This window comes from Labeo rohita, chromosome 22, assembly GCF_022985175.1.
Source record: "Labeo rohita strain BAU-BD-2019 chromosome 22, IGBB_LRoh.1.0, whole genome shotgun sequence".
Lineage (NCBI taxonomy): Eukaryota > Metazoa > Chordata > Actinopteri > Cypriniformes > Cyprinidae > Labeo > Labeo rohita.
The window spans coordinates 21523132-21667310 of NC_066890.1; the positions used below are offsets into that span (position 1 = coordinate 21523132).

Sequence of the window (144179 nt, forward strand, 5' to 3'; positions counted from 1 at the left end):
TAGGAAACTTATTTTCAACCACTAGCCTACTATATGTAAAGTCACTGTTAAAGTTCTTACACAAGATTTTGGTCTGTATGTACCTCTGCTCTAGTGGGAAGAGAACCACATGTTCTATTAATAGCTGAGAAGTTTTTAGACTAATTGTCTTCATTCCTGGCTACAGTCATAATCATTAGCCTATGATTCTTAATGGGAGCACCAAATTCGGTTTGAATGCCACAAAACGTCTCTAAAACATCTTTATATTCCTGCGCCTCCTTCAGCCATATATCATATTTTAACCAACAAATAGCTACATATTGCTGTACTTCATCCTTAAGGTTAAATATTTATTATGACTCACGAGTACAACAAAATAGATAGTGCTGAAAGATAGACAGCCAGATAGATAGACAGATAGATAGACAGATAGATAGATAGATAGTGTTTGGGTTGTGAGGGATGACGAATGGTTGACGAGTATTGGAGGCGGTCTTTACTGAGGAGGATGTAGCTGCGGTCATGGCTCCCAGACCGCGTATCCCAGTGCAATAGTAAATAACTTGCATAGGAAATGCATTGTCCTTTTTAGGATACATATATATTTACAATTTCAGATTCAAACCGTAGCCTCTCCCTTATATGCGAGCGAGCTATGGATGCGCAGGTTGCAAACCATTGCAGCATCAAGTCTGCAGCGAAACCGAGCAGCCCGCAGAATAATGCAGCTGAAGGCAGGATGGAAAATGCACCGAAAAAGAAATCCCGCACAAGAAGAGGCAGGAGAGGAAAGCGACGGAGGGGCAAGAAGGCCAACGAGCCTCCGCCGTTTTTACCACCGGAGGTAAATATAGATATTGGCGGATGCTAACCATTAGCCAGCGGAGATTATGTGTACCTTACATCAATAAACATAACAGCAGTAACCGAATTCTGTGTGGAACCGTGTCCGTGTTCTAAATATCGTTAATTAGAATGTTAATAACAGCAATAATGTGTTACAAAGCTGCTAGTGAAATTAAATACGCAAAAATGTAACCGCCGTCAAAATACCGTAGAGTTATAGTTACTACCGTAAAAAATCATAATAAAATAATAATGTAAACAGTGTATCTTTCCCCATTTCGTTGTCTGTTTGATGACAGTTAGCGAATATTAATTTACTGCAGTACTTGTATATTTTAGGCAAAACAGATATTGAAAAAGACCCTGGTTGATTTTATATTAGACGATATTTGTTAAATAAAGTAAATGTAGATTTAAAAAAAGTTCATAAACAAAAAAAAGTTAATACATATACAGTTATTGTCAAGTAAAAGAATTAGGCACAGTGACAGATTTTTGCAAGATTTTGTTTAGAGTTTTATTTAATTGATTGTTTTCCTCACACATATCTTTTTTTTTAGGCTGAAGAGGGAAACATTGAATACAAGGTAAGGAAACACCAGTTGACACATACACACAAACACATATATAATCATATATACATATATACATACATATATATATCTATCTATATATATATATATATATATATATATATATATATATATATATATATATATACCCTGGACCACAAAACCAGTCATAAGGGTCAATTTTTCCAAATTGAGATTTATACATCATCTGAAAGTTGAATAAATAAGCTTTCCATCGATGTATGGTTTGCTATGATAGAACAATATTTGGTCGAGATACAACTATTTGAAAACCAGGAATCTGAGGGTGCAAAAAAATCTAAATATTGAGAAAATCACCTTTAAAGTTGTCCAAATAAAGTTCTTAACATTGCATATTGCTAATCAAAAATTAAGTTTAAATATATTTACAGTAGAAATTTTACAAAATATCTTCATGGAACATGATCTTTACTTAATATCCTAATGATTTTTGGCATAAAACAAAAATCAGTAATTTTGACCCATACAATGTATTTTTGGCTATTGCTACAAATATACCCCAGCGACTTAAGACTGGTTTTGTGGTCCAGGGGCACATATATGTATATATATATATATATATATATATATATATACACAAAAGTTTGGAAATGCCCTAAAAAAGTGGGGTTTTGGACAATATTGGCATGGATACTTTTTAATTTCTGATAATTTGATAAGGGACAACTACGACAAACTACGAAAAACATATTTTATTACATAAACAGTTTATACATAGAAAAAACGTAAATTTTCGATTCATCAAAATATCCACCATTAGCAGCAATTACAGCTCTTCATAATCTGGCCCTAAATTCACTGTATTCTAAGATTAATTGTCAATCAATTGTTGAAGCTTTTAAGCTGTGCTGACCCAAAAATCTTTTAAAAACTTGGGTCAAGTTTAAACCAGTAACCAGGCATCACAGCTGGCAAAGGGGCATGTCTGACTTTGACATGTATATATTGCCATTATTATGTAATCAAAATGAAAATTATTATTGCTGGTCTTCAATGATAATGTCAAGATACTTTAATGTATTTGCACCAAAAAATGATAAGGATTTATGCTGATATCATCCAAAACCACACTTTGCCGGAGGTGTTTCCAAACTTTTGGAAATATATATTTTTATATATATTAAGGCTGTCAAACGATTAAACGATTAATCGCATACAAAATAAAAGTTTGAGTTTGCCTAATATATTTGTGTGTACTGTTTGTAATTATTATGTATATATCAATGCAAACACATTCATGTATATGTTTAAGAAATATTTACAAGTTTTATGTTTAATTTTTATATAATTTATATCATATATAAATAAAAATATTTTGTACATAAATGACATTTCTCTTAAATGTATACATTAATTTGTGTGTATTTATATACATACATAATAATTACACGTAATACACATATATTAGACAGTCAAACATTTATTTTGTATGCGATTAATCATGATTAATCGTTTGACAGCCCTAATATATATATATATATATATATACATTTTTTTTTACGTACACAACTAGTCAAAAGTTTTTGAACAGTAAAATTTTGTATGTTTTTTAAAAGAATTCTCTTCTGACCAATCCTGCATTTATTTGATCCAAAGTGCAGCAAAAACAGTATGATTTTGAAATATTGTTACTATTTAAAATAACTGTGTTCTATTTAAATGTATTTTAAAATGTAATTTATTTCTGTGATTTCAAAGCTGAATTTTTAGCATCATTACTCCAGTCAAATGATCCTTCAAAAATCATCCTAATCTCATTTGCTGCTCAAAAACACATTTATTATTATTATTATGTTGAAAACAGCTTGTTGGAAACAGCAAGTTGAATTTTTTTTCATGTTTCTTTGATGAACAGAAAGTTCAGCATTTATCTTTATAATCTTTTGTAACATTCTAAATGTCTTTATCATTATTGATCTTTTGATCAATTTAAAGCAGCCTTGCTAAATAAAAGTATTAATTTCTATAATTTATTTTTCCAGAAAATAAATAAATAAAAATATACTGACACTAAGCGTTTGAATGGTATAGTGTATAATGTTACAAAAGCTTTTTAATTCAGATAAATGCTGCATCAAAGAATAAAAATGTTTTAAATGTTGATAATAATAATAAAAAATGTTTCTTGAACAGCAAATCAGCTGCTATTAGAATGATTTCTGAAGGATCATGTGACACTGAAAACTGGAGTAATGATGCTGAAAATGTAGCTTTGATCACAGGAATAAATTACTTTTTAAAACATATTCAAACAGAAAGCAGTTATTTTAAATACTAAAAATATTTCATGATATTCCTGTTTTTGTACTTTGGATCGAATAAATGCAGGCTTGGTGAGCAGAAGAGACTCCTTTCAGAAACATTCAAAATCTTACTGTTCAAAAACTTTTGACTGGTAGTGTATGTAATAGCTCATCATCCTCTTTTTCTTCTCTCAGCTGAAGCTGGTAAACCCCACGCAGTATCGGTTCGAACACTTGGCCACGCAGTTGAAATGGCGACTGCAGGAGGGCCGCGGGGAGGCCGTGTATCAGATTGGGGTGGAGGATAACGGTCTGCTGGTTGGACTTACAGAAGAAGATATGAAAGCCTCGCTTAAGACTCTTCGCAGAATGGCTGAGAAGTATGTATTGAATACATCTTCCAGTGTTTATTTTTCATGTCAGTGTGTAAGATATGGCTTATTAGTGTGTTGTGTTGTCTTGGTAAGACTCTGTGACTCTGTGCAGGGTTGGAGCTGATATCACGCTCCTGAGAGAGAGGGAGGTGGACTGCGATAGAGCCCGACGGAAAATCGCTGAAGTTCTTGTGCGGAAAGTTCCAGATGACCAGCAGGTGAGACTGTGACGCTTCAGTCAGTTTCCATGTAATGTCTGTCGTAAAATGTGACCCTGGACCACAAAACCGGTCTTAAGTAGCACGGGTGTATTTGTAGCAATAGCCAGTAATACATTGTATGGGTCAAAATGATTGATTTTTTTTAATGCCAAAAATCATTAGGATATAAGGTAAAGATCATGTTCCAGGAAAATATTTTTTAAATATCCTACTGTAAATATATCAAAGCTTAAGTTTTGATTAGTAATATGCATTGCTAAGAACTTCATTTGGACAACTTTAATGTTTTTTTTTTCTCGATATTTAGATTTGTTTCACCCTCAGATTACAGATTTTCAAATAGTTGAATCTCAGCCAAATATTGTCATATCCTAACAAACTATACATCAATAGAAAGATTATTTATACATAAATATTCATTAAAAAAAATTGACCCTTATGACTGGTTTTGTGGTCCATGGTCACAATAGTGTTTTTTTTTTTGTTATTCGGTGAATATGTTTTATATTTTTTTTAATTATTACTATTATTTATTGTTATTATTGTAGTATTGTACACTATAATAATATGCAATAATGTGTTATTAATTATTATTATAATATATTTAATTATTATTTAATAATAATAATAATAATAATAAATATATTTAAATTATTAAATTTTTTTTTTTATTTTTAATGATTATGTAGTCTGCCTACCTTTTATGATGAGCATATTTTAAATTTCATATTAACACTTTTTAATGAAAAAGGCTTTGCTAACAGTCTTGACAATATTTTTTATTATTAAAAGAAAATATTTTTTCTATTATTGTATCTTAAAAATACATTTTTAGAATATTAAAAAAGTCTGTATAAAGGCTTATATTCTTGAAAAAACTATTATAACATTTATTTTTAATTCTTCAAAAATAATAAAATAGAAAAGTATGACTTTTTAAGATATTAAATATTAAAAATCATAAAAACTATTTTGTTTTGTTTTCAGTTTGCCTTTTATGATGAACGTGAAGTTTTAACATTTTGGAGTTACTTTTTTTTTTCTTTCTTTTTTTTGGAATAAATCATATTTAATAACTGTTTTAAAAAAAAAAAAAAAAACATTTTTGAAAAATATTACATTTTAAAAATAGAAACAAAAATGTAAAAAATAATTATGGAGTTTGCCTACTTTGAATATTTCATTTTTTTTTATGAAAAAAAGGTCACTAAAGGCTTTTATTCTTGAAGATAACCTAATTATTGGAATAAAATAATCTTTTCTCATTATTTCTTAAAAATATGAAATATTTTAAACAATTATTTTAAACATTATGTTTATAATAACTTTCGTCTAGCAATTGTAAACCAGTGGGTATAAATAACACACAGGATGCTGTTTAGTTGTCATGTAAGAAGAAAATCATTAAAAAAAAAAATAAAAAATAAAAATAAAATGAAATTACATCACAGGATTGACCCCTGTAGACTCTCATGACGGTGTAGGTCAGTAAATTTATACTATAATATAACATATAATATATCCAACAATTAGACCCTTTTTAGTCTAAATATAGTAGGGATGAAACGATTCCTCAAGTAACTTGAGTAACTCGAATACCAAAAATCATGGAGGCAATTTTTTTTGCCACGAGGCTTTGTTTAGTCCATTTACTGTAACTACACACTGAACACCGTGTTTCCCCACGGACTATTTTTATTGACGCACAAAGTGATAAACACTGGACATATTTAAGACCGTAAATTCATGGTGGTTAGTTATTTTGTCTCTAAGTTAGCTATGTTTTGTTAAAGACTAAGTGTCATTTATGTTGACTGTCTCATTCTCTCTCTCTGACACAGACAGTTAGTGAATATCAAATGAAGAGTGCCTCAGCATGATTACAAATGTGATACTGATTTTATGCAACAGTTCATCAATAAACAAGAAGTTAATATTAAGAGATACATTTTAGAACGCATATTGCCTGTTTTTGGTCTATTTTGCCAACAAATCAGCATTCCAAACACAGCCACAGCACTGTTTTTCATCTTTGAGGAACATGACAGTGTTTCGTTCTTGAATGAATCATCCGTTAAATGATTCAATTCAATTGCAATGACTCACTTACTTAACAGTGACTTGCTGACACCTACTGGCGGTTTTGATTTCACATTTAAAGGAGATCTCCACCGATAATTTACTCACCCCATTTTCATGGGGTGATGTTCATGTCTTTCTTTCTTCAGTCGTAAAGAAATTGTTTTTCTGAGGAAAACATTTCAGCATTTTTCCCAAATAATGGACTGATATGGTGCCCTGATTTTGAACTTCCAAAATGCAGTTTAAATTAGGGATGGGTAGATCGACACCTAGTGTCGACACACGTTTCTGGTTTTCGACACACTAGTGTTCCGAAGCATTGCTCGAAACGAGGCTGTCACGTGATCTTTGAAAACGAAGCTTCGTTACCTCACTGACACGTTACGCCAGGCTCAAATACAAAGCGTGTCGATTGCGCTGTCCCATACCCGCTATTCATTTAGTGCAGTGTTATAATTATATCGGTCATCATGCATTTGTATGTAGGTTTTTTTTTTACGTGGTGCATTGTAGTTAATTAAAGCACTACTACTTAAAAAACAATGACGTGTGACTGAATGTCTTTTGTCTGAATGAAAATTAAAACACCTTGTTAGAAGGACAAAAGTCCTTCCTCAACCACAAACATTTTTGCTGTATATATATATATATATATACACTACCGTTCAAAAGTTTGGGGTCAGTAAGACTTGTAATAGTCTTTAAAGAAGTCTCTTATGCTCATCAAGGCTGCATTTATTTGATTAAAATATAGAAAAAAACAGTAATATTGCAAAATGTTTTTACAATATAAAATAATGTTTTTTTATTTTAACATGCTTTAAAATAGAATTTATTCCTGTGATGAAAAGATGAATTTTTATCAGCTGTTACTGTAGTCTTAAGTGTCACATGATCCTTCAGAAATCATTCTAATATGCGGATTTATTATTAGAATGATCAATGTTGGATAATATCAACAGTTGTGCTGCCAAATATTTTTTGGAACCTGTGATTTTTTTTTTTTTTTTTTTTCAGGATTCTTTCATGAATAACAAGTTTAAAAAGTACAGTGTTTATTCAAAATATAAATATTTTATAACAATGTAAATTATTTATTATTAACTTTTAATAAACTTTTAATGATTAACTTGATACATCCTTGGTGAATAAAAGTATTAATTTCTTAAAAAAAAAAAAAAAAGAAAAGAAACAAAAAAAATGTACTGACCCCAAACTTTTGAACGGTAGTGTATATATATATATATACAGTGGGTACGGAAAGTATTCAGACCCCCTTAAATGTTTCACTCTTTGTTATATTGCAGCCATTTGCTAAAATTATTTAAGTTCATTTTTTTCCTCATTAATGTACACACAGCACCCCATATTGACAGAAAAACACAGAATTGTTGACATTTTTGCAGATTTATTAAAAAAAGAAAAACTGAAATATCACATGGTCCTAAGTATTCAGACCCTTTTCTCAGTATTTAGTAGAAGCACCCTTTTGATCTAATACAGCCATGAGTCTTTTTGGGAAAGATGCAACAAGTTTTTCACACCTGGATTTGGGGATCCTCTGCCATTCCTCCTTGCAGATCCTCTCCAGTTCTGTCAGGTTGGATGGTAAACGTTGGTGGACAGCCATTTTTAGGTCTCTCCAGAGATGCTCAATTGGGTTTAAGTCAGGGCTCCGGCTGGGCCATTCAAGAACAGTCACGGAGTTGTTGTGAAGCCACTCCTTCGTTGTTTTAGCTGTGTGCTTAGGGTCATTGTCTTGTTGGAAGGTAAACCTTCGGCCCAGTCTGAGGTCCTGAGCACTCTGGAGAAGGTTTTCGTCCAGGATATCCCTGTACTTGGCCGCATTCATCTTTCCCTCGATTGCAACCAGTCGTCCTGTCCCTGCAGCTGAAAAACACCCCCACAGCATGATGCTGCCACCACCATGCTTCACTGTTGGGACTGTATTGGACAGGTGATGAGCAGTGCCTGGTTTTCTCCACACATACCGCTTAGAATTAAGGCCAAAAAGTTCTATCTTGGTCTCATCAGACCAGAGAATCTTATTTCTCACCATCTTGGAGTCCTTCAGGTGCTTTTTAGCAAACTCCATGTGGAGAGGCTTCCATCGGGCCACTCTGCCATAAAGCCCCGACTGGTGGAGGGCTGCAGTGATGGTTGACTTTCTACAACTTTCTCCCATCTCCCGACTGCATCTCTGGAGCTCAGCCACAGTGATCTTTGGGTTCTTCTTTACCTCTCTCACCAAGGCTCTTCTCCCCCAATAGCTCAGTTTGGCCGGACGGCCAGCTCTAGGAAGGGTTCTGGTCGTCCCGAACGTCTTCCATTTAAGGATTTTGGAGGCCACTGTGCTCTTAGGAACCTTAAGTGCAGCAGAAATGTTTTTGTAACCTTGGCCAGATCTGTGCCTTGCCACAATTCTGTCTCTGAGCTCTTCAGGCAGTTCCTTTGATTTCATGATTCTCATTTGCTCTGACATGCACTGTGAGCTGTAAGGTCTTATATAGACAGGTGTGTGGCTTTCCTAATCAAGTCCAATCAGTATAATCAAACACAGCTGGACTCAAATGAAGGTGTAGAACCATCTCAAGGATGATCAGAAGAAATGGACAGCTCCTGAGTTAAATATATGAGTGTCACAGCAAAGGGTCTGAATACTTAGGACCATGTGATATTTCAGTTTTTCTTTTTTAATAAATCTGCAAAAATGTCAACAATTCTGTGTTTTTCTGTCAATATGGGGTGCTGTGTGTACATTCACGAGGAAAAAAAAATTAACTTAAATGATTTTAGCAAATGGCTGCAATATAACAAAGAGTGAAAAATTTAAGGGGGTCTGAATACTTTCCGTACCCACTGTATATATATATAATTAACAAATTGCATTTGTATTTGTGCATTTTTTAACAATGTGCATGTTTTTGTTCTATTGTAAAGAAGACACAAAAATTGTGCAATGAAAAATTAAGTTAAGAGAAAAGATAGAAGTTTGATGCAAATTAAAAATAAATAAAGCCTTTGTCATTGTATTTTGCAAAATACAATACATTTTGGAAACTCTATCGCTGCACACGTCACCTTGTTAATGACATATATGCTTATAAAATTCACAAAAAAACCTTACAAGGACACCCCAATGAGCAAAACATCTGAGACACATTTTGTGTAAGAATTTTTATTGACCACCAGATGGCAGAGTAGAGAACTGTAAAAAAGCTTCAAAGCATCAACTGAGTTTGTTGTAAAAGCCTCGTGTGCCACATTACTAGTTTAAATGCAGCTTCAAACAGTCCCAAATGTGGTTGTAAACAATCCCAGACGAAAAAGAAGGTCTTATCTACAATTGGTTATTTTAATATAACAATTTATGTACTTTTTAATGCCAAACGCTCGTCTTGTCTCACTCTGCCTGGACTGTTTTTGTTCTGGTTTATGACAATTAGAGTATGTCGAAAAACTCCCATCTCATGTTCTGAGGAGTTTTTCGACATACCCTAACTGTCTTGAGCCAGAGTTGAGGGATAGAAAGGCAAGATGAGCGTTTGAGAATAAAAAGTATTTAAATAGCATTTTTAATGTAAATAACCGATCGTTTGGTTAGATAAGACCCTTCTTCCTCAGCTGGGATCATTTACAACTGCATTTGGGATCGTTTGAAGCCGCATTTAAACTGCATTTTAGAAGTTCAAAATCGGGGCACCATATCAGTCCATTATATGGAGAAAAATGCAGAAATGTTTTCCTCAAAAAACATAATTTCTTTACGACTGAAGAAAGAAAGACATGAACATTGTGGATGACAAGGGGGTGAGTAAATTATTTGTAAATTGTTGTTCTGGAAGTGGACTTCATCTTTATAGTATCTTCATTTAAAAATACATGTAAATATCAGTATTCAGTGTTTTGTTTAAAATAACAAAATATTTATGCATTTGTAAATGCATTAATGTCCCTTTGAGCTGAATTAAACGTAAATTCCTCAATTTCTTGACTTATGTGAAATTGATTTTTGTATTTTCATTTTATATATTTATATATATATATGCATTTTAAATATAATGCATTAAATGGGTTTAATTTTCATGGTTATTATTGTATGCAATTTCAGCAATAAAAATGTTCAGTTTTTCTAAAAAAGGAAACAAATTAGTTGTTTATTTTAAGAGACCTATCTTATTTTGTCTTACATATTTAGTATTGCTCTTTAATAAAGAAAATGACTTCTTATCTGAGTACTCGATTAATCAATGAAATAATCGGTAGAATACTCGATTACTAAAATAATCGATAGCTACATCCCTAAAATGTAGTATGTCTTACTTATTCATGGTTGTTATACAGCCATTTGTATAGTAATGAAATCAAAATTTTTCAGAATAGATTTTTAAAAGATTTCCTTTTCATCATCATAGTCATCCTTATTTGACTCACAAAACTAATAATGTATTGTCGGGTCACTGTGTTCTGTGTTTGTGTGTGTAGTTCCTGGATCTCCGCGTAGCTGTTCTGGGTAATGTTGACTCAGGGAAGTCAACTCTGTTGGGGGTGCTGACTCAGGGAGAGCTGGACAACGGACGGGGCAGGGCCAGACTCAACCTTTTCAGACACCTGCATGAGATTCAAACCGGACGGACGTCCAGCATCAGTTTTGAGATCCTGGGCTTTAACAGCAAAGGAGAGGTGAGACAGATATGTAAAACCATTACGTACACTTTCCTTTATTTTGCTTTTTTGTAGGAGTGCACTAACTGGGATTTAAACCAACAAAGCCATACTTGCTAGCATATAAGAATGTTGCTTTGAGAAATACTTGTTTTATCATCATTGTAGGTTGTAAACTACAGTGACTCCCGTACAGCAGAGGAGATCTGTGAGAGCTCTTCTAAGATGATCACTTTTATCGACCTGGCTGGTCATTATAAGTACTTGAAGACCACTATATTTGGCCTGACAAGCTACTGCCCAGACTTTGCCATGCTGGTGGTGGGAGCCAATACTGGCATAGGTTAGTATTTGTGAATTTTGAAAAGTTGTGAAAGTGATTTTAAAGCATATTTAATTAGTAAACCATAAAACTTTAAACTGAAGTTAGGTGTATTTAAAGGGACAGGTCACCTAAATATGAAAATTACCCCATGGTTTACTCACCCTCAAGCCATTCTAGGTGTATATGACTTTCGTCTTTCAGACAAGTACAGTCGGAGTTTTAAGAAAATGTCCTGGCTCTTCCAAGCTTTACAATGGCAGTGAATGGCTGTTGAGATTTTGAAGCCCAAAAAAGTGCATCAGCTTTCGCTAACTATCGTTTGCGCGTTCACTAGAGAATGGCATTACAGTGGATGACGTAGGCGTAGCATAAGCTCCAATGAGAATATGCTAGCCTTGCGAGAACCAAGTTTCGTTACAGCAATAAAAAACCTTGTGAATGTGCGTACAACAGTTAGTAAAAGTTAGAGATAACGGTTTATTAAATTTAAAATATGGATATTTTTCTTACACAAACTCATTGATTCACTTTAGAAGGCCTTTATTAACCCCACAGAGCTGTGTGGAGTACTTTTAATGATGGATGGATGCACTTTATTTGACTTCAAAATCTCAGCAGCCATTCACTGCCATTATAAAGCTTGGAAGAGCCAGGACATTTTTTAATATAACTCTGAATGTGTCCGTCTGGCTTGAGGGTGAGTAAATCGTAGGGTAATTGAAATTTTTGAGTGAACTATCCCTTTAAGTATACATTAAATATTTACAATAAATACAGTATTTTACACAATTAAAAAATGTACACTAGCATTCAAAGATTTGGTCAGTAAGAAATGCTTTTGAAAGAAGTCAGTTTTGCCACCCAGTGTTCAATATACAGTAAAAACAGTAATATTTTGAAATAGTGTAATATCTTAGTATAATATAATATGAAATAACTATTTTCTATGTTAAAACATACAGGGCCAATTTTACTAAATAGGGCAAATTAGCGTGGGAGCGCAATTCCAACAGCGCCGATGGGAGAGGAAATGTCTGCGGTGATTTACATTTCATTTTCATATTGACCAACGCAATATACCAAGTGCAGTGCAAATTAGTTGCAAATAAAGGATAAAGAAATAAAAAAGTCACAATATGTTGAAAAGAACCAGAGGCCAAAAAATTTGGTTTGCTAGAAGTTTTTATGGAGCTGGGATTGTGTGACTCCTAGACGCGCAATCCCAGAGTTCCAAGTCATCTTTTATTTTCTGAAGCAAATTAAATATAACATGGCTTGGCAAATGATATGTTTGAATAATGTGTTCTTCTGGCATTCCAAATAAATTAATATGTGTGGAAAAAAATTCTCTCCCTTTTACCATGCGCTCTCTGTTCTTTGCTGTGCCTCCTCCTATAGCAACAATAATTTCAACCATTTCAAGCGCAAAATAGTTTAAGACATGCTTTTTTGGGGAGTTAAATAATGGTGCAAATGCCAGTAATTTGACAAGCGCAAATGTTATTCATTTGAATACTCTAATCCCATAAATTTTGCATCTGAAAGGGAAACTCCTACAAATGCATATTCAATAAGATCAGGTACCAAAGTAACTGTCCACGCCTTTTCAGGGCTAAATCTTCACTGCACGTCTTTAGTAAAAACTGACAGTACAATAACGCCAAAACACGGTTTGCGCTGGCACAACCTGTTAGTAAAACTGGCCCATAATGTAAGTTATTTCTGTGATATGAAGGTGAATTTTCTTTTAAAAAAACATCTTATTGAGCCCCAAACCATTAACCCTTGTGCAAAAAAAAAAAAAAAAAAAAAAAGTTACACATAGGCCCATAGTGGACAAAAATGTCTAAAAAGTGTGGGAGCACAGAGTTAAGTTTGGTCTCATTTTAAAGAAGACCCATGGCAAATTACTGATGAAGTACAAAACGTTTAAAAATTGAAACCAAAAAAAAAAAAAAAGTTCTAGAGGTTTAAGTTTATGAAAATGCTTTATATAAAATATATATTTTATGAAATATGTTGAACTCTAAACCTGATAAAAAAATAAAGGCATAAATCTAAACAAGCTGTGTTCCAAATTTGAGGTTGATATCTCAAAAAATGAGCTTTCACAAAGATTTTTTTTGGACGCAGTACCAAATTTTCCCCATAAGATGCCAGCAAAACGCTGCTGGTGCACACAGTAGTTGGATTTGTGATTTGTGTGAGTTTTTCTCTCTCAAATATTACAAGAACACACACATTTTTGTATCACATGTACAGACCACACTCTGACATCAACGCAATTATAGATGCATTATTTATCCAGTTGGCTCTATAATTTGCAGAAGCAAAAAACAGGAATAAAGTGACTGTTTGCTTTATTGGCCAAACCTAAAAAAATGGCATCATCTGGTAAAAAAAGTAAAAATTTTAATTTTGAAGCCTTGCCAATAGAATGAAAGTCTATTAACAAAAATAGCATCATTTTACAGTTGAATGCCACTGTGATTAAAAATAGCAATAGGTTTCAATGGGGACATTTTTGTCCAAAAGGTGTTGAGTGTTACACTTTTTTGTACCTAGTGCAAAATAGATTTATTAAAGGAAATGGAGGTGAAATAGTAAAATTCCAATAAAAATAAACATGTGCCAAAATGTATACAGCTGGCAATAACACAAAAAGCAAGACTGAAAAGGACAAAAATGTCCGTAAGGTTGCACAAGGGTTAAATGGCAGTGTGTATTTTTATTTCATTTTAAAAGTCAACTTCTAACTCATGAATTAAAATCACACAGATTGTGTTACCACACTTGTTTTATTCTCACAATGTGCAATCCTCCCAGCTGGCACAACTAGGGAGCACCTTGGTTTGGCGATGGCGCTGAAGGTGCCCATATTCATTGTGGTGAGTAAGGTGGACCTCTGCGGTAAAAGCACAGTGGAGAAAACGGTTCGTCAGCTGGAGAGAGTGCTTAAACAACCCGGCTGCAACAAGGTCCCAATGGTGGTGTCCAACCCTGATGATGCCGTCACTGCAGCACAGCAGTTTGCACAATCCTCCAGGTACATTTATTGCATTTTTCTTTTCACCTGAAATCAATGTTTTTTGCAACATAAACAGTCATAATTAAATTTTTCCTTACCACTTTCCACCCTCTCTTTGAGCCTTACAGTTAAACAGCCTGTCATTGGTACTGTACCTTTAAGACTTAAAGGGACAGTTCACCCAAAAATTCTGTCTTTAATTACTCATCCTCATGTTGTTCCAAACTCGTAAGACCTTTGTTCATTTTGAAACACAAATTAAGATATTTTTGATGAAATTCAAGAGCTTTCTAAACCTGCATAAACAGCATGTTCAAGGCCCAGAAAGGTAGTAAGGACATTGTTAAAATAGTCCATCAGTGGTTCAACCGTAATTTTAACAATGTCCTTACTACCTTTCTGAGGCAGTGTCAGTTGTGTTGCTGTCTATGCAGGGTCAGAAAGCTCTCAGATTTCATCAAAAACATCTTAAGTTGTGTTCTGAAGGTGAACAAGTAACTGAGTAATTAATGACAGAATTTTCATTTTGGGGTGAACTATCTCTTTAAATTACTTAAATACCCTACAAGTACCTTACCGCTGATAGCAGTTCAGAACTGTAGTTTGTACAATATGTGTGTGTGTAATGATGTGTTTTTCTCTCCACAGTGTGACGCCCATCTTCACCCTCTCTAGTGTGTCTGGGGAGAACCTTGACCTTCTGAAGGTCTTTTTTAACATTCTTCCTCCTCTGAGCAACAGCAAGGAGCAGGAGGAGCTCATGCAGCAGCTCACAGAGTTCCAGGTACAAACATACTTACACTTATACCAACACACACATCTTAATCACGTCTTAATTGTAAGATATTTCAAGATAATCAAATTGATGTGTTCCTACAGGTGGATGAGATTTACAGTGTTCCTGATGTAGGAACAGTAGTCGGTGGAACACTGTACAGGTCAGTCCACATCTGTTGTGTCAATCTTGAAAATTCTGTCATTAATTACTCACCCTCATGTCGTTCCAAACACATAAGACCTTTGCTCATCTTCACAACACAAATTAAGATATTTTTGATGAAATCCAAGAGCTTTATGATCCTGCATAGACATGTTCAAGGCCCAGAAAGGTAGTAAGGACATCGTTAAAATAGTCCATGTGACATCAGTGGTTCAACTGTAATTTTATGAAGCTATGAGAATACATCCATCTCCCCTGATCGCCCTATTTCCTAATAAAATGACCAGATTTTACCAGCGAAAAATTGTTAAATGAAGGTTAATATGACCACATCTTAAGGCCTATGTAACCTTCAAACTTCAAGGCTTTTTCAAGCCAATCAATATTCAATTTATCTTGACGAACTTTCCTTTTCTAGTTCATAATTGACTTTCCATTCACACGCAGCGGTGTGTGTCGTGAAGGAGACCGGCTGGTTGTGGGTCCCACCGATGATGGGCGGTTCCTGAGGTTGAAGGTGTGCAGTATTCACAGGAATCGCTCCGGCTGTCGCGTGCTGAGAGCTGGACAGGCCGCCACACTTGCGCTTGGGAACTTTGATCGCTCGTTACTACGAAAGGTCTGATCTCAAAATGAGAGCAAGAGGAGAAAAGACTAAATAAAGTTGTTACGTAGCCATATCTTTATGATCTTGATTGTTTGTGTTTTTAGGGCATGGTCATGGTGAGTCCCAAAATGAACCCTACAATTTGCTGGCAGTTTGAGGCCGCCATAGTCCTCCTGTTCCATGCCAAGACTTTCCGCCGTGGTTTCCAGGTCACGGTGCACGTGGGGAACGTGAGGCAGACGGCCACGGTGGAGTGTCTCCTTGGGAAGGTGTGGATTTTTAACTTCATGTCATTACCAACCATCTTGAGTTTTGCTCTAGTTGTATATACCACCTTATTAATAAATCATCTTTGGTTCCCTAAAGAACCTTAAATATTCTTGGAATCTTTCTATTGTACAAAATGTTCTTTATAGTGGATAAAAGTTCTTCAGATTATTAAAGTTTAAGTTCACTTCCAGGATAAAAATTTCCTGATAATTCACTCACCCCCATGTCATCCAAAATGAAGGTTTTTGAGGAAAACATTTCAGGATTTTTTCTCCATATAGTGGACTTCAGTGGTAGTCAGCAGGACGAAGGTCTAAACTGCAGTTTCAGTGCAGCTTCAAAGGGCTCTACATGATCCCAGCTGAAGAAAAAGTCTTTTATCTAGCGAAACAATCAGTCATTTTCTTAAAAAACTAAAAATGTATATACTTTTTAACCACAAACGCTTGTCTTGCACTAGCTCGACTTCACGCATTATGTAGTCATGCTGAAAAGGTAAAGAAAACAAACAGACAAAAAAAATTGCCCTTTACAAAACAAGATAAAACAGCAAAGTTGGATGATTTTCAGGTTGGAGGAGAAACCTACCCTACCTTTTTAAACCGAAGTACAGAGATGACCTTTCCAACATGATTATGCAATGTGTGGAGTTGCATAATTGCGCATTTGTGGTTAAGAAATATATACATTTTAATTTTTTGTAGAAAATGATTGATCGTTTCACTAGATAAGAGACATATTCCTTGGCTGGGATCGTGTGGAGGCCTTTGAAGCTGCACTGAAACTGCAGTATGGATCCTGGAATATTTTCCTCAGAAACCTTAATTTCTTTTCGACTGAAGAAAGAAAGACATGAACATCTTGGATGACTTGTGAGTAAATTATCAGGAATTTTTTATTCTAGAATTGAACTGATCCTTCAAAAAGTTCTTCTCACTAAGAAAAAAGATTCTTTAACAAAATGTTCCATGAAAGGTTCTTTGGGGAACAAAAGAGAATTCTCTTTTGGAACCTTTATTTTGAAAAGTGTATCATCACAGAAAAATATGTGTGTTTGTCCTCTAGGAGGAGCTGCGGACAGGCGAAAGAGCTGTAGTGTGTTTCAGATTCTTAAAGCACCCTGAGTATTTGCGTGTGGGAGCCAAGCTGCTCTTCAGAGAGGGGGTGACCAAAGGCATCGGACACGTGACGCACCTCCTACCCTCGACCCAGAACCACGTGCCTGATCAAAACCGCAACCAGAACCACAGTTAGGCACATCGGGGAGTGACACCATAAATCAAGAGGACATTTGACTGCAGCTGCAGTGCTTCCTGTCCTTGCCTTGAGTTTGCATCCCCAAGTTCAATTGTGCACCTTTTATTTCCGCTCTATAGATTTGCCTATATTAATTGCAGATTTGCCTGTGTAATTGCTCTCCGCTCCTGTGACATTTAGAAGGTTGTGGTACAGTGATTTACTGATTATATGAGTATATGTCTGCCAGGTGTAATGGAGCTCGGAAACCTTTCCTGTTTTTACACAGGTGCGTGTTTCACATTCTAAGTTAAAGCTGGCTGACCTTGAGTGAAGCATGTGGGATTTCAAGTCGCTAAGTTAGGTATCTGGAGCAAATTTCTGCAGGAACAACTCCTGCAGACTGCATTATGGATATGAGAACATTATCGTAGCATTGGAAAATTAATTTCTTCAGCATTAGTTCTTCAGATCTTCGGTAGTATTAAATACGTGATGTTGCCCCGTAGATCTGATGACACTTCATATTTGTTTCATTTCTTTTTTGCACAGGAAGGTCAGAGGCAAGAATCTTAGTGTAGACCAGGTGACATCATCAGGTGAGAGCTCCATAAACTGCACTGAGTGTGTCAGATAAGAGTCATATGTACAGATAAGAGAAAATGTACAGAGTAGTGGGTCCCCAGGACCAGGATTGAAAAAAACTGCCTTAGGCCATAGGTTAGGGGGTCGGGGTGGCTAACGTCTGGAAAGCCAGAGTCTTCCAATCAAGGTCTAAAGTTACTAGAAGTCTACAGGCAGGTGAGTTTTTATCAAAGTTGGAGCAAAACTCTGCAGGACCATGGCTGTCCAGGACAGACATTGGCCACCCCTGCCATTGGTCTTCAGCCCTGTTCCTGGGAACCCACTGTGGTGCAACGCTTAACTACAACCCTAATAAAATACACCTGAACCAGCCAATCAGTGTCTTCAGGATCACTGGAATAAAGTTTGAAGGACAGTGGGTCCCCAAGACCAGAGTTGAAGACCTAGGCCAAGAGTTCTCAACCCTGGCCTGTGAGATCCATTTTCCTGCAGAGTTCCAATTTAGCTCCAGTTTAGCTCCAATCTTGATCAGACACACCTGCTTGTAACAGGTCTGTTTGATTAGCTTTGGAGCTGAACTCTGCAGGAAAATGGATCTTGCGGACCAGAGTTGAGAACCCCTGACCTACGCCTTAAGCTCAAAGTATACTTGAGTTTTGAAGTGTATGTGTACAGCTGAATATATAAGCTTTTCAAATACTCCATTTGATGACAAGCTGCTCACTGCAGAGGCAATGGGTGGAGCTTGATTGGACGTAAAGGGTGGAGGTAGACACTTCAGCGACACCCTAACCCTACCCATAAACCAGGGAACTCCAACCTTGCTCCTGTAGAGTGACTTTGGTTTCAACCCTGCTGTCTTTAATTACTAAGTGGCCCTGAACACCTTAATTACCTGATTCTGGTGTGTTTGTTTGGAGTTGAAGCTGAAATCTGCAGGATGGTAGCTCTCCAGGAGCAGGGTTGGAGACCGTTGCCATATCCTGATTGCTAAACATAACTCCACCTATTAGGTCCACAGAGGTGGAGCTAAACTAGGTCAAACTCCACCCATTACGTCCAGAAGCTGAGTGTTATTTGGCTCTGGAGTGAGCACTTCTTGCATTTGATGGCCAGTTTTGCCACCTTATGAACCTTTTAGTTGGTGGTTATTAAAATGTATGTCCAATATGTCCGCAAACCCTAGTTTACACATAAAAACTCAAGTACACTTTGGGCTTTAGGCTACGATTGTTGCTTGTCAGTCTGTATGATATACATTGTAGTAGTGAACAGTTTGGTCCTGCTACCCGCTCAGCAGTACTGGATACAATTTGTTGGAGACTAAAAAGTATTTTTTAACAGCAGATGGCAGTGTGTGCTTTAGAAGCAGCCATACTCTGCTTGCGTCCAGTTCCTTACACACACCACTTGAACTTAAAAAAAGTTCAAAAAGGTTGAAGCGATTACAACAGTGTTCACAGTGAGCTGTGTTTACATTTATCTCGAATTATAAAAGCATAAAAGCCTAGGTGCAAGTACATTTAAGCACTTAAATTAAATGCACAAGCACTCTTCATGAGCATTTAAGTGCGCACCATCTGCTGTTAAAAAACTAAGTTCAGAATCAATTCCAGAGAGAATTGCGATATATGCGGAAAATCGAATCGAAGCGATTTATCGCCACACCCTTATTAAAAAGGCTATTACTCAGCGTATGTCAACGTTACATTAGGCGAAATTGTAATGTGTGCGGTTGAAAACTAGTCTAGAGCGCCATCTGCTGTTAAAAACTAAGCTCAGAATCGATTCCAGAGAGAATCACAATGCAATCAGAAAAAATTTAATTGAATTGGTTTATCGTCACACCCCTACTAAAAAGGCTATAAGTCAGCATATGTCAACGTTACATTAAGCAAAATTTCAACGTGCAGTTAAAAATTAGTATAGAGCGCCATCTGCTGTTAAAAACTAAGCTCATAATCGATTCCAGAGAGAATTGTGATGTATTAGGAAAATCAAATTGAAACGATTTATCATTGCACCCCTACTAAAAAGGCAATTAGCCAGCATGTCAACATGTTACATTAAGCAAAATTGTAACGCATGTGGTTAACTAGTCAATCAGTGCCATCTGCTGTTAAAAACGAAGCTCAGAATCAATTCTGGAGAAAATCGTAATGCATTCGGAAAATCAAATTGAATTGGTTTATCGTCACACCCCTAGTAAGAAGGGTGTAAGTCAGCATATGTCAAAATGTTACATTATGTGAAACTGTAACAAGTCTAGAGCGCCATCTGCTGTTAAAAACTAAGCTCAGAATCGATTCCAGAGAGAATCACAATGCACTCGGACCATAAGCTGAATCGGTTTATCATCACACCCCTACTAAAAAGGCTATTAGTATATGTCAACGTTACATTAAGCGAAATTGTAACGTGTGCAGTTAAAAACTAGTATAGAGTGCCATCTGCTGATTTTAGAGAGAATCGTGATGTATTCGGAAAATCGAATCGAAAGGATTTATCATCGCACCCCTACTAAAAGGCAATTAGCCAGCGTGTCAACGTTACATTAAGCAAAATTGTAACGTGTGTGGTTAACTAGTCAAGTGTCATCTGCTGTTAAACACTAAGCTCAGAATCGATTCTGGAGAGAATTGTGATGTATTCAGAAAATCTTGAAAACGTCTTTCCACCAATTTTTAATGTAACATAAAATGTGCATATTTTAATTTGAATGAATCGGACAACTTAAAAATCATTTCACAAATGATTTACACATTGTTTTTGTCCAGCCTCGTTTTTGTTCAGGTAATTTGGTATCATTTCGATGCATTGGTTGGTGTGATGAAATATCGCCCCCTATCTACAGGACGAGGTAACAGAAAGAGATTTTTGGAGCTCTATGGTTGTAGGAATAGTCAGGTATGATTGGTATTTCACTAGCTTGATTACATTGTGCCTAATTATAAATGTATTCACGACTCCAAAAAATGTTGTGCATATTGCACGATTGTTTGTAAGCAAATATAAGCAAGGTCTAGGTCATTTTCCGATGGCTTACAGGGTTAACTGGGTTAAATTTACGGCAGCTTCGTGTGATGGGCATTCGTCTTGAGCATGCACAGGAACCCAGCTAACCATAGTGTTGTGCGTCCCGTTCACCCGTGCACTCCTATTCGAGATATTGTGCAATTATAAAAACATTGAATGTACTGATTCATAAATATAAATGTTCCATTTGAAGTTACTAAACTAACAATGTGACAGCTACGCTCATTTCATTTAACAGTATTGAGCATTGGGCATCAGTATTAAAACATGAGCAGATATTTTAGACATTTTAACGAAGAAATTCGTTCCGCTTTTGTTTTATAAACGAGGCCCAATCGCTTTCATAACTTCAGCTGTTGGTCAACAGTGCATGTTGTGCTTACACAATAATATTAATATTGTCTGAAGTGCGGCTGGTGAGCTTTTTACATTTGAGATGTATCTTCATTTTATGTACTTCTGCAAAAAGACTTTGAAAGTCTAGAATCCAGACTAGATATCTATTGCTTTGCTATTAGTTCCTATGTAATAAAGAATTAATGTTTTATTGTGGAAACCCTTTGTTTGTAATTATTTAAGGGCAGTGAATACAATTGAAATTGTAGGTTAAAACAAGTAAACCTCTTTTCGAAGACTATATATAGAGTTTATTTTGAATTGTCCCATATTTGGGACAGTTAAAAAAGAACAGAAAATGGGTTTACAAGGTTTACAGTGCACTGGTGCAAGTGTATCTCCAGAAATGTGAAGACACTAATTGTGTCTATACTTTTTAAACAGCTTTTTTTAAACCCAGAAACAGTCCTATAGAAATTAAATGGGAAAAGACAAAAACCAGAGTCAAGAGTTTTGACAAGTTTTATTATGATAAATGAAAGCAGTCTTTGCGCAATAAATTGTTAATTGTTCACAGAACACACTGTTGTAGCGTAGCAGCAAGCACCATAAGAATAGGTTTACGTAACATGGCATTATGAATAAAATAAAAAAGAAAAAATATTATATAAAACTCTTATTTTCCTTCAAAAGATGAATGCTTTTTGTTTTGCACTTTGTGAAACAAATCAGCATTTATGAATACAGAAACTTTGTTCATAATGATGAAAAATTACATCACTAAATCGGACATCCTTCATATGAGATATAATACTCAGATGACTATTAATGCATCTGTACCATTCATAAATTCTTCATTCCTCTTTCACTTAACTATACATGCTTGAACTTCCTGAAATGTGCGTCTAATTCTACTTCTTCTACCAAAGCTTTTAACCTTAAAACATGTATAACATACCGACATGAAACTATTCTTATTTTTTCACCATGTAAATGTAATGCGTTCTTCAAAATGTCCTTTTGCTCTGCAGAACTAAGCGACTGTTGAAATGGTAGACAAAACTTCAGGCACATCAGCGCTGATTTGGAGAGTTTACGCAAGGCTCCGCTGTCTGGGCTTGATTCTGGGGTACAGCTGCAGAAGAAAAACAAATATGAGCAACCTGTGGTAAAAAAGAATGTCTGAGGAAAAAAAAAAAGAACAAAGTTCCTCACCCCGAGGAGGTTGCGAGGTATGTAGCCCTCGTTGTCGGCACATCTCGCCCACCACCACTCTGTTTCTTCACTGTCCTCTCTTCGTAGGACGGTCAGGCAGTCTCCTTCCTTAAAGGACAACTCGTCTGGGCTCTCAGCATCGTAGTCCCACAGGGCATAAACAACGCCCCTGTTCATGATGCCCATCTTCTCCTGCACACCTGTGAGAAAAAACACCTCAACGATATAGATTTATTGTGGTACCAGTTGAGCTACAAGAATTCGCCTTTCTTAAAAGGAGGACTGGTTTCTTACCATAGAGAAACTGCGAGCACTGGGCGTAACCTTCTTCCATCTCCTCGCACTTGTCAGCCGCCGTCTGCATATCGCTATAGGTTGTGGCGTATACGGCAGCTCCCGATTCCACCAGGAACTTACATACTTGGACATTATTACAAGAAGCAGCACAGTGCAAAGGAGTCCTAACGAAAGAACAAGCTTTTTCAGTTTTAGGGACAATTATGGACAGAATTTTACTGGGTTTGCCTAAACGTTTTTCGCTCACCATCCATCGCTGTCTGCGGCATTCACATTTACGCCAAACTGCACCAGGAACTTTACGATTTCCGTGTGTCCTGCACACACAGCATTGTGCAGAGCAGTGATGCCCTCATCATTGGGTAAACTGGGGTCTTCCACCTGGATATAGCAAACGAACACATACTTGAAATGCTAACTAGCTATATCTTTGTGTCTAGTTGTTATTGACTAGTGGGACAAGTATGTAAGTGATCTTGGCCCATCCTTTACCTCATATATGATCCTCTGGACGAGGTCGTACTCGCCCTCTAATGACGAGTCCAACAAAAGGGCCAGAGGGTTAAAGCGTACACGCATCCCATGGTTGATGCGCTCCGAGCCTGTCTTGCGCAGGTTTGTTCTTTTGCCCTGAGAAAAAGAGAGGATGGATGAATAGATGTTTAGTTATATACTAGAAGGACATTCTGTGCATAATTGATGCATATCTTGTGGTAAAGTACTTGAATATGAAGTACAAATACTAGGTGTTAGCCTGACGTGAACTGTTCTTTCATTCCGCATATTAAAAGCCCATTGAGGGTCACTAGTTGCCACTTCTGCTCCATTTAAATGTTTAATGAGATCTGCGCGGAGTGCTCAGAATCTTAGTGTGGCTAGTTGCTAAGCAACAGCCCAGAATGGATGGTTTGATCGGAATCTCTACTGACCTGACTTGTCTTTACCCTTTTTCTCTGTCTCTCCCTTTTTATCTGTGGCCATACTTATATAGGCTAAAAGGCTAGAGTGCTTGAGTTTTCTATGAAGACATGGACTCAAACGTACCCCTCATCCCTTGGGGTCTTCTTCTGAGCCTACACCTTGGATACGGTATCCTGCATAGTTTGCTGATTCATTAATTGACAAATGGGACACCTAATGCCAGTGGTCTCCACACTCCATCCTGGAGGGCCTGTGTCCTGGAGTTTGGCTTGAACCCTAATTGAACACACCTGAACCAGCTAATCAAGGTCTTACTACGCATGCTAGAAACTTCCAGGCAGGTGTGTTGCGACAAGATGGAGCTAAACTCTGCAGGACACCGGCCCTCCAAGACAGTGTTTGGAGACTCCTGCCTTATGGTTTCACAGACTTAAAGGGCAAGAGACCGTAGGGCAGGGGTGTCCAAATTCAATCCTGGAGGGCCAGTGTCCTGGAGAGTTTAGCTCCAACCCAAATTAAACACACATGAACCAGCTAATCAAGCTCTTACTAAGCATACTTGAAACTTCTAGGCAGGTGTGCTGAGGCAACTCAGAGCTAAACTCTGCAGGACACTGGCCACCAGGACAGTGTCTGGAGACCTCTGCTCTATGGTCTTCAAGGCCAAGAGACCATAGGGCAGAAGAGCAGAGTTTAGCTCCAACCCCAATTAAAAACACCTGAACCAGCTAATCAAGCTCTTACTAAGCATACTTGAAACTTCTAGGCGGGTGTGTTAAAGCAAGTATCTTGCAAAGTTTAGCTTCAACCAGCTCAAACACATTTGCCTGGAAGTTTCTAGTGAGTCTGAAGACCTTGATCACTTTGGTTCGGTGTGTAATTGGGGTTGGAGCTAAATTCTGCAGGACAATGGCCCTCCAGGACCGAGTCTGGACACCCCTGTCGTAGGGTGTCCTAATTGTCAATTTCTGAATAAACAGGCGTCCCCTTTTGTGGCCATGGTACACCTTCTATGCACCCTGTTGTCCACATCAGGTACACCATTTTGGATGCCAACTGTGACTCTTTTGTCCAGAGAGTTAGACTGTAATGGATTGCTCAGTGATGAGTCAGTACCTGACTATGCTTAAATGCTTGCACACCTTAGCACAGCAAAAAAGACTTTTAATTTCAACCCCATCCATCAAGAACCCTGCTGCTGGGGTACTCCCATCAGTACACATTTTAGATGTCTACGTTATCTGGCTCACCCATTTCAGGTGTCTTGGAGTCTCTACTATCGAACTGATTAGTTTATTTAAGTGTGTCTGATTAGAAAAATAGCAAAAATGTTAGAGGTTGCAAAGTTGCTCTAAGGCTGGTTTAAGAGAAGGTCAGTTTTATCAACTTGAAGCCGATTTCTGGTAACCTTTTCTGCAAGATGTTTGTTTTTACCTTTAGGTAGGAGTTTCCAAACCTGTTCCTGAAGGGCCACTGTCCTGCAGAGTTCAACTCTAACTCTAATTAAACACATCCTGACCCAAAGTGATCAAGGGCTTCAGATTCACTAGAAACTTTTAGGCAAATGTGTTGGAGCTGGTTAAAGCTAAACTATGCAAGATACTGGCCCTTCATGAGCAGGACTGGACACCCCTGCTTTTAGGGCAGGGTTCCTCAAATCATTGTTCCTTAGCTCCAACACATCAATTTTACCTAACTGTGATTTTCTAATGATCCTGAACACATTAATAAGCATGTTCAGGTGTGTCTGACTGGGTTTAGAGCTAAACTTTGAAGGGAAAGTGCATCTCAAGGGCCAGAATCGAGGATCCCTGCTTTTAACAGTAGTAGTGAAAGTTTAGTGAAAGTAGTAGTACCTACCGGTGGTAGGATGACCTGTCCTGTGACCTCTGGAGCTTTCATATTGACGCTGTCCTCGCCTGGTCCTTCCTGTTCTGTCATGCTGGGATATGGAGGTGGAGGATAAGGTGGGTACTCCTCAACATAAGGCTCTGGAGCTGCTGGGCCATAGACTTCCTTTTCTTCCTTCAGCGGTGGTTCCTTCAATCCAGAGCTAGAAGTAGTGCTGTCATCCAGGACAGGTGATCGAGGGGGAAGTGGTGGAGGCGTCAACTCCTCCTCCTCTTTCACACACTCAGGTATCGTAGTATCACGGTGTCCCTCCTGGGGTCTAGTGCCCTCGTCTGCTACCGGCCTACATCCATCCTCGCCTTCTGTCTGAAAGAAGGTAGCTGGGGTTATAGTCTCCATAGCTGCCAATGTGGTCTTCTGGTAGAGGAGCTTCTGGATGTTGGGTCCACCAGGCCCCTCAGATTCTGTTATAGAACCACGCTTTTTAAGAGGCCTGGGTGCATGGTGCAGTCTCTTCCTCAGGGCCTCCAAATCAGCATCGCTCTGGAGCCGATGGGAATTTGAGAGGAATGGGAGAAGTTTGGTTGGGCTGAGAGGCCGGGGAACACGTTCTACCTCCTGGCCCTCGACAGAGGAGGATGCAGGGGCTATATTGCTGCCCTGGTCCACTTGGTCACCATCTAAACCTCCAGTTTTCTCAAGATGACCACTGTCCTGGATAAGAGACTGCTGGCCCCCATTGGATGGGATGACTGGTTTACCATATACTGTGAGAGGGAAGGAGTAAGGATCAGGTACTTCATAAAAACATCTATAAAATAAGTTCGATGTCAACTGCAATTTATATTACACAACCTCTAAAATAAGAACATAATGTGCACTACCAAGCTAAAATTTACCCATTCCAAGGGTGCTAAGCAGGGGTGCCCAAACTCTGTCCTGGAGGGCCGACGTCCTGCAGAGTCTAGCTCTTGCCTCAATACACCTGCTGGGAAGTTTCTAGTATGCCTAGTAAGATTTTGGTTAGCTGTTTAAGGTCTGTCTAATTGGGGTTGGAGCTAAACTCTGCAGGACACCAGCCCTCCAGGACCAAGTACAGGCACCCCTGGTATTGAGTATATTTAGTAATAACAATGCATTATATTTTATGACTATATCCTCTACTTTTTTTGTCTGTGTCTGAGCCACAAAGTGTTCCTTTGTAGAAAGAGCAATTTGCCTATGTGCTCTGAGTTTTGAAGATATGCAAACCAAAGCTGGAACCAAATTATATAACAAAGGAATGATCCTTTCCTTATCTCTTTGTGAGAAGTGAGGATCACTATGAGCCCTGCTCACTCTGGAGGGTAGAGCACTACTTACATTCTCATATGTGCAATTTTGGTACACACTATGAACTCACAAATGGCACTGACGTTTTATCTTGAGGGATTATTTTGAAAATAAAGGTCTATAGCTGATAAGATTCTTATGGCAAGTAAAATTTTTTACGCCAGATATGGTCGCAGTTATGTCTTTAATTTAAACTGATTCCAACTTGTTCCATCTCTCCATCTGGTGTTTGCTTAAAAAAAAAAAAAGTGAATAAACATCAACAGTAGTGTGACTACAGTGTCGTTTAAGGGCACAAAAATGCAATTTGGAATTCTCCCAATATCTAGGTGGAATCTGGTCAAAAACAAGTCAGACTTTCTGTTGTAATAATTAAGCAGCTTGAATTAAATACTTCATCCAACTCCGAGGCTGTAATAAATCCTCTGTTCTTAATTTGTCTCTGCCCTGAAGAACTTTCAAATGAACTAGCAAATTTCAGATTGTTCAGACGCAATGTTCGGATTAAGGCTAAGAAATAAACATGCTTATTTTAAGCTAAAAAATCCTGTTATTAGACATTCAGTCATTACACAACTATATGGAACACCTAAGCTTTTACAAAGAAATGAGACATTGTTTTCCGCTTTTAAATCTCAGACAATATTTTGACAACAAAACAAGGGGAATTGTTGTTTTGGGGTAAACCATTATTTAATACTAGATTAAATTACTCAATGTCTTCTTCAAAGTTAGTTCTTTGTTCACTTGTTGATTTGGCAGCATGCCCAGTGTGACAACATCTTGTGAAATAGATACCTATCAAATTCCATCACCTCTGAATTTGTTTGGGTGTCTATTGAAGTGGCAATACTCACATCGAGGCTGTGAACGGGTCAGCGTACTTTGTCCTTGATAACCCTTGCCAAGAGTGCTGTGTTGGGTGTACATGGAGTAGATGGAGCTCGCTGCCACCATCTGGGGTTTGTGAAGGGTAGTGGGAGTGGAGGTCTCTTTCCCTGCCAAAGTATCCGACGTGAAAGGACGTACTGTCGCGGCAGGCAAGGTGTCCGGTTTAGGGGGCAGAGGTAGGGGTAAGGTGTTGTTGTGGGATGGAAGGGGCATTGGGGGTTTCTGATTGGCTGGTCTAGCTTTGCCAGGGAAGGTGCCCGTGCTGTACGGAGGTTTACTGAAGGTGGACTGGCCTGGTAGAGCAGGTTTAGGCTTGCTGGGAACAGGAGGAGGAACCTTGCCAAAGGTTCTACCTGCAGACTATGATTAAACAGTCATTAGTGTTTATTTACTACATAATATCTGTGCATTAGCAGTGACTTATTGCCAAGTTTTGAAAACGGTTAACGTCAGGCACTCGTTGCAGTACCTGGGTGTCCCTCAAGAGGTCCTCACTACTCTGGTTCTTGCGTAAGGGCAATGGTGGAGGTTTCAAATCTGCCTCAGAATCTGAAACAGATATTCAAACAAACCAGCATGTCATCGATTAATCATCACTTTTGAAGTTTAAGAGATCAATCTCTCACGCCTGGTTCACACCTGAACCAGCTAATTACGATCGTCAGGAACATTTAATAATTACAGACAGGTGTGTTAGAGCAGGGTTGGAACTGAACTCTGCATGTAGGTAGACATTCAGAAACATGACTGGGCACCCCTGATATTTGTATTTTGTTTAAAAGGTGATGCCTATAGTGGATGTTAAATTATTTTTGCTCATCCCAGTTTAATGGAGGCACATTTTCAAGTAAGCCATCCGTGGCTGACTTTCCTGAAGAGTGTAAACACTGTGGCTCTATCAAAACATTGCTTTGTTAGTTTAAGCGGTCTGACACGTCAACTTCTGGCTCAACTAACTGCATGAGTCTGAATGTGTTCTCTTTAAAGGTTGGGGAGAGGTGTACTGTACCTTTCTCCTGGGATCCGTGGCTGGTCATGCGGGGAAGGGTGGAGGAGTGGCCGTGGGTGTTGCTGTTAGTTTCTGTGTTGGAAAACAGATCTGACACCTTGGAGATCTTACCCGTCAAGAAACCAATACCTGGCACATGGAAGCAGAATTAGGAAAAGATGAATCAGGGGTTACTTGGTGGTAAATTTTGTAGATTTAGGGTTTGTACAGATCAGATACAGTAAAAGGTCTTTCAAGGACTTTTCTGATTTTCAAGGACAGTTAGAGATCTCACTTATGCCTTCAAATTCAAATTCTAAAAAAATAAATAAAAATATACTGTACTAATAAAAATGGCAAAAATAAAGTGAAGCACATGCAACGCATTACTACTATTATTAGTAGTATTACAAAGTATACTATATTTTTACTATAGTAAAACCACCAAAAACCATTTGTATCTGTGTATACTTTCTTTTTTCTTTGTTTTGTTTTTTATAACTGTACTGCCTCATTGGTATGATGTTTTCTATTGTTTAAGGAAAAAAAAAAATCAGATAAAAAGATTCATGAAATTGCTTCAAAATCCTGATATGAAACAAATTATTCATGAACCCGCACTGAAGTCCTGATCTGAATCAAATGATTCGCAATCCACGTTCTAAGTCCTGATCCGATTAATATATTTTGAGCCATCATTTCAGATCAAGACTCGGAGCGCGTATCACGAATCATTTGACTTAGATTGGAACTTTGCGTATCGCGATTAATTTGACTTAGATTGGGACTCACATATCACGAATCATTTGATTTGAATCATTAAATTCGCGAAATGATTCACCAACCTGTTCCGATCTAAATCAAATGATTCATAATACATGATTTGAAATCCCAATCTAAAAAAAAATGGTTTGCGATACGTGATTTGAAGTCCCGATCTAAACCAAATGATCCTGATAGGTAAAGTTCCGATCTAAATTAAATGATTCACAATACGTACAATACAATTTATAAGTTCCAATATAAATCAAATGATTCATGATACGCAATTTGAAGTTTCAATATAAATAAAATGATTTGCGATACACAATTTGAAGTCCCGATATAAATCAAATGATATGTGATATGCAAAGTTCCAATATAAATCAAATGATTCACGATACGCAATTTGAAGTTCCAATATAAATCAAATGATTTGCGATACACGATTTAAAGTCCTGTTCTGAATCAAATTATACGTGACACGCGATTTGAAGTCCTGATCTGAATCTAATGATTTGTGATACGCAAACTTCCAATATAAATTAAATGATTCACGAGACATGATCTGATTGGAGTGCTTCGAAACAGTGAACCATTTTGCTACACAATGGTTTAACTGATTCAGAGTTTCGAAAAGCTCAATTTCACCCATCACTACGTGGTTTTTGACAAGTGATGTTGAAATTCGAAAATGAATGGCTCTCTTAATTTGATCTGGTTTTTGCTAGTGAATTGCTTGAAAAGAACAATCAAAGTCACAAGTTTGAATCAATCAGAGCTGTTACAACATAAATTAATTTATTCGGTTCATTTTCGCATCTTCAAACATGTTTACACGACACTGTCAGCGCTACTACTTGCTTAGCTCGCTAGTTTTCTGACATTAACTGAAATAAGCGAAAAAGGTATGATTTTTTTGATTTGCATGAATTTGGTGTGAAAAGATGTGCTTATTCATAAAATTAAACACTTATTTAGATACACTGTCTTTCAATAATTCAATAATTCAAGCACCTCTTCAGGAATATTGCTATTTTCACAGGTTTTCCAGGTCTTAAATTTCAAAAAGTCAAATTCAAGTACTTTAAGCACCTTGCATGAACCCTGATATACACATACCTGTGGTCGGTTTAGGGAGAGGTTTGGGAAGGGTGGCTGTGCCATCGGGATAAGCAGGCTTCACTAGAATCTCCTGCCTGGGAGGAACTGGAGGAGCTGGGGTGGTCTGGATGTAGGGCCCAACGGCGGCAACCCTGGAAGGGCCGGTAGGCTGGGAGCTCTGCCCTTCAGTCGGCTGCTGGAAGTTGAAGAGAATCAAAGAATTTCTGTGCGTCACAAAATAAATCTGTGTCTAAAAATCACAAGAAGTGTAAACGTTATAAAGCTGCTCACAGGCAAGTTCTCTTTCTGCTGCAGAGCAGCTTTTTTCTTCCAGAGCCTCTCTCTGAGTTCAGCCACTCTTTTGTCCATGGCCGCCATTTCTAAGTTCCTCTTGTTTAGATTCTCTCGCTGCTGCTGGAGTTTGGCACTTTGCTCCTGGTTCAATTTATTCCTCAGCTGCAGAAAAGAGAAAATGTCAGAACAAAAGAGGGACTGTTGAATTTTTTTGTGCGAGACTGTGGCTTTTCAATTCTTAAAGGATTAGTTCACTTCCAGAATAAAAATTTCCTGATAATTTACCCCCATGTCATCCAAGATGTTCATGTCGTTCTTTCTTCGCAAGAAAAGAAATTAAGGTTTTTGAGGAAAACATTCCAGGATTTTCTCTAATTGTGGACTATAGCGTTTATGCATTTAAACTAAATTTATTTAGACTACTGTTTTTATACAAATACCTAGGAACCATATTACATTTTTACCATGGTATTGAGGTGCTATATTTGTGGTTTTAACTGTTATTATCATGATCTATGGGGAAAAAAACCCTTAAACAGTCAGAAGAAAAATCACCATAAAAAAGAGGTTGCTACAATTTTTACAGATATTACTGATTTTGATAATAAACATAAATCTACATCAGCATCCTAACTCAAGCTACTATCAAATGTGTATTTCTAAGAGACAAAAAAAAAAAAAAAAATATATTATTATTAATATTATCAGGTAACACAAAACTGCTTCTTAATTTGAAACAATATTACTCATTAAAACATGCAGAACTAAGAAATAACTTTTTTCTATTAAGATATTTATTTTGTTAAGCAAAAATGACTGGAAAAAGTGTGACGAATTAAAAAAACATGAAGTGTTTGTCATGTTCTGAACATTAAGAATATTTTAAAGCCATATTTAACCGTCTGGTTTTTACTACTTTCACATTATAGCAAAAATCTGCCTTTAAACTTTAAAAAAAATACAATTTTGACATTTTTCGTGATAATTATTGATATCGACTGATATGAAAAAAAAAAAAGATCTTGATAATTTTTTGCCCATATTACCCAGCCCTAGTTTCAATGCAGCTTCAAAAGGATCCCAGTCAAGGAATAAGGGTCTCATCTTGTGAAACGATCATCTTTTTTTTTTTTTTTTTTTTAAATGTAATAAAAATACACTTTTTAACCACAAATAGCTCTGCAATGCACATTCACAACCTTACACATTACGTAATCACATTGAAAAGGTCAAGCACGTTAGTCCTTTGTCAAAAAGGTAGGCTAGGACAAAAAACTCATCCGACATTGTTGTTTTACCTTTTTTTTGTAAGGACGTTTGACTTACTTTGCATGTTCGCTTTGTAACCACTGGGTCGGTACTTCCAACTACGCCACATGATTACATAAGGCGTGAAGTCTAGTGCAAGATGAGCATTTGTGGTTAAAAAGTATATGAATGTTTAATTTTTTGTAGAAAATGACCTATCATTTTGCTAGATAAGACTGTTATACCTCAACTGGGATCATTTAGAGCCCTTTAAAGCTGCGTTGAAACTGCAATTTGCACCTTCAACCCACTGTCCACCATTAAAGTCCACTATATGGAGAAAAATCCTGGAATGTTTTCCTCAAAAACCTTAATTTCTTTTCGACTGAAGAAGACACGAACATCTTGGATGACACAGGGGTGAGTAAATTATCAGCAAATTTTTGTTCTGGAGCTGAACTAATCTTTTAACTTTTGTTTCTAAATGTAAAAAAAAACAATGTATTCCTACTAGATTTTCTCATAAATGTCACTTGTATGTGTGACTAACAGGATTGTGCTACAGAAAGCTGTAGACCAACAGGAAAAAAGCTACCTGAAGTTCTTTATACAGTCGCTCAAGTTCTCCACTTGAGCTCGGTCCAGCCTCATGTGGGACGTCCATTTTGCTGCCACGTAACATGTCCAGTTGTCGACTCAACTCCTCCACTCTGCTGACGGCCACCACCAGCTCCCGCTGCTTCTGCTGGAACAGACCATTCATCTGCTCGATCTCCTCCACTACAGACGAAAAGAAAAATGAGGTGCATCACCCACTTGTTAATTAACTTCTCATTCCCATAAGCAAGATCGTTTGTTGTTGTCTCTGTTGATTAATTTAGCCGCTAATGACATTTTTCTAATACAGAAACAGTAGAATGAACTTTTTCATTAGTGGGCAAATGATCCACAACAAATTAAGTCTTCGTAAATGAATCTGGAAAAGTCTTCAAACATTTTTAACCGTAAAATACGGCTAAATGTCTAACTTTCAAATTATAAACCTCAATACATATTGTAATTAAAGTACATCTGGATTATTTTGTAGAAAACCTAATTAGCTAACTTGGAAAAGTTACGAAAAATACCATTCAGGGCTGCAATGATTCCTCGACTCTATTTGAGTATTTGTTTTTTAAAAATATTTGATTGAGGTTACTTAGGTCTATTACTACAAAAAAAAAAAAAAAAAAAAAAATATATATATATATATATATATATATATATATATATATATATATATAAAATTATCCAATTACTCAATTAATCATCAGAATAATTGACAGATTACAGCCCTAATAACATTGATTTAGAACTTTTTTTAATATTTATAAAAAAATAATAAATAACATTTTTTCTTCTGTTTATTATTTAAATAGCCTAACAAAACTAATTTATAATAAAATATATAACTTATCTGTAATATATACAATATTAACAATATCAAAAAAAATATCTATAATAATTTAACATCTTTTTAGTAAATTTGATTTGAAGGTTTAGTTTAATTGCACAAAACAAAATAGCAAAATAGTTTTAATTTTATATATATATATATATATATATATATATATATATATATATAATTATCCGATTACTCAATTAATCATCAGAATTGACAGATTACTCGATTAGCAAAATAATCGTTAGTGACAGCCCTAAGAACATTGATTTAGAACTTTTTTAATATTTATAAAAAAATAATAAATAACATTTTTTCTTGTTTATTATTTAAATAGTCTAACAAAACTAATTTATAATAAAATATATAACTTATCTGTAATTCATACAATATTAACAATATCAAAAAAAATATCTATGATAATTTAACATCTTTTTAGTAAATTTGATTTGAAGGTTTAGTTTAATTGCACAAAACAAAATAGCAAAATAGTTTTAATTTTATATATATATATATATATATATATATATATATATATATATAATTATCCGATTACTCAATTAATCATCAGAATTGACAGATTACTCGATTAGCAAAATAATCGTTAGTGACAGCCCTAAGAACATTGATTTAGAACTTTAATATTTATAAAAAAATAATAAATAACATTTTTTCTTCTGTTTATTATTTAAATAGTCTAACAAAACTAATTTATAATAAAATATATAACTTATCTGTAATATATACAATATTAACAATATCAAAAAAAAATATCTATAATAATTTAACATCTTTTTAGTAAATTTGATTGTTTTATTAAAAGGTTTAGTTTGATTGCACAAAACAAAATAGCAAAATAGTTTTAATTTTATGAAAATTTAAATAAATAAAAAAACAGTTCCCCTCATCTAGCAAACAAATCGGCCGCAACACTATTTGCTGCCACTAGTACGGCAGAAATAACAAACTTCACCTTGAACCAGTATCCTTCAAAGAAGGTCGACGTTACAGCGTTTTCAGCGTTTCTAACCTACTTTCCCTCATGAGTTCACAGGTTCTGACCTAGTTTACTATTACTGATGCGTTTCTGTTCCACTTGTCCTTTTAGAGCTCGAACCCTGCGCAGTTTGGCCTCCTGGTTCTCTGCGTTCTCCCGTAGCAGTCGCAGTTTCTCCTGCTCGGACGCCTGCTGCTGTTGCTGCCGCTGGTCCTGCAGCTTCAAGAACCGCAGTCGCTGTTCCTGTGAGGGAGTGTCAGGTTCACAATCTTACAAAACTCATTTTCAGACTTCATTATGTTTCAGAACTACTCTATGTGCCTGCTGTTTTCATTCATGCTGATAATGGACAAAACGATAATGATTTTGATATGGAGAACATGATACATAAATATGATGATAATGCTATCTCTGTATCGCTACATGACACCATGCAGTTGTTTTATTCAAATGACCTTTAAACGCAAAAACATTTTGTGCAAGCAAAAACACCATTTCATGGGTGATTTAGTATGAAACCTCAAATTTAAAGGGACAGTTCACCCAGAAATGAAAATTACTCCATGGTTTACTCACCTTCAAGCCATCCTAGGTGTATATGACTTTCTTCTTTCAGGCAAATACAGTTGGAGGTATATTAAAAAATGTCCTTTGCTCTTCTAAGCTTTATAATGGCTGTGAATGGGTGTTGAGATTTTGGAGTCAAATGAAGTGCATCAAACCATGAAAAAATACTCCACACGGCTCAGGAGTGTTAAAGGAGAAGTCCACTTCCAAAACAAAGGTTCACATATAATGTACTCATTCCCTCGTCATCCAAGATGTTCATGTCTTTCATTCTTCAGTCGTAAAGAAATTGGTGCCCTGAGTTTAAACTTCCAAAATGCAGTTTAAATGTGGCTTCAAACTATCCCAAATGCGGTTGGAAACGATCCCAGTTGAGGAAGAAGGGTCTTATCTAGTGAAACGATCGGTTATTTTCATTAAAAAGAAATACAATTTAAATGCTATTTAATCTCAAACGCTCATCTTGTCTTGCTCTGCCTGAACTCTGTGTATTCTGACTCAAGACAGTTAGGGTATGTCGAAAAACTCCAATCATATTTTCTCCCTCAACTTCAAAAATCATTTCAAAATCATCCTACATCGCTGCAGAAGTACCGACCCAGTCTTTGCAAAGTGAACATGCAAAAAGATCAAACACCCTTAACAAAAAAGGTAAAACAGCGATATAGGACGATTTTGAAGTTGATGGAGAAAATGAGATGGGAGTTTTTCGACATACCCTAACTGTTTTGAGCCAGAATACACAAAGTTCAAGGAGAGCAAGACAAGACGAGCGTTTGACATTAAAAAGTATGTAAATTGTATTATTTTTATGAAAATAACGATCGTTTTACTAGATTAACTAGATAAGGCTTGCATAAAACAACATTTGGGATTTAGTTTGAAGCTGCATTTAAACTGCATTTTGAAAGTTCAAAATCAAGGCACCATATCAGTCCATTATATGGAGAAAAATGCTGAAATGTTTTCCTCAAAAAACTTAATTTCTTTACGACTGAAGAAAGAAAGACATGAACATCTTGGATGACAAGGGGGTGAGTACATTATCTGTGAATTGTTGTTCTGGAAGTGGACTTCTCCTCTAATAAAGACTTTCTGAAGAGAATCAATGCATTTGTGTAAGAAAAATATCCATATCTAAAACTTTAGAAATCATAATCTCTAATAACTACTATCGTACGCACATGTACACATACACGTAGCGTAAGCTCCGGTGAGAATATGCTAGTCTCGCGAGAACCAAGTTTTGTTTACAACAAAGAAAAACCAGTCTCCTCTTTGCTTATATTGAAATCCTACAATATTTTCTTTACGAATGCTCGTTTTATGCTACGCCTAAATCCTACGTCACCGGCTGAAACACCACTCTCTCGTGAACGCATGTTTGACAGTTAGCGGAAGCTAAAGATTAAGGTTTATAACATTTTAAATATGGATATTTTTCATACACAAATGCACTGATTCACTTCAGAAGGCCTTTATTACTTTTTATGATGGATTGATGCACTTTATTGGACTTCGAAATCTCAACACCCATTCACTGCCATTATAAAGCTTGGACGAGCCAGAATATTTTTTAATATAACTCCGATTGGATTCGTCTGAAAGAAGAAAGTCATATACACCTATGATGGCTTGACGGAGAGTAAATCAAGGGGTAATTTTCATTTTTGTTTTCAACTAACAAACAAGAAATGCTGCTCTTTTCCATTTAGAAAACCGACAGCCTTGGTCACCATTCATTTCCATTGTGTGGAAAAGAGCAGCTTGGACAATCTGCTGAATATCTCCTTTTGTCTTTAACGGAAGATAGAAAGTCATACAAGTTTGAAACGAGTAAATTTCGTCAGTTTTTGCGTTAAACGTCTCTTTAAGTTGTAAATAAACACAAAATAGTCTGTTTTGTCAACGGCGCAGCTACCTTTGTTGCCAGGAGTTGTTGTTGTGCGTTGATCTGTTGTTGTTGTCGAGACGCCATTTCTTGCAACTCGCTGAGGGTGATATCCATATGAGGAGCTGCCATCTAAACATAAATACATAAGTAAATAAAATTTATATTAAATGTCCAACATTTTTAAAGATTTTAAAAGAACTTACTATGGTAAAACTTTGTTGTCGGTTCACATATATTCAGTTACACATTATTCTGTTGGGTTTTTGACATCTTTAAATGAATTTTGAGTGCTATGGATCAAGTTAAATTTCCAGTCTTCTTAGTTTTTAGTCATGTTGAGACATAATTTAACAATTTAAATCACATATTAAAATATCACAATCATTCCAGTTCATGTAAGTGTAATCAGTACCACTTTCTGTGCAGTTTACTGAAAATTTCCAACTCAAGCCTGAGTTAGCAACCGTAACCAAGGGTGGCGGAGCTTAGCAGATAAACAAATCTCTGAGGGAAATCATACTCACTCCATTTTCCATGTGTCTCTCCATTGTCCCCTTCACTGCGTTTCTTCTGGCAAGAGACTCTGGAGCTCTGTGACCTGTAGTTAAGAGACAGAGTTAGCGGGTTGGCTAAGCTAAAAACTTATTATCGCTCACACTTAGGGTTAGTGATTTGTATTAAACTTTGACGGATGATTAGTCAAGCACACTTTGAAACCTCAAATCATAAAGCTTTTTGACGACAAGTGTATATTTGGACTTTGACTCAAAGTTCAACAGTTAGCATTTAGCAAAGTAGCATCTGAACACGCTAACAATGAAGGCCAGGAACATTTAGCCTGAAAAAGAATGGCTGTGCCTGGGTGAACCTCATTACATAATGACTGTTTGGCTAGGGAAAACAACTAGCGCTCAATTATCCTGCATATGACTGCCTGTGCCAGGGTCCCACTTACATAACATCAACACTGGCACCGCTAGCGCTGCTTATGTGGGTTACCGGATAAACCAGTCTATGAGGCAAACAATGGTCAAATAATGTTCTTGGTCACAGTCTGACACCACAGGGGTCCTAATCAGGGCTTACTGATTACACAAGCATAGGGTTTTACCTCAGTTCTGTGTGAAAACAAACTACAAACACAACAGATACGAGTCAAACTGCGTGTAATTGACATAATTATTCTCGACAGAGAAATAAGGAACTCTTTGTGAGGTAAAAGCCAGGCGTGCAGAGCCGATATCACTCGCATTGTTGTGTAACAGCCGGTCTTTGTCCGGTGAAGGGGGCCAAAGTCACTCGGAGAAATCTGAAACCTCACACATGGTTTCACATGACTGGGGATGTTTAAACTTCTCAGGGGAATAGGGAGGATTCACTTCAAACACGCCGTGTAAACAAACTAGTCGGAATTGCGATAAAGAGTATTTATGAGTTAAAAATAACATGCAAAACAGTTGACGATAAACTACTTTAAGCTCTGTGGGATTTATTTATATATATATATATAAATATAACTAAAGAAATCATTTGTGTGAGATTTTTTACATGCATTGTACATTTTAATACATATTTATAATTGTAAAAACATAGAATAGAATAAAATAAATAAAAAATTAACCAAATAAAAATAATAAAATATAAATAAAGAAATAATTTGTGTGAGATTTTTTTTACATGTATTATACATTTTAATATTTATTTATTTTTTAATTTTAAAAAACTAGAATAGGATACAATAGAAAAATAACCAATAAAAATATAAAGAAATCAGTGTGTGCTGTGTGATTTTTATGTATTATATATTTTAATACATATCTATAATTGTAAAAAATAATAGAATAAAATAGAATAGAATAGAAAAATAACCAAATAAAAATAATAAAAATGTAAATAAAAAAAAATTGTGTGATTTTTTACATGTATTATACATTTAATACATATTTAAAATTGTAAAACAGAATATAGAATAGAGTAGAATAGAATAGAACAGAATAGAAAAATAACCAATTAAAAATAATACAAATATAGATAAAGAAATTAGCTGTATGCGATTTTTATGTATTATATATTTTAATACATATATAATTGTAAAAACATAGAATAGATTACAATAGAATAGAAAATAAAATAAAATAAAAATATAAAGAAATCATGTGAGATTTTTTATGTATTTTATATTTTAATACATATATAATTGTGAAAACATAGAACAGAATAGAACAGAATAGAAAAATAACCACATAAAAATAATAAAAATATAAATTAAGAAATCATATGTGTGAGATTTTTTTTACATGTATTATATATTTTAAAACATATTTATAATTGTAAAAAAAAACAACAGAATAGAATAGAACAGAACAGAATAGAATAGAAAAAGAAGCAAAAAAAAAAAATATATATATATATATAGAAATCTGTTGCGCGATTTTTATATGTATTATACATTTAATACATATTTATAATTGTAAAAAACAGAATAGAAAAGAATACAATAGAATAGAATTAAAAAAAAAAAATTCTGTGGTACCATAAACTTACAGAATAATAGCAAATAAAAATAATAAAAATATAAACTAAATCAGTTCTGTGAGACTTTTGTACGTAGTATACATTTTAATACATATTTAGAATTGTAAACAAACAAAAAAAGAAAAAAAAGAGTAGAATAGAATAGAATAGAATAGAATAGAATAGAATAGAATAGAAAAACAACCAAACAGAAATTCTGTGGTACCATAACTTACCATACCATAACACAACAATAACAAATAATAAAAAATATACATATAAATACATTGAAAGAGTATTTAGGAGGATAAAATTAGCATGCAAAACAACTGACCAAAAATGTTCTTATTGTTTAATTTTATAAATTGAATTAACTTTTAAAAATTAATTGAAGTTGTTTGAGGTTTTACATATAATATAATATAATATAATATAATACAAAAAGAAACAAATCCGTAATAACGTTAAAAATATGACACAAATAAATTGTTATTTAAATTGCTGTAATTTATTAATAATTTCTAGGGCTACTTTTGTCACACGAATTACGTGCTACTTAGGTGTTTGATTATGTGGGAGTGGCAAAAATTAACAAGAATGAGGGAAAAAGTGTGTGTGTGTGTGCGTGCGTGAGTGTGTGGGCATATGCGTTAGCAACTGAATACTTGGATGCGTTCAGATGGAAAGTGATGACTCACTCACACACACACAAAATGAGCAGCCGTGTTTGGGCTACACCTGTTCATTTCTCTCACACAGGTGTTCTTTCACCATCTGCACTCTGCAATATGAGATATACATGTCAGTATTATCTTAATTGTTTTTCCTAAACTACACTGTCATTAAATGGATATCAGATCTGATTCTCAGAAGCTTCTTTTAAGAAAAATACTCCAGTTATCTCATGTGCCTCCTTTGGAATTTCAAAACAGATGTCAGCAATGTCTCAAACTATGCTCAGATCTGCCAAGATACCAAACTATGCAATTAAATGTCAACATCTGTCTCATTTGTGACTGCCTTAATTTGTTCTTTTAGGCGAAGCATAGTCGATACCTAAAAAATATCACCTTTACAAGCAATACAGATTCTCATTGCATGTGCATGTTTTTAGGACACAAGATAAAGATCCATTCTGATCTATTCCAAAGCCCCCCTACCCTATGGCAGTGCCCACAAAACAAGCTGTTCTGCAGCAAATAATTCATGCCTCAACACAGCCGTAACCATGTCAAATTTACAACCCCTCTATTCACAGTCTCCCATAAAAGGAAATGACATTCACGCCTATCCGCAACAACGGCATGTCCACACGGACAGCAGACCGCCGAGGGGGAGAGGATGTAATCGAACGGGTCCGTGATTTGGTGTGGAAAAACAGCCAGTCTATATTCAAATTGCCATCCAACCCTACAGCAGATGGTAAATAATAAACAAGACCAAACATTCTCCCTCTATTTTGCACTGATAGTGTCCTCAGTATTCACAATCTGGCGTATGAGAAGTTACAAACTAAAATAATATAAAATGGTAACAGGGCTGACAGTTACACAGAATAATTTGATGTAGTGAAACTGGAATGTGCTTTTTACAAAGAGAATTGTCTAGGAATGTCTAAGAATATATACTTTTCGATTATTAGTTTTCCATACAAAATCATGGCAACAGGGTTGATTAATACTACACAGGTTAATACTATAAATTGTCTTTCTAGACCTTATTTCTTACAAGGATCATGTTGACAGGTTTTTATGTAATGGTTCATTACTTTAAAAAAGAGGAAAAAAAAATACAATGGTAACAGGGCTGACAGTTATAAATATTAGTTTGATGCAGTAAAACTAGAATGTGCTTCTTACAAAGAGAATTTCATCCCGAAATGTCTAGTAATATATAATTTTCAATTATTAGTGTTTACTATACAAACTCATGGTAACAGGGTTGATTAATACTACACAGGATAATGCTATAAATTGTCCTTCTAGACTAAATTTCTTACAAGGATCATGTTATTATGACAAGTTTTTTTAATGTAATGGTTAATTACTTTAAAAAAGAAAAAAATATATATAATGGTAACAGGGCTGACAGTTATACAGATTGATCTGATGTAGTGAAACTAGAATGTGCTTCTTACAAAGAGAAATTAATCCTGAAATGTCTAGGAACATATACTTTTCAATTATTAATTGTTTACTATACAAACTCATGGTAACGGGGTTGATTTATACTACATGGGTTAATACTATAAATTGTCTTTCTAGACCTCATTTCTTACAAGGATCATGTTATTATGACAGGTTTTTTGTAATAGTTCATTACTTTAAAAAGAGAAAAAATACAGTGGTAACAGGGCTGACAATTATACAGATTTATTTGATGTAGTGAAACTAGAATATGCTTCTTACAAAGATAAATTAATCCTGAAATGTCTAGGAATATATACTTTTCAATTATTAGTTGTTTACTATACAAAATCATGGTAACAGGGTTGATTAATACTACATGGGTTAATACTATAAATTGTCCTTCTAGACCTAATTTCTTAAAAGGATCATATCATTTTGACTGTTTTAATGTAATGGTTAATTTCATTACTTTAAAAAAGAGAAAAGAACATAATCGTAACAGGGCTGAGAGTTATAAAAATTCATTTGATGTACTGAAAATAGAATGTGCTTCTTATAAAAAAAAGAATTTGATCCTGAAATGTCTAGGAATATATGATTTTCAATTATCAGTGTTTACTATACAAAATTGTGGTAACAGGGTTGAGATTTTAAAACATTACCCAAATAAACATAATTAAACATAATATAAAGTTATTAAAAGGAGACTTTAAGTTGTTTTCATAAAGCTCAGTTCTTTCAGGGATGACAAAGTTATTTTTCTTTTTTTTCTTTATATTTGTAATGGTTAATTACATTACTTTAAAAAAGAAAAAATATATAGTAACAGTGTTGACAGTTATAGATTCATTTGACGTAGTGAAACTACAGTACGCTTCTTACAAAGACAGTTTAATTCTGAAATGTCTAGGTATATATCCTTTTCAATTACTGGTTGTTTACTATGCAAAATCATTGTAACAGGGTTGACATTTTAAGACATTCTAACAACCACAATTATACTAGGGGAAAATTATAAAATGGAGATGATAAGTTGTCCCTATAGAGCTCATTTCTCACAAGGATAATGGAATTATGACAAAAGTTTTATTTTATTGATGAAATGGTTCATTGCATTATTTAAAATAAAGAGGTAAAAAATAGAATGGTAACAGGGTTGACAGATTTATTTGATGTGCTGAAATTACAATATTCTTCTTACAAAGAGAATTTAATCCTGAAATGTCTAGAACGACACTCTTTTCAATGATCAGTTGTTTACTATACAAAAACAGGGTTGACATTTAAGCCAGTTCCCTACTATCAAACATAATCAAACTCTAGATAATCTTAAGATGTCCTTGTAGAACTCACTTATTGAGAGAAAAAAAGAATGTTTTTATGGAATCATTTATTTATTAAAAATAAAAAAGGAAACATATAGCGGTAACAGGAGGGACAAAGGTGCCAAAAGTGTTGTTAAACGACCCAAACACTTTCTGAAAGAATTCTGTGACTTTTGAAAGCACTGCTGTCCTATTGACTTGTCTCTCTCTCTATCTTTCTCACCTGTATCGTGGCCAGGTGCTCGGTCATGGCGCAGGAAGAATCGCACCTCTGCCCTTTGCTGACCCCAGCGCTGCAGTACTTCGATAATTCGCTCGCTGTCACCAACCACACGCTCTAAAAAAGGAAGCAACCAACAGGAAACAAGTGATGCAAATGAGGTGGCAACGATCCATTCTAGAGTGATGCATCACTGCACCTTCATGCCACAGTCACATGGACATGTGCAGAAGGATAATTTCTATTATTTTTATTTCTGCAATGACTTTGGAAAAGATACAGTGCACTCCCAATAGAAAATTCTGTTATTAACTATTCACCTTCAAGTCTTTCAAGTGCCTGAATGACTTACTTTCTTTAGTAAAACACAAAAGGACGTACTTTCACAAATGTTCATGCTGCTCTTTTAAACCTAAACTTTAAACTCGACTATAATATTGTTGGGTAAACTATTGCTGAAAAAGTGATCCATTTCAAAATAACATTTTGAACTTGCTCAACAGAGAAAAAACACAAAAGTGCAAGTCAGCACATACCAGATCCTCTCCACATCTCGGCCAGATAGCAGTCCACCTCCCCCGGCTCTTTACACATGTCCACCACATCTCGACACAGCGTCTCCGGCGTGATGGGAAGCTCAGTGAAGTGCTTGTCGCTATTGCTGAGGTACACCGTTAGAAACATCTGAATCAATAAAAAAAGACACAACATGGGACGTTATAACGAACAACTGAAAAACATTCTAGAGAAAAACATTCATTAGTTCCTCAATGAATTTCTGATTCTGAAAACATGTACTCATGTTTTAAAAAAATCCAGATCAGAACTTAGTACTCTGAACTGAAGAAGTGTTATTTTAGTATTATTTATATATACACTTTATATTATAACATATATCTTAATATTTTTAATTTTCAGTCTTTTTTATTTTAGTTTTAATCATTTTATATGCTTTTTAAATTTCTTTTAGTTTTCTTTATTTCCATTGAGAGCTCATTTATTTTCAGTTTAAATTGAGTTGTGGTTATAGTAATTTTAGAACATTAACTTAAATGTGTTTTATTGCAGTTGCCTAGGCAACATTTTAGTTTTAATAATTTTTCATTTTAGTTTTAGTTTATTTTAAGTTAGCAACATTTCTAATTTTCATTTACTTTTTTTGTTTTTTTCATCCAATATGTATATTTTGTTTTATTTCCACTTAAGTGTTTAATTACGTAAATTTTAGTGCTGGCAAATCGATTAATCATGATTAATCACATCAAAAAAGTGATATTATGATCTGATGACTAATATTTCAATAAATTAAACCTATATATATACCTATATAGAGAGCGAGTGTACATAAATTAGTGCTGTCAAATTAATAACCACGATTAAGCGCATCCAAAATAAGAGTTTGAGTTTACATAATACTAGAGCTGCACAACGATTAGTCACAATTAATTGATTCAGAATAACAGAAAAACGGCTGTCTACATAATATACTGTGTATAGTTACATGTATATATTTAAGAAATATATTATGTAGAGCTTTGTCACGATTATTCGTTTCAAAATAAAAGTTTATGTTTGCATACTATGTGTGTGTGCTGTGTATATTTATTATGTATATATAAATACACACATATATGTATATATTTTAAAATATTTTTGTATGTATTTGTATGTAAACACTTGTATATAATTTATACTATATACATTTTTTTCATATAAATCTAACATATTTTTCCTTAATATACTTATTTAATATATGTATTTACATATACGTAATATTATATACACAGTACACACACATATATTATGCAAACAATTGATTAATTGTGACTAATCATGTTGCAGCTCCAATTTTATGTAAACTCAAACTTTTATTTTGGATGCGATTAATCGTGAATAATCAATTTTACAGCAGAATTTTATGTACTCTCTCTCTAGCTCTAATTTATTTAAATATTAGTCATCACATCATAATATCCCTGTTTTGAATGCGAATGATCGTAATTGATTTGACAGCATTATTATATGTACTCTCTCTCTAGCTTTGACTTATTGAAATTTAAATTTTATTATATATACACACATATAGCTTTATTTTAATATCAGTCATCAGATAATAACATCACTTTTTGGATGTGATTAATCAATTTGACAGAATTAATTTTATATATATATATATATATATATATATAGCCTTAATTTATTTTAATTTTAGTCATTTTAGTACATCAACTTTCAATTATACTAATTTAGTTAGCTGGTAAAGCAACCTTTTTTAGATAACACTTTACAAAAACTTTCATTAATAAATCATTAATACACATTACATAGTGCTTAATAGATTATTAGTTAATATATACTCACATACAGATCATTATTTAATGAAAATTGAAATGCTTACAAATGTCATTCAACTTTCATATGATCATGGACTTAAAGATGGCTTAAAATGATTAAAATCTTTATTAATAAATCATTAACGAACATTACATAATGCTTAACGGATCATTAGTTAATATATATTCAAACAGCCAAGCGATAACATGCTTGTTAATGTTTAAACAAACTTACATAATGGTTAACAGATCATAAAAAAATGCTAACTCTCATTGAACTATATATTACCAAATGCACTTTTACATTTACAAATGTTGTGCAAAATTAGTTTAATTAGTTATTTTAAGCACTATTCATGTTAACATTTATTATTCAATATCTCATAACCACAGTCTGTGGTCACATGTTTGTTTTTTGTTTGACAATGCATTTATTAATTATTTATTCATGCTTTTGCAGTGCTCAATCTAAATTTAAAACTATTCATTTGTAAATGTTTATTTTTTAAATTATTTAGTACCTTTACGGGCATTGGACTTGTTAATTTAAGCTGACAATAACAACCCTAAACAACAATTTTACAGCTGTAAAATCATGAGTGAAAAAGTTCTTAGCTTCTTCCATACATTAAGGCAGCTTCATTACGAATGCTCTCAACCATCCAGACTGTTTATAGATATGTGACTACATGCCAGATGCCCACGTAATCTTATAATACAGCTGTGCATGTGGGTGAAAATGCCAAGATGGACGGTTGACAGTAAAAAAGATGCTGTATTTCTGTCTTGGCACTTTAATTGCAGCCGGCACAGATGGCTGTCACATCAAGAGGGTTCTTATCCAGAAATAAAACACAAGCATGGGGTAATTAGTCAGAAAGCAAGGAGGTAATTGATTTGTAATTCCGAAGTGAACAGCAGTTTTGGAGGAAAACGACAAGGTTATTGTCAATGTGGGTTACATCATTAATGTAAATTAATGATAAAATGAGATTTTTCATTAAATTAAGGTAAATAACGACATAAACTCAACACCTTAACCGATAAAGAGTAAGCATATTTTTGAAGGACAATTCTGCTAGTGTGTGTTTATTTTCAGACTATCGACAGCAGAGTTATTATCACTGCTGATAGAGTGCAAAAACACTCAGCAGTTCTCTGTTACTATGTGTGTGTGTGTGTTTTTAAGCTTTGCCAAGCGAAGCTGAGGTACTACTGTCACAGCAGATGGGTAGAGGCAAAACTCAGCGGCTCTTCCACCTTAACCTGAGTCACACACCGGGACAGGAAACTGCATAACAATTCCTGAACGCTCATATTTTATTAAACAATTCTATGGCATACTTGATTCTGATAGGTCAACTGCGACATCATGCCGTCAAATGAGTATATATAAATACACAGACCGCCACAAACAACTGTGACTAACATTAGCCCTTACTGTGGTTTTTAAAATAGCTATACTTGTCCAAACACTTATCAGGATTTCCTGATCTGTGCAATATCGGGCGGCTTGACATTTGTGTGCCGTCACACACAGCTGTGCGAAAGGGCTTTAAGAGGCTTTCACTCCTTCAGTGCGCACACTTATACACATTCAAGTCTAATCTGGCTTTGGATGTGCACATGACTGCTAAAGCACTTGTATCCATGCCTACTGTCATGCTGCAAGCATGTAAGAATGAATGCTTGACAAGATTCAGTCAGGAATAACTGTAGTTAGGCTTGTAATCCAGCAGTCTTTTAAATATTGACCAGCTAATCTAAAAAGGTCAGTAAAAAGGCCTGTGGATTAGCACTTAAATGGTCGCAAATGACAAGCCTTCGAAATATCATCAAAGAGGAAATCAAAAAATGTAATCAATTTCAACATTAAGACTACTGTTTATATCAAGAAAATCTGTAATTTGGCACCCAAATGAATCAGATATTTACAGGGATAGTTCACCCATAAATTAAAAGTTTGTCATTAATTAATTGACACATTCAAGGCCCAAAATGGTAGTGAGGACATTGTTAAAATAGACATCTGTGGTTCAACCCTAATGTTATGAAGCTACGAGACGACTTCTTGCGCACAAAGAAAACAAAAATAACGACATCAACGATTTCTACTCTTCCCTGTCAGTCTTCGACATGCATTCACGAGAATACCACGATGCATACGCATGGTGCTGCTGACGCAGGAGTTGGCGTTATAGGAAAATTGCTGCTGCGCTATTAAAAATAAAGCTTTTTTAATTAAAAATATGTTTCAATGTGTTTTTCATATTGATGCCATAGAAAAAAAAAAAAAAAAAAAACTGTTTAGGTTCCATACAGAACCTTTCAGTGGACAGTTCTCAAAATAATTATTTTTTTCTTAGGCCCTGTTTACACTAGTGTGTTTTCAGTTTAAAATGTGTTTTACAACTGAAACAATCCTCGTCTACACTGCCGTTTTCACTGCGTTTCAGAAACGATCTCCATCCACACTAGACAACCGAAAACGCATGTCACACGACAATTCATGCAGGTACAACCATTGATATGTATAGATAGATGCCCTATTATTTAGATGGCGGACGTGTCAGGTGGTTGGAGCGGTCGAATGGGGCATCTACCTATACATATCTATGGGTACAACAATGACCATTATGTTATTGTTTTTGATACACAGAACGAATGGCTTTCAAAAGCCTCTTTTTTGGTTAGTTTACACTGAAACACAACCCCTATGTTGCAAACTAAAACGGGGTCTGCTGCGTTTTCAAAAGTCTCAGTTTTCGAGGGTCGAAAACACCGGAGTAGTGTAAACGACAGGCGTAACCATAGTAAAAGTTATGAGTTTTAAATTGAAAACGCACTAGTGTAAACGCAGCCTTAGTGTGAGGAACATTCTAAGTATCTAAAGAATTTTTCCACTATGAAGAACCTTTAAGATTACATGGATGTTAAAGGTTCTTCATGGAACTATCAGTGAGTGTTTATTGGAATCCATGGTTCCATGAAGAACCTTTAACATCCATGGAACATTTCCATTGCACAGAAGGTTCTTTATAATGGAAGAAGGTTCTTCAGATTGTTTAAAATGGTTCTTTGAAAAACTGTTCACTTGAAGGTTCTCTGGAGAACCTAAAACCTAAAAGCAGCCAGAGAGTCACCGCGCCTTCAAAACAATCCAACTTTTAAGAACTACGCAGTGTGGTGAACTATAGTTCTAGGTACTAGTAGCATGGTGGTTCCCATAGAACCAATTTCCCCCTCAGGGAAATTTCCTGCACCGGCAGCAGGAAGTCTTAAGTGGCTGACAGCAACGTCTTTATTTGTCGCATTTACAAACGTCAACAACCGGTGAACTGAGGACACAGTGATCGGAGTTGTTTTTGTTGTGTGTCATGGGTTTCGTGATAACAGAGATGGAATGTAAACGCACAATTTATGTGATTGAAAGAGCATGAAAATCTGACTAAATCTTCTATGACAAGTTGCAGTGTTACATATCACAGAGGCTGAGAAAAGAACACAACACTGCAGACAACAGGTAACTAAATGCCATTATTGCTCTTTTCCATGTTTGTGGAGTAAATATTTAACATGGCTTTTTAAAAATGCTGGGTAGCCAGTGTTCTGTATGCGTTTGGCCAATCAGCGTACACTTATGACACTGGTAGTTCCTATAGAACTGTTTCAGACCCTACTCTGAAGTAATAGCTTATTTATTTTTTCCTAGTTCCTGCGGCACAAACACGCCAAAAAGTGTCAGCCAATAGTTCTAGAAACTATGAAAATTTTCCTCAGGTACGAAAGCCCCTATTGCTATAAAAACGTCCTTTTTGGAACCTTCGTTCTTGAGAGTGTAGACCATAACCCTTTTGTTTAAGTTAGACGGATTTTATTTCTCTCAGACCATTCTGTCTGACTCTCTTGGGCTGACCAATGAAAGCCTTCATTAGATGAATGACCCTCACTGGAAATGGAGTTTCATTAATATCCCTTTAATGTATATCTTCCTCTAACGTCCTTATGTTTTAAACTGCATACGTCTAAAATCACTAACCTCATTTGTCCCTGGGTTATGGTTTATAAGATGAGCTCTTAAAAGATCCAAATTGAATTATGGATGGAGCACATTGCCTCATGTCTATTTACAAACCGCAAACCTCTTATGTAGCATTTTCCTTCTCGGAGATGTTAATTTCAGTGTAATTCTTTTATTGAACACACATGGCGGTAAATTTTTCCTACGGTGATATAAGAGCATCTTGGAACCTGTTGCTTACAATGCTTAAATGTTCAAATGAAACATTTATTACTGCAATCGTTGGATTTCTACAACATAACCCAAGAGCTTATATGGCTATTTTCCAAATTTCAGATACATTGCTGTGTGTTTTGGTCCTCCCCTCAACGATTTTAAGTAGGATGTGTCCAAAAGTCTGGCTTTTGCGTCCATTATGCATTAAATCCTAGAGAGATCAGTGCTGTTATAGAAAAGCCCTTGTGCCAAAAGCCAGCCCGCGGCGGTGATCCCACACTTGATCCCCGGAGTAATATTTCGGAGAAATCTTAAATGACATAATACTGTCCTAGGGCATGGGACAGCGCTTTAGGATTACATAAATAAAGCACCATTTTGCAACAGGACACTGTTTATGTTGCCACAGGTAACCACAGGTGATGTAATGGATTTGAATAGTCAAATATACCAAGACTGCACTAAACTCTCGCTGAATTTCCACTGGAGACTTCATTTGTCTCTGGGTTTGAGGAGACGTTAAGTTTAAGTTTGAAGAGAAAGTCATTTACTTAAAAGAAGGTATTTTAAAGTACATTTCAACTGTTTGTGTCCATACAATGAAAGCAAATGGGGTCCAAAACAACACGAGACTCAAATGTCTTTGTATGGACATAAAAACACTTGAGGTTTCAAAAGGAATTTGCGTGCTGGTAAATGTCTAGGTCTGATCTGAAGACAGGTTAAGCTGGTTGTTGTTTAAGCTAGTTAAGAAGCCAAACACAACATATGCTGGTAGTCAACCATGGTGATCTTCTCAGCATCTAGAGTTAATACTACGACGTAATTTGTCTAACTGACCTGATTTTATTTATACTTTACTTTTTATGTGTTCCAAACATTAAACAAAAGGTTTGATGACTAAACCATGCCTTTGTCAACAGTCCATTTGCAATGGAGAGCACAGCTTTGACGTAATGATATTCAGGATAACGCCTACCCTTATTAACCCTAAAGAGTCTTAAAACTAAAACCTCATAAACAACAGTGCATTTGCAGCATATTTCCATAATAGGAAGCATTCTTGATTATTTTTCCTGTTGTCGAATGTTGAAAACAGTAGGTGCATTGTTCAACTCAGTTGAATAACCAATGACATCGTCTGTTCTGCAGCATATACATTCAGCGCCCGCACCGCATGGTTTTCATTAACTGTAAAGGTTCATTGCCTTGACTATTGGAGCTTGAGCAAAGGTGGGCAGAAATCACATTCGACTGGATGAATGAAAAGCAGTCAGCCACAAAGTCGAAGAAAATCCACTATGCCAACACAAAGAGGTAATCCAACGCATGCTGAGAGCATCAATTATTCAGTCTGATCACTACAAGAGCATCTGTCAATACATGCTCTGATCGGACAACACCAGGAGGACGGTTTACTCTATAATGTGGGTTTATTTAGGCTCTCGCGCTTTGTTAGGAAGTAGCTGCTCGGTGCTTCTGTAAGTCACAGGACAGAACCCGCAGATTCAGCAGGCTGTCGGCCCGCAATGTGTGTGTGTGTGTGTATACAGGCACGGAATCAGCCATATGGCCCCTGCAGTGGATTGACACAAAGCACGACTAATGTGAGGATTAGTCTTGAGTTCATACGCTACCCTCCTGCCCACACACACTGACCCTTCGAAACCCTATAAAATTGATTGAATAAAAATGCTGAAGCTTCAAAAATACAGAGTCGACTCACTCAAGGTCCTTGATGGTTTGATTTAAACTAAAGAACAGGTGAGCGACTTCAAACGTCCTCCGTTCGGCTGTATAGACCCTGTTTAGTGTAGCCGGAAATATCTTAAAGGTCAAAGTTAAAACATTCCGAGTGCCCGATTACCGGCTGGTCCTTGGGAGCCGGGTTTTCCAAACACAGACTCCTCTGCATAGCAGCAATGTTGTGGTGTGGAATGTGATCTTGGCAACGGTTGCCGTGGCAACCGGCCGCCGCAATTCTGGTCATTGTTTCCCGCTGAGGCCTCAGGTGGCTGAAAGGGCCCGACAACAATCAGCGATATTTATAACTCCTAATGCACAGCCTTTGAACTGAAGTGGGATACGGAATTAAATTACTACAAGCTAATCTTATTCCACAAGTGCTCCCAGACCAAGTCATCTATTCAACTGTCAAATCAATTTAGAGTCTTGAAAATAGCTGCTCTGGGTACGTCCGCACTGGGAATTGTGCAAAATACATTTGACCACACAAGGACCCTCCAAAACCTTTCAACACAGGGAAGCTATGCGACCAAAATCAACTTCCTCTAGGGGAACTATAAACAATGCCTTGATATTCTGAATGCAGCTTTAGTTTAGACAATGCAGGTTAGTTCTGTAAAATGTCACACGGAGAGGAATATCCCACTTCTACTCTTTTTTTTTTCGAACACAATTGTTGTTCCTTTGAGAATTAAGGGAGCTAGTAATTCACAGCAAAAACAATGAACTCAGCGTCTGAGGTACGAAATGATTTATGGAACAAAGAACACAGTCAGTATTCAGACAATTCACATTGCTGAAAGAATATGCTTCATCACAAAGCTCAAAACACTGTGGTTCTCTCAAATACAGTGTATGACCTCAAATAGCTGCTTTACCTCACTTAAAATTATCTAGGATCTAAAACTGACCATGACTCAAACTGAAATGATGAGCCATTAAGACAAATACTTCTTTGCGAGCTAAATGTACCATGCAGTCGTATCCACCTCAAACTCACGCTCAATTTTGTAGAACCATAGTTTTCTGAATAGCGCATTTCCATTGAAACAATACCTAGAAATCAAAATGCCTAAAGTTGTCTCCGCAGCCTACTCATTTCACTATTCGCATTTGAAAATCCGTAAAATGAAAACTTAGAATGTCTCGTTTGAGTTTATACACAAGGATTATAATTTACATGAAAGCAGAAAAGCTATAAATCCATGGATACCACTGATGGTTCAACCAGATTGAAGGCGGACATTCGGTGGCAAAGCCGGCGGAGATTAAGGACTTGCTTGAAAATGAGCCCTAAGACCCAGGACTGGATGTTTATTAGAAATGTACTTCAACGAGAGGTCAAAAAGACAAATGGCCCTTGTCATCAATGTGGACGGAGGTGACACGATCATATGTTTTTACTGTGGACGGTGGGCGTATGAATGTGTGACTCACCAACACCATGTGTGACTCACCCATATAAGTAGTGACAGAAAAGAGATGGCAGGTGCTTATAGCACCTTATATTGAATACTCTATATGTAATCTCAACACTATGTTAGCATCTTTGCATGCACCAGACTGGGTCTGCCAGGTACAGTAAATGATACTGTGTTACATTATGAACCAACGACTCGTTCGTAAAATTGAACTAATCTGGTTATAATGCAATATTTGCATTTGTACTTTCCCTAGCACCTTATTAATCTCAAAGAGCTGCAGAATGACTTCAATTCTAGTTGAAATTAAGATGTCCACATAAAATCGTTATTGCATTCCACCATTCCTTATATTTCCTAATCAGTCAGTGTTTAATTATTTCAACACCTGTGCTGAGATTGTTAAGACATCTCTAAGGAATCATTTAGCCTACTGTAATTAATTAAAAGATACACAGTGTTCTTGATCATTGTGTGTTTGTTAGAATATGAACTCTATAAACAAGATAAACAGGCAAGTCAACCCCTACCTCCTATTTATTTCATTAAATCCCTTTCATCATCTTTATTTCTAGAAATATCAATCTGATACAGTCAAAGCTGCTTGGATGAGCACAAGAAATGACATTTTACCGAAGCATTTGTTGAGTTCATCAATGACAATGAAGGAATGTTCACGCTTGGAGGTGAAAATCAACGTATAGCAGCACATACTTAATCTCGAATGAACTTACCGGCATCATATTGAAAAAGACTTCTAGATATTCGATATTCCTTATGCTGAAGAATACAAAGACCTTTCCCTGGTCTCCCAAGAAGTGTTTCTTATTGTTGTTTTATATGCAGGTAAATTGTGCACGTATTATCCTCTTCTTTTGCGGATCATTATTTTAGATTAGTCTCATCTGATGATCTTCGACAACTTTGTAGCGTTGGTTTATTATAGAAACCTGTTGCAGAATGAACCCGAGATGAACTCGGTAAATACAGTAAAGTTTCTTATACAAATCGCTCAGACGTAGGGAACCGCAGACCACTGATCACACCGAACCATTTGTGTACGCAGCGATCCGCCACCGCTATACGATATTACGCGATATAAAGATAACGGTCATCCGCGAACGTCCTGTATCATCTACTGTCCGCTAAGCTGATTGCAGGTCCACATTATATCCGTGCGAGCGAGGCTTTTCGCTGGATCAACAAACGCAACCCAACCCAAGATGACGCTGCGCGAGATTCCGAATATCCCCGGCGCGTGCATGACAAACTCCGCCTCGCGCCACCCGCGCGCTTCCCGCCCACTTCATCATCATTATCTCTGAGGAGCGGTTCAGCATTCAACTACCAACGGTTTGAAGATTTTATATTGATTTGTTTTATTAAACGTGCCCCACACTCTTTAGAAGCTTTTGGGGTGAATATTGAACGTTCTGTAAATATAGAACGCGTGCGATAAATGGAAAGCCTTTGCCTGTTAGTACAGTTTTAATTCCATTCAGTCTCATTGTACAGAACGACTATACACAAACTATAGCTAACAAAAACCTATGAATGCAATCGAAATACCCGTGATAGATTAGAAATTACCGAGAGTTTGTTTTAAATTCACCACTCGGTCTACCTGGCTGAATTAAATATAGAAAAGGCCCAAAAATAATCGTGTTTTGCTGGACATGGTACTATAGTAATATATTACCCTGGTAAAAAACAAACAAACAAACAAACAAACAAAAAAACAGCATATGCTGGTAGGTATGTTTTGATGCTGGTTTAAGATGGTCCTTAGCTGGTTTATGCTGGTCATGTTGCTGGTCAAGGACCAGCATAAACCAGCAAAGGACCAGCTTAAACCAGCATCCCAGCATCAAAACATACCTACCAGCATATGCTGTGTTTTTTTCACCAGGGTACGGACATGTCATGTCAATATTTTGATATTTTATGCATGAATATGACATTCAGTCAGTCACATATATACAAACCAAAAAATATTCAGACACCAGATATAATGTTTGATATTTGTTTACTACTGGGTGCAAGGCACTATAGTTCATTTATGTAAGTGAGCATAGAAAAAGTAAGTAAACTGAGACATATTATATCCAAAAATTCTTCACACAGTGGACTACTAAACTGATACAAATTTGTGACTAAACATTTGATTTGACACTTTGACCTGACCATGTTTTGTTACATACCTTTCTATCAAAGGTAGTTACAAAGACACAGTTTGAGTTCTTGTCATGTTTTATTATCGTTTTCTAAACTATAGCAAAAACTGTGACAATGTGAGAAATTCTGAATAAATTTTGGCTTGACTGTAATTCATTTGATTATCAAGATGAATTTGTTCTGACACAGTTTACCTCTGAGTTCTTGTCATATTTTATTACCATTTTCTAAATTATAGCGAATAAACTGTGATAATGTGAGAAATGTTGAAGGTGTCTGAATAAATTTTGTTTTGACTGTATTCCTATCTATCCCTGGTATTAAAGGGACAGTTCACCCAAAAATAAAAATTCTGTCATTAATTACTCACCCTTATGTCGTTCCAAACCAGTAAGACATTTCTTCATTTTCAGAACACAAATGAAAATATTTTTGATGAAATCCGAGAGCTTTCTGACCTTGCATAGACACCAACGCAACTGACACGTTCAAGACCCAGAATCGTACCAAGAACATCGACAAAATAGTCCACGTGACATCAGTGGTTCAACCACTGATAGTACTTTTGATAATGGCAGAAGATAGTAACTCATGAGAGAAGAATTGTTGAATTAAAAGTTATTTTAGCTTTTTGCGCACAAAAAGTATTATCAGAGCTTCAGAAAATTATGGTTGAACCACTGATGTCACATGGACTATTTGTTGATGTTCTTGGTACCTTTCTGGGCCTGAAATGTGGTAGGACCCTTACTGTTTATGGAGGGTCAGAAAGCTCTTGAATTTCATCAGAAATATTTTTTATGTCCTTATATGTTCTGAAGATGAATGAAGGTCTTACGAGTTTGGACCAACATGAGGGTGAATAATTAATGACAGAATTTTCATTTTTTGGGTGAACTATCCTTATAACATATGAGTGCCGCACGTCCTGATTTTGCTGAGTGAGATGTGTTCCTGGGTCAACATATTTTGTTGACCCTGGAACAACATTTTAATCCAAAAGTGTAATCTTGACCACATCCCTACACCTAAACCTAACCTTACCCATGAGTAATCCCTAAAATCAGAGGAAATGATAGATGAATGACACTGATGTACAAGCACCAAACACTGATTGTAAGCCTAAACTTCACAAAAACTATAAACTGTTTTTTTTTTTTCAAATCTGATTGGTTAATCACAATGTTGTTCCAGGGTCAACAAAGATGTTGATCCAGGAACATGTCGTACTTGGTAAAATCAGGTTCTGCCATATTGCCACCATAGTATTTTTTGTAGGGGTCATCATTTCATTGCCTTTATCAGGTCAAACCTAGAACACAGGTGGAATAAATTAACATATCTATCAAAATATACTGTGTTAACCAGAACCTTCCTGACCTTCTTGGGTAAGGGCTGCCATGGTACATCAGTGGCTAGTCTTTAATGCCAAAACTGGAGATAACTCAAGTATGATGTAAATACCTCTGGCAGATCTGTTATCTTAACTATAAGCGGAATGTCCTTTCAGCACTGCGGTTGAGATGATAGCCAGGTGGTGGTCTGCATGAAAGCATGGTCTGAGAATGCAGTTGAATGGTGCTATGTGCTGCAAACCATTGCCATAAAGACAAGAAACATCTTGAGCAAAAGTGGTTGAACTCCCTGAAATCATGGGAGGAGCTGCCATAGAAGAACAGCAATAATCAAATATACCTTAAAATATAGGGATTGATCCAATAGTGTGGTTTTCGAAGCACTTATACCATTTGTTCTTGAGAAGATCTTTTACGTTTCTTAGTAATGTGGTTGAAAAAAGATTTTTGTCAGGTAGATTAAGAAAAATTTTGAGAGACCTTAATAATGTACATACCAGGAAGCCACCAAGATAACTATCTAAAACCCCCTAGCAATGTGACTGCAACTTCTGAATGGACAAGCACCACATTTTCTTTAGAAGAACCTAATTAAAAAGCTACAACCACATAACCACTCACATATTGTATATAGAGTTCTATTAGTTCTGTTAGTGCTTGCAAAAACCCCTTAATTTCTCTTCCTTTCTTGTTTCTTTTGTCTTTACCCATCCCTCCCTCAGAGCGTCTTTCTTGACCTTGTGAAGCACCCGTGATTGATAGGTTGGGGACAATGTTATGGCAGGTTCCGTACGTTCTAGATTAATGATGTTTGGCTCAGATTTACAGGGATTTGGCTGTAAAACTGCCTCTGTTGAATGAACATCATAGATTTCAGTGCAATTTTCAAAGTAAAAGCTTTCAAAAGGTTGTTCGGGATGTAGGACATACTGAATCTGTTTCTTTTCAACACCTTTGTTAACATTTTTGTGTGAGTGTGTGTGTTCATTCTGTCCTCTACTGGACAAGAGCAGCTATGACAGATGCCTAACCACTCCCCAGCGTAAGGTCCCACTCGGTTAGTCAGTATCCATGGACAAAACACGTCTCTGTCAGACATTGCTGATCTAGGATCAGGTTGGATTTGTCCTTTGTTACTTCACCTTAAAATACCAAACTGAGCCAGAAACTGCAGTTGTAGTTTGACAGTCACCAGGGGGCATGACATCAGACCTTATTTAGTATGTGCTTCAGACAGGGCGGTGTATGTTGTGACGGATAGTCTGGTCTGGGGTGAGGCAGGTGGAGGGATGGGTTTTTGACTACGCCTGATGACACTTGTCCCCGAATGTCCCCAAAACACACAAACAACCTCTGAAGGCTTTACGTAATTTTAAGGGAATAATATATATTGATGATATATTTGTTAATATGCAGAACACATGTACTGCCAGTATCATGAAACCAACATATTTTTAATCACAGATTTTAAAAAATACTTTTCACAGAAACAAAATGCATTTATACTTTAATTACAAAAGAAAATTAGATTGATTGCACTTGACTGAACCTGTTTTTTTCATAATCACTTTAGTTTTGTAGCAAGTTTTAAAAGAAAATATTAATAAATATTTTTCCTGCAACATCCTCTTCAATGTTCTTAAGGTAAGTTTTGATTTACTAAAATACAATATTTTTTTCAGCATATGTTCATATACGTGGTAAATTATACTGTCAAAATGTAAACTAAAATAATGTTTCCTTAGGTGTGGATAAACTGAGGAAACTATTATATTTGCTATAGTCCGCTACATTTAAAGTGCATTTTTGAGGTGAGCCTTCACTGGTAGCTGTTTACATTGTCTAACTGGTTTGTAAACCTTTCTGTGGTTGTTTAGATTAAGATGCTGTAACGTGTTGTGTTTTCACTAGATGGCGCTATGAAGAAGCATTTCCTACATTGCAATCAGGCAGCACTTCTCTTCGTGACGCAGTGAACCTGTGGTCATGGTTGCATGCCATGTGCAGTAACTCACTGCTTCTCTCAAACTGTAATGTGCCATTATCTTCCACGCAAATTTGTATTTACTAAGTTTGAGACTGCTTGTGATTTCCTGAGTATGTGAAGCCCAAGGAACTTGCTGCACTACTGTGGTACGTACATGCTTTGAAAACAGTATGAATATTTTTTACATCATTTACACATTAGGCATTTCATAATTTCAACAATTTCTCTAGACATGAATGCATTTGTCCTATAACCAGAAATGTATTATCAGGGATGCAAAGTAGAGTTATCCTTTCTAAAGAAAAAGTGTCACCCCAATTTCCACAAAGCGTGAACCACTGCCTATTGTGCTCGGTGTGTGTGTATGAGGGAGGGAGTGTCTTTTTATGAATCCAAAAAACTCATTATAGTTTTTGATGTGCACAAGTAAAATGTCCAAGTCAATGATGTGAATGAATGACTTGAATGCTTGACATCATATATGTTTCCTGATTTGTCTGTTGCCACAGGGAGAGGACAGCAAGGAGAAGAACAGAGCAAGGGAAGCGAAAAATAATAGGAGTGTGCTTCATGTGCTGTTTAATCTCCAGACAGTCCCTAATTTCTCTAATTATCAAGCTGCTAAGCAAACAGAGGCAAGCAGGCAGGAATTGGCCGTCTCCTGCGGCTTACACTTCGGGGGGTTGTGTCTAATTTGAGGGAAGACCCGGTCCATCTCTTGCACGAACACATCTAGGGCTAACACACCCCTACCAGCGCGGGCCCCTCCCTTTCGACCCCTACCCACACGCACCAGCTTTATGGCAGATGGCGTAGTTCACCCTCCCTCTGAACCTCCATTCCACCCCCACCCTCGGCAGCTTTTGTGCCCCTGTGCGTGCAATGTTAGGGGGCTGCGACAACAACAGCCCTCCCCACTGCTTCCACCCGCCCTGGCCCTATTGTAAGCAGGGTTCAGGCTTCATGCATGGCGCCGCGATCAGGTGCCCTAACAGGGTTGTCAGCGGCCGAAAAATCGTTTTAATCCTGGTGGTTGTGCATCAGGGCCATTTGAGTTCATAGCACTTTCTGGACACACTTGACCGGGTTTGATCCCCAACTATTGGGAGAATCAGAAGAACATTCTAAAGGCCTGTCACAGTACTGAATGTTTATTGAAACGTACTTCTTTGTTTACTTGTTGAGTATAAAGATGGTCGCACAAAGTCTTAAGTTACCAATATTTTTTTTTTTTTTTGATAGGACAGTAGAGTAATGACAGGAAACAAAGTGGGAGAAAGAGAGAGAGGGATGGGATTGGGAAAGGTCCACAAGTCGGGACTTGAACTCGGGACACCCGGAGCACAACGGTGCGAACTAGTTACCAAATTCTACTTGCCCATGCTTCCATTGATGCTTCTTTGGTTTGGTTCCTTGGCCAGGGTTCATTGATAACTCTTCCCCACAGCTACGTACCTGATCCAGGTGGTGCATCAGGCAAACGGTCTGCTTGGTCAAGAGTGTTGAGCTATAAAAACCTTGCGCAAGGTCGGAAGTTAAAAAATTATTCTCACTAGAGGCAATTGAGGCTTTGACCATTGTTAGTTCTATGCCAAGGTTTGCTCCTTTTGTAGCTAAATACAGGCAAAGATTCTGCTTGGTCATGAGTGTTATGTAACCGCTCAGGGACTTTTGTTTCCCTGAGGTTATCTCCATGACAACAGGGTTCAAGTCTCTTGGGACTTTTGGCACACGCGACCCTTATTCGGGGCAAGACCCCTGGGGCATGGGGGAGGGACACGTGTGGGTTAAAGGTCGTTGGACACTGCGGACACTGAAAACGAATTGAGAAAGGGTTACGGTGACACGGGTCGAGGTCGCTGCAAAAAATGCTTTGCATCCATAGCATTAGTTGCGGTCAAAGAAGTCCATTCTGGCCATCAAAACCGTGATGACCTTTGGAACGGATGGCACACGCCACCGATTTAATCTGATGGACAACTAACTCACAATCCTGTTTCACCCTCAGTTTGGCAAGTTTCCTTCTTGAATCAATCTATGATCTTCTTCCAATGCCAAGTAGGTAAATCTTTGCTTATGTTGCATAGTACTGCCTCTGGAGATTCTAGCAGAAATTTGGCAGGGGTTACACCTGCCCCTCTCCAGAGGACATGCATGACTCAATATTATAGTAGTCGATGAATATGGGTTCTTCAATGACCAGTTAAACTTTTACATCTGGCTACACCCTTGCCCTCTTTCTCTTCAGTTTCAGGAAACTTTACATGGTTTGGTAATCACAGTGTAGGAAACAGAGCAAGGAGCCAAATAGAAGGTGGACAGGAAAAAAATCAATACTTTGCGTGTCCAGTGGCATATACGGATGACAAATGCTGCAACAGAAGACGCCAAGATCAGTTGGCCAATGTAGAGAGAAGAATGAATCGAGGGGAATGAGTTGGGAAAAGAGTCGGGCCCCCACTCTCTCCTTCCTCTTCCCTTTGTTTTTCCCTTTTTCTTTTCTTGTGAACTGTAACGTGTTCCTCAGTTCGCATTGTTATTGCCTGACAACCTGCTGACACTCATCCACCAACTCCCTGAAATTCTTGCTGCCTCTCCCACAGTCATTCGCTCTTGGTTTCACATCCATATTTCTGTCTCAGAGCTTTGCATATCATATTGTATAGTTACTATTTATTACTTTCTCCACAAGTTAAAAGAGTCTGGGAAGGAAAAGGAGAGAGAAAAGAAGGGCGTCGGGATGAGATTTGTGGCTGTGGTCATTCCAGCAGCTCTTGTCCCACCTGCCATCCGTCCATGATGGAGGGGGTGAAAGAAGAGTAGAGTGGGGAGCTGCATCTCTCTTTCCCTCGGCTAACTCACCCTGACAGGCGGGAACGCAGACTGCAGAGAGGAGGAGGACGACGAGGAGGGGCCTCAGCCCCCACCCTCCAATCAGATGCTCCCTTCGCTCTCAGCCAGTGGCAGCAGGGCAAAAACAGTAGCAGGGCTAAAGCTAGTGGTCCTCTCTTCTCCTCTCCTCTTCTGCCTTCTCTTTTCCTAACACTCTAGGCATGGAGTACTATTCCTCCATCTCCTGGGCGTCACGCCTCTCTCCTCCACCCTGGCTGACCACTGCAGTGCATCCACGAGGTACCCTCTCTTTCTCATATTCTTTCTCTCTTCCTTTGGCTCTCTCCCACATACATTCTATTTGGCTTGTTGCTATCGTAGATTGTTCAAAAGAACTTTTTGGTCAATGCAATGCTGTTGTGATCCTACTCCGTTTGTCCTAACGAAACAGGACCTGTTCGTGTTGGAAATGACTATGTGTGTAATTACGTAAAAGATCTTCACTTTTAATGCAACTGATTATCCTAAATTCACTATGCTGCTCTTATGGGTTAAGTTCTGCCTTGCATATGTTAAGCACTGCATTGCTCTCAGGGTTGTAAAGTAGTAAACAACCGTTTATGTATTGACCCCACCATGAACAGCAGGTGCTGTGGTGGAAAATATTCCCTCTCCTCACACTTGATCGTAACTTGATGGAATGCAATTGCACAACTTTTCTGTTTCTATTCCAACGTGCATTATGCTTTTAACATATTTGACTGCAGCACGCCTATTACGCGTTCAAAAAAAGAGAAACGTGCATGAAATAAGCCAATCGGCATTATGCAGATATTTATTCACAAACGCATTTTCTGCACTTATTTTTCAGCAGGGAATAAACTGCTTTTTAGGGATTGCTTTTACTACCTCTCCCAAAACAAAGTTCAGTTTTGATGTCCAGATATCCGATTAGAGCGGCATGGCACACTTATGCATGGCCTCTCAAATGGAGAACGCATTTCCAGGCTGCACATTTCTAAAACCAGTGTGTCCACCCCCTCTTCGGTCTCTTGTATTGATTGGTTAATGGCATTATTTGTGGAGTGTGCCTCTCTGGACGTAAGCCCTTTTTGGCCCCCTCGCTGTATTTGTGTGTGTGTTTGGTCAATAGAAGGCCATTGAGGCCTGACCGATGGTCATCTTTCAGCGTTATTTGCTTTCACACCAAAGGTCAGGGGGGGGGTCAGAAGAAGTCAGAGGGTAATAAGTTTAACCCTGATAGAGCCAAGGTCACTCATAGCGTGACTCCAACGAAACCTAATCAATACTCTCCTTACACCATCCTCTTCCTCATATTCTGAGCAGGACTCTTTTCTTATTCTTAAAAAGTCACCATTTGCAGAACTAAAGGTGTTACAAATATTCAGTGAGATATCTTGTAAATGTTTTATTTTTGGTATAATCCCATGTTTTGTGGCTTGTTACTTTTTTTTTGGTTTTAAAGCCATTCAAAGATGTTCATGTCGTCTTAGGTGCAGCGAGCCAATTGTTGGAGGCAGCGCAGGGCAACACCCACCCGACAGATTTGTGAACCTTCTGGAAATTATTCACTCTGCGCTTCTGCACCTGCACATCTCGTTCTTAACCCTCGTTTTTAAACTGATAATACTGTCACAAAATCTAATATCACTGTTAAAAATTCATATTCAAGAAAGACAGTCTTTAAACGCACTGCAGTTCGCTATGGGTTTCGACTTCACGTCACAAGTCCTGAGAGAAAAACAGCAGGTGTTTGCGCATAATACCTTGCGATAGAGACCAACTAAATGTTTAAACATGAACCAAGTACGAAAAACGGTAGTGTGGGAAGGCCACCGGCTGGGCCACTGCATACGATAAGAGCCTCCATCTTCACTGAGTCAGCCATTTTACTACAGTACTAATCATTTATGGCCATCCAACCTACATGTTGACAGTAGCTATTTTTACTTTTTTTCACTTAAGTTTTGATATAGTTCTAAATCTACAATAATCTACGAATACATCGTTCACTTTGTACGAAAACCGAATGGCGTGTGCATACAGTGTGATCGCAAATTCAACTAAAAATTTCGTTTAAAATGTATGGTTTTGCAAAAAAGAAATTTTAATTATAACAACAACATGGTCCAAAAGTAAATGCACCATTTCCACAAACTCTGCGTATCAAGAATTCAATTGATTCGCTCTCAAAATTCAGAAAAAGGAATTATGCACCAAACGAGACAACATACGAGATGAGGGAGCACCGCCTAAATGACTGCTGAATTTTACATATTGCCAAAAATACCGTCAGAATTGTTTGTGTTGAGTAAATCAACTGTTTCAGATTCCTTTATGATTAGAAAGTTTTCCTAATTCGTTTATTTACATACTTGTAAGCAGAGGCACGAGTATCCTTTGATCTTGAGGCGTCAAAGCCAGGTTGACGAAACTTACAACACCAGACTTAAAAATAAGACACAAACGAACCAAAACACAGACTAATAACTTTCAGACATAACTAGTAAGCAGATGCACAAGAATCCTTTGATCATCTTGTAGTGCAGGTTAACAAATTTACAACAAAAAAACTTACACAAAATACGATTTCAAAATAAAACCTAAGAGTACTTTGTAAAATCTTGGTTTGAGTAAACGTCGTATGTTAGCGTACGCCATGCTGTCAAAACAGATGTGTTAGCTCATTAACCTGAACTCCTTAGGGAGCTGTATTACAATACAGGCTATGTGGGATATACTTGTACTTCTACTATACAGCATCACCCGTTTAACCAGGCCAAATACACTCAGTGCTCTTTAACACGCACATACTACATTCCTCCTGTCCCGCCGGACAGAACAAGGGGAAAGAGGGAAAAGGGAAGTGCTTTTTTTTTTTTCACATCTCTCTGTTTGTCTCCCCATCTCAATAAATTCTCCTTATGATCGCAGCTTTTGCAAGCAATGGTTAAACAGGAAGAAGTGACCTGCAGGGTGGAACGCCTATCAGCAAGCTGAAGATAGATCAATGAAGGGGGGCCATTGAAGAAGGAGAGCTGTGTGCTGCTCTACAGTCAGAGAGATAGGGTGGGATTTCACAGACTAGCAGCACATGCTCTCACCACGCTGAGAGCTGAAAGACGTATAGTACACGTGTGTGCTTGCAGTAGAAGGCCCTGACGTTCTTGGGACTGTCGCTTTTGAGGAAAAGGCAAGGTAAGACGCCTTTGCGATAATATATTGAAATTATCCCGATGTTGCACATATACGTTAATACGGGCAGGGCTCGAATGATAGATTTCGAAAACGTAAAGTGTTTAGGCATGCCGTAGAGAATTACTTCATTGTAAATTGTACGTTTTGCGGAGCAAACTTTCTAATCGTTTTATTTTTTATTTTTTTATTTTTTTCCCCCGCAAAAAATGTGCTTTGTCACCATGGGCCCCTGGCCCATATGGCACCGCCAGTAATTCAGTTGATTGCAGTAATGCATTCATTGATTGATCACTGAAGCCACTACTGTACAAGCACATCTGCTCGCTTCACAACGAAACGCAAACTAACATTCGTTTTTTATGAAATAGAAATAATAATAATAATAATAATAATATGATGTGATACTACTCCTACTACTAATATTTGTTAATATTAAATATTTTATTATTTATTTACTTGTACTTGTTTACCAAATGTGCTAATTTTATTTTTTAAAAATGTGTTGTCATTTAAATTCAATTAATACATTAAAATATGTGCAATATGTGTTATCGCCACACAGTTTGGCTAGTGGAAATTGGTGCAGGTACAGCTTTAAACACATATATGCATTCTAACAGTAGTGTTATGTTACAAATGTTGGAAAATTTGATTCTGGTTACATTTAGGCAGGGGGTCGATCACAGAAGGCTTCTTTTGTCTGTAAGCTATCGCTAATTAAAGATGACTATTACTCTAATTACGAAAATGTCCAAGACGTCCAAAGTAGGAAAACTTCAGAGAACACAATATAACAGGCCTCATTAATGAGACAAGTGCAACACCATGGATCCTTCTGTCAAGGACTGGTCATATTGTCTTTTTTTGTTTTCAATTTTCTACCAGACAATATGACGACAGAGGGGGGTCCCAGGCCACATCCACTGCCAGAGAAGCTGTTCCACTTTTCCAATTGTTTTTTTTCCTCTCGCCCTCTGCCCCCGGTGGGAAAGTATTTAGGACTTTAGGTCTGTGACAAATAAAAATGTCATCCCTGCTCAAGTCTGCCGCGATTGTTTGTGGGCAAACCGGTGCTCGGAGGTCTTGAGATGTTGCCGTACAGTGAGAGGAGATGCTGGGAATGGCTCCGTCCCCTTCACACGCCACCTTTGGTCAAGCCTAAGTTCTGGAACACCGCTGGCCTTTCCTTAACAATGCCACTCGCCACATAGGGGGTCCCCTCGAACCCAGAGCTCAAACAAATTCACATAGAAACACCATTGTACAGTAAAAGCCTTTTCAATACGACCACCAACTGACACAGCTCGTCTCAGTTTAAGGGGGGAGGAAAGTGACTCAAAAACAAGTAACAATGAAAAAGAAATGTGTATGAGTCAGAACTGTGTAAATCTGAGATACTGGAAAAACAAAAACAAATTCATGTGTTTTTATACTAAAACAACTGCGCTATATAGCGATATTTGTAAAGCATTCACCACTTGGGAGTTAATGGGAGGGGCACGTTTTTGTTTTGAAACAACCGATTTTTAAATACAACGTGATACAGGCAAATGGATTCGGCTAAAACGGTACGGTGTTTACTTGAAATCTTTTAATATATATATGTATATAAAAGAGTGACGTTCACTCCTATTTGAAATCTATTGGAAAACATTCACGGAGAACAAAGCAGATTGACAAAAAATAGTTATTTGAGCAATATTTGTTATCGACATCTGACGTTTGAACATAAAAGCTGTAAAAATCTTGCTTTTTGCAAACATATTTATAGAGACAAGAGCAAATGTTGTTCCACACTTTAACCCTTTGATTTCGACATGGGCGGTTGTTGACCTAGTTTCGACTATCGGAAATATTTTGATTGAACGAACTTGCAATTACACCACACTTGCTATGTCAGATTTCTATTACATTTAATTATTATTGGAAAATGAAAAATTTTCTATTTATTTTTCCTTTGAACCTTCAATTAGCGAACAGCGCAAATTAGGCAATGAATGTCCGTCAAAGTTTCTTAACAGTCACATAGTTAGATAATCTTAAAAACTATAATAAAATCCTATACTGATCTTTAATTTGTATGAATTACATTCAATTCAACAGCAAAATACAAACTGCGACATACTGCTCACGTTTTCACATTTTCTTTGCTGGGTATCAGGTGTTCGCTAGTAAACCTCTTTTTCCGCAAAAGTTGAAATGGTCAGTATACAGCTCCCACAAAAGCTAAGCCCCTCATGCTTTGTAAAAGGTCTGCTAGTTTTGCGAAGAACTGGCCTTTGATCTGGCCTACACGACTTAGTCTAGCAAACCCACAACGGCTACTCTCTCTCTCTCTCTCTCTCTCCCTCTCCCTCCCTCTTTCCCTCTCCCTCACTCCTTTCTTCCGTCTTTCTCAATTTGTTGCAGTGTTCAGGGGTGTCAAAGGACCCGAGCTGTGAATCTAAAGAAGAGACGGCGAGTGGGACATACACATCGGACGCTCTGACAATGCCGGCTCAGGTTCCTGTGAGTTTGCCATGGCGACCAATGGGCCCTGACAGCAGCGGGGATCACGGTCTTGCAGAGGAAGGGTGTGTATATGTGTGTGTGTAGCTGAGGGGGTGTGGGGTTATTGGGGGACACACGCCAGATGCCTTGGGGAGACGCCCTTCGGCTCACCAGCTGGGAGAGGCTAAACTGCCCCTCACGCGACGGTTTTCGGCCTTAACGGATTAGAGTGTTTGTTTACGGCACACTTCGGCTATCATACGCTGACTGACAGAAAAACAATTATCATATAAAAAAGCGATTTTTAGCTGGTTTTGTTTCAGAACAGAGATTTTACATTAGACATGAGTGGTGATACAAAATATGGTCATCGTACAAAAATAAAATTGTTTTTCAAGTTACCACTGAATCAAAATAGACAATTCTTATTTATGGAATATTGGAGTGCTTATTTTAAGCTAAATTTTAAATGCCTCCCTTTACACTCATAATAGTAAAGGTTACAATAGGGTTTTTTTAACAGCGGTGCCATAGAAGAACTATTTTGGTTCCCTGAAGAACCTTTCAGCAAAATGTTCTAAAAAAAGAACAATTTAATAGAAAAACATTTTTAAGATCTTTTGGAAAGAGTTCTATAAAGAACTTTTGTGGAATGGATAATTTCCATGGATGTTAACAACCCGATCTCGCAACAGTTTGACAAGGTGGCTAATTTGTATGAATTTGTAAGACTGAAGTTGTAAGAATTTGTATGAATTAGCCACCTTCTCAAATACATACAAATTTCTGTGAGATCAGGTTATTAATTGGTGAATAATAATAGTATGTGAAAAATCATATTTTACAAGGTGGCAAATTTGTAGGAATTCATAGGAAAGACCAAACCTAACCCCGTCCCGAAACTTAGCCGTCACAGAAATCGTACAATATCATATGAGTGAAGCTGTACGAATTAGCCACCTCATAAAATACGTACGAATTGACCATGAGATAACGTTTCTTCATGGAACCATAGATCCCAATAAAGACCTCTTTCGTATGAATTCATGCACTTGTGAAAAATCGTACATATTTTATGACGTGGCAAATTTGTAAGAGGATGACACCTAATTTTGCCCCTAAACTTAACCATCACACAAATCATGCAAAAGCGGTGCCATAGAATAACTACTTTGGTTCCTCAAACAACCTTTCAGTGAAATGTTCTAAAAAGAACAATTTAATAGAAAGAACATTTTACAAATCCAAAGATCCTTTGGAAAGCATTCTATAAAGAACTTTTGTGGAATGGAAAGTTTCCATGGATGTTAACAACCTGATCACACAGCAGTTCGTACATATTTGACAAGGCGGCTAATTTGTTTGAATTCGTATGACCTTTACTTGTACAAATTCATACTATTTGTATGATACGTATATTTTTTTACGAAGTGGCAAATTTGTAGGAATTCATACAAAGGACAAAACCTAATCCCACTCTTAAATTTAACCCTCACAAAAATCGTACGAGTGAGATCGTACCTTGTAGAATACGTACGAATTGGCCATCAGATAGTTTTGAATGTTCAAAGTTCTTGACGGAATCATAGATGCCAACTCGTACAAATTCATATGATTCGTAAAAAATACTACGTATTTTATGAGGAATTCATACAAAGGACCATGCCTAACCCCACCCCTAAAATTAACTTAATTATTAAAAAATCGTATGTGTGAAGCTGTACGCAAAAGCCAAATCATAAAATACGTACGAATTGGCTGTGAGATAGCAATGGATGTTAAAAAAGTTTCTTCATGGAACCACAGATGCCAGTAAAGACCTCACTTGTATGAATTCATACAATTTGTGAAAAATTGTACAGATTTTAGGAGGTGGCCAATTTGTAAGAATTCATACAAAGGACCACACCTAACCCCGCCCCTAAAGTTAACCGTCACAGAACGTATACAAAATTGTACGAGTGAGGTCGTACGTATTAGCCACCTCGTGAAACACCACAGATGCCTCACTTGTATAAATTCATATGATTTGTGAAAAACCATATGTATTTTATGAAGTGGCAAATTCATAGGAATTCATACAAAGGACCACACCTAATCCTGCACTTAACCTTCACAGAAAATGTACGAGTGAGAACGTACGAATCAGCCACCTCGTAAAACAGGTACAAATTGGCCATGAGATAACAATGGAGGTTAAAGGTTCTTCAGGGAACCACAGACAAGAAGACCTCGCTCGATTTGTGAAAAAATGTACGTATTTTAAAAGTTAACCGTCACAGAAATTGTACAAAATTGTAGGTCGTACGAATAGCATTGGATGTTAAAGGTTTTTCATGGAATCATAGGTGACAATAAAGACCTCACTTGTACAAATTAATACAGTTTGTGAAAAAAAGGTACGTACTTTACAAGGTGGCACACCTAACCTCGCCCCTAAATTTACCCATTACAGAAATCGTACAAATTTGCACAAGTGAGGTCGTACAAATTAGCCACCTCGTGAAATATGTACAAATTGGCCATGAGATAGCATTGAATGTTAAAGTTTCTACATGGAACCATAGAGGCCAATAAAGACCTCACTCGTATGAATACATGCGATTTGTGAACAATCGTACGTATTTTATTAGGTGGCAAATTTGTAGAAATTAATATTAAGGACCACACCCAACCCCTTCCCTTTAACTTAACCATCACAGAAATCATACAAAATTGTATGAGTGAGGTCGTATGAATTAGCCACATCGTAAAAAATGTATTAATCAGCCATGAGATAGCGTTGGATGTTAAAGGTTCTTCATGGAAACATAGATGTGAATAAAATCCTCACTCATACAAATTCATACGATTTGTAAAAAAGCGTACGTATTTTACAAGGTGGCAAATAACCTAACCCCACCACTAAACTTAACCATCACAGAAATGGTACAAAACCATATGATTAAATTTGTACGAATTAGCCACTTCGTAAAATACATATAAGTTTTTTTTTGTTTTGTTTTGTTTTTTGAGGGTGAAACAATAATTCCATCCCATCAACAATCTGTAATTCACATGAGATTGCAAATGACAATGCTCTAATCAGTTCCCAATGGACAAAATCAAGTCCCACCCAACATTTTTTTTCTCATTCAAGAAGCCATTTCTGTTTGTACATACGTCACCAAAGGAAAGAAAATATGCTTGGGATTTATGTTTCATGCTGGCTTTAAAATTATTAAAATGACATCGGCTGAGGTTTGACCAATTTGATAGTTCAGTGCTCCCAACAGATAATAGTTCACGCTAACGAAACATGGCCAGTGCAAACCATGTTCATCCTGCAAACTTTATTTAATGTAGTCTGCAATATATTAATTTTACCTTGCAAACGTTGAGGGCAAGTCATGCAAACTGTCCGTGATCGCATCTACTAAGTGAAATTTGCACCAAAATACAGCTAAGTTTGATTTTGAATACGCCATGAAATAAACATTTTCCCTTTTATCCATTTTTTAAATTGACCTTGTAATTAAAATGTCACAATGTAGCCATGCTAGGCTTTTCCAATCATTCTGTCCGCCTAAACTCGGACACCTTCTTATGATTTTCTGCAAGCTCACGTTCAGATCTGCCTCCAATCCAATCAGCAACTGGATTTTTTATTTTTTTGATAATACATTACAAAAGACTGTATGTCACAATATGAACAAAAAGATCTGATCTTAACATAAAAAAAATATGTTAAGACTTTTTCTTAACTTCCTTCAAGTTGAAGAAAATGTACTTTGCATTTAGCGTTGTTTTTCTCTAACACATGTGATTTAAAAAATGACCTGCAGCCTATTTTTGGGTCACAACCCACCATTTGAGAACCACTGATAATGCTCAGTTTAAACCCAACCTCGCTGTAATTGACTAGCATCACAACAAACAGCTAAAGACGCAATGGACCGACTGGGTAATCTCTGCAGGCAACTGTGATGTGATTACAGTCTCACATTGACCTGTAGGGGTTGAGTAGTCTGTTTACACCCAAAAACCTGAGAGAAAACTACATCAGCTGCACCTGAATCTGAATTTTACGTAAGTACTACATCTGTGCTAATGTCAATGCTAATCTGTTTTTGCAATTTACGCAAAAATGATCAAACAAGCGTCTTATGTTTCACCGAGGAGCTTAAGTAGTTGGTAATGTGTTACCATCTCTGGGGCGCGAACATCTGCGCGCCCCCTGCTGGAGGACTCCGGTATTGGCGGCTGAGTTTTGGCATAATCTCAGCTGGCAACTGTGAGTAGTGTGTCACCCCTCTCACAGGCGCTGCTGGGGTTCTGTCACACTCAGCACCCGCACACCATGACGAAATAACATTGGTCTTCATCGGACAGAAAAGAGAAACCTGTGGAAAAGAAGTCATGACGCGAAATCTGTGGCATGGCAGAAATGCAAATGTTTAAAATGTTTGTTATTCATTCATTTGATCACATTATTTATCACTCACAGACTTGCTTACCCATTCCCAACTACAATCCATCCATCATCTGTGAGAACTTTCTGATGTTGGTGATACTGCATCAGGAACTGATTGGATGATATCTAGGAGCCATCAGTTCTTGATGCACTCCCTTCAGCATCGAAAGAGACACCCGCCGAGTCTTTGAACTTTTACAATCCAGTACATGGATGTGAACAATATTAAAGTGTAAGAGATTGTTTTGAACAGTTTATAAAGATACTACAAACAGAATTTATAATCTGTTTGTTTGAGCGGCCAGATATAGTAATTAGTGTATTGCTGTGGTTATTTTTCCAACTTGTAGAATTGGTGAAACATCATGTTACACACTGTTTTGTTAATTTTTCAATAAAGTTACGATACTTTACATATTTTTCTGAATAGAAATGATCTCTACTCTCCATGACACCAAAACTTTTAACCAATATACTTTAAGATACATACCCATGTGCTCATTTTTGTACATACAATAGCCCCAAAGTATTCTAACACCTTTCAGCAAGACACACTTAAAATGTCTCTGCATTAGAGCACTGCATTTTTGACAGTTTAATATCTAAATGACATTTGGTTCGATATTCGCAACGCAAAAAAAACATTTGAAAAGCGTCGCCTCAATGCGGAGTCACAGTTTTTGCCTGAGAAAAGATACAGCGCCATCTGCCGGTTAACTTAATTCTGTGCAACTGAGCTGTAGTTTGAGTAAACATTAAAATTATACATTTTTATACAGTGAAACTTGGTGTATGTAACAGATAAAAGACATTTCGTATTAACGACGGAAACTAGCTTTGAAAAAAATGATATACTGCATCTGTAATAAGTTTAACAACTTAACAATAACAATGAGCGCTACAAGTACCTTGTGCCACTGTTTATTATCGTCCCCTAGTGGCCGCCAATGCTATTACCATTGATCAGCACATGGAGTAACTCCACTCTGATTAGTCGCTTTTAAAATTGTATGCAGTTTGAGAGCGTCGAGATTGTAGCATTGTTGTTCAAACGACTTCTGTTGTACCATTTAAGAGTTAAAAAACACCGGCAGCTCATATGAGCTCGAAGAGAGGCAGAATTAAACGCACCAAAAATGTGCGTAATTTGGATTCGTTTGATGCGGCTTCACTAGCGCAATCAATAATAGAGGAACATTCAAATATTATACCTGTCGGGCGACAGTTAGAGAGGACACCTCCATCCAAAAGTGAAAGAGTCACAATACACCAGCCCAGCAAACCAAATGGTTCGCCAACATCAGGACAAGTGGTCAAAGAAGAGCTGTGTGGCCAGGTAAACAAACAAACAAACAAAGCGATAGTGTGTTTGTCACATACAACTGCAAATGTACTAAATAATAGCCTTTTTTCTTTACGGTTATTCCTTTTTTCTATCATGAGAATGTTTTGGCTGTCCTCATCCATTCGTTTAATCGATCAACTTTGTCACAATAACCCACACAATGAACAAATTGCTAATTGTTGTTTTATTTCTGATCTATGGCAGAGTAATAATTAAATTGCCCTGAGACTAAACAATGAAAACATAATAAAATAGTTCTGTTGGAATGTTTATTGTTATTAATAAATTAAGTTAATGAAATGATGTATGTAATTGATACTTATTAATATGCAAGACTGGTTTGTTACAAATTTCTCACTTGAGAATGTGAAAAGTTTAATAATTAAGTAATTCATCTTTAGAAACCCATCAAATTAACATAACTGATTTAATTGACAATTGTCAATATAATTAAAAAAACTAATTAGTCTATTTAAACATTTACATTAACACATATGAAATGAAAGCTGGGTCATTTTGTGTCAACTCAACCAGAGGTCTCTGGCTCAAATGTTTGATTTTACTAATATTTTTTTCTGAATAAAGACAGATATATTGATGAAATCTAAAATGTCACAGATGTATATTTACTGAGTAATCTACTATTTTGTAGTGGGGGTCAAAATGGCAATTTCCTCCTGAGATTCAGAGACAAATTGCAAGGGGGTAAAAATGAATTAAAAAAGATGGCAGTGTCATAATGTTACTTCTAGACAGAGATCAGTAGGTCTGTTAGTAAAAACTGTTTACTTTAGCAATCTTTGTTGCATTGTGTGCCAGTGTTGACCATTCAAAAATAGGGAAACGGCATTTTTCAAGTTTTTTTCTCCAACGTTTGGATGCCTGTACCTCAAGACGTTTTAAAAATATCTTTACCTTTTACGATATTGGGTTTTAACAAACTTTCCTTTTGGCATCTTTGTTTTAAAAGCCTTGTATGGTTCGGTTCGGTTCCAGAGATATTGGAATTTCAGTATGGCTCCCGGTGTAAACTGTTATATTATACACATTTTCAGAGCTCTAAAATCAAATGTGGGTCATTTTGCAAAAATATGATACTTATTTTATTTTAAAGAGGAATGTATGAAGAACAAGTGCTGTTGAAACTAGAGATGGATCTCGTTTCCTTCCTTCAAGACAACTGCATAAAACCTTAATATTCTTTTTCCAAATTTTGCATGCCTATAACTCAAGAAGTATTAAAGATAATGCAATATGATTTTAGATTCTAGCTCTTAATTAACTTTTCTTTTAGAATCTTCATTTTTAAGACCCTACATCATTCAGTCTCAGAGATATGGGGATCTCAATAAGGATCCATGTCCAGATTGTGGAATATTACCCATTTTCAATTTTTGAAAATCAAATGTTGGTCATATTTTTGCAAAGTGACCCACATTTGGTTTTTGATGACTGGAAATGTGTAAATAATTTAATATTTACACCTGGAACCAAATCATATAGGGCCTTTAAAACTAAGATGTCAAAAGGAAAGTTTGTTAAGAACCAATATCTAAAAAGGCATTAAGATACCTTTAATACTTCTTGAGTTACAGACATGCAAATTTTGGAGAAAAAAGTGCTTTTTTTTAAAAAAGTTTCCCCATTTTTGAATGGTCACCATTGGCGCATATTGCAATAAAGATTGCTAAAGTCGACAGTTTTAACTAAAAGACCTACAAATCTCTGTGTAAAAGTAATATTATGATGTTGCCATCTTTCTGAAGCCATTTTTACCCCCTTGTAATTTGTCTCTGAATCTCAGGTGAAAATGGCCATTTTGACCCCCTCTACGAAATAGTGGATTACTCTGTAAATATTCATCCATGACATTTAATATTCTGGCTTTTATCACTATACATGTCTATCTTTCTTCAGAAAAAATATTAGCAAAATCAAAAATTTGAGCCGAGGAAGTTTTTGAAATTTGGTTGATAGTGTATGTACAAATCTACCCTATAATGATAAAAATCCATGCAGTGGTTTTTAATTAATCTGTAAAAATAACATCCTCTTTTTCAAATCAAGCCGTTCCCAGATGCCTGTCAGTGTGTCATTTTGATAAGGTAAAAAGGGTGTTGTTTTACACAACCATTGAGAATTTTTAATCAAAGTATATTATAGACTTTTCATTAAGACCCTAAAGAATCAAATCAACTTGTGGAAAATGGGCATCTGATGACCTCTTTAAAATACTTCAAAAAATTTAAATGCATTAATTTTGTATAGGGTAAAAAACTAAGCAATTTATTAATATTATTAAAAAAAAAAAATGTAAAGAATCACATCAAATTTCTTTCAAAAGAAATAACTAAACCTCCCAAAATCTTTCCAAGGAAATAACTAAACACCTTTCTTGCAATGGATCAAATGAAGTTCTCCAGCACCCTAATGTTAAAGATGAGAGGAAGTCCGTCAGGAGGTCTAGTTCTACAGCTGCATCAGGTAAACTTCATATGCTCACTGACATAAGCAATCATGTTCAAATATCTCTCTATGCTCCTGTATTTGTTGCAATAATTATTGCTTTCACTTCCATGGCTGTCCAGCAACGCCTGGGAATGCCAACCCTGAAATCTTCATCCAGGGAATGGAGGGATACCAATGGACAGACACAGACCTGGAGTTTGTCTATCAAACCAAATGGAAAAAGCAAATTCAACAGGCACAGGTTAATGAAAGTATATTTTCAGATGGAATATTGGTGCACTGCATAATATACGTTATACTATTTTAAAACCTGCTACAGTACTTATTAGGCAGTGTTAAATGATTAAACGCATTGAAATTTTGCATGTTGCATTCAGTGTACATACACAGTGTCACATCCTCTCCTTATTTCCCCATTTATGCTTGAACTGATTATTGTCATTTTAAGATTTACTTTTCATCTTAATAATTAAATTAAACCAAGAGGACATTTTTATGGCATTTTGGTTTACAGCAAGAGTTAAGCAACTTGAAGTGGTCTCTGAAGAGCACGAAGCAAACGCGGGATATGGAGCTTACTGCACTTGACAAAATACAAACAGAGCTTTCTAAGGTAATATACATCACATTTTGTTCTTTCAAATGCACTGTCATAGTATGATGCTTGTAAAAACACCTGTCTGATCTTAATATTTGCGGCTCTGGGGTTCAAGGTGTTGGCATGTGAACGAATACAGCAAATTTCCATGGAAGTACTTCTGAGGTCTCAGAGCTCTAGTCAGCTGGAAGGACTTGATCTCAAAGCCCTCCTTGCACAGCTAAAGGTTGCTGATGTGCACTGCACTACTGCTGAGGAAAAGACAGAGGTCAGCAAACTCAAGACAGAGGTGGAAAAAGCACAAGTATTGAGGTATTGACCAGGCAGCTTGCACACAATGAAAGAATGACTTTCTAGTGGAACTTACCCATGCAGAACACACTAGCATGATGCTAAAATGTTGCCATGTTGCTTCTGTGTCCTGACTTTTATGTCTATGAGACGTTTTATGATCCAAAACAGTTAGCTCATTTGCTAATTTAGCAATTCTACATCTCTTCTCAACATGCTAAATTGTTTGCAGCAGATTAGCAGTGTTTAGATTTCAATACATCATTTTTTGTTTCCAGAGAGAAAGAGAAACAACTCACAAAGGACATTGACAGCTATAAGATGAACATCAACCAAATCAAGGTGACTGATAGCAAGAGCACATCTTCATAACTCATTGTTCGAAATGTGTCTCTTGAATGTTTTGTACATCATTTTCTCCTTTTTTCTGTGTGTGAAGGTAAACATAGATGCACTGACAACAGAAATATCTGCTCTGGAATCCCAGCTGTCTAGCAAAGAGGTTAGTGGATCACTTTTGGCTACTGTTTGCTATTTCCTAGCTGACAATTTTAGCACTTAGCAGATGTTCAAACAGAATAAAGGCCTGTTATGACAAGCATGGTAACTATAAAGTTTTATTAATCATTCTAATTGAGAGATATCTACTGCTACAGTGATAACAACAAAATTGAATGATGTAATTGGAATCATTCTGTTACGTTCCATCTAATGAACAATTAAAAACAATGGCCATATACAAACTGTAAAGTTTCAGGAGTGGCAACCGCATGGAAATACAGGAGTGAATACCCTAAAAATCATTTTGTGTTTGTACCGGACAGAACCGACGTGATGTTTGGGCTTGGCTCATAAAGGTTTTTCTCTCAACCTCCGTCAATAGAGCCGTTGTGTTTTGTTTGGAAGGTTGCTTTGCAGAGCTCACTCTTAAAGGGTTGCCATGTCCACTTATTATAAACGTCACTTATTAATCATCTTAGGGCTTGATGTTTGGGCTCGGCTCATAAAGGGTTCAATTTTAACTCGACCATTGTCAACAAAGCTGTTTTATGTTTGGAAGGTTGTTTCACAGAGCTCGCTCTTGAAGGGTTGCCAAGTCCACTTTTTATAAACATCACTTATTAAGCATCTTGGGGCATAATGTTTGGGCTCGGCTCACAAACTACGCGATTTTAACTCAACCGTCGTAAACAGACTCGTTGTGTTTTATGTTTGGAAGGTTGTTTCACAGAGCTCGCTCTTGAAGGGTTACCATGTCCACTTATAAAGCATCTTAGGGCGTGATGTTTGGGCTCGGCTCATAAAGGACTCAATTTTTATCTCAACGACTGTCAATAGAGCCATTGTGCTTTGTTTGGAAGGTTGCTTTGCAGAGCTCACTCTTAAAGGGTTGCTACGTCCACTTATTATAAACGTCACTTATTAAGCATCTTAGGGCTTAATGTTTGGGCTCGGCTGATAAAGGTCTTGATTTTAACTCAGCCACTGTCAACAGAGCCGTTGTGGTTTGTGTTTGGAAGGTTGCTTTGCAGAGCTCACTCTTAAATGGTTGCCATGTCCACTTATGATAAGCAGTGTTTATTAAGCAGCTTAGGACTTGATGTTTTGGCTCGGCTCAAAGGACTCGATTTTATCTCAACCACCGTCAATAGAGCTGTTGTGCTTTGTCTGGAAGGTTGCTTTGCAGAGCTTGCTCTTAAAGGGTTGCCTTGTCCACTTATTATAAGCAGTGTTTATTAAGCATCTTAGGGTTTGATGTTTGGGCTTGGCTCGGCTCAGCTCGGCTCGGCTCATAAAAGGTTAAATTTTAACTTAACCATTGTCAACAAAGCTGCTGTGTTTTATGTTTGGAGATTGTTTCGTAGAGCTCGCTCTTGAAAGGTTGCCATGTCCACTTATTATACAACATCACTTAAGCGTCTTAGGGTATAATGTTTGGGCTCGGCTCACAAACTACTCGATTTGAACTATATATATATATATATATATATATAGGACTGGATATTAACTCAGCCACCGTCAACAGAGCTGTTGTGTTTTATGTTTGAAAGGTTGCTTCACAGAGCTCACTCTTAGAGGGTCGCCATGTACACATTATAAGCAACACGTCTTAAGCATCTAAGCGCTGGATGTTTGGGCTCAGTTCAAAGCAATCCAGTTAATGGAGTTAATAAATTAGGCAAGTGCAGGTTACAATATTATGGTATTTGGCTTACTTCCAAATAAGTTATCAAATATGGATTAGAGTTTATTTTGGGATTGTTCTTATTTGTGGTTGTTTTCAAGCAAGATCTGGCAACACTGAATCAAAATATACCCTGTGATTTCTTGCACCACACATGAAGAAAGGACATGACTTTCATATGCGTTTAAATATGTCTTGAACAACTAGGTGTTCAGTTCGGTCCCATAAACCCTGTGAAGGATTTCTGTAAATGTGGTTTTGGTTGGAGTCAATTTATTTGTAGAATGTGGTTGTCACTTCTGTAACTTTAAAGGCTGTGACGCACCAAGCCAATGGTTGGCCAACAGCGGGCGTCTTTGCCCGATGCATCATGTTGAGTTGGCATCGGGGCTGTCAGCGAGAGTGAGAACTCTGATTGGATGTTCAGTTTAGCAAACAAATCAGTCCCAGAGAATTAACGTGAAAGTGATGAAAATGAGTACATAAATGCAGGAGGCACAGACAGAATACTGTTTTAAAGTTACGTGACCTTAACCGTGCATTCCAATACACAAATATTTTCATGACAACATAACAGCATAACAGAATTAAGCACTAAAAGGTAAACTGACAACCAAAATTCTAGTGGCAGATGACAAAAATGCAGCGCAATTATCCACTGTTTATGTGAACGCTAATATAGTTATATGTATCATTCTTGTTGTGAATGGGCCTTTAATCTACGAGTTTTCAACTCTGGCCCATGATTTCCATTTTCCTGCAGAGTTCAGCTCCAACCCTAATCAAACACATCTGAACAAGTTACTGAACAAGACTTCAGAATCACTAGAAAGTTACAGGCAGGTGAGTTTGATCATGGTTGGAGCTAAACTCTACAGGAAAATAAATCTCACAGGCCAGAGTTGAGAACCTCTGCTTTACTCCATACTCAATGAATTTTCTTTTCAACTCACATAGGAAGCACCACAGTCAGCTAAACCACGTCAAAAAGCCCAAAGAGGCACTAAACCCTCTACTGCCCCTAAACCCCCCAAACCCCCTGCCTCTCCTCCTGCTTCAAAAACCTCCAAACCTTCGGCTGCTCCCAAAACCTCCAAACCTCCTGCTTCCTCTCGTTCTCCCAAAACCTCCAAACCTTTGGCTGCTCCAAAAACCTCTGAACCTCCTGCCTCTCCTCCTGTTCCTAAAACCTCCAAACCTCTGGCTGCTCCAAAAACCTCCAAACCTTCAGCTGCCCCAAAAACCTCCAAACCTTTGGCTGCTTCAAAAACCTCCAAACCTCCTTCCTCTCCTCCTGCTTCAAAAACCTCCAAACCTACTGCTACCCAAAAAGCCAAGACTGCTTCAAAACCCTCCAAACCAACCACTGCTCCAAAGGCCCCGGAGGGTGATGTCGGAGACCTCCGCCGCTCGAAAAGAATCGCTGCTAAGAAAGAGAAGTGAAGAATCTGCTCAGAAATGCTCCAGATCAGTGTTCCCCAAGTTGGCATCAAGTTCCTTCACCTCAGGAAGTCTTCTTCATATGTTCTGACTTATTCATTCAGGACAGAACTCTTTTTGAAAACATGTTTTAATGAACAAAGATTTAATTTAGGCTTTTAGACTTGAAGGGGGTCGTTTGGTGCCCTCTAGTGGATATTTAGAGTTTAGCATTAATGGACACTGTGGTGGTTATCAGATGTAATTCTGTCTACAGTCTAATGTTTTTACCACACATTAATGTAGTTCCACATGTTAAGAGTGTTTTTTTTTTTTCTTTGGAGATGAATAAACATTGTTCAACCATCCCTAGAGCCATCTGGGTTGTGTGTTGTAGGCCCTGGCTTATTAGGAACATCTGAGAGTTGTATATATGGAACTCTCACAGATAAATTTCCTTTCGGCTCAAACCGCCAGTGTCTAATTGCTAAATAACATCCTGCTGGAAAATCCAGATTAGGTGATAGCGGTGTTTTGGAACATGCTGATTTGTAGATCTTCCAAGCTGGTAGACCAACTTCGAACAGCAAAAGACAGCTAGTCATACCAGTTCAGAGGGTTCATGCTGATTTTTGGGGCACAGATGCTTGAAATGTTACCATATTTCAATTAGCATGTTCTGGGTGTCTTTGAGGACATTGCTATGCGATGGCTAAAGTGTTCTTGTTGGTTGTTAGCATGTTTCTGTTTGGTAGAGTGTTCTAGGTGATTTTGAGGGTGTTGCTAAGGTGTTCAGGGTGGTTGCCACTTGCCAGTCCACTGCTGTGCAATTAATTACATGTTCTCAGTGGGTCAGAGTATTGCTATTTGGTTGCTAATATACTATGTGGTTCCTGGATCTTGCTAGATGGTTGCTAGTGTGTTTCTTAGTGGTTCCTGTGGTGTTCTGACTAGTTTCTACTGTGTTGCTAGGCTGTTCTGAGTGGTTGCCAGTGCATTGCTCTGTGAGTAATTATTCATGTTCTGAATGGGTAGTTGTTAGCCCATTGCTATTTGATTGATAATGCATTTTGGGCAGTTTCTTAAAGTTGGCTAGGTCCTTGCATTTTCTTGTTGATCGTTAGATATTGATAGTGTTTCAGGTGGTTTCTAGGTGTGTTTTGGGTGGTTGTCAGGTCACTGTTACTGTATGTGATTGATTAGGCGTTCTGAATAGTTGATAGCATAATGCTAATTTCATTCTTGTGGTTGCTTACCTCCTGAGTCCTGAAAAGTTCCACTAAAGTGCTTTGAAACATGCAGTGTTATTCTTTGTGTTGACATTTCAGCTGAAACAGAAAGACAGGGCGGGACATATCAAGCAGCCCCACCCCCCTTTTTTAAATAACCAATAGCGTTTCAGAAAATACTAACTCTGTGAACAAGGGACTGATTTCAGCCACGGCTTCAGCAACTATTTACAGTGTAGAAGGTGGGACGTTTCGGATTCTAGAGAGCATTTGATTGGACAAAGTTTGATGAGAAGCTGAAATGCAGGGTGATGTCATTAAAATCATCGATCTGTATTGGCGAAATTTAGAGACCGTAAGTTTTAAATGCTTACATCTTGTAAATGCAAATTTTGACATTGTTTTGGAGCACACTAGCTTATCGAAAACCTTAAGGCTAACATATTCATACTAAAAGCCAAAAAACGTCAATTTTGATTTCATGGGGACTTTAAATGTAAATAATTGTCTGCATCTGAAATCACCACCTCATTCACTATTTCTACATTACTTCACTTATAGAGTCCACTTAAATAAGTGAATTTATTTAACATGATGCTAATGGGCAATCTTTAGTAGTTAGTTATTATGGGACTGAATAATGTCCACTTTATGGACACCAAGAGACTTTTTTTTTTTCTTAACCATTTCATCATTGTCCTTGCATAAATCGTAGGTCTGATCTTATGTAGCACAAAGGGGTTTTTGAAAAATAGTAATAACTTGGCTTAGCATGCTATGAGACCATTCTCATCATGTTTGAGCCCACTTGGAATCACTCTTCTAAAGTTAGTTTTAAATGAATGTTGTTGGAGATAATTTAACTTATTTTGTGGTGATTTTTTACTTTAGACTGGATTTCTACACACACAAATACGTACATGCTTATGAACGGTTGGAAGGTCTGTAAAGGAAACACATTAACGCTTTGCTGACTCAACCAGAGTCACCCGTTATTGTTGGCTTGGAAACAGTGGATGAGAGACCGTGAGAGAGCCCAAATGTGGTTAACATATCATACAGCAGGGAACAACTTCCCCTGGGCTTACATCAACAGATTTCTGCTGGATCAGTTAAAATCGGTGTTGAAGCTGGGTACACTTTCAAAACAGTTGATTTTGGAAATTTTGTTTAAGATTTCTCAATGCTAATGTCTTCCAGACCCTCACTTGTTTCAGATTGTATCTCAGTGTTTCAGAGTGAAGGCAAGTTTGTATTCCAATTTCAGCTTGACACCAGAAGGCCACTTTCATTGTGAGGGAAAAAAGCAGTGTGAATTTCCTGCTAAACATGTTCTTTTGTGTTCCACAGAAGACAAAGTCATCCAGGTTTGGAACAACATGGTGGTCAGAACTCTGAAGTATTTAATTTTTTTAATTTACTGTACCTTTAAGAGTTAGAATGTGAAATCAGACTTTATCTTCTTACAGACAGACATTGGACCGTTTTTGCATGATAGACCAAGATAAGGTGCTTAAACATGCCTGCAAAAGCTGCCCAGCTGTACTAACAAGTGGTTTCCTGTGTACAAACACATCAAGAGCCTTTATAGAGAGATGGGACAGTGGGAACACACTGGCATTAAATCACACGCTAATATAACCGACATAGCATAGTTTTTGTGAGGTATCCTTTTGGCTAACGTCTCCATCAAAAGCAAACTCAATTGTGAAACGGCTGAGCTCATGGTTGAGATAGAAAAATTTCATTCACTTTGCTTTCACAAGCAGCCATCTGCTATTCGCTCTCATTTCATCAATGGAACAATGAGTCAGAGCAGGTTAAAAGGTGAATTTTCGGTCTTTGCAAAGTGTAGCCTGTGGTTTATGACAGGTCTTGAGGGTCAATCTGGGGCTTAATGTAATAAAATAAAGATATAAAAAAATCACCTCTTGTCCATCAGGATATGGAATGTACATTCCTAAAAAACTGTTATATATTTATCTTAATTAAGTTGGCTTTCCTTTCCTTTCCTTTCCTTTCCTTTCCTTTCCTTTCCTTTCCTTTCCTGGTGAAAAAAAACAGCATATGCTGGTAGGTATTTTTTGATGCTGGTTTAAGCTGGTCCTTTGCTGGTTTATGCTGGTTTTAGCTGGTCATGTTGCTGTTCAAGGACCAGCATAAACCAGCATCAAAACATACCTACCAGCATATGCTGTTTTTTTTCACCAGGGTTTCCTTTCCTTTCCTTTCCTTTCCTTTCCTTTCCTTTCCTTTCCTTTCCTTTCCTGTTCTTTCCTGTTAAACATATTTTCCCTGTTAAACATGTTAACATACTAACAACATGCTAACCATAATAAAAACATGCTAACAACATGCTAATCGTGTTAAAAACATGCTAGCAACCTGTTAAGATGTTAGCATGTTAAAACATGCTGGCATGTTAGCAACATCTTAACAAATTGCTAATCATATTAAAAATCATGTTAGAAACATGATTATCAACGTTAGTAATGCTGAACATATTACGCATATTATAAACATGATTAGCAACATGCTAATAATGCTAACATGCTAATCATAGTTAGAAACATGTTACCAACATGTTAACAACATACTAATCATGATAGAAACATTATTAGCAATATGTTAATCATGCTAACAATATTCTAATCATGTTACAAACCTGCTAACACAATGCTAATCATCCTAAAAAACATAATAACAACATGATAATCATAACATGTTAATCATGTTAGAAACATGTTATTAATATGCTAACAACATAGTAATCATCATAGAAACCTGATTAACATTTTAGTCATAGCAGTAATTTCTTTATTTGTCCCTTTACAGGGCAATTTATTATGTTAATGATGTAAAAACATGCTAGTTATGTTAACAACCTGCTAATCATGTTACAAACATGCTAACAACATGCTAATCTTGATAGAAACATGATTAGCAACATGCTAATAATGGTAAACATGCTAACAATATGTTATGCGTGTTAAAACGTGTTAGCATCATGATGATAATCCTGAAAACATGCTAACAACATGCTAATCATATTAAAAACATTAACAACAGGCTTGTTACAAACATGCTAGTCTTGATAAACATGATTACCAACATGCTAATAATGGTAAACATATGCAATATACTAAGCATGTTAAAAACATGTTAACATCATGCTAAGCATGTTAAAATCCAACATCATAATCATTCTGAAAACATTCTAACATGCTAATCATGCTGAAAAAACATGTTAGTAATGCTGAACATATTAAGCAAATTATAAACATGCTAACAACATGGTAATCATGACACATGAGAAACATGATTAGCAGCATGCCAATAATGCTAACAGCATCCTAACATGCTAATCATGACAGAAACATGTTAGCAACATGTTAACAACATACTAATCATGATAGAAACATTATTAGCAATATGTTAATCATGCTAACAGCATTCTAATCATGTTACAAACCTGATAATACCATGCTAATCATCCTAAAAAACATATAAACAACATGATAATCATAACAACATGTTAATCATGTTAAAACATGTTATTAACATGCTAACAACATACTAATTATCATAGAAACCTGATTAACATGTTAGTAGTAGCAGTTATATCTTTATTTCTTAACAACATGCTTATTACAAACATGTTAACAACATGCTAATCTTGATAAACATGATTACCAACATGCTAATAATACTAAACATATGCTAGCAATATGCTAAGCATGTTAAAAACATGTTAACATCATGATAGATTGATGATTAGGAACATGCTAAGCATGTTAACAACATACTAATGCTAGAAACATGATTAGCAACATGCTATATGTACTACAGTCATGCTAGGAACATGCTAAGCATGTTAAAACTTGTTGGCAACATTCAAACAACATGGTAATCATGCTAGAAACGTAATTAGCAACATGCTATTAAGATATATCCTTACAACAGCTTCATCTTTCAGGCTAGGATTTCTCAAATCACCTTCAAAGTTTGTTCTTAACTATATAATTTTAATGTATTTACAATTTTTTAAATGCAATATTCTGTATCTAATACAGATTTTAAAGAATCATGTAATGGCTGTCACATGAGTCATCTTTGCACAGAAATAAACTACATTTTAAAATATATTAAAGCAGAAAACAGTTACAGTTTTAGAATTGTAAAAATATTTCACAATATTCCTGTTGTTACCGTGTTTTGATCAAATAAAATGCAGCCTTTGTGAGTAAAAGAGACGTATTTTAAAAAAACGTAATTATATTTTTATTTGAATATCCAAGTTTAAAATTCAGCTAAGAGTGGTGTTATGGTTTTATATCGGTGTATTGCTAGAACTAAGCTGCATGCAGGTAGTAAATTTATCACTGCTGTAAATGTGACCTATCTGTTGTGCTCCCCAGGTTTCTTTGTTTAAATCTGTACTTAACCTAATTTTAGGTTATTAGAATACTTCTCTGACATCAATCCTGAAATACTTTGACCAAGGCTTCACCGCAGCTGTAGTTTGCTCTAGCTGTATGTCATAGTCATTTATATCAAGTTCAAGCTTAGTTTTTTCTCATTCCAGCCATACAGTACAAATATAGTGCGTGACAGTGTTGTAGTGACAACTTAACATATAAGTGCCTCTGTCAAATACCCGTTTACCCCTCATAGCCAAGCGGACATGGTGCAAGAAACTGAGAAACAAGATTTACTGTCAATTTTCACCTTGTTCATTACTTAAACTGGTTGGTTTCACATTATCCTTGTACTGAACCTGAGGAATATCTGACCATATAAATACATTCTTGAAACATGGCCAGTATTGGGCTCGAGCTGAAGGACCTTGTGTTTGCTTATTATACGTGTAAGTTCAGCTCACTTCTCATTCGAACCTGGAACATATTTAGTTCAATGACAAAGAGAAATAAATGGAGGAATCGTGTGATTACGAGCAACCACGTTCTTTCATATCTTTAACGGTCTGTTTCGGTCTGCAACAGTACTTCATTCATCAGTCCGAGCTAGTTTGGGGTTGCTGTTAGCATGCTAGCAGCTCATGAAAGCCTATTATTATGATGATAAATGCGTTGAGCTGGAAGCCACATATGTTGGTGTAAGAGATTAGCTTCTGTTTTCCTAGTATTAGCGGTGAGTCCTCAGACAAGGTCAGCGTGGGAGATTTTAGGCCCGAAGAAAGCTGTTATCGTCCTGTCCAATGGATACCACCGATCTCATTTAAAATCCATTGCGCCATTAAAACTAACTCCTTTATTATGGAGGCAACTAGCTCAGGGTCAGTCCTTGACTAAGCCCTGGACTGTGATTTACTTCCAGCCCAAATAAAGCAGTTTCCTTTGTTTTTGCTAGTAAGACAGATAGGCGCTTGTATTAGAACAACCCCAACTTTGATCTCACACACTGATCCTTTAATTGCAGCCTTTGTGCTCAAGGATTTGACATGTTAGTTATCCAAACCTTAGTGTACTTCCCATTAGTACCCCACTAGAGGTCAGTGTGGCACTAGAAGCCACCTGTGTAAACTTCTGCTCATTCAGCCAAGGTTTAGCTTGTTAGCGTTAGCGTTACTCTGTTAGCCAAGTAGGTAGAAAACCAGGTTGCAAAATCATAAAACAAAAACATATCTCTGTTACTGCGTTATTACAGTAGACATTACCAGTGTTTTGCAAGTGCATATTTTCCCCCTCTTTCATTCTACCATTGTGCCATTTGTTTCTAGAGACCTCTTAAATATGTAAAATAGGCCTGTCTACTGCCTCAAGTTCAGTGTCGTGATGACTTTGGAGTCTGGCAGAATTCATTAGCATGCTATGCCATTTCTGCTGTATTAATAGGTTTCTGAATGGGTTTTTGGTTAAATGCTTGAAATAAGGTCTGTAGTCTTTTATTTTATAATACCCCATTTATTAGGAGTTCAAGCACGCAGTGCTAAAACCCTTTTGTAATTGTTATAGCAAACTATGTGTAACCCTGATCAGGCAGACCAAACTGTAAGCCGTAAAGATTTGAAATTTGGAGGGAAGGTAGTACTCACACCATTGACAATGTGACCAAGTCTCGCCCCAATCGGCCTGACGGGGGCGCTACAGCAAACAAAAGTACGTAATCGCTCATAACTCCTAAAGATCGTAAGCTTGGCTAAATTTTCAGGTATTTTTGCGAACTAGTTCTAGGTTTGGATCGGAACCAAACCAGTGCAGGAAGATTCTCTGGAGAGTAAATATCAGTAATTATCAAACAAAAGTTGAACTTTCGACTCAACGTCGTAAAGGGACGCCAAAACGTTCAAAAGGGGCAGGGCCACTTTTAGTAAGAAGCATGTAACTCCTGAACAGCATAAGATATCTTAGCTAAACACTTCTGTAAAAGCTAATCTGAGGTCACAGGACAAAAATCGTGGAGCTTGGCCACTGGGTGGCGCTATAAGAAGGGAAAAAAGATATAAATGGCTATACCGACGCAATCATTTGTTCTATCAACATGAAAATCGCTGTGCACGGTCATGGTCCAAGGTGCCACAAGTGTCTAAAAGGACATTTGCATATCTCAAAACAAAACAAAACAAAAACATGGCCGGCACTGGGCGATAAAGTTTAAGTACCTGTTAGACAAGGTTAACGAATGGCGATCAGTTTGAAAGTCGGTGGACCTGTATGACTCACAGCATTGCCTTAAAGTGTTTCAAGACCGGTAATCGCTGCATGCAGCTATATTTTTTTTTAATGCTTTTCAGTGGTTTTCAAAGGTGGTTGTTAACAAGTGACTAAATGGGACTACAGAGGACTCTCAATATCTAAACATCTACTCACTAGTCCACTTTTACAGCCTGTGTTTATAATCATGCTCTTGTAGAATATTCTAACTAGGGCTGTCAAAGGATTAATCGCGATTAATCGCAAACAAAATAAAAGTTTGAGTTTGCCTAACGTGTGTGTGTGTGTACTTTGTGTAAGTATTATGTATATATAAATGCAAACACATTCATGTATATATTTAAGGAATATTTACAAGTATATGTATTTATTATAATTTTTATATAATTTATATTATGTATAAAAATATTTTGTACATAACATATTTCTCCTGTGTGTATTTATATATACATAATAATTACACACATATATTAGTCAAACTTTTATTTTGTATGCGATTAATCACGATTGCTCCTTTGACAGCCCTAATTCTAACGCAAGCTTTATAATTTTGTAGATTTTAAATAAAGTTTTAAGAAATTAAAAGTTACAAAGTTATAGGAAATGATGCTGAAGTACTGTTTAACTTAACTTAGTTTTTTATTTTGCCTGATTGTGTTTAGGCTTCAAAATGAATAGAAGCTTTGTTCATTTAAGATAAGATTATCTAAAGCAAAATGTATAAGAATCAAAGTTGAAAAAGTTTTCATAAAGTGAAAAAAAACAAACTTCTGGCTTTTTGTCGAGGGAACCTGGGTGATTTGAAATTTTGTTTTGGCCTACAAAAACATTTAAGAACGGAGTGTGTTTTGATTCATCCAGCTTGAATCTTTTGATTTTGTCCACTAAAAATATTTGTTTCGATTCATTTAGAGACATTTTGATTCGGAGACTCTTTCTACAGATTACATTGGTATACCAGTAGGGGGCAACAACACATTGAGTGTTTTTGTGTGTTATGAATGAGTCATGAATCATTCTCAACTGAATCGAACAAACGAAGTTGTTTACGAATTTGCTATGAAGGGTGTTTAAAGGTTCACTCCAGAATTAAAATTTCCTGATAATTTACTCACCCCCATGCCATCCAAGATGTTCATGTCTTGCTTCAGTTGAAAAGTAATTAAGAAGAATTTTGAGTAAAACATTCCAAGATTTTTCTCCATATGGTGGACTTCAATGGGGATTAACGGGTTAAAGGTCCAAACAATCCAGGTTCAAAGAGCTCTATATGATCCCAGCTGAGGAATAAGGGTCTTATGTAGTAAAACAATCGGCCATTTTCTAAACAAAACTGTCTTGCACCAGCGGGACTTCACACATTATATAGTCACGCTGGACAGGTCACGTGTGATGTAAGTGGAAGTACCAAACGAACGTGCAAAGAAATTTAAACACCCTTTACAAAATAAGATAAAACAACAACACAGACAAACAACTAACCATGTTTGACCTTTCCAACGTGATTACTTAATGCATGAAGTCACAGATGCACATCGCAGAGCTAGTGCAAGATGAGCATTTGTGGCTAAAAAGTATATTATTTTTTTTTTTTTTTTTTTTTTTTTTTTTTAAGGAAATGACCGGTTAATGTACTAGACAAGACCTTTATTCCTCAGCTGGGATCGTGTAGAGGCCTTTGAAGCTGCACTGAAACTGCAGTTTGGACCTTCAACCCGCTGATCCCCATTAAAGTTCACAAATCCTGGAATATTTTCCTCAAAACCTTAGTTTATTTGCGACTAAAGTAAAGAAAGACATGAACATCTTGGATGACACTGGAGTGAGTGAATTATCAGGAAATTTTAATTCAACAGGAATCTAATCCTGTAAGCATCATAAGCAACAACAAAGCACATTTATAATTTTTCCTCCATTTTGGAGTTTGCCGTTCACTTTGCTTGATTTGTTCACTTGGAAGATTCGTTTAAATCAGCGCCATCATTAAAGATGTCAGATTTGCCAGTGGCCTTGCAGAGACAGTCACTTTAGCCCAGTCATACCACTGCAAAATCCTGCCAGTCTCCCCATGTAATGTTTGTTGGTTTGGTTTGGAGACGATCTATGGTCATTTCCAGAAGCCAAGAAAAATCTCATAAAAGTGTATTAGCAGGACGAAGGGACTTAACTTTAGAATGTGGCGGCAGTCGCGTGAAGTCTGGCCAGGCGGCGTGAAGCATGCATAGCTGGTTCTATGAGTAAGCGAAGTGCGAAACCAACCATGCAGATGGCCCTGCCAGCCTTGATACAATCCCAAAAATGAAAGCCCTGGTTTTGAAAGTCTGTCTGACAGCGTTATTTGATGGTCTTCTAAAGCCTCCCCCAAAATCTAAGCAATATTCCACTGGAATGGTCTTTTGATGGTTTCAGTCTAGCCAAACACTGATGATGTTACATTGAGGCAGCATTAAAAGAGCAGTTTATTCAAAAAAAAAAAAAAAAAACCCTGGATCTCTAAAACGTTTTTGTGAGATGCGGAATTACATGCAAAGTACATATCACTGCAGTTTCCAACGGAAATGTCCACTGGGTGGCGCTAAAAAGAGTGTTCGGTTTTTCCCTGCAGAAAAGATGAACGTGCATATGATACATTTTATGTGACATTGGTTTTGTACGTTTCATCGCAGTTCTGACTTGAAATGTCCATTGAGTGGCGTTATAACTCTGATGCTCTATGAGGTTTTAAAATAGCATACCATCTGCACTACACCTGAACCTACCCGATAGTATGAACATAATTAGAACCATGCCATTTCAGCTTGTTTTTCGATCTCCTTGATCTTTCAGCTCTTTCATCATGAGTCATGTTTTTCACAGGATTCGTACACTGTAAAAAACTATTTGTTGAGTCAACTTAAAATAATTTGTTATCTGGCTGCCTTTAAAATCAATCAGTCAACTCAAAAAAGTTTAGTCAACTTGAAATGTTAAGTTGTACTAGGTGACAACTTATATATTTAAGTTGATTCGACTTAAAATTTTAAGGCAGCTGGGTAACAAGCCCAGCTTTTAAGTTTAACAAACCAAATTTTTAGTTTAATCTCAAGAACTCAAATATCTAAGTTTTGTTATTTAAGTCCTCCTGGGATGTTCGTACTTACCAGTTGACAAGTTGTCATTGCGACGTCAGGTGCGTCACTTTGGTCAGAACAAAATGGCGATTTACCTTTTCTACATAAAATTCAACGATTTTTAAAACTCTGCATCTACAAAATGATGAATAAACAATGTGCATCATTGTGTTTTTGCTTTTTATGTTTTTATTCAATTTATGAAGGTGATGTAAACCGCATCATTATATATGCATTCTATGGTAATTATACAATAATATAATATTTTGTATATGTAACTTATATAGCTTTATTGTACATTACAAAAAATAATAATTTTATTAATTTGAACAAATGTATCGTTGACAGACACTGCATATCTATTGTCTTTGGCTGCGTCCATTGCATCTGACACTTTTTTCACTGACATGCCCCCAACTTGGAAACTCAGGCTTAAAGAAAATTTATAATACGACTTTGTGGTGGCGAACATGTGCGTTCAACTCGTAAATATGATCTATCCAACATGACTAGAATGCACCATTAGTACAACTTAACATTTCAAGTTGACTAAACTTATTTGAATTGACTGAACTTGAAATTTTAAGGTAGCTTATTTTAAGGAAACTTATTTTAAGTTGACTCAACAAATTGTGTTTTTTGGTTTTTACAGTGTACCCAAGGATTCCACAGAAGCCCAATTCTGAAGTCCAAACTAGCAAGCTTGTTACGTTCGGAAAGCAAAACATATGGAGCTGTAATCATAACTGTACAAAAACGATTACAAGTGTTTGCTGTTTTACCACCTCTAGTGGACATTTCTGTTTGAAACTGCAGTGATATGTACTTATTGGTAGGTATTGTGCATCTCGCGAAAACATTTTTGTGTTATGTAAAATAAGTACATATCACCGCAGTTTCCAATGGAAGTGCCCACTGGGTGGCGCTAAAAGACTGTTTGTTTTTTTCCCCACAGAAAAGATGAATGTACATATGGTACGTTTTATGTGACGTTGGTTTTGTACATGTCATCGCAGTTCTGACTTGAAAACATTCCCATAGGTATGTTTTCGTCATGAGATCAGGACAATGAGGCAATGAGTTAACCCTTGTGCAACCTTTTGGACATTTTGTCCTTTTCAGTCTTGTTTTTTTGTGATCATTTTGCACGTGTTATTGCCAGCTGCATCCATTTTTATTGGAATTTTACTATTTCACCTCCATTTCCCTTAATAAATCTATTTTATACTAGGTACAAAAGAGTGTAACACTCAGCACCTTTTGGACAAAAATGTCCCAGTTGAAACCCATTAAAACTACTATTTTTAATCACAGTGCCATTCAACTGTAACATGATGCTATTTTTGTTAATAGACCTTTAATTCTATTTGCAAGGCTTCAAAATTATTTTTTTTTTCCCCCATTTTTTACCAGATGGTGCCATTCTTTATTTATTTTTTTTTTCAGGTTTGGCCAATAAAACAAATACTCACTTTATTCCGGTTTTCTGCTTCTGCAAATTATAGAGCCAATTGTATAAACAATGCAGCTATAATTGTGTGGGTGTGTGGTATGGATGTCAGTGTGGTTTGTACGTGCGCCAAAAAAAAAATATTGTGTGTGCGTTCTTATTACATTTGAGAAAGAAAAAAATCACAAATCACAGATCCAACCACTGTGTGCACCAGTGGAGTTTTGCTGGCGTCTTATGGGGAAAATTTGATACTGCGCCCAAACATAATCTTACTGAAAGCTCATTTTTTGAGATATCAACCTCAAATTTGGAACACAGCTTGTTTAGATTCGTGGCTTTGATTTTCTAGCAGGTTTAGAGTTCAACATGTTTCATAAAATACATATTTTATATAAAATATAAAATATGCTTTAAATATAAGCATTTTCATATACTTAAACCTCTATAACTTTTTTTAAATTTCACTTTTTAAACAACTTCCACTTACTCAGTAATCTGCCATGGGCCTTCTTTAAAATGAGACCAAAGTTAAGTCTGTACTCCCACGCTTCAAATTCTTGACACTTTTTTTTGACATGGACATTTTTGTCCACTATGGACCTATGTGTAACCTTTTTTTTTTAATTGATGCACAAGGGTTAAATGATGCAATCTTAAAGGAATAGTTCACCCAAAAATTAAAATTGCCATCATTTACTCACTCTCAAGTTGTTCCAAACCTGTATGATTTCCTTTTTTCTGATGAAAGAAGAGATTTTGAAAAATGTTGGAAGCCAACAAAATAGACGCAACGCAACTGACACGTTCAGGGCCAAGAAAGGTAGTAAGGACATTGTTAAAATGTCCATGTGACATCAGGCATTCAACCTTAATTCTATAAAGCTAAGAGAATTTTTGTGTGCAAAGAAAACAAAAATCTTCATTCAACAATTTCCTCTTTTTCATGTCAGTCTTTGATGCATGTTCACAAGAGTTCCATGATGCATTATTTTGGAGCCAGTCCCAGTCCACATTACAGTGCATTGTTGAAAGTCTTTAAAATATCTTCTATTGTGTTCCACTGAGGGAAAAACAGTAACAGGTTTGGAACAACATTAGGGTGAGTATGATAACAGAAGGTTTATGGGTTAACTTATCTCTTTAAATCTAGGCTAGTCCAGTGAGAGCGTTGAAAACATTCTTCTGCTTGAGTTTTATTTTTGCTTTAAATCAAAACAGGCGTTTATAGTGGAGATTGTAAGCCTGCAGGACATTTATTACTCTGGTATTTATATGGCAGGAAACAAGCCTACTTATATGTCAACAAAAAGATCTGCTTTTTCAAGATAAGCTCATATTAACGTCTAGTTTTATGCTGACGGAGTTACGAAGCTAGCACTCCGGCTAACACGTTTATTATGACATACTCCATAGAAAGCATGTGAAATCATGTTTATATGTTCCTCACCATCACAAATCGTATATTTCATTCATAATATTTATTAAACGCACAGTATTTTCATAAAAATATGGTAAAACAGTTTCTGATATAATTGGTCACTTTTTGTCTTTCATTTACTCACCTTTGTAACATTTTAACTCTTTCTTTTATTAGGGTTGATTGCTATTGTATGGTTTCAGAAGATGGATCAGTTGTAAGGTGATTTATTTGTTGGAAAAAAGCAGCATGGACATTCTCCCAAACGTCTCATTTTGGGTTTTACTAAAAACATAATGTAGAACAACCTGAGGGTAAGTAAATGATGACAACATTGTCTTTTTGAGTAAATTATCCATTTAAACTGTAAGTAGATCATGCTTGTGAATTGCTTGCATATAAGGCCTAAAAGCGAGGCAGCAGGAAAGGCCAGAAGTCATTTGTTTTAGTACTCCTTGAGGAATGCTTTCAGGAAGAAAGTGGTTTCAGGAGGAAGGGGGAAACAGGAGTGTTGAACGAAGTCTCGAATGTGCACTGGCAACAATTTGTAGGGAAGGCAGTAGAATAAAGCACATGAGACTAAACATTTGGACAGCGTCTAAGTACACACTCTGTTCGGCGAAGGACGAGGGTGACGGGGGTCACCGGTCCAGCTGAGGAACTCGGAGACCTCGCATTCTTCAGATCCTCGGTATGAAAATACATGAGGTGCATTTTGTTGTGTTGTGGATTATTTGCTTCCCAGTTATTCCGGAAGAATTTATTGTAACATACCAGGCACTGAAACCCGCTATCAGACTAAACATTCAAACGCTTGGCCTTTTCAACATACACAAACCAGTTTGTATTAACATTGTTCTTCAGGCTATTGGATCATGAACACTCAATAAGCATCATCTGGAAACCCTGCAGTCTTTATCACCCTAGTATCAGATGTAAACTGAGGACTTGATTACAATAGCTGTGGTCATGTCCTTTTGGATGATGCTGTACTGGTGGTCTTGAGGTGAGCTCCAATATCTGCATATTTGGATATCTAAAGAACCAGTACAACTCCTTTTAACTATTTCTAGTGGAAACACTAGATTATTAGCTAACATGCACTTAGTAAGTTTTAACTTACGTTTAGCTGGCTTTTATCCATCCCAATAGGACCTGTGGTTTTGGACATTATACTGACATCTGTTGGCCTGGATGTATGAGGTTTGGTCACCAATTACTGCAGTCATACTGAATCTATTTCTCTGTTTTAAAAAAAAAGTTTTTGTTATTATACAGGACCAAGAATCCTTATAATATAGTATAATCTGAGCTGGATAGTAACTGATCAGATTCCAAAAATTAAGTAGTTGTAATTAGAGTAAATTACATTTTAAAATACTCGTAAGCAGACTACATAAAAATGCATAAAAGATTCTCTGAACAGTGAATATCAAATATAATTATTAAAAAAAAGCTGAACTTCTGACTCGCCGTCGCAAAGGGATGCCAAAACGTTTGAGAGAGGCAGGGCCACTTTTAGTAAAATGCCTATAATTCCTGATCAGAATGAGATATCTTCGACAAACTCATAACACTTATGTCAGAGCTCAATCTGAGGTCACATGAAAAAATTTGTCCTTTCAACATGAAAATTGGTGTGCACAGTCTTGGTCCAAAGTGCCACAAGTGTCTACAAGGACATTTGTATATCTCCAAAAACATGGCTGCCTCTGGCTGACGAATTTTGAGCACTGGTTAGACAAGGTTAACGGAGGCTGATCGGAACAAAAGTCAGCGGGCCTGTTCGACTTACCGCCCCAAAGATCTGAGATCAATATGAAAAAGATTGGCCACTGGGGGGTAATATCGCATTTTTTTAAGGGTGTAAACGATTGTGTTTTTCGCATATATGCGCAATATTTATATAATGCGATTGAACTCCTCATTCCAGACAACTTACTTTTAGAACCTCTGCTGTCAATCAAATTGACATGTTAAATGTTTGAGAAGATTTTAAAAAACAAACAAAAAAAACTACTTTTGTGAACTAGTCCTAGGTTTTTCAATCAGTCTGGGGGGAAAAAAATCCAGTACATTTCTCTGATCTTTCTAGGTCAATAATTATCAAAAAAACGTTGAAATGTTCCCTTTGGGAAGCTATAATCGGGTCGTTTAGAAAAGGAGCCTGTCCAAATTTACCCACAATCCTATAAAGCCTAAAGGAAAACTGGTGAGCATGTGCGACAGGTGATTCTAAACAAGCATGGAAAATTTTAAGGAGATCGGACAACAGCTGGCTCTTTAACAGTCATAAATGTTTAAAAATGATATATTTCTGTGTTAAATTACCTGGATTTGCCAAAAATGTTACAGGCTTGCTAAGTAATGTCTTTCTTCATATATGCTTAAATGCCTTAAAGTATTTGAACCCCGGTAATCGCTGCTTGCAGCTATATTTTTTAATAGTTTCTTGGGCCTCAAAGGGGTCATCGGATGCAAAGTTCACTTTTACAAGTTGTTTGAACATTAATGTGTGTTGGCAGTGTATGTACAAATCTACCCTGTAATGATAAAAATCCATGAAGTGGTTTTTAATTAATCTGTAAAAATAATATCCCCTTTTTCAAATCAAACCATGATTTGACAGATGCCTGTCGGTGTGAGGCCGCTCCCACGATAGTTGATTGACATGAGCGTCTTACCTCAGATCAGCTGTAACAGTCAGACCTCTATTGTTTTGATGCCGGGGATGTAAGTTAGACAAGAATATCTCAGATTGAGGTGTTGTGTTGCTGGATGTAAATAATGAACATAGTGGTTGTCATTCTCCCGTCATCTGAGCCGCTGAAGATGCAGTGGATTATGTTTGTTTGTGAATGGAATGCGCCTCCTGATCTACATATATCCGTCTGTGTTCACACGAATCATTCGTGATCCAGCTTCACTTACAGCAGAAGTGAGCATAAAGGTTTTTTATGAATCTTTGCAATCACCTTTCCTAATAAACGTGCTAGTTAGCAAGTTTGGCGGCTAAAGTAAACAAGCTCGTCACTCCACAGAGAGAAGAGAGGGGCGGGGCGAGCAGAGCTCATTAACATTTAAAGCAACCTCATCCAGAACAGGATGATTTTTGCATAACTCTTTCTGACAAGGTAAAAAGGGTGTTGTTTTACACAACCACTGAGAATTTTTAACCAAAATATATTATAGACTTTTCATTAAGACCCTAAAGAATCATATCAACTTGTGGAAAATGGGCATCTGATGAGCCCTTTAAGAATATAAAATGATATTTTAAGCTTCAGGGAACCCAAAATGGTAAATTTATGGCATCATTGCAAAAAAAGAAAAAAAAAAAAAACCCTTTTGGAACCTTTATTTTTCATAGCGTAAAACATTTAATGAGCAAAAAGTGACGGACTGCTCGTTTAAGAAAAACTCATTTGGCAAAACGTTCGTTTAAACAATGCTAATCTTCTAACCTCTACAAACAGAGTGGCAAATCCAAATAAATGTCTGTGTGAAAATAACATGGAATCCGTTTGTCAGGCGAACAATTAACCACTGTAAACATATTATCACCGTCTTGTGAATAAATCCATATTCACCCTCTGAAGCTGGCCGAGAAATTGTGAAGGGAAAACGGATGATGTTAGCTTCTGCCTAGGAAGCTCTACGACACCCTAGAGACTCGTCTTCCATCATCGGGAGCCTTCCCCATCCCAGACGAGCTTTGATTATCGTAAATCTCCCAGCCTGCAGCTTAGCGCTCCTGCCAGGGTTGACAGATAGTAAGGAGCCGCACGGTGTGTACACTGGCGCGCGGCTGTGTGACTATTTGTCCAATATGTGTTTGGAATATTTGTGGAGCTGTCTGAGAAGCTCATGGCCTCGGTATTCAAAAATAAACCATCGTCAGAAAGCGACAGAGTGAAGCAGCCGCTAGCGCTTTATCCAGCTGATAGGGCGAGGGAATATTTGCATCTGTGACAGACTACGACATGTCTGGAAAGCCCACCAAAGATCCTCGCAAGTGCTTTCAAGTCTGCTAACTGATGTGGCAGGAGGTTTGATTTGTCCGCATTGTGACCCTCTACGTTCCAGCTGTCCAAAATTTCAAACCTTAACCATCTAAAGCCATTTAGCTTTTATCGGAAACTTGCTGTAATTCCTCGTTCGGTATGTTTGGCTGATTTGAAAAAATCAAATAGTGTTTACATTGTTCACAGCTTGATTGAAGAATGACTATTAATCATTTCGGAATAATCAGCACGTTATTTTGTTCCACAAATTCTTAAAGGGGAACTAGAAAATAAATGCGTTTGACATTGTCTGTGAGCGTCTGCTTTCGCTTACAGTGTGTGTGATCTCATAGTCGAGGTTGTCTGAGAGAAACACACACTGCCCCGTTCACACTGCCAGGATAAATGTGTTGCACTGAGAGGTCGTGGAGGAAAAAAAAAACCTAATTCATCACATGCTTCGTATACTGTCTGATTCTGAAGCATTTCCTCCTGGAGACCACAGAAGAAGATCAACAGCCTCTACAGTTCTGCTCAAAACACATTGTTGGAGTATGACATCTGTGTCTTTTTTTTTTTTTTTTAAAAACAGCATATTTACATTTTCCATAAAAATATGATTATATATAAGGATATATGTGTATAAAGAAATATTATTTAAGATATGTATTCTTAAATCATATATTTTTGCATTTTATTTTTTGTATTGTTTTGTACACTACCACTCAAAAGTTTTTGACAGTAAGATTTTTAATTATTTTTTTTTAAAGAAGCCTCTTCTGCTCACCAAACCTAATAAAAATAATAAATGCTTATTTGATCAAAATTACAGCAAAAACAGTAATATTGTTAAATATTTTTACTATTTAAAATAACTATTTTAATATATTTTAAAATGTAATTTATTGTTGTGATTCAAAGCTGAATTTTAGCATCATTACTCCAGTCACATGATCCTTCAGAAATCATTCTAATATGCTGTTTTGCTGCACAAAAACTATTATTATTATTATTATTATTATTATTGTTATCAATATTTAAACAGTTGAGTATTTTTTTCAGAATTCTTTGATGAACAGAAAAAATGAAATATTAACATTTACCTGAAATAAAAAAGCTTTTGTAACATTATACACATAGCTTGGAGTATAATATATATATATATATATATATATATATATATTCTTTTTTTTTATAAAAAAATATTTTTTTTAATACTTTTATTTAGCAAGAATGCTTTAAATTGATAAAAAAAAGTTATGATAAAGACATTTTTAATGTTACAAAAGATTTCTATTTTAGATAAATGCTGTTCTTATTAACCTTTTTTTTTTTATTAAAGAAACCTGGAAAAATATACTCGGCTGTTTTCAGCATATCAGCATATTAGAATGATTTCTAAAGGATCATGTGACTGGAGTAATGATTCTAGAAATTCAGCTTTAAAATCACAAGAATAAATTACATTTTAAAATATATTCAAATATAGAAAGCAGTTATGTTAAATACTAAAAAAATTACTGCTTTTGCTGTATTTTGGATCAAATAAATGCAGGCTTGGTGAACAAGAGACTTCTTTAAGAAAACATTACAAATCTCACTGTTCAAAAACTTTTGACTGGTAGTGTATATATTTGCATTTTTTTATTTTTATATTTTATTTATATGTCATATTAATCATATTTTCAAAACACAGGCCCACACACGTTTCATATGTAAAAAAGATTATAGTTTATATATTAGATTCATTTTTTATACAAATAATATTTTTAAATATTCTGAATGGGTTTTAGTAGCGATGTAGAGTATATATATATATATATATATATATATATAATCTTAAAACATTTTGTCAGTCAAACCTCTTTGGCCTAAAATATTTACTTTAAGTTAAATATAAAGTTATAATTTCAATAAGTGTACAACAGATTTGCATTTTCTCTGATGTTGGTTAATAGGTTGTCAAAAGTAATCTAAAAGTAATCCAAAAGTAACCCATTTGTAATCAGTAACACACTATAACACTATATGTGACCCTGGACCACAAAACCAGTCTTAGGTCGCTGGGGTATATTTGTAGCAATAGCCAAAAATACATCGTATGGGTCAAAATTATAGATTTTTCTTTTATGCCAAAACTCATTAGGAAATTAAGTAAAGATCATGTTCCATGAAAATATTTTGTAAATTGCCTACTGTACATATATCAAAACTTAATTTTTGATTAGTAATATGCATTGCAAAGAACTTAATCTGGACAACTTTAAAGGTGATTTTCTCAATATTTTGATTTTTTTGCACCCTCAGATTCCATATACTGAAATAGGTGTATCTCGGCCAAATATTGCTCTATCATAACAAACCATACATCGATGTAAAGCTTATTTATTCAGCTTTCATATGATGTATAAAGCTCAATTTTGAAAAATTTACACTTATGACTGGTTTTGTGGTCCAGGGTCACATATATGTGTGTGTGTGTGTGTGTACTTGTTTTTGCTACACAAAACAAACGTGTGTGTGTAGTATAATATAAAAAACATTAACTATATTATTTACCAACTAAATATTGGATATTCACACATATATTTAAATCACCATATTAATATATTTTTATTTTTATGTTCATACACGTTTTTATATTTTCTGAGTATATTTCAATTGCTAGAATATACATATTCCCAAATCATGTTTAGTTGTTTATATTTTATAAACATACTCATATTTATAATTTTGTATATTAGATTTAGTATTGTAAACATTTTGTACTAATGTATACATATAAAATATCTAAAACATTATTTAAACATTTTCTTTAAATCATAGATTTTATTGTTTTTTTATTTATATATAGGCCTGTATTTTAATAAATATACACATAATGTTGTTATATATTTTGAGTGGTTTTTATCATGTTCTTATACAACTGGGTGTTCTGGGCAGTTTTCAGGTAGTTGCTTATTGTGGTTAATGTATGTCTGCAGGATTTTTTTTTGCCTGTATTGCCACTCGCCAGGTGAAAATCCCAAGTTTCTAAGAGCTAAACCATGCACCCCTCCTCAAAAACACAGCTTGTGAGGCATCCTTTATGTTTTGGATGCAAACAGTCCCAGAAAAGTATGTGTGTGAGTGAATTGATGTGCTTCAGAGATCTCTTTTCACCAGCCATCTCTCTGTTTCTCTCTTACATAAACACACTCACACTTTCTCAGCCATGAAATGAGCATTAGTGTTTTAATTTCCATATTTTGTGTAAACACACATCATCAAACTGAGAGCGAGAGCAGTCGTATTTGTTCAGATGGAGTCGGGCCGCGATACCGAACCGAAAGCTCTTGAAGTTTCGGGCGGGAGTTCAGGACTCGGCACTACATGGCAAAATGACAGGATTTTGGTTCGCTATCAAAGCAACATCTGTTAGGGCCATTAAACACTCGCATTTACTGAAAAGGCTAATACTTAACAGAGGTTTACAAACTGACGTGTATAAAAACACGCAACCCTGTCCGACGTCAGTATCTGTCCAATTCAAACAGAGCTTGTTTGCGTAATCGATACAAGCGGAATAATTTCGTGCAGTTTTTATTAGACAGCGTGCGGTTGGTGGGTTTTTTTGCGGAGGAAATGTTAGGCGTGTGTTTATGTTTTAAATTGTCTGCGAATGTCGTGAGAATAAGAATTCTATTGGTGGTTCGTAAACGCCGATACTTAAAGAAACAAACATTTTTGCGTCTCAGCAATATTCGGATGAAGTAAGAAAATACTTATCAATCTCTGTGAAGTCGCTGCCAGTTGAAATTCACCATCAACTTGAGCGTAACCTCTTGTTAAAAGTCTTAGCCTTCGCTAAACTACTTTAAACAGCCAGTTCCTGTGATTATGAGCAAATGAGTTGAGCCAAAGCCAATGGGGATGTAATGGAGTGCATATATTCCAGAAATCAGTGCATTTTAAAGGGACAGTTCACCTGAAAATTAAAATTCCGTATTTTGGGGTGTTTGCCAAGGTGTTGGTGGATGGTCAAAAGAGTCCGTTTTCAAGTCTCTGTTATTCTTTTCTGTAATAAAAGTCGTTTTTTTTTTATTTTCCGGCACTACGTTAATCATCCAGATGCAGTTTGTTTTCGTTTCCACCCATGATAAATTCTTTTCGCAAAGCAGACGTGTTAAAAAGCATGCATCGCACAGGTTTGCAGGTTTGTGGCGTCATAGATATTTTGACTTTTGATATTGCAGGTTCGGTTGATTTGGTCTGTTGAAAGTTTCCAGATGGGCCTGATGTTTTAGGTGTGCTTACAGGGTCATTTGCAAGCTAAAGGCTGATTAAAGAGCTGCGGCTGTAACTCATGTTCAGCGCTGGAAAGCGCCATCCTTGCTGATGGCTTATTGATGAGGGAAAGCTTAAGTTACTTAAAGGTGAACTTTTACATTTCTGTGCCTCTAGTACTAGCAATTTTTATTTTATTTTATTAGCAAGGACTAAACTGACCAATATAATATAATATACCATTCAAAAGTGTGGGGTTTGTGCATTTTTATGTTTTTGTCCCTATGGTGGTTTTATTTTTGCATTTAGTTGATTAAAAATACAAACTGAAAATTTTTCATATTGAAATATTTATTTACAGTTTGAAATAAGTGTTTTCTATTTTAATATATGGTAACTTATTCCTGTAATTTGCTGATTTGGTCTCGAGAAATATTTCTTATTGTGGTACTTTTTGTTGTTGATGTAAGTTATTGTTTTATAAGTAGAAAGAAATATAGAATAGAAATAAAAAAATAAATAGAATGAAATGTTTAACAAAGTAAAAATGTAAAATTTTTGCTGTCACCAATAATGCATTCTTGCTGAATAAAAGTATTAATAAAAAAATGTAAAATGTAAAAAAAGTACAAATGTAAAAATGTACAAATATAGACAAATAAAGAAATATAGAATAGAAATAGAAAAAAATAGAATTTAAATGTTTAACAAAGTAAAAATGTACCTTTTTTTTTACTGTCACCAATTTAATACATTCATGCTGATTAAAAGTATTAATTAAAAAAGAAATCATATGGACCAAAACATTTAAAACATTTAAATAATATAATATAATATAATATAATAATAATATAATATAATATAATATAATATAATATAATATAATACAATATAATATAATATAATATAATCAAAAGTTGTGCATTTTTTAAAGTTTTTGTTTTTAATGTATTCAATGTTTTTTCTTTTTTTATTTCTGGTTATTGCAAAAATACACAAAAATAACGTGTATTATTTCCATATTATTGTGTAAAACATTATCACAATTTAAAAGAAATTGAAATCGTTTTCTATTTTATTTTATTTAAAAATAGAATTTATTTCTCTGATATGCTGGTTTCATCTCAAAAAAATATTTCTTAATATAAACGTTGTTGAAAAAATTGTGCTGATATATATATATATATATATATATTATTTTTTTTTTTTTTCATGAATAAAAAGGAAAAACTAGAATAGAAATAAAAAAACATTTGAAATAGAATTAAAATATAAAGAAATGTACAAATGTAAAAATGTACACATTTTTGCTGTCATCAATTAAATGCATTCTTGCTAAATAAAAGTGTTCGTAAAAAAAAAAAAATCATGGATCTCTAACATATAATAATATAATATAATATAATATAATAAAAGTTGTGCATTTGTTGTTTTTAATTTTCTGTTTTGTCCCTATTTTTTTTAATCTCTTACGCATTTTTAGATTAAAAAAATACACAAAAAAGTGTATTTTTTCCATATTAAATTCTGAAACATTCTTACAATTACAAAAAAAAATTGTTTTCTATTTTATAAAAAAAGTACAAATGTAAAAATGTACCAAATTTTACTGTCACCAATTTAACGCATTCTTGCTAAATAAAAGTATTAATTAAAAAAAGATAAATATTTAAATAATATAATATAATATAATATAATATAATATAATATAATATAATATAATATAATATAAAAATTCATATAATATTCAAAAGTTGTGCATTTATTAAGAATGTTTTTGTCTATGGTGTTTTTATCTCTTATGCGTTTTTGATAAATAAATAATAAATAATTTATAAAACACTGAAAAATATGTGTATTATTTCCATGTTGTGAAACTTTGATACAATTTAACTTTAAATTATTTTACATTTTTTATTTTATGTTAAAATGTAACTTTCTCTGATTTGCTGGTTTGGTCTCAAGAAATATTTCTTATTATAATCGTTGAAAAAATTGTGCTACTTAATACTTTTGTGCAAACTGTGATGCATTTTATTTAGTACTGTTTCATGAATAGAAAGAAAAAAATAGAATAGAAAAAAGATCTGAAATAGAATTAAAATGTAAAAACAAAGTATGTAAAAATTTACACATTTTTACTGTCACCAATTTAACACATTCTTGCTAAATAAAAGTATTAATTAAAAAAATGATATAAAAATATAAAATAAAATATAATGTAATATAATTAATATAAAAATTCATTTTAATTAAAAGTTGTGCATTTTGTTATATTTTTGTTTTTAATGTTTTTGTCTATGGTGTTTTTTTTATCTCTTATGCATTATCTTATGCATTTTTGATGAAATAAATAAATAAATACATAAAAATGCATTCTTGCTAAATAAAAGTATTAATTAAAAAAAGATAAACATTTAAATATAATATAATATAATATAAACATACATATAATATTCAAAAGTTGTGCTTTTTTTAAATTGTTTTTAGTATTTTTGTCTGTGGTGTTTTTATCTCTATTTTTATGCATTTTTGATCAAATAAATAAATAATAAAAAAATAATAAAACACTGAAAAATATGTGTATTATCTCCATATTATATTGTGAAACATTGATACAATTTAAATTTAAATTGTTTTCAATTTTTTATTTTATGTTAAAATGTAAGTTATTTCTCTGATTTGCTGTTTTGGTTTCAAGAAATATTTCTAATTATTATTGCTGCTGAATTTTGTATTAATTAATTAGTTTATTATTTATTATGCAATACTTTTCTGTGATTCTGTGATGAATAGAAAGAAAAAAAGAAAAAAATGCTTATGTGCTACCTCCCTTGTCTTCTCACTGCAGATTTTTCCCCCATTAGGATTTTGGCTGAAGTTCTTCTTGTTCAGAACCTGTTGTATTCAGAAATATTGCAGACGCTTGGTGCTCATTCATTACCATCGACACTGCTTGGGAGAAAAACAACACAACTGGAAAGTGGACAAGATAATTCTTCCCACTTTACATGTGACTCTCTTTACGAATCTATTGGTCAAAATGATTTCAGGACATTTGGCCAGACAGCCACTGAAAATGACCAGACAGTGACTCAGAGACTGTTGGCCTCATGGGGTTCTGGAGAAAACACCTCCAAATATTCATTTGATTTGAACGAACAAGAGGCTCCAGTCAAAATAACCCCATGTCGCCGCAGCTTCCAGACCACAACGAAACAAGATCCTAGCTACATGTGCTAGCCAAACAAATAAGAGGCATTTAATAGAGAAAAAGTACGGACGGATACCATGGTAGTCTGGCATAAATACTGTAATTATCACATGAAGGTAGTGTTCCCATGATATTTGCCATGAATTATTTCCTAAGTACACAAATCAGAGGAACTGAAGTATTGCCCAAGTGTGTTGTTAAAGCTGTGCTCACAAGTATAGATTTAACCTTCGGGCTTGTGCATCATTCCCGGCTTGTGAATATTTTACGCCTGTAATTTATATAAATTAGGTGTCAAATTATATTAATCATTCTGACGTTATTCTCTTGGCCTGTGCTAAGAATTTCATATAAGTATAACTTTTTTTTTTTTATTTTTTTTTTTCAATTCTTCACAGGTCTCAAACTAGAGACCTGCAGACATAGGCGGAGGGTGAACCAACTCCAGGGCAAGGCTAAAAGCAGCCAAATCTACTAACTACAAACATCATAAACTCGTCTTTTTAGGAAAGAACCAGACATGGGTGTCATGTAGACTAATAAAATATTTTTAATGGAACTGAATTTGTATTTAACTTGATTACAATTTAATAAAATCAATAGAAAATTATAATAATAATATCATGGGAACATTGCCTTCATGTTATTTCCACAGTTATTCAAACGGCGAGTTTAAGCACTCTCTAAAAAACTAATTTTTAGTTATAATCAATTAAATGAATCTCTTACTTACATTTTAAGTACACCTGCGCTTTGTTGTTTATAATGAGAGAATTCAAGAGTTGCTTGCACTTAACCAAACTGATGAGTTTCAGGGATGACTCATCTGAACGCCTCTGATTGGCCATTGCATTCCTAAGCTCAACAGAATCTTGTGTGATTGGTTATAATGTGCAACACTGTAAGGCTAAGCCTTCCCCAGCCTATGCCTGCAGGTCTAAATAGTTTCATGCATCCCCATATTTTATTTAATTGTTTTTTATGTGTTTTTTAAAATTAAGTTTTTGTTTAGCATTTTTTCTGTTGGTGTTGGTGTTTTGGAACTTTTTGTTTTAGTAATGTTTTGTTTTTCTGTTTTGTTTTTAATTTGTAGAATTTTTAGTTTTTGTTTTGTTTTTCTGTTTTTTTTTTTGTTCTGTTGTGTTTTTTTGTTTTGTTTTGTTATTTGCTCAGTGTTTTTCTGTTCTGTAGATTTTTTTAAAGTGTTATTTTTCTATTTTGTTTGTGTTTTGTAGAATTTTTAGTTTTTTGTTTGTTGTTTTGTTCTGTTTTTGTTTTGTTAATGTTTTTCTGTTTCATTTTTGTTTGTGTTTTGTTTTTGTTACTTGTTTAATTTCAGATATGTACTTTTATTATAAAAACACATGATGCAGATCATGAGAAAATGCAGATCCATGATGTGTGAGATGATAATAAAATATAATAAACATATATAATATAAAATAATATATATGTTTTGTTTTATAGAATTTTGTTTTTGTTTTGTTCTGTTTTAGTGTTTTTCTGTTTTGTTTCTGTTTTTGTTTTGTAGAATTTTATTATTTTTATTTTTATTATTTTATATTTATTATTATTTTTTGTTCTGTTTGTTGGTTTGTTTAATTTAGTGTCTCGTAGAATTTTTGTTTGGTTATGTTTTGTTTTTCTTTTTTTTTTTTGTTCTGTTGTGTTTTTCTGTTTTGTTTTGTAGAATTTTGTTTTTCAGTTTTTTTCTGTTGTGTTTTGTTCTGTTTTAGTGTTTTCTTTTTTGTTTGTGCTTTGTTTTTGTTGTTTTATTATTCTGTTTTGATTTGTTTTGTAGAATTTTTTTTTGCTTTGTTTCTCTGTTTTGTTTTTCTTTTTGTTTGTTTTTTCTCTTGTTTGTTTGTTTTGTAGATTTTTGTTCTGTTTTGTTATTTGTTTAATTTAGTGTTTTTCTGTTTTGTTTTTGATTCGTATAATTAGTTTTGTTTTTGTTGTTTTATTTTTCTGTTTTGTTATGTTTTGCCTTTTTTCATGTAGACTACTTTAAATATGAAGTTATGGTGCTTTTTTTTTCATTTTTGAAGCTTGATAGTGATCTAGATTAACTTCCATTGTATGACAATTTCAGCCTGAACATTCTAGTGAATGTCTTGAAATATCTCTTATTTAATTTTTTTATGTAGTGTTTTGTTTTTGTTTTGTTCTGTGGTGTTTTGTTTCATTCAGTTTTTTGTGTGTGTGTCTTGGGTTTTGTTTTATTTTGTGTTTTTCTGTTTTGTAGATTTGTGTGTGTGTTTTGTTTTGTTTTTGGCTTTGGAAGAAAGTTATGTGGACTGTTTTAAAGTTAAAATCATGGTGCTTGTTAGTGCCAGTCTAGATTAATGTTAACTGTACGAAAACTGCAGCATGAACATTCAGCTAAAAATCTCTTTTTGTGTTCCACAAAAGAAAAAAGTGCATTTGAAATTATATGAGGGTAAGTAAATGATGACAGAATTTCATTTTTGAGTGAACTATCCCTTTAAAAAAAAAAAAAGAGTTTCTTCATGCCTGAGGGAGTTTCTGAGCACATTAACAGATGCTGTTGTCTTTACATGTGACACTGACGATTAATAGTTTAACCCTCAAATCAAATAACTAAGCTTTGATCAAGCACCTCGAACTGACAGCCTGACCTCATGACTGCATCTTTGTCCTTGTATATCTCCCGTTTTCGTCTTCTCCTGTCAGTTGACCTGAATGATGCTGCCCTCAACTCTTGTAACACCATCTGCGCTGACTTTCCGCCATTAAACTGCCACTCCATCTCAAATATAAAGGCCCAAAGGGGAGTACATTTCGGTAATAGACTCATCACGACCCCCATACATTCACCGCGAGCCAGGCGAGTTGCGGCTTCGGTTGTATTTCTTCGGTTGGATGCGGCGCAGCATCTTCCAACTAATTTTTCATTTCTTCTCACCTTCATCATATATGGCTGACATTCGCCTGCACTCCCGCTGCCCTTGTCTGCTTTTATCATTAACTTAACGACTTGAAGGGCCCGCAGGTGCTACAACAAAACCGCCAATGTTTCTTCTTGAGTGAAAATGTCTTCTGTTTCACAAACTTCCAATCCTCGATGAAATAAACTACCGGAATTTTGACATTTATTCTACTACGAGTCATGTTTTGGAACCGGCGCGTACAACAGAAAGCCTACAGAAAGCTACATAACTTTCTGGTGGGTTAACGAGGAGGTAAACTGGCCTGTTTTAACGATTCTGTGTCCACATAAAGACATCAAGACTGTCCTCTAGAGTTTTTAAAATATGCTGAAATATATATGACGACAAATATACGCTCTCATAAATGGGCTCTGTTCCGAAACCTAGTCAGCTGCCTACATAGGGAGTATTTTAAGGCTTCATTTGAAGCTTGTTGCATTATGCTAACTTCCTTTGGCCACCTTCAAAGGCAGTGTCACATATTGTTTGCTGTGAAGACAAACCTGAGCTTCCGTCCAAAAAATGTTGAATATAAATGTACTTAATTTATGTAATGCACAAAATACTGATTAAAAAAACTAGGTTTTTATATTAAAAATAGGGATTTTTGTGTCTATTTTAATTATTAGAGTGTCATGTTGTTAGCTTAGCAACATGCTAATGACAGATTCTCGAAATCAATTGCCATTCATTTTCTCCATAGGGAAGTTCAAGTTTAACAATAACTTTATAAACCTTTAAAGGGACAGTTTACACAAAAATGAAAATTGTCATTAATTACTCACCCTCATGTCATTCCAAATGCATAAGACGTTTGTTTATAAATGGACACAGTATATATACAGTGCTGCCTAAAAGTTCATGAACCCTTTAGAATTTTCTATATTTCTGCATAAATATGACAGTTAATCAGATTTTCACACAAGTCCTAAAAGCTGACAAAGAGCACTCAATCAAACAAATGAGATGAAAATATATAGTTTGTCATTTATTTATTGAGAAAAATGCTAATTTAGTTGCAAAAGTAGGATTAGCAGTTTTCAGGTGAAATTAGAGTCCATTTGTTCAGATGTGTTATCAATCAATAGGATGACTATCAGGTGCCAGTGTATGCCCTGTTTTAATTAAAGAACAGGAATCTATCAAAGTCGGATCATGTTTGTGGAAGTGAATCATGGCATGAACAAAGTAGATCTCTGAGAACCTCAGAAAAAGAGTTGTTGTTGCCCATCCGGCTAGAAAAGGTTACAAAACCATCTCTAAAGAGTTTGGACTCCACAAATCCACAGTCAGTCAGATTGTTTACAAATGGAGGAAATTCAAGATTACTATTATCCTACCTAGGAGTGGTCGACCAACAAAGATCAATCCAAAGCAAGACTTGTAATAATCTGCAAGGTTGCAAAGGACCTCAGGGTAACTTTTAAGCACATAAAGGCCTTTCTCACATTGGTTAATATTAATGTTCATAAGTCCATTATCACACAGAACAACCATGGTATGAAAAAAGCCACAACTCTCCAAACAAAAAAAAAACCCTGCTGTTGTTCTGCAGTTGGCTAAAGATCATGTGGACAAGTCAGAGGGCTATTGGAGAAACGTTTTGTGGACAGATGTGACCAAAATAAAACTTTCTGGGTTTAAATGAAAAGTGTTATGTTTGGAAAAAGAAAAACACTTCATTCCAGCATAAGAACCTCATTCCATCTGTGAAACATGGTGGTGGTAGTATCATGGTTTGGGCCTGCTTTGCTGCATCTTGGCCAGAATGGCCTTCCATCATTCATGGAACAATGAATTCTGGATTATACCAGCAAATTCCAGAGGAAAATGTCAGGACATCTGTCTGAGAACTGAATCGTACAAGAAAGTGGGTCATGCAGCAAGACAATGACCACAAGCACACAAGTCATTATACCAAAAAATGGTTAAAGAAGATCAGGGTTAATGATTTGGAATGCCTGAATCAAAGTCCGGACCTTAATCCAATTGAAATGTTGTGGAAGGACCTGAAGCAAGCAGTTAATAGGAGGAAACCCACCAATATCACAGGGTTCAAGTGTTTCTGTACTGAAGAATGGGCTAAAATTCCTACACTGTAAAAAAACAATTTGTTGAGTCAACTTAAAATAATTTGTAACCTGGCTGCCTTAAAATTTTAAGTTCAGTCAACTCAAAAAAAGTGTATTCAACTCGAAATGTTAAATTACACTAAGTGACAACTTAGATATTTGAGTTGAATCAACTTACAATTTTAAGGCAGCTGGGTTACTTACCCATCTGTTAAGTTTAGCAAACACAAATATCTAAGTTGCTACTTAGTACAACTTAACATTTCAAGTTGACTAAACTTATTTTAGTTGACTGAACTTAAAATTTTAAGGCTGAAGGGTAACAAATTATTTTAAGCTGACTCAACAAATTGCGTTTTTTATTTTTTACAGTGTACAAGCTGTTGTGCAGGACTGATCAGTGGTTACAAAATACGTTACCTGCGGTTATTGCTTCAAAAAGGGGTCACATCAGATACTGAAAGCAAAGATTCACATTCTTTTGCAACTCGCAGATATTTAACACTGGATCATGTTTCTCAGTAAATAAATGACAAAGTATATTTTTTGTCTCATTTGTTTGATTGAGTTTTCTTTGTCAACTTTCAGGATTTGTGTGAAAATCTGATGATGTTTTGTGTTATATTTTATACAAAAATTCTAAAGCATTCACTAAACTTTCAAGCTGCACTGTATATATATATATATATATATATATATACACTGTATGAATAAGGTTTAATTTTTCTATAGAATGCTGTCCCTATTTAGGTAGCTAGGTTTTGGAACAGAGCCATTGTGAAACTTACGTGTTTTCTCCATGTGGCCTCATGCTAAGAAAGCTACAACTCACCTTTATAATGGCCCATTGAGAACCTTCTCTAAAAATCCATTATGTGTCACCGGTAGTTTTCCAAAGGTTTTCCTGTTTTGGATTACAAACAGAGCACTATGCATTGGACGACAGCTGTAGGGAACGGGCCAAAATTACCCGACAAAAGCCATTCAAGCATGACTGACAAGAAGATTGGCAAAGTTCGGTTCAGTGAGCTTTTATCGCTCTCCGTCTGTAAATAAGCATGATTTTACACATCTCATTGCCCAGGAACAAGACACAGACAATTCCACTATCTGGATTCATACATGGCTACACTTACAAAAAGTACTTTGGTGGTATTATGATACAGTGATGAAATCAGGTGGTAATTGCTACTGTATATATCATGGTACCATGTTATTACTATATTCATATACCATAGTATTTAAAATGGTTCATGTCCAAAAACCCCTAGTACTTTGTTGTAAGTGATATATGTATACTACAGCTAAAAATGAAATGATTCCAAAAGCAATTTTTACTGGAATATTTACATGACTAGGAAAGGGCTCTGCAAGCATATATTTTTTAAGCTTATTTTCTTTTGCAAATTACTCCACAAACATTCTTTCTACAGAGCCACAGCTGTTTAACCGGTTAATCTGTCAATTAAATCCAAATTTTGAGGTAGCTCCAGCAAATGTGGAAATTTACGTCTTTGCAAATGTCATTCCAAACCTATTTCTCCTCAAATTTCTTTATTTTGCAGAACACAAATGACGATATTTTGAGAAATGTTGGTAACAGTTTTGGTGACCATTCATTTTCAATGTATGGACAAAGAAATCGCAGAGACATCTCTCAAGTTTGAAATGGCATGACGGCAAATGATGACAGATTTTTGGGTGAACTGACACTTTAATGCAAAAATATTGATGAAAGGACCAAAATGTCCAATCAGTGAAATTATTTCTCCATGTGTTGCAATAAAAGTCAATGGGGTCCAACGTTGTTTTGTCAAACATCTTATAAAATATCTTCTTTTGTGTTCCACAGTAAGTCATACAGGTTTGGAATGACATTAGGGAGAGAAAATATTAAAACTATCGTCATTTTTAAGTGAGTTATCCTTGTAAAGTTGCTACTGGTGGGCGGGGCCTGTCCTAAAGTATGCGGGGCAGGGCCCCCACAGATTTGTGGTTGGCCACTGATAGCAAGATAATAGTCTGTTTCCTTTGATTTAAAAGCCGTTTTATTCTTTTCTGCAAACGGTCCTGACCTCATCCACCGCAGTGAGGGCGTTCCAGTGGCTAATGAATTGAACGCAGTGATCTTGTAATGTTTTTAAATCCTTCGTGTCTATCATCACGTGCACTGGCTCATGACTTCAGCAGAAATGGTCTGTGGTGACGACTTTTATTACTCTGAGTGCTTCAGAGGCCAGACAGGTCGACAGAGAATAAACAAGGATGTTGTGAAAGCAGTTAGGCTCATTTTCACAAAAACACGGCCTGTCGCCGACATGTTAATGTTTGTTGTGGACGTCTGGAAGGGAGCATTTATAAGATTTTAGAATGTGTGAACGCCTCTGTGATTTATTTGACCAGTAAATTACAGAGTTTCTGTGCCGTCAGGTCTACACTCAGACAGGTCTTCGATCTCAGAAGAGGCATATTGAAACAGCAATTTCATACTGGGTGGTTGAGTGGAAGTATTACATTTTTGGAGTTTGACGATGTCTGAACATATTTCTAGGTCCTCCTAAGCTGCCGCTCCAGTCCTAAAGTCAAATCTGGAAACGGGATGTGTTTTCTTGGTGAATTGCAAATGGGATTTTAGTATAATGATTTACAGCATTTAAAGCAAAACAAAGTTCACGGTTAGCATTACTCAAAGAGACTATCGTGTTCAATCCTTACATAAATTACAGTCATACCTCAAATGTGGATTTTGCTTTGCAAGGTGTTACGTAAGGACTTTGTTGTGGGCCTAATGGATTTTTGAAAAGATATTCTGTGACTCTGCCAGTCATCACATTGAAAAAAATGATTTTATAGCGATTGCAGTCACTTTGACCAAACAAAGTCACGACGAAGTGGAAGTAGTCACAGATGTTTTCTTGTATTGTCAAATACATCAGAGTGTAATGCATTGTTGACTGGATGTTGAGATGTGGGTATGGCACTCAAAAATGGAGGCAAAATAACAAAAATACATGGGGACGAAGCTTAAGTTAGCTAAATGATTGGAGAAGTCCTGCAACTTTGCCAAAAAGAAGTGTCATTTTCACCAGAAGATCGAGTTTGATTTTGATTAAATAATTATGAGGTCAAAAACATATATGGATGAATTGTTCACAATTCAATTTTCGTTTCATGCCAACCTGAAATATTTAACAGTCTGGGATAACCATAATTTATGGGTAGTTGTTCAACTATGAGACTTTTAGTACATTAACTTACAGCACATTTTTCACACTCACAAGTTTAATTTAGGCGTCGTGGGATGTATTGAACACTTGGCTAGATTTGGGACCAAATCCAGACATTCCAAAAGGAAGAAGAAAGATCTGCATGTGGCATGTGGTTAGATCTTGCTGTTGCATATGGTTCAGTGTCTCACAAGCTCACTGAATTGCCATGGAATTCTTTTAAGTCCCAGAGTGTCAGGAATGTCATCAGTAGATACTTCAGTAACCTCCACATGGCATCGCCTTGGAAGACTATACAACAGGATGGCAACAACTGGAATGTAGGATTGCCATAGGATATACCATCTCCCAAATCCTGTTTGTTACAGCCTTTGAGATAATTCTCCATGAGGCAAGGCAGGTAATTGGAGGTATCAAGCTACCATCAGGGCAGAGGCTTCTACCACTGAGGAGTTCATAAATGATGTCACTAGCATCCTGCAGATGGCGCCATATACAACTAGGGTCCTCGATCATTTTGACCAGATGATTGGATGGCCAAGAACAGGGATAGGCAACGTTGGGCTGAGTTTAGCTCCAACTCTAATCAAACACACCTGAACAAGCTAATCAAGGTCTTCTGGATCTCTAAGGCTACAGCCAGATGAGTTTTTATTCAGGGTTGGAGCTAAACTCTGCAGGACACTGGCACTCCAGGACTGACATTGCCTATACCTAGGCAAAAATGAAGATCGAGGTGAAAAAATCTAGAAACCTCTCAATAAAGAAAGGAGTGCCACAAAACAACACTTTTTATGTGGAGCAAAGCCCATCTCACAGCTGGGAGAACAACCACTGAACAACCTGAGGAGGCTGTACACCACAGACCTGTCTGATAAGCAGATGAAAAAACTGGCATGGGAGCAGTTCTCAGTGGGTTTGGCAAAGATAAATCTCCAAGAGTTCCCCAAGAAGCTATCAGCATACACTATACCATTGGGTGATGTGGCCATTAAAAGTCTGCGAGATGCCCTTGTCCAGAGTCAGCAGGGATGGACAGCCTAGCCAACAACCGCATCCGGAAGTGGTTGGGCCTGCCCTGTTGTTTCTCAGATGCTAGTCTCTTCGGCCAGAATAGGAAGTCCATCTCGCTATGGTATAAGCAAGAGAAAGCAAACCTCGTTCTGGAGTTGAAGGACTCCTGGGACCCCTTGGTACGGAGTGCAAAAATCCCCATCTGCACAGGCTGTAAATGGAAGGTGCAGGACGAGGTACACCAGGTCATCTCCAATCTGCAATGCAGAGAGGTCATGGGGTTTGTCCAGGCTTAGGCTGGGGAACACCACAACAGTTCAGGTCTAAAGCCTCCAAGATGCAGCGGAAATTCATGAGGGTGAAGGAAGTCACTAGGGTTGAGCAGGAGCGCTTTCACATTAAGGCAGTATCTCGATGGAACACTACGGTGAATAAGAACATCAGCTGAGCAGACATCTGGAGAACTCCACAAGCCAAGGCAGTATATGATATCCTCTCATGCCCCCTAAACCTCACCCAGTGATTTGGGGGCCAGGTTGGCTGTTCCCTGTGTGGCAACATCAAGACGAGCCTGCAGCACATCTTGTCAGGATACAAGGCTGTGTTCATTCAGGTGTCATGACCAGGTCCTCACCAAGCTGGCTGAAGTTCAGTAGATGGCAGTGTAGCAGCAAATCACGTGCTGGAGACGCCAAAGTTTACACTATCCTTTTTCAGACCAGGTGACATCCACTAGGTGCCAGCACAAAAGACAAACACCTTTGTCAAAAAAGCAGCTGGTCTTCTTCCCAAGAGAAATAACAACCACTCTGGCCAGACATTTTCATGTCAGCTGGGGATAAGAGAGTCATCATCATTGAGCTCACTTATCCCGTGGGAAGAAAACATTACAGCAGCCCATGGAAGGAAACAATCTAAAATATTCTCATTTGGCAGCGGAGTGCCAAGAGGCAGACTGGAATGCAGAGGTTTACCCCGTGGATGTCAGATGCTGGGGTTTTGTCAGTAGAGCAATGGTGCAACTATTCTGTGAGTCTGGCATGGCAGGGGCAAACCTGGACAAAGCGGTGAAGGAGCTGAAGGAGGAGGCAGAGAAACCAGCTATTGGCTGTGGCTTCGGAGGAAGAAGAATGGCTGCAGGGGTGGCAAGGACTTCACATACTTGAAAAACAGCATTACAGTTATTCTACTTTGAAATGTGTGTTCCATGTCGGAATGTCTGTCTTTGTTTTGGTCTGTGTGATTCCGCCCACTGCCAGTTTACCCAATAGTATTTAAACACTATGGGTTGCCAGTTCTGCAGCTATGGCAGATTGCAGATTCTACCCGACCTAAAAAGCCCAGGGATTTAAAATGCTCTATGACCAGAGGCATATTTAAAGGCTGTAAAACAATTCATCAACTTACAGTGTGTAAGGCTTATTGCCTACCGTTGCCAATTGCGATCGTTCCTAGTTCGTATCCTCAATCTGTGTCACACAGGGGACGGAAGAAATAACTCTCTCTAATATTTTGAATTTGGACTGCAGTACCCATTTAAACCGCTAACTGTCAATTTGACGTTTTTTACTTTTAATTTCAGTAGTCAACTGATGCAGCTTTATTTGTGTGTTCTCTTCCGCAGAGAGAAAAAAAGCAGTGTTTTTATAAAGAGAGTTCGGTCAGGTGCAGCCCGACCCAGACGAACCCAAAATGACCCTGATCCTGTTCCATTACAGACAGTCTTGTCCAAGACTCCCCTAGTGGTTTACTGGCTATCTTTTCACTGCAAAAATGCTCTGCTTGGTCTACAAACTGGATTGTGTGGAAACTTCTTTCTAGACATCAAGGGAGGTTCGGGGTTTGGTTTGATAAAAGACTGCAGCTCTGTCTAAACTCCTTCTGAGATGAATCACTTCCCAGGGAGGAGGAGAAGAATAGCTTTGCTCATCATGTTTTGTGTTCAGGAGAGTTGTGGTGTCGTTTTAAATTCGAGATGGAATTATTCTGAAAGCTCTGCTAGCATAAATTGTCCACCCACAACATTGCTCGTCTCGTAGGAGCATTTTGGACCCCAAATAAACGAACAAAAAATAACAATCAAATCCAACTGCCATGAGAATGTAATTATTCACAGTCTTTGCCGTTGCATGGAGTATGAATTTTGTTCCTCAAAATGAATTTCAAATAACAAACTTAAATGTTACTTTAAAATATCTACAGAAATATATGAACCAACTTGCTTCACACTTAAATTATTTTACAAGACTTGGAATATAGCACAAAATTCTATGAAAGAATAATGTATAAACATGCATGTTTTAAATGTAATTACTATCAAATCTTGCATTTGATTTATTTTCTCAAATCAAGAACTGATGTTGTCATGTTTGTTCAGTAATCCACGGTATGATTTTTAGAGCCGTCAATCATTGCAATGACATCATAAGCATATAGCGTGAGTCGCGTGTAAGAGGGTGATGACAGGCACATCCTTTCTAACGAAAATTACCCCTTGAATATGTTCCACATGATTTATCCTCTGCTGGGACATAAACCAGAGGCTGACTGTGATAGCAAACACCACAAAACGAATACTAGCCTTCGGAGAATTGCAGACTTGGGCTATTTTGGGAATCCTGCATGAAAGCGTGTCTTTGTTACATTTAGCCTAAATGAGTTTTTCACATTCACAAAGCGAGACCTGTTTTACTTCTTTTGCCCACTTTGTCATGTAATGCTACCATTTCAGCCCACTTTGTCATTCTCTTTTGCTTTGGTAGTATAATTTTAAGCTGTTTAAAAAACATTATACCATTAATTGTGAAATATATACTGGATTAAAATAAAAAGTGGTTTCAGAATTGCAAATTGGTAACACATCTGGCTTCACATAGCAAGTCACAAGAAGACATTAGCATGCTAGCCCGAGTGTGCTATGGAGGGATTGGGTTAGCTCAGAAAACAGTGCAAGATGAGAAACTGAGAAAAGTAACGAAAGTTTGCGGAAAAAAAAAAAAAAACTTTCTCACCTGGATTGTTGCTAACAGTATTTTATATATATATATATGTATGTATGTATATATATATATATATATATATATATATATATATACATATACATATACATACACCCCTCACATTTCAGCAATCATTTTAGTATATCTTCTCAAGGGACAATAGTATAGAAATGAAACTTGGATATATTTTAGAGTAGTACAGCTTGTGTATCAGTGTATGTTTCCTGTCCCCTGAAAATAACTCAACATACAGCCATTATTGTGAAAACAGCTGCCAACAAAAGTGAGTACACCCTAAGTGATAACAGCTCTATGTCATTTAACCATGCAAAGCCACATGTTCTATTCATCATATTCATGTTTTTGTCTGCTTGACAGGACCATACACAGTTGTATATCTTGTATTAGAGCAGTTAAAATTTGCTGCTTTGAGTACAGTTCTCTCATACTGACCACTGGATGTTCAACAAGGCACCTCATGGCAAAGAACTCTCTGAAGATTTAAGAGAATTAGAATTGTTGTTCTCCTCAAAGATGGCCTAGGCTATAAGAGGTTCAGTAACAACCTGAAACTTTGTTACAGTATTGTGGCCAGGGTCATACAGAGGTTTTCCAAGACAGGTTCCATTTTTGAATAGGTCTCGCAAGTGTCGATCAACAAAGTTGAGTGCTCGTTCTGTGCGTCAGGTGCAGAACCTGGTTTCAAAAAACAGATGCATGAGTGCTGCAGCATTGCTTTAGAGGTGGCAGAAGTAGAAGGTCAGCTTGTCAGTGCTCAGACGCTGCACACTGCAACAAGTCGGTTTGTATTGGCGTCATCCGAGGAGGAAGCCTTATCTAAAGCTGGCTTACAAGAAAGCCAGCAAACAGTTTGCTGAAGACAACCTGTCCAAGAGTATGAATTACTGGAGCCATGTCCTATGGTCTGATGAGACTAGATAAACTTGTTTGGCTCAGATGGTGTCCAGCATGTGTGGTGATGGCCTGGTGAGGAGTACCAAGAAAATTGTGTCTCTCCTACAGTCAAGCATGGTGATGGTAGCATCATGGTCTGGGGCTGCACATGTACTGTACATTTCTAAAAAAACAGAACATGATGCCTTCCCTTCAGAAACTGGGCCGAATGGCAGTTTTCCAACATAATAATGACCCCAAACACACCACCAAGATGACAATTGCTGAGGAAGGTGCAGGTGAAGGTGATCTGAAGGTGATCTGACCTGAACCCTATTGAGCACCTATGGGGCATCCTCAAGCGGAAGGTGGAGAAGCACCATGTGTCTAACATCCAGAGATGTCAATAGAGGATTTAAAGAGGATCCCAGCAACAACCTGCAGCTCTGGTGAATTCCATGACCAGAATGATTAAGGCAGTGGTAGATAACAATGGTGCTAACACATAATATTGACACTTTGGACACAGTTTTGACTCAGCAGTTTACTTAGGGTGTACTCACTTTTGTTGCCAGGTGTTCTGACAATAAGGGCTGTATGTTGAGGTTTTTTTAGGGGACAGTAAACATACACTGCTATACAAGCTGCACATTGACTACTCTAAAATATATCCAAGTTTCATTTCTATAGTATTGTCCCTTGAGAAGACATACTAAAATGATTGCTGAAATGTGAGGGGTGTACTGTACACACACACACACATATATACATATATATATATATATATATATATATATATATATATATATATATACATAGCATTAAAATATTTATTTACTTAAATGTCTACTTAAATGTGTCTCTTCAAATATAGATCAATATATTAATACTATATTTAATAATTATAGTTTGAGTTTGAGGACCAAACCCTAGTTTTTATTCAGTTAATCAAAAATCACACTATGAAAAATGGTAAATAGTAACTGTGAATAGCAAACAGATCAAAACAGTATCATAACAAAGTTATGACTCTACAAAAATTACAATAACAAAACAGTATGAGAATATATAATGAAAACTATAATTAACAAATATTTCTAACATTTTCTAAACGCATTTATCTTTTTCACAAGCTATCAGTGTAGCCTACAGTATTAACATCTTTTAGCTAAATGTTATTTATGTTGCTTTTGGAAACTGACCTTTACTATCCCTAATTAGGCTTATTATTTTGCATTTTAGGCTAATTTTGATCACAAGTATGTGCTTTATAATGTAGCTCACATTGCCATCTGCACTGTTAGACATTTCTGTAATTTCTATAATTATTAACTGTATATCACCCAGTATAATACTGCAAATTCCCTTTGCAGTAAATAACTGTAATAACCATTGCATTATGGGAATTTTCTGTGACGTCAGACCCCAAATACAGAGACTTACTGTATTTTTTAAAATTGCGGTATACTACTGTATTTGCTGTAATGGCCTCATTGGCGGCGTTCTATTGAGGTCGTTTTATTTTCCTCATTTATTATATTTCGATTGACACGATTTGCCCTACACCGTGTCTACAATGCCGCAACAGCTTGGGATGGACTACAAGGTGTAGAATGCAACACATTTTCACTAACAAAGTGGATGGTGAGCAAAGGTGGTGGCCACGTTTTGGAGCAGCACCTGGATTTTGCACATGGCTGTGTATTCTTTGGCTGCATGTCTTTTTCTCTGTTATGTTTCTGTTGCCTATAGATTCTTTGTGAGGATAAATCCAGAGGATACAACATAATGCACTGAAAAATGTCCTAAGACAGGGGAAATGGTGAAGATGCACTGTTCCAGCAGTTTAAGACTGTATTTTTAAGTGTTATACATGCATTGTTTTAAATAAAGTATTTGATATTTTGTGATTATTGTGTCTGTTTTAATTGAATGTCAACAGTACCTATGTAGAGTAAAAATAAAATACATTTAAATGAATTCAATATAAAATTATAAAATCTTCTGAAATCTATATTAACATGAATAAATTACAGTAGTATACTGATGAATTTGACTTTTTTAATAGTATTTGGCTGTAAAACAGCTACAGTTTGCAACTGTAAATTAAATACGGTTTGCTACTGTAAATTCTAATTACAGTAACTTACTGGCAACAGTGTTGCCAGTAAGTTAATGTAAAAACCCTTTGAAATGTCTAACAGTGTGTTGGTAAAAATAATCACTACATGACTGCAGCGGGCTGTACTGGTTGGACTTTTACATGTTGTTTTGAACGTGCTGTAAAATGGGAACATTTCAGTGGACAGCCGAGGAACTGAAAATGGAAAACGGGGACGTCTGGCCACCCTACTGAAGTGAGGATGCTAATGCTAATGCAGAAATATTTTCAAAGTGCCCCCTTTGCCTCATGGCAGATAGAGTTTGTTTCCCACAGAAACTCCACAGGTAGATGTTTTAGTATGCAGTGAAATAGTGGGGAAAAACTGTATGGGGGAAAAATCTGTTTGGAATAATAGTGTTGTATCTAGCAGCTGTTTTTCTGCTAAGCTTACTCATTCATAGCTGTCTGTTTACTTCTCCAAGTCTTGAACTAGCGATTCTCACAGTCCATCTAAGAAGATTCAAATACCTTACAGCCTCGGAAAAGTCCACTGCCGTCTCAGACATATGGCTCAATATTTCAGAAAATCCAGTTGAGTGTGTCATGATGTTTTTATCTGAGCCTGTTTTATGGACTTTCTTCAGGTGCCCTGTTTGCGCTGAGAAAGCAAGAATTGCGAGAATTAGAACTAGGAAATGATCTCAAATATTTCCACAGCTGCGCTGTATCCAAAGTAAGGCCTGCAGCGTAACTACAACAGCAGGCTCACATTGTGCTTTCACACTGACGGCCTTTCAACAGGAATGAAGCTCTATACAGAAAACAACATATTTTTGGGGGTTACCAAATAGAGTATTTATTTTCAGAATGTGGAAGAAATGTAAAATAACAGGAGTGAGCTTAATACCCAATAATGTATTAATAAAACATCATTTACACACCGTAAATTGTTTTAAACAGGTTTCCCAAATGCTAATCCTGTCTGGTTTTGTGTATTTGTTTAAACTTGGATTTTCTCCTCCGATCACAAGACCTGTGAGCTGAAAGAGACTGTGTTTGGGAAAGATGACTAATATATGCCTCTATGCAGAGTCAGGAATCAATTTTCATTTATAAAAAAAGTACTTACAAGCCAGCTGAATGTGTCTGTACAGTAGGTCAGCCAAATCGTGAAGATGCATTATTGTTGGTTGACAGCAGGGGGCTCTGTAGATGGGTCAGTCTTCAATTAGGATGATGATTTTATGCAAGTTTTTCTTATTAAATTATTTTATATGATAGATTATAATAATTTGTTATTGTGTGGTTTTTGGTATTGTTTTTTATTTATTTTTATTAAAAAGTTTTGATGTTGTGAACTTCTTCCCTTTCCAGAGATATATAATATATTAATTTCAAATATTTATAATTTTTATATATAAAATATATTTAAATTTCTATATAGTAAAAAAATATATATTTGTGTACACTTTGTGTGGTAATTTGTTATGATATAAGGAATTACTGTATAACCAATACTGTCATTATTTCCGTTCTTACATCATGAGAGTATGTTTTATTAGATGTTATTATGAAACCAGTTTTTACTTAAGAATGCTTGAAGGCAGATCAAGGACATGATCAGATCCATATTCCAGCTCATGTGATAACCGAAACAGATGAAACAGTATAAGTTCAAGACCTCAAATAGTCAAACGTGTAGAAATGAAGAATCACCAATAAAAAGATGGAAAGGATATGAGCGATTCTTAATGAGACTGCATGAAAACTCAGGTAGAGGCTCCTAGGTGGTCCTCTAAAGACTCCAATAAACAGCCAACCTTTGCCTAAACACCTGCATAGATAACTATAATTTCCTCAGAAACGGTTTCTTCATTTTACGATTCTAAAGGAATCATTTTTCCCGCCACTAAAAATCAACATTATGCGCGGGAAAGCGTTTATGTTCAAATCGCAGAAGTGCATAGCTATCATATCTTGAATTCCAACCATGACATGGTTTTCTGTGTATTGTATTATATTATTATTATTATTTTGTTCAACTTTCTCATTTACTCAAACGATTTGTTCAAAACACCGGATTAGTTCATAAACAAAACAGACGAGTAACTGGAAAATATTAGCGTTACTGACTGAGCAAAAATAGACAAATTAATAGTCGTGTTTAAACGTATCATCAACATTTTTTGGGGGGAAGTGTTATATACAAATCGCAGAAGTACATAGCTATCATATCTTTAATTCCAACAATTTCTGGGTTTTATGTATAAGTGTTCTGTTCAACTTTGTTGCATTGCCAGCGCTCTCTAAAAAATGAATTTTGAGAATGTGAATAACCCGTAGACGTCAGAATAAAATAGTTCCACCGCATAAGAATGATTCATAACTTGTTCGTTTGAGTATTAATGGAAGCACTGCGCAAGACTGCGCCATTGTGAATCCAAACAACATGATTAAACACGGTGGGTGTTTGGCTGTGTATGGCGGTGTACAGCAACACTGAATAATATCCCGCCATACAAGGCAACATTCCAAAACACAATAGAATAAGCCGCTTAAAAGGAATGCTGTTGCTTGTAAATCTGGCACTTTGTTTTGCCAGAAAGAAGATTTTTGCCACGCTTTGGAAAACACATGGTTTGGTGTTTGATACAGTTGTTCTCTTGTCTCAGGAATGGAGGGGGAAGCAGCCAGAATGAACAGCAGTCTAAGTCTTAGAAGCAATGATAAATAAATAAGCTTAATTTTAGTCAAATATTTTTGAGTTGTTTTTGAACAAATGTCAAGATTTCCTGCCTCACAAATTGTCCCTGACCTCTTAAAAATTTCGCTTTTTTTTCCCAGCTGTGTGGCAGAAATAGTCCAGACGCCCTCACAGGACTCGGTGACTTTGTCCAACAACACAAGAACAGAGGGAATAACCGGAGGTTTACATTCACCTGCTAGCATGAGTCACCAGATTCGGCTGCCAAACTCACAGATTAAAGTCGTTTCATCGCACAGCAGGAAACAGATCATTAATAACAGTATAATTTCTGGAGCTCTGAAAAGAGAATATGCAAGACCTGCATTAACATGGACATATAGACCATTTCACTAGATGTAAACAACACTGGTCCAGAAGCACTTCCTGTTTTTTTGTTTTTCATTTTTTATTTTATTTCACATATACAAATACATCTTAAAGGTGCTAATGTAACATTTTCATCCAGTCAAATGTTATGTTGGTTGTATTTTTTTGTGATGTTTGTGTAAAGTAAAAAAAAAAGAAAGAAACAGGAAGTGTATCGGGACCAGTATGTTTACATCTGACGAAATGGTCTATAGGTAAGAACTAGACACTGTTTAGATAAGTAGCCTATGATCAAATATAGGGATGTGGGGATTTTGGAATGACGCTTTTTTTAGGTTACATCATTACACCAGTAGGTGGCGACAAGGAACTGTTTTTATAATAGTGTCACCAATTATACAAACGAATCGTTTAAAATACTGAATCATTCAGGAACAGAAAAATGACTGACTTAATTCGTAATAGTGTACTACTATTTCTATTTCTGCCATATCTTATATGGCAGTCCTTACAAAAATTACCATGTTTTTATTATAGTAAACGTGTAGTAACCATGATTTTTTTTGGTGTATTGATTATACCATTTGTAAAACCATAGTTTTACTACAAATACCATGGTTAAACTATTGTTAGAATACCAAAATCATGGTTAATTTGTAGCTACCATGGTTTAAGTAACCATGCTTTTTTTGGTTTTATTGGTAGTAAAACAATGGTTAATTTTCGTAAGAGAAATAGCACGGTACTACGTTATTTCGAATTGCAACATTTTTATGAATCATTCATTGAATCGATTCATTTATAAACACTCGCTGCATTTGAAAGTGAACACTTTATATAGTATATGAAAACAGTATGACAAAAGAGATTCATAGTCCTTAAAAAAACAGTACGTGAAAAGTTGAACATACTTTTCAACTGTCGTTAACGGTCGTGAAGTAAATTTAAATTCAAATCTACTCAGGCAATACGTGACTATGGCAGTGTTGCCAAGACCTCTGTTTTCCAGCGAATTTGGGCTACTTTATCACTGTTTCCGCGGGTTGAAGCGACAGCAATAACGTGATATTTAGCCCCTGAAATGTGACTTTTACTGGGGACCCTCCCGAAACACGACTGGACTGGTTTTAAGTAGCTATTGGCCAGGTTTTGTTGTGAAAATCTGGCAAGCCTGGACTACCGACACAACAACTGACTCATTCAGAGCGTATAGTGAGTCGTTGAATCAAACTATTTGTTCAAAACACTATCATTCAGGAACAAAACAACAAAATACTATTGTTATTTACTGAAAAAAAAGACAGATTAACAGACAATACTGTCTAAAAAGTTATACTGTCTCTTGTATAGAACCAAACCAAATTCTTCAAATGGGGTGGCAAATGGCAGAATTTGTAAATTAATATTTGAAGTTTAATATGCTATATCCATTAAAATTTAAGCTTAATTCTGATTCAAAAAACAAACAAACAAACCAAAAACACTTATATCTGTGGTGGAGACAGTAACACCATAGACAAATTAGCCTAAATCCAGACTTTTCTCAAATGGAGGCTGCATTTGTGATGATTTCAACATCAGGGGTCAGTTTGGAAATATTAATAAGTATGTATTTATCAAAATTTTGATTAAAATATCTCAGATCTGCAAGTTATCAACGTAACACCACAGACACAAATAAAGTGCGACATGAAATGTTCAGAAATGTAGCTAACTTTAAGAAAAATAATAAGAATGTACTCACCATGCACCTCTTAGATCAACCAGCACCTGCAATGACTTTTACACATAGTCCAAATAGACTTGCCCCTTTTTTTAAAGGGGCGACATCCATTATTGTAACACCACAGGCATGAATTTGGGGGACACAACTTTTTTCTTAGATATAACAAAATATGTATTTTTTTTTTTTTAAATGTAATAAAACTGTACATGTTAAATAAAATCTATATTCACAATATATCCACTTTATTTATGTTAAAAATGTTATATTGTCGCAATTACATTCCATGATAGCGGTATGGCGGGAACATGCATATTTTGTTACAAATGCAATCTCTCAAACTCAAATATTAACAGTAACTATTAACAGTGCACAAATTGTGTTTACCCTACAAAATACAAACATTTTATGATTTATTGTTATTTAAAGTTTATTTAAACTGTTGTAAAGTAGAGGGACACCACTTGCCACCACAAATAAAGAATGACCCGGTCATTGACTTCTTTAGTATGGAGAAAATAATCATGGGAAATATTCAAGTCAAGCTAAATGTCAATAACAGTCCTTGTTGGTCAAGTTAACTTATTTAACGTGTAGTTTTTCAAAGCTTTTAAATGGCTTGACTAATTAAATGTAGGCTACTGGGAGTAACTGTCATAACTGAACCTTACAGCTACTGCATCAGTGCCTTGGGTGGAGGCTTACGTGATCTCCTTTCTCTCTCTCTTTTCTTTTTCCCTCAGCCCACCTCCTTTGAGGAGTTGCCTTGCCCCTCCTACCTGCCCATAAAAGTGGAAACCATGCTGCCTGAAGCCGTTAACTACATTTCTCCTTCTGTCTTCTGGATCTTCTTCCTTCACTTCTCACTCAGAGAGAAATAAACCCCAAGGCAGAGACAGAGAGAGGCCAGGAGAGAGAGAGGTAAGTGCTGTACATATATAATGCGTTTTGCAGTTTAAAAAAGAAAGAAAGAAAACGAGTTACTTGAAATATTGCTCTAAATATTGATCTGAATGGGAGTGTACATGCAAAGCAAAATAATATCAGTTCATGATAGATGTTTCTTGTCTTCATGTTTCCGGTTGATTTTTTTGGAGGGTTATCCATCATTTTGGATTTGCCTGTATTGTGAAGTAAATGCACATTGCCTCAGGGTTACCACGGTCTGGAAAAACATGCAAACATTAAGAGATTTTGAAAATGCCATTTCGAGGCCTGAAAAAGTATAAGGCATTTAATAAAATAGTATTATTATTATTTCCCCACCCAGCAATCTTGGATTGTAAACTATTTAGATGTTCCTCAAAAAATTTGGAGATAATTTCAATATTAGGTTCTAGTCAGGTTTTTTTTTTTTTTTTTTGTCTTTATTCTTTTTCATATTTCAATTCCAGGTCAAGTTCCTTGTTGATTTCATTGTTTTTTAAATTAAACATATTGTGATAAAGCATATGATATGTAATAAGATTAATTATACATTAAAAATTATGGAAATTTACACTGTGAATTATTTTCAGTACAACAGGTATCTTTTTATTATTTTATTTAATATCTTGAAATATTAATTTCCAAGCTTTTAAAAAAGTTTAAGAATTTAATAAAATATGAAGAATAAAAGTGATGAATGGACTTTTTAAATGTAATTTTTTTTTTTTTTGTATTGTTTTTGCTAATATTTATTTTAGTATTTTTTAAGTATTATTTTATGAAGTATTTTGATTTCCAGGCACAAAATAAGTTATGGAAATAAAAGTTATCCTGGGGTGTTAATATATATATATATTAACACCCACATTAACACAATATAATAACATAACATAATAACATAATATATATATATTAACACATTATATATATTGTATTTTCATTACAGTAAGATTCTTAAAAAAACAAAAACAAAAAAAAAACATGTTTTTGGTAAATTAATTATACACTTTAAAAAAATAATAATAATAAATATCTTAAAATTGTGATTTCCTGGCCTTTAAAAAAAGTTTAAGTATTTAATAAAATATGAAGAATAAAATATTAAGAATGGTGACTTCTTATTGTGATTTATTGTTTTTTTTAGTATTAAGTATTATGAGGTTAAGTTTTGAAATAAGTTATGTTATGCTTCTATTTTTCACTTTTTTTTTCTAGTTATCCTGGGGTGTAAAATATTTAATAAAATATGAAAATATGTAAATTAGTTAAAAAAAATAATGGACACTTTTTTTTTTCTTTTCTTTTTTGCTATTGTTTTTATTAGTATTTTTTCTTAGGATTGTTTTTAGTATTATTTTTTTTAGGTATTGTGATTTCTATGCCCTAAATAAGTTACGCATGAAGTTTTCACTTTTTTTTTTTTCTAGTTATTCTGGGTGTAAAATATGTATTAAAATATGAAAAAATATGAAAATTGGTAATTAATTATAATTTTTTAATCTTAAAATTGTGATTTCCAGGCCTAAGTATATAATAAACTATATAATATGAAGACTGGACATTTCTAATTGTGATCCCCCCCCCACACATTTTCTTTCAGTTATTCTGGGGTGTAAAATATTTTATTGGGAAGTATTCTCTGTGAATACACTAAAATTATTTTTACAATCACAAAAATATTTTGAAAAGTTCAAAGAAATTCATTAGTTTAAAGATCATTAGTCAAAAAAACAAAACAAAAAAAAACATATTTTACTGTTTATAGTTACTGGTATTCTATTCTAATTTAGGATTTTATAATATTGAATTATAAACTCATTACCCACACACACATACATAAATATATAAATGTCATTTATTTTAATATGTATAAATAACAAACTTAAGAACACTTGAACACTTTTTGATTTGATTTCGGACTGAACATAAGTGTGGATTCATATCCTGCTGCATACCACACCTGCCGTTGTGCAAGAGTCTTTATCCCGCTCTTTATCCAGCACGCTTTGTATATATTTATGAAGCCACATTCACTTTAGTTTCACTTTGATTATCCTGGCACTGGGCATCGCTGTGACCCGGAGGGCGGCTGTGTACAGTTTCCCCTGTTTCCTACAGCGATCAGTGCTGATGTTATGTCTCCAGGGTTCAGATGATCCATTCCTGTGGGCACACGAGCAGCTCTGGACACTGAGGCAGGGCTGTGATGCTTGGCATCCTCTCCTCTTTCCTTTCCCCTCTTGATCTATTTCTCTAGTCCAGATGGACTGAAAAAATGCAGGTCTTTCCACTTCTAAATTGATTACATTTTCAATGCAGTTTGACCAGTCTGTGTTTGTAATGATGATCATTAGTAATAATAATTGTTACAGCCTTCAAGGCCACACTGTATTGGTATTCCTCAAACAAAATAATAGGGTCTCTGTGTTTTATTTATTATTATTATTATTTTTTTTGTTCCCCCCAAGCCTTCTTAATAATATTAAGGAAATTAGTGATTCTATTTCATATTGCAATTCAGTTCTGGAATCTTAATGATTCCATTACTGGTTCTTTTAGTATTTAAACATTAATTTATTAAACAAAACACAAACACATACACATTGAAGATAAATGACATAATTGGTATTAAATATCTTAAAATTGATGTGGTTAGTATTTTTATCAAAATATAAAATTATATAGATATTATATATTATATTTTAGCACTAACGTTATTAAACAAAAGTAACACTTTTATTTTAAAATTGTATTTTCAAGGCCTGCAAAAAACTAGTGTATTTATCAAAAAGAGTTATGGAAACGTCTAATGTATTTATTTATTTATGAGTACACTAAATTTATTAAATAAAAATATAATAAATAAATAAACGACCTAAAATTGTGGTTTCAAAGCCCAGAAAAATAAGGGTATTTAATTAAAACTAAATACACTAGAGTTATTTAACAAAAGGTACTTTTTTTTTTTTTTTTTTTTTTTTTTTTTTAATAAATGAATGTTACATTTTTTTTTTTTTTTTAAATATTTCAAAATTGCAATTTGAAGGCCTGGAAAAAACTAGGGTATTAAAAAAATACAAATAGAAAAAATAAATAAAAAAAGAAATTATGGAAATTTTTATTGTATCGTATTGTAATGTATTGTATTTATTTATTTTGTTTATTTATTGAGTACACTAAATGTATTAAACACAAATATTACCATTTTTGATAATGTATAAATAAATAAATTAATAAATAAATCATTTAAATAATAAATAAAATTAAATAATAAATAAAAAGCTACGAAAAAATAGTGTGAATTATGAAAATTTGTATTGTGATTTAGTTACAACAAACAAACAAACAAATAAATAAAGATTTCTGAGCCTATAAAATCTGAGTACACTAAAATTATTGAGCAGAAATAACACATATTTTTGGTAAATTAATGTTACATATTTTTTATTAAATATTTTAAAATAGTAACTTCAAGGCCTGGAAAAGCAAGGGTATTTAATAAGAAAAATAAAAGTAACAGGAATTGTAAAAAATTCTATTGTGAATTATTATTATTATTTTTTATTATATAAATATAATAAAATTATGATTTCCAAGCCCGACAAAAAAGTCAGGGTATTAAAAAAATCTGTGTACACTTAAATAAACAACAACAATAATAATAGTAATAATAATAATAATTATATATATATATATATACATTTATTTTTTTTTAATTACATGTCACTTTTTTATTTAAAGTATTATTTATTATAAGGAAACTAAATAAGCCTATCAAGTCTATAAGTACACATAACACAGTGTGATACATTTTGAGTTACGGTGAAGAATCGTTCGTGATTCTGATTCAGTAAATAAATCATTAGACCCCTGCATTTGGTTCTGGTGTTTTTTTTTGTTTGTTTTTTTTTTAAACCAAGTGGAATCAGTTCAGAGTAGCAACTTGTTCTCCGTTCTCTGAGTTGTTTAGATGCTTAGCATTTTTTATCTCCATGCAAAAACCTGACAACCCTGCTTTCTCTCTTCATTATTTGGATCTTTCCTGAACTTCTAGATTCATTAAACAGTCACAGACGCAGCTTGACCTGTAAATGCTCCTCCAGCTAATAACACATTGATGTTTTATAACTTTGTTTTTTGATCTGAATTAAAGCCACACACTCTTACACAAAAAGGAGATTTTGTAGGATTTCGGGTGGATCGGATTGCTTCGTTCCCATATTATTTGGAAGAAATAAACTTTTTTTAATTGTTATTTAATAGCACAAACTGTAGTTTGGATCATGAATACAGCTATTGTCCTGACCTCTACCTGAAGGCCAAAAGCTGCGTACCGTACAAATCTTCTCATCGTAGACTATAGAATTACAGGTCTTCCCTGGCAATAGTTTCTCATGTCAAATCAGCATCGTACTGAAACAAGAACACCAAAATGTGGCGGACTAACGGTCCTCTTTTTAAAGAGAGGTTTGGCTCGCCACTTAGATTCGGTTTCTAAGACGCCAGATATCTGAAGGGCTGACAAGACTCTGGGCTAATCGCAAATGGATCCATTTATCATGTGGACTTTCTCTGGAAAAAAATGGAAAAGCCCAGAGTTAGATCACAGAAGAAGCAGTTTGATCAAATATCTGGTATAGATATTTGTTAAAAGTCTGCACCCTTTAAATATGGAAGCATGTTTCTACAACTTGTTTTTTTTTTAAGTAAATGCAACTTTTTACCTCACAATTCTGACATTTTTCTCACATTTGTGAGTTTATCTCTTTGTAGCAAGCAGCTGCAAGTTATAAAGTCCAATTCTGAGGGGAAAAAAGACTATTTTCTAACAATTGCAATTTTAAATGTAACTGGCAAGTCATAGAAAAAAGTAAGAATTGCGAGATGTAAATGTGCAATTCTGAGAAAAAAAGAATTGAGAGATATAAACTTGCAATTGTGGGAAAAAAGTAATTATGACATGTGAATTCACAATGGTAAGAAAAAAAGCAAAAATTGAGAGATATAAACTCGAAATTGTGAGAAAAAAGTATGAATTGTGAGATGTAAATTTACTGGTGATAAAAAAAAAAGTAAGAATTGCAAGAAATAAATGTGCAATTCTGAGAAAAACGTCTGAATTGAGAGAGGAAACTCGCAATTATGAGAAAAAAATTAAGAATTGTGAGATGTAAATATGCAATTCTTAGAAAAAAGTATGAATTTCAAGATGTAAATTCACAATTCACAAATTCACAGATATAAACTTGCAATTGTGAGAAAAAAGTAAGAATTGCAAGAAATAAATCTGCAATTTTGAGAAAAAAAAAAAATCTAAATTGAATCATGTAATTTTGCAATTTTGAGAATTTGCAATGTGAAAAAAAGGTAAGAATTTCAAGTAGTAAATTCTTAATTGTGATTCAAAAATAAGAATTGAGATGTAAAAAGTAAGAATTGCAATAAATGTGCAATTCTGAGAAAAAAGTCTGAATTGAAAGAGAAAAACTTGCAATTGTAAGAAAAAAATAAAGAACTGTGAGATGTAAATTTGCAATTCTGAGAAAAAAAAATCAGAATTGAGAGATATAAACTTGCAATTGTGGGAGAAAGTAATTATGAGATGTAAATACACAATGGTAAGAAAAAAAGCAAAAATTGACAGACATAAACTTGCAATTGTGAGAAAAAAGTAAGAACTGCAAGAAATAAATTCGCAATTCTGAGAAAAAAAAATCTAAATTGTGAGATGTAATTTTGCAATTTTGAGAAAAAAGTAAGAATTGTGAGATATAAATTTGCAATGTGAAAAAAAGGTAAGAATTTCGAGTAGTAAATTCTTAATTGTGATTAAAAAGTAAGAATTGTGAGATGTACATTCATAATTGTAAGAAAAAAAGAATCGGGATATAAACTTGCAATTGTGAGAAAAATGTAAGAATTAAGAGACATAAAACTTGCAATTGTGAGACTAAAGTAAGAATTACAAGATATAAATTAGCAATTCTGAGAAAAAAAGTACAGTAAGAATTGCAAAATATAAATTCGCAATTTTGAGAAAAAAGTCAGAATTGAGATATAAACTCATAAGTGTGAGAAAAAGTAAGAATTGTGAGATGTAAATTTTCAATTCTGAGGAAAAAAAGTCAAAACTGAGAGATATAAACTTGCAGTTGTGAGAAAAAAGTAACAATTGTGAGATATAAAGTCAGAATTACTTTTTTTTTTTTTTTTTAATTCAGTGGCAGAAACAAGCTTCCATATTTACAGTATCACCACCAAAATAAAAGCATTGCTATTAGGACAATGATTTAAAATGACAAATTGTCATGCTCATTTCTTTTTATATCAAAGAATAGCTACTTATAGCTACTAATAACTGTTTAAATTGTTGTTTGAATAATGTTTGTACATTTCTAATTGTGATTTTATCATTCACATTTGAATTTTGACTTGGAAATGAGCAAATACACTTACCACAGACTTCATATGCGGATCAGTAAACTATTTATTTGTAAAAGCACTGCATAATCATGTTAAAGCTAATCATTTATATTCATATTCAATATTCTTAACCTTTGAAGATTTTTTATGACATCACAATCAGAACATGACATCACAACATGACTAAAAAAATGTTAGTTTGCTGTTATCGTGGAGTTTAAATTCTTGACTGTCTGACTCTGTCAGTCAGGTCTCTTTTTTTGGTTTGATCAGTGTGGAATCTGTGGATGCATTCACAGAATCAAAGTATAGCGAGTGTGTGAAGGCTGAAAGCCACTCGCTTCAGAGCGTGTGCAGTACTAGAGGATGTGGGCTCGGAATCTGACACATACACTCACAAACGCACCAGCGCACCTCTGATCCTGGCCTGTGTTTGCTTATAAATTGCCAGCATCAGTGTCCAGCTGGAACAGAGTTATCTGAGGCCATCTATTAGTGCTGATAAAGTTCAGAGAATAATTACCCATTAGGAAATTGATTGCACAGATTTCACTGGTGCATATTTGGGAAAAAATAAAAAATAAAAATAAATAGTGAAATAGAGTGCAGTAACCCATTCCCTGGATTCCATGCCTTTTGAGAACAAACTATTATTTTATTTTATTAAAAAAAAAATTTTTGTTTAAATGTTTTAACCAAAAATTACAATAGAAACAACTGTGAAAAACCAACTGCTAAATATTTAGGTCAAACAAAATTATATTATACATGGTTATTATACTTTTTTATACCTTATAGTATCAGATATATGTATATATCCAATATATATGTATATATTCAATATTCTATTTATTAAAGCCAAGTATGAATCTCATCAAGTTTGTGTATTTAAGCATTTTACATTTATTCCAAAATAATAACTCAAGGCAGTAACAGTTTAAACATATATTTTATTTGTGAACTTATGTTTATCTGTTCTTTTTAATAGTTAACTTTAACTACTTTTGAATTTTTCGGAACATCAGTCATCAAAGCTCAGTAAATATTGGTCACAGCCATGAAGATATTTCACCAAGCTAATTACTCACTAACAACTCCCACAATTCATGTTTATATGCCATTTAAAGTCTTATTTTGAAGTAAAAAAGTGGTTATATCTAAGTGTGTGGGTTGTTTACTTCTTAAATTAGTCTCTCCATTAACGCAGTTACATCGCTAATTCACACTGAATTGCGAACGCGGAACGCGCGCGAACACAAGAGGCGGGATTTATCGCGTGAACCAATCATAGTCGATCATAGCCAGTCATATCCAATCATATCGCGATGTTGCCTCCTCTCACGTGACTTTCCCCCATTCAATCCTTGGTCTTCTGTTGTGACTTTACCTGCTGGTGTCGCTGTCGGTCAATGTTTCTTTAGAAAAACGAGTGATTTATACACTTGTTAATGTTAGATTTTATAATACTGGAGTTGTTTTTATTTTTGTACTGATATATATTTTATGTGTGTGTGTGTTTTTATTTATTAACAGTGTTTGTTTTATCACAAGGCACACAAACGATACTACCAGAGTCTGTCTGGAAGTTTTGGTACCAAGTGCAGGAGATGGGAAAATATGATTTTCTTAAAAGGTCAGGCATAAGCTTTCCAAATTAAATAATACCAAAAAAAAAAAAAAAAAAAAAAAAAAAAAAGAATCGAAAAGTATTTTTTCCTGACCTTTCCAGGCACAAATGGCACTCATTCCATTTTTATACAGGAAACAGAAAAACTTTCTGCTACCTCATCATGGTTTATATACTGCCCAAAACCTCTTATCCCCCATAGACTCAAACATATGGTTACATGAAAAACTTCCCTTCTACCTGAGAGAGAAAAGCGACTGTGTGAGTTACTGAGTGAGCGAGAGAATGTGTTTTACAGCAGGCAGCAGTTCTGGCTCACGGTCCGTTCTGTCAGCTGATTCTGCATTCCGCTGTCCTGAGGAATAACTGCAACTCAACCTCAGTGTATTTCAGCAATATCACACCAGCAAGAACGCCACTGCACTAAATTCCAAAACATTCACATTCATGCATTTATGCAAAGCGACTTAGGTCAGGGAGCCAGCAATATTCATAATATACAATGCCAAGTTTATTTGACAACAAGATTTCGAACATATATAGAACCTTTTGTGCATTCGAATGCTTCCACAGACGTTAAAGGTTCTTTTCGGAATCACGGATACCAGTTAAGAACCTTTGTTTTCAAGAGTGTAAGTAAATGTGTTTCTGTTTTGTGAGAAAAATGTCTTGAAACTTTCTCACTCTTCCCATTTCCAGAGAAAGCAAATCCTGTAGTAATTGGTAGGCTGGGAACACGAAGCGGTGTGGGTGGGTGGGTGGATGGGTGAGTGCAGTGTTGAGAGTAACGCATTACAAAAGTAATAATATTACAGTAGTATGTTACTTTGTTGCTGGAACGCAGTAATATAACGCATAACATTTGTGTGAGATGGACACACTCCCGTTTTATTCATTTCATCAGAGAAAAGAATAAGAATGCATAATCAGGTGCAATCTATGTGCGACACCAAACTCTCAACAACGAGAAACTGGACAAATAACTCCCGGAAACACCTGGACTGGTGCCACTAACACTATAAGCTAACGGAGAGAGAGAGAGCTGCGGGGTCGGAGAAGAGAAAGAATGCAGCGAACGAGCGTAGACAAGCAACAAAAATTAAGTTAAACTAAAAATAACAAAATTTGTTTTTATCAAATCATAGTCTATATATAAAATGAACGAATACGCGAAATATATTTAACTTAAATAGCCTAATTAACAGATTAACACAACGAAAGGAAAAGATTGAGTTTGGTTCATGTTTATGTGGCGCGGCGCTCCACAAAAAGTTCACGGAAAGAAAAACGAGATGACAAAAGTAAACACACGGCAGTTTCGAATGATCTGTATGGCCGAAAATGACTGAGTATTTTTTGTTGTTGTTTCCGCTGTTCGATCGCGCCGGCGCCTCACGCACACACATGTATTGCAAACGTTGCAGCATGTTCATTATTAGAATAAAACACAGTCAACCAAACATATACAACACTGATTCATTAAAATTGTGCGTACTGCGTAGTACCGTGCCGTTCAGCCTGAAGTTTGGCCAAATACATATTTGCTCATGTGAGGATGTTTTTACGCGCGTTAAGTACAAAGCCTGGTTTACTAATAAATAATAGTTCAGAATTCAAATACATCGCGAATATGGAAATATTTAATTGGATTCATGCCAAATGAGAGAGGTAGGCTGCATGAGAACAACGCGTTTGCTTTCAATTTCGCTTTAAATTAGTCTAATTCGTTTTGTTCCGAAAACCGTTCAAAATAGTCTACAGGCTAGGTATTGTGTTTATTGTTTGTACATTATAACATTTCGCTTTATTTACCGGCATCTTTTATAAATGTAATAATTTTGTGCTATCTGTGTTTAAGTAACGTTAATGTAGACTTACATACCGGTAGCCTATCTGAATATGATTTTATAATTTTATGCTATATAGACCTACCTCGTTACCCTCCACTGGATGTATAATGAGCAGCAATAAACTACATATTGATATTTTATGATGCCTAGTCATACTTCTGTGGATATTTTGGTGAAAGTAACTCAAAAGTCGTGTAACGCATTACAGTTCAAAAACAGTAATATTGCATTGTAACTAATTGCTTTTAAAATACAGTAACTATAATATATAATGTATTACATTTTGGAAGTAACTTGCCCAACACTGGGTGAGTGTGTGGCTTTTGGCATCTTCTGCTGTTTACTGTCAGCACGTCATTATCACCGTCATGCTGACTTTAAAGAACCGTAAAGTTCTTTAAATTCGGTAGCCAGATCCGAAACAGCAGCTCCAAAATACTGCATCATGAATCCATTTGTCAGCATTACGAAAAGCAGAACCCTAAGCTTACCCTCTCTCTTGTTTTAACTGTTTATTCATTTTCAGACACTTTTATTGAAAGTGAGTTACATTACATTCAAAGTATGCATTTTAACAGTTTATGCATTTCCTGGGAATCAAACCCAGTTTGAACTACAGCAATGCATCATTCGCGTCCATTCCATTTCATTGGGTTTGGCATGTTGCAGATGCTTTTTTTCCAAAGTGTCTTCTGGTAATTTCATTACATTGACTATCACAATCAGCAACTTGGTGAAAGAGTGCAGGGTTCCCTTTTGGCATGATTTTTCATGACTTTTCCATGGTCTTTCCATCCATTTGTATTTTACTAAATAATTTTAAAGTGTAAATTTTAAAGTAACTTTAAATTTATTACCATTTATATGTCAGGTAATGGTATGTCAGTTTGAACTTATTTATACTTTTCTCTCCAAAAAGATGACAAACATCTTGATATTGAAATGTGGCTTAATGGATAGTTTGGCAGTTTTTATCCTCCAGTTAATAAATATTTTAGACATTAGCAAATTCAATATTTTAGAGCATAGCATAAGTAGATTAATGTGTGTTCAATATAGACATATTCATGATACAGTATATGTGTCAATGACGTATAAGGCTTTTTGACAGGCCAATTTTAAAACACAAAAATAATATTATCTATTGTGATTGTTTAAACATTAAGAATTAAATGAATGAATAAATGAATTTTTGATTTTTCATTCAGATGAATTGGTCATAGCCTTAAAAAATGTCATGTGGTGCGATCATGATTTATATTAAAATGAGCATTTTTTAGATGTTCTCAGTAATTAAAGTGTTTAGAAACAAAGTATTTACATTTCTTTTGAGTTTTTGTAAATAATGATCTCATATTTTAGTTTTATCATTTCAGAGTTGCCTTTTTAAATGTAGTCAGCAGACTTATTTTTCCTGTAAATTGCATAAAACTGAAAAAAAAAAAAAAATGAAACACCATTCACTTAAGCATATTGTAGCAGTGATCCATATTTCAACACAGAAATTAGATATTTTAATTAGATTTACAGTTATTGCTATTACTGGTCGCACCACATGATGAGTGGTCGCACCAAATGACACAAATACCTTATATAATTAAAAATCTATTTAAAGAGACGTGTGAAAAGTGCAGCACGTGGTATTAACTGCAGGCATTTCTTTAGCCCCATTTATTTCTGAACTTTTCTCAGTCTTGGCTGCTTAATTGATCTGACCAATCATAATGCCAACCAGACAGGAGAGTAGATTAAAGTTGGTGGACTTGAAAAATGCTGTGTATTGATATCTATCAGTTGAAACAAGATACCTTCTGATGTTCATTCATGTTTATTTTGTGCTATAACTAGTAAAGATGAAGAGATGATCGGTTCATGTGCCGCTTGAACTAATTTGCCGCAGCGATCTGTCAGGACACATTAAAGAGCCACAAAACTGTATTTGTTGTTTGAATTTCTTTAAAAGAAAAAAAATGACAAAATTTAAACTCTGAAACTTTGTTTCATACCAAAAGTAACCAGCTCTGTCTTGTATGTTGGTGTGTTGTCAGTGTTCTCTTTGCCCCATGATGTATTTTTCACTGCACGAGAACACAAGGGTCTTTCCAAAAGGTCAATTTGGAGTAGTGGGAGGTTGCTGGCTCAGATTCTGAGATGACAACATGAACATCTTTTTTACAGAAAATGAAATCTGGAGTTTGTGTTTGACTGGTCAGAATTAATATGTTACCTATGGCGAGTATTTATTTTACTTTGCTTGGCAGTAAAATCTGGTAAAATAGATCAAAATAGCTATTAATAAATAAATAATAAATTACTAATAAATGCATAATTACCAAACTAAACTAAAATTTTTGGCCTTTTTTTCATATTGTACAAGGATTAAACATAAAATAAACATTAAACATAAACATAACATCTGAAATGACCCAAACTGCATAAAAAAATCTATTTTAGATGATTCTAAAATAAAGTACTTTATGTATATAAACCATCAACTGAATATAAAAGCACAAAAACTGCCAATCTTGGACAAATATCTATAATGAAAACACTCTGCAGTGGTCGCACCACATGAGATTTCAAAATCAGTCAAAATTTACAAGCACAGAATTGGCCACCTAAACAAAACAAGCTAGTTTCCCGCAAAAGGTCACTATGAAATTTATAATAAAAACAAACACTACATTGTTTTTTAGAGGTCATACCACATGATATCCAAATGTGGTAACTACATACCAGACATTAAAAAGTTTTTTTTTTTTTTTTTTTTTTCCCCCAGTATTGAAAGAGAGTTACAAACTTGCTTGATGCTTCCATAGCTTATTGGCAGATTGGTAAATGGCCTATCTTTGAATGGATTGCAACATAAAAGTCCCAAAATGGCAGTTTCTTGATGGTTGCACCACTTGATATTTCATAAAATGGATATCATCGGACAAAGTTTGTTTGTATATTATGATGGAAATATAAATACAAATGCTTTGCAATTTTATACAGGCTAAAAAACACTTTGGAAATCATGCCAAATAGTGCAGAAAATTAATCTGAAGAAATTTAGGGTCATTTCAAAGATGTTTCCAAAACCACAGTTATGGCCGAACAGTCGCACCACAAGATATTTTGACACTTTGAATAACAGAAAAATGACAAATAACTAATCTTCTTTGAAAAGTTAAAGTGGGTCCATACATGGGAGAGGTATATATGAGGTTTTAATAATTAATTTACCAGACTTATTGTGTTTTCATATTCTGATGTTTACAGTTTTAGTATTTATTTATTATTTTATTGTTATTTCCTGAAAGTGTCTCAGTGCCTTAGTATAGGGTTCAGATGCCGGACCAACCCCCAATTTATGTTTAACTGTTGGACAAACTTTGAACAATTTAATTTACACTTAAAAATGTCTAATTTTCATGACAAAATGGCAATGGCACCTCCAAAATAATAACTAAAGGCAGTAACAATTTAAACAATATATTTTATTTATGAACTTTTGTTCAGCTATTCTATTTAATAATCAACTTTTAAGTATTTTTGAATTTTTTGGATCATCAGTCATCAAAGCTCGGTAAATATTGTCCACAGTCATGGAGATTTACTTTAAATTTCACCAAGCTGATTACTCACTATGTTTTCAGGCCATTTTAAGTCTTATTTTGAAGTAACAAAGTGGTGAGGATTTATCGCATGAACCAATCACGATCGAGAGAGAGACGGACTACTGCTTTAAATTTACCTGCTGGTGTCGCTGTTGGACAATGTGTCTTTAGAAAAAAAGTGATTTATACACTTTGTATATTTAGTTTTAATTTTTGTACTCTAAATTTGTTTCTCTTCCAATATTTTGAGGAGGCACTGTCTCTCTTGCCTCCTCGGAGGAAACGCCCCTAATGTCTCATATATATATATATGAAACTTATAAAAGCTTCAGAGGTGAATAGGCTAAAATAATGTAGGGCTCAGCACATAACTTTCTTTTCATGCCAGCATTGACTATATGGTTGACACCCAACATGTTCTTCTTTATTTGTTTATTGTGAATTGAAGTGAAACATCTGGAAGCAGTCAGAAAAGCAGGAATGGAAATTTGATTATATTAGAATCGGGGCAGGGCGATAACAGAGCTGTGGCATGAAACCAAGCAGACAAACGCTGCGGTTGTAAAATATGGCCAAAAGAGTGGAGGAAAACATTGGTTCCTGCTCTCTACAGTGGACGTGTAGGGTTGCTGTTGTTCCATCATGTGGTTTTGACCCTTGCCTCTCAACATATTTCTTGTTTGACCTTTAGCTTCAGCACCGAAATCTGTACCACGATTTGTTTTTCTGTCATGCTTGAAGATCCAAATGTAGGCTGGAGGGAACATCGTGAGAAGCTTGTTTCAGCCTTGTGAATTTGATAAATAAGCATGGAAAATTAACCAGGCCAGGTTGCGAGTTGTTGGGTTCAGAATGAACGGAAGCTTAAAGAGCCATGTTTTTTTTTCTGATGACCTCTTCTGAACTGCTCCTCTTAGATTGTTTTGGCATCTCCTTGGTGATTTATGCTGGGTGGGTACCACGGATGCGAGCTATTGATTATGGTATTCTGTATCACTTAATATTTTTCAGACATGGCCAGCAGTAATTGAGAAGTGTTCCAAGGAAATGAGGCTGTTTTGATGCCCACAACATTTTTGGATGTAGAACATTGGATGAACGTTAACTTCGTTTTGCCAGTCTCGTCGAACACAGAGAAAGAGTTGTTTTTCCAAAGTTAGAGTTCTAGGCTGTACATAGTCAGCAATAAGAATGACACAAGATCCTCTGAAAACAAATCACTGGGTGGAGTTATAAATTAGGGAGGCCTGAGGAATGAAATCCATTTCTGTGGAATGAAATGTTTGGTTTGTATTCGGTGCCCACTGAAAGAGGGAACTAATGAATGAATCATTGCCAAAGGATGTGATGTATATCCTATGGAAAACTATGAATGCCCCTTAAAAATAAGTAACTATCTATTGAATAATTTAGTTGCGAGTTATGATTTAAAAAGGTGTACGTTCTCCCCTAGAGAAACTAAACACAAAATAAGGTTTGAACCGATGATACTGGAGATGAGAAAGAGGTGGAAAGTATCTTTGGAGTCACAGTCAACCTGGCCGGCCGCATCCCAAGAAAAATGGTTTATGTGTTACTTTGTTTTTTTGTTCTATTCGTGCTAGATCAGTCAAGATCTCCGTTTACAGTAGCTCACAAAAGGAAATCAAAGCTCTGGCATCCCACCCACACACTGATCCCAATACGTCTGTTTGTATTAGAATCAAAAACCGACTCCCTAAAAAGCATTCCAGCTTTTAAGATTTTTCCACGCTCAATCAAACCAGGATGCCCCCTCCATTCCAGGGTCGGCTTTGGTTTAGGCTCACGTTTTGGATTTTCGCACAGCTGTCGGCTGGGTGCTAAAACGCCAACGCTTTGTAACTGAGTGGCTGGGTTTCCCATTCATCAGAGTTTCAGGACAGACCTGAGAGGACGTGGCTCTCAAGACAACAAAGAGTAAGGAATAGATTTGTTTGTGCCATAGTGTTCTGATAATTAGGCAGCAAGATTATGTGTGGACTTTGCATTTGTGTAAAGTTTTTTTAAGGAAGGCATCACGTGATGGCAGTCTACATTTTTGTGATTCATTGGTGTTATCGACTGATGATTTTTAAGGTTTATGTCTGCTGCACAAAACACTGTAAAACATTGCATTCGGATAAGAAACAATACTTATAGTTTTCTTTTTATTCTTTTTGGGGGAAAGCAAACTGTTTGCATTCCAACTGATTTCAAAGGCAGTTGCTCAGGATTATCTGCTGTCAGATGGTGTACTTGTAGTTAAGACTTCTTGATCCACAGACAAACTTCCAACCACTGTTCATAGGTGAGCAGTTACTGACCTCTAGTGGTCATGTTGAAGTATAACAAATGTGTTACTTGTGTAGAAAGTCTGTTAGTGCAAACAAAATGAGCTCTTTTTAACGCATAATTAATAGGGCTGTCAAACGATTAATCGCGATTAATCGCATACGAAATAAAAATTTATATATACACAAGTACAAACACATTTATGTATATATTTAGGAAATATATGAAGAGTTCAGATGCAAAACCAACTAAATCCATCTGACGCCTTTCTTTAAAAAATGCATTTTTATCAGGCTCAGATGTATAGGTTTCTATGTAAGTACTGGTACTTCTGATTGGTCTGAGGCTGGAATTTAGTGAGTCTGAAGTAAAAGTATTTTATGAACGTATAATATGTGTCGAGAGCATTCACTCAGTATCATTATCTCATTTTTGACAGAGATGGCTTTTAGCTGGTTTTGCATCTGAACTCTTCATATATTGTATTTATTATAATTTTTATATAATTTATATTATATATAAATAACAATATTGTGTACATAACATATTTCTCTTAAATATATACATTAATTTGTGTGTATTGATATATACATAATAATTACACACAGTACACACACATATATTAGGCAAACTTAAACTTTTAATTTCTCTGCGATTAATCATTTGACAGCCCTAATAATTAATTTACTGTTGGAAGGTTTTAACGCGGTTCATGTGATGCTAATTTGAATTTTGATGGTCATTTATTCTGTCGGTGACTAGACAAATAAACATTTGACAAGGACGTTTAATAAAAGAAAACCAAAAACTGTTTTGTACATGATGATGGTGCTTTTTTCTGTTTAATGCATGTATTTTATTTGTAATTTATGCATTAATTAAAAAAAAATATATTGAGACTTTTCATTGCTCTGCTGTGAATTTGAAGGGACAGTACAGACTTTGTATGGGCAACATATTATATGTGACCCTGGACCACAAAACCAGTCGTGAGGGTTAATTTTTTTTGAAAATGAGATTTATACATCATCTGAATAAAGCTGAATAAATAAGCTTTCCATTGATGTATGGTTTGTTGGATAGGACAATATTTGGCTGAGATACAACTATTTGAAAATCTGGAATCTAAGGGTGCAAAAAATCTAAATATTGAGAAAATTGCCCTGAAGTTGTCCAAATTAAGTTAGCAATACATATTTCAACTTAGCAATACATATTTCTAATCAAAAATTAAGTTTTGACATACTTAAAGTAGGAAATTTACAAAATATCTTCATGGAACATGATACTAACTTAATATGCTAATGATTTTTTTTGTTGGATCAATTGATTGATTTTGACCCATACAATGTATTGTTGGCTATTGCTACAAATATACCCATGCTACTTATGGCTGGTTTTGTCAAATCTAAAAAAAAGGCAATAAAATAATAATAACATTAATCTTCTTTCAGAAATAAATAGTTGTTATGAAACTTTATTTACTATAAAACATACATCTTTTAGATGTCACAACGTCCTTCCCACTTAAGACCATTTATTGAAACAAAAACAGCTTGTTCTTCCATAACTTGATTTGAGACAAATGAATACATGACTCCAATTTTTTTTTGGATAAAGGCTTATTTGGAATTTTAACACTATTCTTAACACTATTATGCAACCATGCAGTAACAGAAATGTTCCCAAAAGCATTGTGGATAAGATGTATTGACATACTAAGCACTGTAGAATCAATGCAATTATTTAGCAATTAGAAATGATAGTTGATTGGTCAGTCATGAAAAGGAAAAATGACCGTCCAGATGTCAACTCTTCAACCTGACTTTTCTAAAACAATGTGCAAGGCACGAAAGTGATTTCAGGCCGCATGTCCACCAAAGCGTTTTTTTTTTGGCAGCTGAAAATGGCAGGCGCTCTGCTGAAAATGCACAGCTGTGAGCGCAATGTTTTTTTCGCTGTGGTTGCAGTGATATGGAATTTTTGCTAAAATAAAGGCAAACACATCACAAATTAAATGTTTCTCTAAACAATTTTTTTTTTTCATAACAATAATATTGTAGTCCTGCAATTCCATCTGGTAAAGACATAAATACTCAGAG

At 35.6% G+C, this 144179-nt stretch overlaps 4 protein-coding genes and 1 long non-coding RNA gene across 7 annotated transcripts in view; 4 read left to right on the forward strand and 1 right to left on the reverse strand.

Moving 5' to 3' along the window:
* The first annotated feature begins 456 nt into the window (after positions 1-456).
* gtpbp2b (GTP binding protein 2b) lies at positions 457-22554 on the forward strand. 2 transcript variants are annotated; one of them, XR_007825261.1, is made up of 13 exons: positions 457-826; positions 1389-1415; positions 3881-4065; positions 4172-4277; positions 10848-11045; positions 11196-11370; positions 14179-14398; positions 15029-15164; positions 15260-15318; positions 15768-15939; positions 16032-16196; positions 17263-18032; positions 22422-22554. XR_007825261.1 is itself a non-coding variant. In XM_051094396.1 (12 exons), the coding sequence occupies exons 1-12, from the start codon at positions 638-640 to the stop codon at positions 17449-17451; spliced, it is 1821 nt and encodes a 606-aa protein (XP_050950353.1). In that variant the 5' UTR covers positions 457-637; the 3' UTR covers positions 17452-21599. The 2 variants fall into 2 exon arrangements, 1 of the variants encoding a protein (XP_050950353.1); XM_051094396.1 differs by lacking the exon at positions 22422-22554 and having other exon boundaries at positions 17263-21599.
* Positions 21895-54359, reverse strand: tp53bp2b (tumor protein p53 binding protein, 2b). Of its 2 annotated transcripts, none has more exons than XM_051094395.1 (18): positions 53849-54359; positions 43914-44061; positions 43381-43494; positions 37714-37787; positions 37217-37318; positions 34794-34971; positions 32886-33070; positions 31040-31204; positions 30767-30941; positions 28907-29035; positions 28367-28446; positions 27864-28257; positions 25684-26441; positions 23395-23532; positions 23150-23283; positions 22900-23066; positions 22606-22805; positions 21895-22525 (listed from the first exon to the last, which is right to left on the reverse strand). In XM_051094395.1, the coding sequence occupies exons 1-18, from the start codon at positions 53855-53857 to the stop codon at positions 22484-22486; spliced, it is 3192 nt and encodes a 1063-aa protein (XP_050950352.1). In that variant the 5' UTR covers positions 53858-54359; the 3' UTR covers positions 21895-22483. The 2 variants fall into 2 exon arrangements, with proteins under 2 accessions (XP_050950352.1, XP_050950351.1); XM_051094394.1 differs by having other exon boundaries at positions 30767-30944.
* A 7286-nt stretch (positions 54360-61645) lies between these two features.
* LOC127153791 (uncharacterized) lies at positions 61646-66228 on the forward strand. The gene is made up of 3 exons (XR_007825335.1): positions 61646-61763; positions 64419-64682; positions 65568-66228. It is a non-coding gene; the product is annotated as an uncharacterized LOC127153791 (long non-coding RNA).
* A 5272-nt stretch (positions 66229-71500) lies between these two features.
* On the forward strand, positions 71501-80288 carry si:dkeyp-34c12.1 (uncharacterized protein LOC570187 homolog). The gene is made up of 8 exons (XM_051094201.1): positions 71501-72961; positions 75346-75454; positions 75559-75680; positions 75954-76052; positions 76153-76349; positions 76607-76670; positions 76768-76830; positions 79471-80288. The coding sequence occupies exons 1-8, from the start codon at positions 72725-72727 to the stop codon at positions 79954-79956; spliced, it is 1377 nt and encodes a 458-aa protein (XP_050950158.1). The 5' UTR covers positions 71501-72724; the 3' UTR covers positions 79957-80288.
* Positions 80289-126167: 45879 nt separating this feature from the next.
* The window catches only part of col8a1b (collagen, type VIII, alpha 1b), a 22808-nt gene continuing 4796 nt past the window's right edge, over positions 126168-144179 (forward strand). The window contains exon 1 of the mRNA XM_051095671.1: positions 126168-126277. The gene's annotated coding sequence lies outside the window, so the exon portion shown is untranslated. The remainder of the gene's footprint in view (positions 126278-144179) is intronic.

Coding starts and splice junctions, on each gene's coding strand:
- si:dkeyp-34c12.1 (XM_051094201.1), top strand. CDS start 72,725: ATGAGCTCGAAGAGAGGCAGAATTAAACGCACCAAAAATGTGCGTAAT. Junction 75,455..75,558: donor TAGTTCTACAGCTGCATCAG/GTAAACTTCATA, acceptor ATGGCTGTCCAG/CAACGCCTGGGAATGCCAAC. Junction 76,350..76,606: donor GAAAAAGCACAAGTATTGAG/GTATTGACCAGG, acceptor TTTTGTTTCCAG/AGAGAAAGAGAAACAACTCA.
- gtpbp2b (XM_051094396.1), top strand. CDS start 638: ATGGATGCGCAGGTTGCAAACCATTGCAGCATCAAGTCTGCAGCGAAA. Junction 15,940..16,031: donor ATCGCTCGTTACTACGAAAG/GTCTGATCTCAA, acceptor TTGTGTTTTTAG/GGCATGGTCATGGTGAGTCC. Junction 16,197..17,262: donor TGGAGTGTCTCCTTGGGAAG/GTGTGGATTTTT, acceptor TTTGTCCTCTAG/GAGGAGCTGCGGACAGGCGA.
- tp53bp2b (XM_051094394.1), bottom strand. Junction 23,067..23,149: donor GCCGCAGACAGCGATGGATG/GTGAGCGAAAAA, acceptor TTCTTTCGTTAG/GACTCCTTTGCACTGTGCTG. Junction 22,526..22,605: donor TACCTCGCAACCTCCTCGGG/GTGAGGAACTTT, acceptor TTTCTTCTGCAG/CTGTACCCCAGAATCAAGCC.